Raw genomic sequence first — 144,179 nt, 5'->3', positions numbered from 1 at the left:
AGTCTGGTGTTACTGTATTGGTAGTAGTCCAATGCAGTAAAACCTGTACTAGTCTGGTGTTACTGTATTTGTAGTAGTCCAATGCAGTAACACCTGCACTAGTCATCGGCATTAGAAACTTTCACATAATTATGCAGATCATTATTCTCTGTATTGTACTGGCTCACATGATGATCCTTCACAGTACACAAGACTGGCAAAGTCATTACTATAATAAGAGCCGTCTGTCCATCTGTCTATTTGTCCAAAACCATGGTTATATGTTGGAAAAAAGAATTTCATCATACGTGATTCAAACTGGTGACATTTGATACCACAACATTATAAAACCTGTACCTGAATAATTGTTTGTATAGTTATTAACTTATTATACTTGCTGATTACTGACAGTACTCGAGACTATTTGGGTGCTAGTTGAGGTATGACATGATATTGTTTCATTGCTCATCACAAGTTTTCAGGTAGAAACAAACAGATTTATCATGCCTAACCAAAGCACCAGCCAGTGTACCTTGTAATGTATCAAATAGTAATGCGTCTGAGGAGTTGTCCAACCTTTAATGCTATTTTTAGAGACTTCAGTCTCTACACGTGTGCCACTAAAGCTGTTAAATAGACACTAATAACAAGGTCACACAATTCACAACTTATTTTATTTTTCTAGTTCTCAATTTTTGAACAATTTTAGCATCTAGTGCGGTGGCATGTTGTAGCATGATGTTTACTAACAGTGGATGAATAAGTTTTATACTGAACATAATCAATGGAATGAATAATCAATAATCAATAATGAACATAATGGGCAGATATAGACGCTGCTTTTTAATCAGTTGCAATTTTGTAATAAAAAAGCAGCTGCCAGTGCTACGTGATTAACTCTATTTCCCTTTAAAGCATTTGATACGGCGTCATATATCTTGAGGTCTCCACCAATTCACTAAATGAGAGAAGATATTATCAATTATCAATAGTATTGATCACAAATTTAGAAAAATATTAGCGGAATGCCTGGCGTTGCACGGGTATTAAAACTCAGCCACTTGTCATTAGCCTGGCACATTGCCAATGGCTAATTTAAGTAAGCTAGTTATCTATCGCTCTTATTAATGTACAGACTGACGTTGCGCCGTAACGGAGAGCGGTAGCGTATTTTCACCCACAAAGCGACATATATCATCCAATGAATCCATCAATCTCGCTTAGCGCAATGGTTTGGCATGTCGTCTAAAAAAGGGGAGGTTCCGAAATCAAATCTTCCACGATACATATTCTTTATTCCGAGATTCTACTAGTTATAACTAGTTATACGAACTACACAAGTACACATAGCCAAACTTTGAGATATATGTATATACAGATAAACTATTGAGTGTGAGAATTATACTTCAATATCTGTACTCTATGCATTATAATAGTATAATAATCAAATGCATGTTTACTATTTATTTGATACTTATTTTTAAATAAATATTATAAATATTAAATCAGCATTAATAAATAATGAACAAATGTTTTTTAATCATAGGTTTGTTATTTAGCCTATCTAATCTCAGCCTGTCATTATTGACCATGAATTATCTGTAATGTGAACATCTACAAGCAAGGGTATTATTAACTCTAGAGTGCTCTTACACATCAATATCCACCCACTTCATACATGAAAATCATACATTGTTGACACTTTTTAACACTTCAATCGTACCTGACTATAGAATTAATGGTAGGAGTGTTTGCTCTTAGCTTGACTTATTTTAAAAGGTTGACGTCTGATGGGTTGACATCTTATTGAAGTCACTATTAATGGTTAACGGAAAATTGATTTTCCCTGTCAAGTGCTGCCTTTTAAATGAGTTCTGGTTGCATCCTGGATTCAAAAACAACTTTCAGCAATATCAACCCCTTTGTTGAGAGCGGTCAAGCAAGACAAATAGACGTTTTTACTTTTTCGAAAGCATATAACGACAAGTGAAAAGCATAAGAAATGAACAAGGTAGATGACTGCATCCATAGTTTCCTAAATGTGAAGTTTATTTATTATTTGTTATTTGTTGTCATTCTGATCATGTTTTTATCTTTCACTTGTATTATAATTTATTAGAGCTGCCGTTATGTGTATGAATGTTTATGTTAGTGTTTTACTGACACCTCATTTGGCATGATCCAAGGCATTTGTGAGATTGAGAACTGTTGAGCAAGAGTTTCGTGTGTGGCTTTCTAATATTTTTGCAAGAATATCCCCATTTCCCACTATGTAAGTGTATGAAGACATTAGACAAATTATTAATTATATGTATTACTGCATTAAAGTGTCATTCTGTGTTATTTTGATTGGTAGAGTGCCTCAGAATTTTGTAAACCTGAAAATTGTGCCATGACTCAAAAAAGCTGTTATAGTTGTTGTTATAGATGTACACACATAAAGAACAATATATATATATATAACAATATATATATATGTAACAATATATATATATGTAACAATATATATATATGTAACAATATATATATATATATAACAATATATATATATGTATATATATATATAACAATATATATATATATATATATATATATATATATATATATATATATATATATATATATATATATATATATATATGTCAGCCTGCTTCAGAAACATCCTAGACAGCTTTTCCTTTAACATGGCATTTATCTGAGGCTTGTGCTCCTCTGGCCCCCCCCCCTCTGAGTAGTCAGGGTAACAGTGGTATGATTCTGATATGACTACTGGATGTTTACTATACTTCATATCTGTTCTAAATTAGTGCATGCTCACAAGTTAATATTATTGTACTGGTCAACAGACTGACATAAAGAGAATATTCGATTTCTAGCCTGAGTTTCCATATCCTTGACCTTTGTTTATAGACTTTAAGTTTACAGGTCCACTCAGTTTCAATGACTAAATAATTCATTAGCTTCTGCGCGCACTGGCTACTAGATAGACAGTGTCTACTAGATGGTGTCTACTAAATAAACAGTATCTACTAGATGGTGTCTACTAGATAGATAGTGTCTACTAGATGGTTTCTACTAGATAGACAGTGTCTACTAGATAGACAGTGTCTAATAGATGGTGTTTACTAGATAGACAGTGTCTACTAGATGGTGTCTACTAGATAAACAGTGTCTACTAGATGGTGTCTACTAGATAAACAGTGTCTACTAGATGGTGTCTACTAGATAGACAGTGTCTACTAGATAGACAGTGTCTAATAGATGGTGTCTACGAGATAGACAGTGTCTACTAGATGGTGTCTACTAGATAAACAGTGTCTACTAGATAGACAGTGTCTACTAGATGGTATATATATATATATATATGTATATATATATATAAAAATATATAAAAAATTGTTTCCTCACCCCGGATACCCCGTATGGGTGGTATATTCTGCTCTAAATCGGGTCTCCTACCAGAGACCTGGGAGTTTGAGCACTCGCCTTAAGATCTTAGCTGTTCCCAATAGCGCACTTTTCTGCAACTCACCTGAGTTGATTGTTGTTGGTATTTGGGCAAGCCACATTTTATGCGCCGGTGTTATTGCGCCCAGTGCCCTAATGACTACTGGGATTACAGTTGTTCTTACATGTACATTCCAGCATTTTTTAATCTCTTCTCCAAGAGGGAGATATTTCTCTACCTTTTCTTTTTCTTTGCTGGCTATATTGTAGTCATTGAGTACTGCTATGTCTATTATAGTAGCCATCTTGTTTTCCTTATCTACCACCACTATATCTGGTTGGCTTGCTAAGACATGCTTGTCAGTTCGGATGTAGAAGTCCCAGAGGATTTTAGCGCGGTCATTTTCATTGACCTTACCAGGAGCTTCCCACCAGTGTTGTGGTTTATTAAGGCCATACTCATCACATAGACTTCTATACACAACACCTGCAACATGATTATGCCGCTCAGTGTATGCGTTTCCTGCTAGCTGCTTGCATCTACTGATGATGTGTTGGATGGTCTCAGGTGCATCTTTGCACAGTCTGCATCTAGGATCGTCTCTAGTGTGATAGATTTTTGTTTGGAGTTGCCTTGTTGGGAGCACTTGCTCTTGGGCTGCCATGATTAGCGACTCTGTATTGGCCGTTAGATTTCCTTTGTTCAGCCACATATATGTCTGGTGAAGATCGCCAACCTTAGATATTTGTTGGTGGTAAGCACCATGAAGAGGTTTCGTGTGCCAGTCAATTTCTTCATCATCAGGGCGTAGGTCCGTTGTAAGAGCAGCCGATTAAAATTCAGCTAGCAACTTATCTGAAGTGGCCATGGAGGCTGCATATGCTTTGATGCTTTGCTCCTCCTCTTTCACTGTCTGCTGCACACTTTTGAGTCCCCTACCGCCATCTTTCCTATCAAGATACAATCTAGTAGTATCAGATTTTGGGTGGAGTGCTCCATGCATGGTCAGCAGTTTACGAGTTGCTATATCCGTTTCTTTGATGGCTTCCTCAGTCGACTTTATTATGCCTGCTGAATATCTTATTACTGGCAGTGCGTAGGTATTTATTGCCATGACTTGGTTCTTGGCATTGAGCTGGCTCCGTAAGACCTGCCGAAGGCGTTTCTTGTATTCGGTAATGGCTTTGTGACGTACCTCGGCTTCGTGGTTGATGTTGCTTTGCATTATCCCCAAGTACTTGTACGCTTCTTCTATATCTTTGATAGTACCATTTGGCATTCTTAGTCCATCTGTGAGCATAGAATGGCCTTTCTTAAGAATCAGCCTTCCACATTACTGAAGGTCATTCCGATGTCCTTGCTGTATACCTGAGTGAGGTGTATTAGCGAATCAATGTTTCTTTCTTTGTTAGCGTACAGCTTGATGTCATCCATGTAAAAGAGGTGGTTTATCTTGGTGCCACTCTTAAACTGGTACCCATTTTGAGTCTCCTCCAGCATATTGCTTAGAGGGTTTAAGCATATGCAGAATAGCAGCGGTGATAAGGAGTCACCTTGATAGATGCCTCGTTTAATTTTGACACTCGCCAGCTTTTTGCCATTAGCCTCCAGTTTCATCCTCCATTTGATCATTGACATCTTGATGAATGCCACAAGAGCAGGGTGAACATTGTACATACTGAGGCACTCAAGTATCCAACTATGGGGAATTGAGTCATAGGCCTTTTTGTAGTCAATCCAAGCCATGGCAAGATTGGTTTGCCTTTTCCTGCTGTCTTGACAGACCGTCCGATCCACCAGTAACTGATGTTTGGCTCCTCGAGTGTTGCGCCCAATTCCTTTCTGAGCACTGGTCATATAGTGACTCATGTGCTCTTCCAGTTTGTCTGCAACTATCCCTGAGAGCAGTTTCCAGGTGGTGGGCAAGCACGTTATTGGTCGATAGTTTGTGGTAATCGGCCCCTGCTTTGGATGTTTTATCAGAAGTACAGTTCTTCCTTTGGTCAGCCATTCTGGATGGTCACCTTGTTCTATTAGGCATTCCATCTGCTTAGCCATTCTAGTGTGAAGTGATTTCAATTTCTTCAACCAGAAAGCTTGAATCATGTCATGGCCAGGTGCTGCCCAGTTTTTTATACGCTGCACTCTGCACTTGATGTCCTCTTTGCTGATGGTGAGTCCTTGCTGAGCCACAGTGTGTTGATGGCTCTCTTTAAGCCTCTTCAGCCAATTTGCAGTGGTGTTATGAGTAGTCTCTTTCTCCCAGATGTCCTTCCAGAACTTTGAAGTGCTAGATCGGGAAAGCTCAGACATTGTCTTCTGCAGTTCACCTTTGAACTGGGAATACACTCTAGATGGATTATTGATGAACAGTTTGTTCATTCTCTTGTTATCCTGCTCTTTGGTGTACCGCTTCAGTCGTGCCGAGAGTGCTACTAGCTGCTGTTTGGCAGATTCTAGAGCTCCTATTGTGGCTTCCCTTTTTGGACGCTCCAAACTGTGGTTAGATCTCTCACTGAGCCTACTAACTTTCTTGCGCAAGTCCTTGATCTTATTTTGTAGCCTCAGCTGCCAGGATGGAATGGCTTGAAGCCTTGTTGGCTTAATATCCATCTCCTCCAAGATGACGGTTGCTGTACTGTAGATTAAGGCATTAGTTTCACTGATTGATTCAGTTGAGATCGACTCCAGTGCCAAGTTAAGGTCTTCTAACAGCTTCTTGGGTATGGCCTTGCTAACTCTTCGTAGTGGAACCCTGCAACCATAATCACTAGCAGCTGACATCTTGTTGATGATATTTTCCGCAAGCTCTGTCACCCTTGGGTCAAGGTCAAAGTGCATGAACCCTTCAACCTGTGAATCAACACATGATCGTGTATTCGTGACAGTGTGTGTTGACATGCACTCCTCATTGGTTGAGGTTACTTGGGTGAACTGTTCCCTAATTTCATCTACCTCAAGTTCCGATATGAGGTGCCGCTTGATTATGTTACTCCTCTGAGCTACAAGTTGCTTAGCGGTTAGTGGCAATTCAGGGGGCATGTTTATCCACAGTTGACGCATCTTTTCTATGTCGCCCCACTTTTGAGGTTCACTCATAAAGTAGCACTGCATGAGGTCCATTTCATCTGTTTTGAACCAATAGCCCATTTTTCACTGCCTTGTCCTGGTTCAGCTACAGGCAGCGCGGACCTTGTTTGACCGGGCGACGTCCGAGCCGGCATGGCTTTGGTTATTGCACTCATCATAGAGGTTGTAGACATTATACAAGCAAGGGTTTTGTCTGAGGACCACTAGAAAAGTGCAGTTGTTGGGGTTTGAACCGAGGACCTAATGATCACGGTCCCGATACCTTACCAACTGCGCTATCTGTCCTGTATAACTTTAACTTGCAGCTACTGACAGTTTCATGACTTCTCCTGTCAATCTTCGGGCTGCTACTAAAATTCAAGATTGTGACTGATATTCCCGTCCTTTTCTCTGATATGGGCAGGAATATCAGTTACCATCTTGAGTTTTAGTAGCAGCCTGAAGATTGACAGAAGACGTCATGAAACTGCCAGTAGCTGCAAATTAAGTGCAACTATCTTCCGTAACTAGTACTATTTGCCCAAATTTCTTGTAGAGCTCTTTTATTTTACCATTACTTTACTATATTATTACATAATATAGTAGAACTTTAGTTATAATTATATGTCTATTTATATATATATGTAGTCAGGCCTACTGCTAACAGCACTCTACGCTCTAAAAAGTGCGGAGTGTTATAACTAAATAGAGTGTTGGAATAGGTTAATGTTACTTATCTTAAAATCCAGCCTAATGCTTCTCCCTGGGGTCACGACATTTCTGTTTCGTGCTTCTGCACTCGTCAGAGAACTTGCGTTAAATGGCTGTTGGAATTGCCTCTCCTGGTGTTGCTGGTGTTCGTAGCTTCGCCTCTGCCTGAATCATATAGGCTAAGAAGATATTTCAAGGAGTGTCTGATTGTGTTGTTGATTTCACTTCTTTTGTTTAAGGTGGATGTTTCTGGCCTGCAAATGATGTAATACTTTTCAGTAAGGCACAGATGGCATTTCTTTGTTAGGTTTGAATAGACTTGGGCTTTCTGCATAATTTTCCATTTAATCCTATCGCTTGTATTGAGATGCGTTTACGGAGTTATGAATTATAAGAGCATGAATGAAGCCTTGTGGTTTCTATATGTACATTTGAAATCGGTTGTGCATAGGCCTATGTTAGTGGTCTTGGCACCTGTGTCTCCTCTAGACCACTATACCCTGGTATGTTATGTTTGTAGCTAGGCAGTTTTCATCCAGTAGGCAGTTGTTCCTTACTCTGCAACTGCGGTTCCTACTTGCAGTCGTGCTCTCCTAGTTGTTTAGCAAGGATCTGTTATGCAAGTCTATGCGTTGCTTCATGTTAGGAATGCTGGAGTAGCTGAGTTTTAGTGCATGTCTCACTATGTTTCCATGACCTGCATGATGTGTAAGTTTGAGCCGATCTGCAAGTTAACCGCATCATGGAAACGGCATAAATCCGCAAGCTAAGCAATTTTTGCGATTTGCAAAACTTTATCGAATCTATCATGCTTGCGAATCATGGAAACGGCACTTGCGAATCATGCGCATTAAAATATTGCTGGCTAGTGGGTTCTAGTGGCTAGTGGGTTTTGCTGGCTAGTGGGTTTCTGGTTGGACATTGAAATTCCAAAAAATATGGAAAAGAGAGATAAACTTTAAAGTCAGCAGTTATGGAACAAATATAAAACACAGAGAAATTACTCGACAAATCTAATACATGAAAAGAAGAAAATTTATATTTCTAATTCAATTTTAGAGTCAAAAGCTACGCAAATCAAAAAGCTGTGGCAAGTTATGCGCAACACTAACAAAAACAGCACTAATCCAGATATGTCATCCGAAACTGATACCCCTGCACGTTCGTTGGGTAATGCATTTAACAAACATTTTATCAACATTTCTAGAAATCTAAATATCAAAAACTAACGCAGTTAGACTCTTAATTCGCATAGCTATTCACATGCTTCAAATACTATTTCACCTATACATACAGCCGATGTAGTAAACATACTGCATCGCAATCGTTCAGACAAAGCTACAGGTATTGGCAACATCTCAATTCGAATTCTTTGCATATCACTGCCATTTATAATCATCCAGCTTACAGATATCATTAATAGAGCTATTAAGGAAGCAGCTTTCCCTGAACTATAGAAAACTGCTATAATTACCCCACTACACAAGGGTGGTGATAAAAATAATTTATCTAATTATAGACGCATATCTGTACTTCCTTTACTTTCTAAAATTTACGAAAGACATACTTACTGCGCTTCAAATACACTTAGATAACAACAACACTATAAGCAGCTTACAGTCAGGATTTAGAAAAAACCACTCTTGTATCCCAATCATTCATCATCTCTACTCCACTTGGTCAAACATGGTCAGGAACAAAAATACTTTAGTCATTATCTTTCTTGGCTTTCACAAAGCTTTTGGCATGATTAATCATAATATCTTTATTTCAAAACTTGCAAACATAGGAATAACTGTTAAATTTCTTGACACCATCAGGTCATATCTGAATGAACGGCACCAATGCGTGAAAAAAAAAATATATCTGCTGAGATGCTCTTCCTATAGCAAGGGACTGTAACCTTTTCCACTCAAAGAGCCATTTGGACTCGTTTCCAACAGAAAAGAACGCAGTGGGAGCCACAAACCCCTTTTGATATTTTAAATTTCAAAAAAATAACTACTACATGTAACATTTTTGTTTAGCTTTTACACCATAAAACAAAAAGGTGTAGGATGTATAATAATATAACTGTTGAGAAAAAAAAATTAAGTTTCTGCAAAGAACAATAAAATAGCTAATAATAACTTGAATGTAACGTGAAAATATTACGTTGTTTTTAAGGTTAATTTTAAGAAAAATTGCAACTTCATGTTTAGTTCAGTCCTTTTAACAAGATGTTTGCAAAATTTGACGATAAGACTTTTTGTTTGCAAATTTCTCATCACATATTAAGCAAACTGGTGAACCAGTCTCATCAGCAGTGAAAGCAAATGAATCAGTCCACGTTAGATAAAAATGTTCTGTTTTCTTCTGTCACTTTCCTTAGTATTCGCCATAGTTTGCCTACCTGGGGTAAAGAAATTCAAGGAGTGTCGTGCCGGCTGGTGTAATTTTGGCAGTCTTACTGGCACATAAATAGTAACGCATAGCAAGCAACAATGTTTGATTTATCACCATAATTACAATTTTTTGAATTATGTTACAAAATCTAATGATAAAACTTTTATATTTTTATTAATTACTAGGCATAATTATGGTAAAAAAATAAAAAGATCCAAAGTCAGAGGGAGCCGCAGGGAGGGAGTGAAAGAGCCGCATGCGGCTCCAGAACTGCAGGTTCCTGACCCCTGGTATATACGGTCCTATAGGTACTGGCGTTCCACAAGGTTCAGTTCTTGCACCCACACTGTTTCAAATTTTTATAAATGATTCACTTAAGTTACCACTCTACAGCACACCTCATGCTTTCCTGACGATACCTCATTCTCTATATCCAAAACTGACCCTTCATGCCTCCAATCTAAAATAAATTCAGACCTAAGACTTATCCAACAGGAGTGTGTGACAAATCAGATGCTTCATAACATTGCGGAATCTCACTATATCTAAGTAAATCCACAATTGAATTTCCCTCTGACAATTTTTATATTCGACAGTACCCTAACAAGACAATCTCCTTTTAAACTACTTGGCTTTATCATCAACAACTCTTTATTATGGCTAGACCAAATCTCATTCATTTCAAATAAAATATTATCTAACCTACGTTTATTTTATAACATTCATAATCTTATGAACTTTGATACTGCCAGACTATATTACTATAATTTTATACATTCCTATCTTATATATGGCCTACATGTGTTCTACCCTACAACACCTGTAAAATATACCAACACACTATTTATGTTACAAAAAAAGCTTTACGACTTATATGCAAAGACCTAAACATACCCCATAAAAACCATCACTTACCACCTACCAACTTAATAACAAGCACTACTGGTGTTCTTCCTTTACCGAAGCTATCACAGTACTTTACCTGCCTCACTGCTCATTCAATACTCCACAATAACTGCCCTAAATATCTCAGCAATAGCTTTCAAACCGTAAATCATGGTCACAAAACCAGGACCAAATATAAATTACCTAGTGCCATAAACCACAGCAAACTCAACAGTAACCTGCTAAATTCATTTAATAACCTCTGCACTCAGTTAAGAACTCTTCCTCTGCAATCTTTTAAAACAAAACTCAAACTAAACCTACTATCCTCTGACCAATAATACCATTCACCATCTAGCCTTACCTATTTTAACATTTTAATATTACACGCTGTTTTCATAACTAGAAATTTGTTGTCATAGATTATGTATAACTACTTTCACAGAGCTTTTATTTGTCCACTTTTTCTTTAAGCAATACTCACATCAATCCTCAAGCTAACGTTTTACATATTTTATGCATTCAGTTCCAACATTATTATATTAGCTAAACTATTCACTAGCTATTTAGTTTAGACTATAATTTCTTTGCTTTTTTATTTTATTTTTTTGTTGTACACTGCTTTTTAGTTAGTTTACTCGCTGTGGTACCTTGTGGAAAACATATTGTAAAATATGACTATTGATTACCACAATAATGATTGCTCATATATATAATATTATAAATGCATCATTCGAGTCATGAAAACATAGTATCTGCTAAATACTTGTTGCAGCGAATGAGTAGGGGGAAAACATGTATCTAGTTTTTAAACTGTCTGCATATGTTAGTTTGTACCACAGGTGTCCTGTGGTTGCCGAAGCCGAGGCCAGGCCGTAGTCTACACACACAAAAAGAACAATAAAGGTCCACGTAATTAAGAGAAAAAACAAAAGTATCCATTCAAATATCTCACCAATCTGATGAGCAGCACAAGCAAAAACTAAACCAATCGACAGCACCACCCATCATGTCAAAATATTCCAAGTTTCAAGTCATTTCTTGTACAACTCACTTTATGGTTTCTCAAAACTTGTCTCCAAGTCCCTATTAATTTGAGACTGTCCGATTACTGTTTTCTAAATGATCGCTGCTAGCCTAGCCTAGCGTCCTACTTCAACACCTCAGTAACTATCGAGGCATCGCTGAGTGCTCCCGAACGTTTCCCCAATAGTTACTGAGGTGTTGAAGCAGGACGCTAGGCTAGGCTAGCAGCGACCATTTAGCAAATAGTAATCGGACAGTCTCAAATTAATAGGGAACTAGAGACAAGTTTTGAGAAACCATAAAGTGAGTTGTACCAGACATGACTTGAAACTTGGAGTGTTTTGGCATGATGGGTGGTACTGTCGGTTGGTTTAGTTTTTGTGTGTGTTGCTCATCGGATTGGTGAGATATTTAGATGGATACTTTTGTTTTTGCTTACAACTACGTGGACCTTTGTTGTTTTTTGTGTGTACAGTCTAAGGTCCGGCCTCGGCTTCAGCAATATCCCACTAAAGAATACCTGTGGTCTGTACATCGGCGTTAAAAGGTGAGTATTACCATGTTATATGTCGCTTACGCTGTCTCTTGTTAGTCGATGGCTGAGCCAGGATGTGTTTTTACTTCAGTGTATAGCTATAATTACTGTCATTGAGTGCTTTTTGATAAGGTGGTTCTGCCTTGTTAAATTCATGCTCATTACTGGATAGTAAGGTTAGTCGCAAGTTAATGGTTATAGATTTTTTGTTACAGTACAGTGGGAGGGTCATTACTGTTTTTACATAGTTTGCATAAAACCTTTGTTTGAAATAAAATCATCGCCAATAAAGTAATATAAATAAGTATATGAAATTTACTCAAAGTTGTCAATGAGCTAGCGTAAGTACCGCAGTTATACTTTGTAGGTCAACACTGTTGAAGCTCTGGTAAAAGAAGCTGTCTCTCATGATTTGCCTAAGAAAAGAATACTTCCTCAATCAGCAACAGCTAAGAAAATAATAATCAACATCTCCGGACATAACTTTGTTAGTACTGTAGGCACTTTGCTAAAATACCCCGAATCTCGACTCGGCAAGTTGGTGCAAAAGGAACCGTCCCGTGCCAATTACTTCTTTGAGAGCGACGCTGAAATATTCAGAGAGGTTTTAAATTTCTACATAAGCGATGAGCTTCACTGTCCTAAGAATGTCTGCTACTCAAACTTTCTGTTGCACTTGGAATTCTGGGAGATTGATACTGAAGCGGTATCAAACTGCTGCTTTCAAGATATGTCTGAAGAAAAAGAACTTGACAGGCAGTTTGAGTACTTCAACAAAAAACTAAAACCCAAAATTAAAAATGCAGATGGAGACTATCCAAAGTCCTACTACGTGTGGTGCTTCTTGACTGATCCATTTGGAAAAGATACAAAGTTTAAAGCAGGTGCAAAAGTATATGCACTCTGTTACTTTTTACTGACAATCATTTCTGGACTTACAATGGCAATCTATTCAGTTCCTTCTCTATGGAGTGAAACAGGAGGCCTTACCAGAAATGACTCTGCACAGCTTTTCTCTCTAGATATGTCTTGTGAAGAATATTTAGCCCAGTGGATAAAGGGAGCCCCGAAGTCTGCTACAAATTTTGGCTATGTCACATTCATTTTCGCAGCTGAAATCTGGCTTAGATTTCTAACCTGTCCAAATAAAAAACAGTTTTGGAAGACTATACACGGAGTTGATATGATAATATCGATAATAGAGTTTGTGTGCTTTGCGCTGACAGCTCCTGTTGTGATGATCATATTAACAGACCTTGATCGATATCCGGAGAGTGATCAGTTGTGTGTCAGCTCTATGGTTGCAAGTGTTATCAGAATTGCAATAGGACAAGCGAGATATTTTCGTTTGTTCAGCTACGCTTATGTTTACAGGTTTGTGACATTGTGATATATTTAACATCTCATCTGCAAAAATCAAAAATGCAAGTCAACTTCTTTTGCCATGATAGCAAGAAGTAATTTTGAACCTATACCATATTAGACCTAATAGTCCATATCAGTCGTATTGTTCTATTAGTTACTCAGTAACATATTAGTCACTCAGTGTCATATTAGTCACTAAGTATCATATTAGTCACTCAGTATCATATTAGTTACCCAGTATCATATTATTCACTCAGTATCCTGTTAGTCACTCAGTGTCATATCAGTCACTCAGTATCATATTAGTTACTCAGTATCAAATTAGTCACACAGTATCATATTAGTCACTCAGCATCATATTAATCACTCAGTATCATATTAGTTACTCAGTATTATGTTAGTCATTCAGTAACATATTAGTGACTCAGTATAATATTAGTCCCTCAGTATCATATTAGTCACTCAGTATCATATCAGTCACTCAATATCATATTAGTCACTCGGTATCATATTAATCACTCAGTATCATATTAGTCAATCAGTATCATATTAATCACTCAGTATCATGTTAGTCATTCAGCAACAAATTAGTCACTCAGTATAATATTAGTCACTCAGTATCATATTAGTTACTCAGTACAATATTAGTCAGTCAGTATCATATTAGTCACTTAGTATCATAGTAGTTACTCAGTATCATATTAGTCACTTAGTAACATAGTAGTTAATCAGAATCATATTAGTCACTCAGTATCATTTTAGTCCCTCAGTATCATATTAGTCACTCAGTATCATATTAGTCACACAGTATCATGTTAGTCACTCAGTATCATATTAGTTACTCAGTATCATATTAGTCCCTCATTATCATTTTAGTCCCTCAGTATCATATTAGTCACTCAGTATCATATTAGTCACCCAGTATCATATTAGTAACTTATCTTTAGGTCAGTATTTTTTACAGCGGACTAAAGATCTTACTAATCACTCTGTACAGAAGTTGGAAAGAAATCCTGCTACTTGTTGTCCTGTTGGCTATGTCTGTCCTCATATTTGGTCCCCTGGTCTACTTTAGCATTTTAAACACTGTCGGTCAAGGCCTGCCTCTCAACAGCATTCCATCAGGTAAGATTTCCATTGTCAGGTGAGCTGTAAAAGAATTAAAAGATGCAAACTGTTTAAAGTTGCATTTAATGTAAATGTAATTAAAAACTGCTGGTCAGTTAATGCATATATCTTACATTTATTTCTCCGTATGTGTGTAGTTCCAGATATGGCTGTTAAATCTTGGAATAAGGAATCCGTATTGCAAAAGATTTGATCTCAGGCCCTTCGGTTTACCAGTTTGACACCTTACCAATTCTGCCACACAAGCTTGACATTTTAAATAGGCTATATATGTTGCTATATAGGAGCAAATAAACTACTGCTCTCGGTCATGACGTAATATGATGGCGTAACATCATGAGAATGTAACGTCATGACGGCGTAACGTCGTAGCTCTTATTAGTAAGCTAACTCAAATTATTCATTGGCAATGTGCCAGGCTATTGGCAAGTAGCAGGCAAATCTTATTATTTCTCATTGTTTATAAGCTGATTTTTATTATCTGGGCAGCGCCGGGTAGCACAGCTAGTATACATACACACGCTGATATATATTTATGCATATACAATGTATACACAAATATATATGTCCATGTAATTATTTTGTGTATATATATATACTCATGCTATATATACATATTATATATATAGCTATATATGTAACTATATATATATATAACTAAAGTTTTGAAGTAGGTTAAAGTTACTTATCTTTTTTCCAAATGAAGTCTGTTTTGTTATGATTACAATGAAATTTTTTTTGGAATTTTGTGTTGTTAAAACATTATCGCTATAACTGGTCAGACAAGCGACAGTCAACAGACAAACATTGAGATATATATAATGTGTTATATTTGACTCAATACTTTGTGTACTGAGTTTTCTTTATTCTTTATAAAACTATCGTTTCTAACAATAATAACATATGCATATATAAATATACATGTACTAGCTGTGCCACTCGGCGTTGCCCGTGTAATAGAAGAGTATTTGGACAGAAAATTGATTTGTGTTCAACATATTACAACATTTGCCATTCTAACTTTCCAACTACATATCATGAGCAAAGTTTTTTGTTTTATAAACAATGAGAAGCAGTGAGAGTTTTGCTATTAACAAGTTTAATAATGTGAGCGAACAGCTTATCGTGACGTTATGCTATGACCCGCGTCATACGCAAAGCAGTTAGGTTTTGCTCTGATATAATGACTTATATTGGCAGGCTAGGAATTTGACTTCTCCGTAGTCTTATGGGCTAGGTGTAATACTGGCTGGGCGGCTTGGTTCCAGATTGAAACCTCCTCGGTACGGAATATTTATTCCAAGATTTTAAGATCTATAGCCGGATTTCCGACGAACACACGTACACACGGACTTTGAGAAATATATATATATAGATATATAAAATATATATTTTATGAGCATATACACATATACACACTAGCGTAATACTTGGCATCACACGAGTATTAGAAGATATCTTTTAAACAAAGGCAGGTAATGTACATGGAGTTGCCTGCTACTTGACATTAGCATGGCACATTGCCAATGGCTAATTTGAGCAAGCTAGTACCCAATACCCATATTGCTAAACTTACTAATAAGAGCCGTGAGAGCAAGTTATAGTGACTTATATCGCCCAATGAATCCATGCATCTCACACAGCTCAATTTTTTAGCTAATCATCTGGAGAACAGGAGGTTCTGAGATCGAATCTTCTGCAATACGGATTCTTTATTCCAAGATTTTTGTAGCACTAGTTGGACATATACAACGACGACAAACTTTCAGAAATACATGCATATACACAATGTAGATGTACATAACCACATAAGTTTTTATACATATGTTGCTGTGTATTTACATATATATGTTTACAATATACACATAAATATATTTTTTGTTTGTATACATATTATTATAGGTATCTTCCATTTTGGTTTTTGAAATCAAAGCCAAAAATATATGCCATGTATATAGCTAATTATTAAAACAGTAAATGAATTTTATGAAAGTAGGTACATGCTACAACTTAGTTTTTACTTGAGCAATATATTTTGACTATATGTATAATTATTATATTATACTAATACGTTATAACAGTATAATTAACATATTATATTTATAATATTTCAATATATTTAGTTGCAACACCAACAACTGGTTGCAATTACATGCATAGAACCCAAAAGTTTTGTAAGTGCTAGGGCTCAAAGTTGAGAGGGCAGCCGACCTTTGTGTAATTTTGCTTGCAGCCTATTGGTTTGTCCTTGTAACCATGACAACTGTGGGCTATGGAGACATGTACCCTACCACTGTACCCGGATATCTCGCTACAGTCGTAGTAATGATTATGGGGCTTACCATAACTGCCCTGCCTATCGCCATTGTTGGAGGGAACTTCGCTGTGGTTTATGAGCACAACAAGAAAAGGGAGAGAGCTGAATCAGACCGGAAACAGAGAGACAAGTTGTCTCCTTGATTTAATAAATTTGGTTTTTCAATCAGAGAGTAAAGTTCATGAAATGCACTTTATGAAACACTCACATCGAGATGCAGCTCATTTTATGAGGTTGCCTCTATTATATTTAATAGAGGCAACCTGCTAATATAATGTATTATACATTATATTAGCTATTAACGATACTAACTGTCTTATGAATACACTCCAATTGAATATTCGATGAAGAGCTTTTTATGCGATACACCTTATCAATGTCATCACTCTTTTTATCTCTGCTATCTGACTGAGAAATATCACTTGCATATTAATACATTCACTTGTTGTTGAGACGGTTTAATCCCTACTAGCACTAAGCCAGTGATAGATGTTTAAGATGCTGGTTCTCCAAAACTAGAAGGAATTTTTAAACCAAATATTTTGGCAATCTGGCAGACAACATGAAGCTTGCAAAGTTTTTATAAAATCGTCTAAAATTGCGGAAACGCGCAACATCTACGTGTACTAACAGACAAACACAATGATAAAGTGGTATTTATTAATATAGATTATCGATATAATAACAATAATAATCGTATAAGAAAAGCTTATCTAGGTATAAAGTTCAGCAGTCGCTCCAACTTAAGAAAGTCTTTTCAGAGATACTTTTGATTTAGAAGTAGTTTTATCATAATAATTAAAGGTTGACTTGCAACAAAATTCACATTACAGATAGTTGGTATCAAAAGGTTTACTATGTCTAACTCTGTTGTGTTGTAGGTTTAAAACACGTGGAAATGTGATTACAAGCTTTTAAAAGCTCAAAAACGAACAGTTAATCGTAGCCATCATGAAAATGCCGTAGGTTGGAATTCCTTTATTTCAACGACATACTCGACATGGTTATTGTTTTGACGTGAAATGAAAGGCCAATAAAAGGCTCAATATAAAACGTTTCGTAGCACTAGTTTATGACCAACGGTTTGGGTTCTACCGAAAAGTCTTTATCAAATATACATGTAGATGCTCGCTACTTTACAGTTTCGTTTCAGCTTGGTCTAATCATCTAGTCGAACATAACGGCTGTCTCAAATAGCCGTTATCCACAATGTCTGTCTCGAAGGTAAAAACTCCATATATAGTAGTGTACATAGTGATGTTATATTTGATTTCTGACCATAACAACTAAATAAGTATTTGTTACTTTGTGAGCATAGGTAGTGAATTACAACAATTAAAAACACATTTTCTAATGTAACATCTTGTTTTAGCTGGTTTTTTCATAGTATGGTAATGGATTAAATTGTACTTAATTGTTTTATATTAAAAAAAATAGTGCATTGAGACACAAATAAATTGACATACGATCTCCGACTCGGAATGCATTAAGCTCGTATGTCGAGATATGACCATTGTTTAGTAATTTTTGTGAAGGCCACTGCAGCTTGCAACTCTAAGCAATGTATCATTTGTATCCTTGTTTGCGCAACTCTTGACTTTGCCATCAACATCTTGCAGCTAATTTGATCTGCATCATTTGTTAGCCAAGCATAGGAGACTGTAAAATATCATCTTGTAGAAGCATCTGCAAAATGATGCAGCTCTGTTTTCTAAACCTATCAGAAGTCTGCGGGCTTGTTGCATCTAGGAATAACAACATCTGGTAGGTATTATAACTGGGCTCGCCATTTTTCCCATAAAGTTCACAACTGTTCCGGCAGAGGGCCCCCACCTTCCTGATTTACTAATGGCTTGCAAAAAAAGTGTCTTTTTCAGAATCCCACAGGAATGTGTCCGAGTGGATCATAGATGGCAAACACTATTGATAGCATGCCTCTCTCAGTAAAATGGTTGATTTATATATGAACTTTGTAGCTCTAGTCATTACTTCTTGTATTCCAGTATACAGCCAAAACTTTTTTAGAAGGCAATACAGTATCATGAATATTAACCAGCAATGCATTTCTTAATCTATCATCGAAAAGAGCAGCGTACAAAACTTTCTGTTTGTAACTTTATATTTCTTTTTGTAAAAATGTCCTGCATGTCATGCAAAATTTCTATGGCTTCTCTTTCTGTCTTCAAATTACAAAGCCTGTCATCTACATAGAAATTGTTTGGATGAACAGCTGACCTGGTGGAGACCTTTGTCCATGATCGGTGGCAACTCCTTTCACTCCAACTTTTACACAGTTAAGCGATGATGTGGTCCCTTGCAAATGAACAGTCACTTTGTAATCACAAAAGTTTTTATGCTGAGAAAGCCTCAGTTACTTTTCTCAATATAGCAGTGGTGATACATGTGTTAGACGTCCCACATGATGGCTATCTAATTTAATCAACCATGAAGCAAGACTGTTTGCAGCTCATTGTTTAGGTCTGGTCTAAGCATGAGACAGGAGTTGAGAAAATTGCGACCATCAATAACACTGCAGTCAAAGACCACCCTCAACTTGCCCAGGTTCTTGGGATGGAAGACTGCATGATGTGGTATATACTATGCATTGGTTTTTTGATACTTGGTAACATGGACCTTTCTTTGCTTCACCTCTCTCTATGATCAATGACATTGAACTCGACAATAATTGAACTTTTTCATACTTTTTATTGTAAACTGTCCATTCACACTTTTCTTTGTGTTTGGGCAAACCTTCATCCAGCCATGTTCCTGTTGTATCTCAGCTATGGCTGGGCTTTAAACAAAAGAGGTATATTTTAGTGACCATCCAGTTGTTAACATGTATTGATCTTCAGCAACTCCAAGACCCTAGTTTTTTTAAACATCATGGCATTCTTTCTACTGGATAAGAAATCTTTTTCTAAGCACCTCAAAGCGTCAAAAGGTAAAACTTCCTTCCAACATTTTTTTATACATACTTCACTTCTTGTCTTTTGCTTCACAGTGCATTGGTTTGAGGATAGGCTTGGTTATGATACAAGGTGTTGTAGCTCTTTGCTAGTAACTGTGCTTTGCCAACCATGGCTCATCCAAGAGTTTCCTTCACCGCAAATGGTCGATCCAAACTTTCAGTATGGATCGACCATTTGCGTACCATAATAATGTACCTAAAGATCACAGAGCATTTGACCAGTTGTATTCAATAAACAATCCAAGTCTAGATAATGAGAGGCTTCTCCAGCTTCTCCACTTTAAAGATGAGAATACTAAAGAGCTTTCTTTAGAGACGAGATATGGTTCATAAAAATATGCTGTTTTGAAATGCAATCTGGTAAGATTATAGAAGGTGATGAACGCTGATAAGAAGCTACTGCCAAACCAATATATTTCTTACAGTGTACTTGCTTCTCTGTGCTTTACGCCATTGTTCTAAAGTTGAAAGCTGTGAATATTACATTGGCTTTTAAACCAGCTGCAGCCTGGCACGTTATAAAGGATTAGTCATATTGGGAATCTAAGAGCGTAGATCAAGTTTTTTGCTTTCAACAGTGTTACTTGTAATCTTAACTGGCACAATCGTTAATGGCACCTCACATACATTGTTTCCTAATATGGAATTGCCAGTAGCTGACTGTAGTGGCTGTTGCAGCTCTGATGCTGTGAGTATGGATAAAGTGTCTTAGGATACAGTCCTTGAGATTCGATCCCAATGAGATTTGATTGATTTGGCAAGCACAAAGTTATTCTGATAAAGAATAGTAAGATGGGGTTTCTCACCATCTTGACAATTCTCTTACTGCTGACAGAATTTGGACCTATGTTCAGCAATCAAACATCTCAAGCACAGTCCCTTTTTGATGAACTTCATTTTCTTCCCATAGTTGAATTAATCTCTAAATTTGAAACATATAGCAAAAATATTTCTATTACGATATACGCATAAATCCTGTTGAGTCCAGACAGCTGCCATGTCTGTGTCCAAATTGCAATTGCTTTCTGAGTCCTGCTATAGCCCAAAAAGCTCCTGTTTCCTTATGCTGTGCTCAAGACTGGTGAATTAACCATCATTTTTATTAAGAGCTACAGAGCACGGCTCAATAATAAGGTTTGCCTTACTGCAGATAAAGTCTGCAGGATCTGCAAAATCTGGATACTTACCTTTGTTTGTCTGTATTCAAAGGACTGTCTATTCCATCTGCTGACTGAAGCTGTGGTAGCAGTTTACCACTTTCTTCCCCCTTCCCAGCTGTTGTTGAGAGCTCCCAATCCTGGCAAATTTGCCATATGTGAACTGATATCTCATATAGTTAGCCAGTTTTGCCATCTGCTCTCTGGACATTTAACGAATCTTTTTCTGAAAGCACCTGAAATAATTAGCGGCGCGCCACATTGCTTATCGAGAGTGGTCTTGTCTTCCTAAAACCTACTTTTGGAGTGAGTATAAAAATGGCCACTGATTGCAACAGGCCCGTATTCAACTTTTTAGTGATTTTCGGCGGCTAAGTACTAAGAATTGCCCAAGTGATCTCTCATCCACTTGGAATTTCCAAGTTGGAAATTCCAAGAAAGATTGTAAATTCCAAGAACGGTTGGAAATTCCAACAACTAATCTATTAGCTACTAGCGTTCTATATTGTCTCCATGGTGATCTCGCCAAATGAGTGAGTCAGTCTTTGTTGAGACTTGCAAACTGAACTTTATTGCTTATAGTGGGAGTAAAAAGAAGACCCCTAAACTTGCATTTTCACTAATTTTCAGGCTCACTAATATAGTATTGGTTTTCCCTGCCACTAATGCAGTGAGTGAAAGATCCTTTTCTGTATTGAAGTAAATCAATACATCGACGAGGAGCACTATGGGGCAGGCTCTGCTAAATAATCTCCTAATATTACACATGTAGAAAGATGTTGAAACAGATACAGAATCAGTTGTGAAAGATTTCTGTCATGAACACATTGACAGATCTAGAGCTATTGCAATAAAGAAGTAATAGCTCTTGTTTTGTCAGTGACCTTTACAGAAATCTGTAGTGTCACGATTTTATATTTTTCGTTGAATAAAGAAAAGGTTTTGCCTATAAAACCATAAAAACCATAAAAAATATATTTATGTAGATTTTGATGCTTATAATTGATTGCATTTAAGCATACTCTGAGGGTTGTTGATGCTTAAAAGGTCCAGAACTTCGGGGCGCTGCCCCGAACCCCGTTGGGGGCTTACACTGCCCCCAAACCCCAGGTGCTTATAACTAGTCACCTAACATTTGTTGCCCGAACTTGCGACCAGGGAATACAGGCTTGAATTGCAAGTAGAGGATGCCATTCTAAGAAGGACTAATTTCTAACTCTATTTTTGTGTTAGCATTTTGAAAGAGAACTTTCAGTCCGTAAACTCCAATGGGTCTCAGAAAATAATGTTGGTTCGGTTATCTCAGTAGTTCCCAACTGGTGGTCTATGGACCCCTTAGGGGTCCACAGAAGGTTTTGAGGGGGTCCACCGCCCGATGCGAGTATTGGGTTTTCTAGCTAGTTATTTACAGCTATTTCTGTCTCATAGTGGTTAGATCAATGATATAAAACACTAAAAGGATAGGTGACGCTATCATATGGGCGGAATTTAATGATCGAGCTCTGTTGGGATTGTGCTAGTCTGGGTTTCGGGGCTAATGAAATTCCCGTGGTGTGGTCGCGTTGTCTTGTTAGGATTTTGGGTCCAGATTTTTATTACCTATGTGCATCAATCGCTGGATAGTACCTGATTTCCGGTTAGTAGTACGAAACAACAAAATCTGTAACCAGCAAACACGTAATTCTTTCTCTCCCTCTTCAATTTCAGCGATATACTAAAATCCATGGAAATTGAAACATTTCAATTTACAATGCATTGTTATAAACACCACATATTATGATGTTTATAAAGGGGTCCGTGACTTTTAGATAAGGAGCTCAGGGGGTCCATGGCTCCAAGGTAGTTGGGAACCACTGGGTTATCTGATTAAACACGTTAAAGTAGGCAATGGCTACCATTAGTTAATTAGATAGCATTGTGATGGATGATAGAGTTTGTGAGATGGCTGACATAAACCGTGTGTTTAGCATCGCACCCTTTGTAGATAACCAGTTCACCTATTCAATTTTTGTGCTGGTTACTAAAAAGATTTTGTGGCTTTCTGAAAACCATGATGACCTGTGGTCGAAGCTGCAGATTTACACACCTCGTCTGCAGAATACTGTGATATTTGTTGGTATTATACTGTTGACTCATGAATATAGGGTTTTGTAAGCTATAAGCTATCTATGAATTGCTGTGAGGTCTCTTCTCTGGTCAACATTGAGCAGCCATCATCTCTTCAAATATAACCTTGTGCAATTTATTTTCTCGAGGGAACGGTTGGAGTTAATCTGTAAATCCTTGGTACTGGTTGAAGAGTAGCTCTGTGAAAATGGCAAGGTGGCGTAACAAGTGGCTCATCCTGTTGATAAACAAATTTGAGCCTTGTTGTTTTGTAAACTTATCTGTTTTGGTGAAGTGATCGCTCCAGAAAACTGCCTGTGGCTGGGAGGCAATCTCTAATGCCTTGTGCATACTGTATTTTATGTTGCCCACCATAAGTGGTAATATCTACCTGTCGTGCATCATCTTCATCATTACACCCATTGTTATTCTCTTAGCTTGGAATGTGTTGCTCAACCTTAAAAGCTGCGTATTCTGTAAAAAGGTTTCAGGTTTTTCGTTTATAAAACCTTCTTCTGAACTACTAGGCTGATCAACCTCATTGGAATTGTCATCATTGGCAAGATTTACACCCCTTGTAATGCTTTCACCATTTGTAGAAGCAGTTTTATTATCTGTAGAACTGTTTCATCATGAGTACGATTGGGTGCTTTAACTAGAGTCCTCCTTGAAATTCGTGTGTTCTTGTGACCTTTGAATAAGCGTAACTTCACTACCTGTTGTTAGCAGTTTAGCTTTAGGCCATTTCTTTCTGAGCTCAAAGATTACTAGTTTGAAAAGATCAGACATCTTGTTAAGAGAGTTGACAGGTAGCGGATTATGTTTAGATCCTAGAATCACTGTGGATTCGGTTAGTTTGCTTTACATCTCTTGTGATGAAAGATTCAGTCTGACAAGGATTGTGAGAATATGATAATGAGATTATCAAAACACTTTGAGAAGACTGGCTGTGATTTATATTTAGAAATACGTTCACTACATGTAAAAAACATATATAAACTTAACGTATCTGCAGAAAAATCAAATGAAAATTAATATCACAAAATGTCTTTCTTAAACTAACACACTGGGAAACACATTTGCCTATTCAGCTAACCGTATTTTTATCTGTAAAAAGCTCCGCAATTGTAAGCTAACTAGATTGTCAGCTAGATAACTGTATTGTTACCAGTCTCTCTAAACGTCTCTTTAAACGTCTCTCTAAACATCTCTCTAAACGTCTCTTTAAACATCTCTCTAAACGTCTCTTTATACATCTCTCTAAACATCTCTTTAAACGTCTTTCTAAATGTCTCTTTAAACGTCTCTCTAAACGCCTCTTTAAACATCTCTTTAAACGTCTCTCTAAACGTCTCTTTAAACATCTCTCTAAACGTCTCTTTATACATCTCTCTAAACATCTCATCAAACGTCTCTTTAAACATCCCCTTAAACATTTCTTTAAACACCTCTCTTAACATCTCTCTCAACATCAGCTTGCTTACTTTCCTAATGACAACACTGCTCTGTTAAAGTTGGTTTCTAAACCAATGTTAACAAAGTGTCATATGATCTAATCAGTAGTTTTACCAGCGTCTGAGTTTGATTTTAATACACTGAGTGTATTCAGACATAGAGATGAAATGTTGATGCGGGTGATTAGCGAGTAGACTGACTGTAGGTCTGTTTGCATCTAAGAGTTTTTTGTCTAAATAGTGCTTGACTGTGATTGCGTGCTGGTCAATGACGTACTGTTCACATAGTTTTTTATTTGTTGAACAAACTAGTGAAACAAAAATTAAACACAAAACTATGAGTTATGTAATTGCTTGCACTTACTGTAGTAATAGACAGTTTGGTGAAATACATGGATACAAAGGAACCCAAATTAAGAAACTTTTGGAACTGTGTATAATAAATCCTAATCGCTATGACCCAAGTCCAGATACACAATCACTGTTTATATAATACCTTATATTGAGGATGGCTGTGCTTGGTCAGCGCTAGAACACTGTTAGTAAGAAAGTTAATTCTTAATTCTTCTGTTGGTATGACTTGATTTCAGTAATTGAACCTTATAGGTTTTATATATAGATGACTAGCAAAAAAGAAGTTTTTGCCTTTTCTAGAGAACAAAGAAAAATACCTTTGTATCCCTACACGCAGTGAGTAATTAGATTAAACATATTCACGAAAAGAAGACAATGTCCACAATGTAATATTATGCGTATAATGACATGAAAGAAGAGACAGCTCTCAACAACAAGGCCCTCATCGCACACATAGACAGCCTAACACTTTGACATTTTCTGGAAAAGTAAAAAGGAGATGTGAAGGAGATTTCAGAACCAAAGTGGTGAGATGCGGAGTACAGATTTAGACCGAGTGGTGAGATGCAAATAGCAGATTGCCTACGATGGAAGTTTATTCCACAGTTTTTTAACTCATCACCTCTATTGTATGCCATCTTAAACCTGCATATATATGACTTGAATTCATGGAAGCAAACACGATTGGCAAAATTATGAAAATATTGTACTTGAAGTTGTTTGAAAGTCGTCTGTGTAAAAATGCTGTATAAGCAGTTTAAACCCGAGTTAAAGTTTCGAGGCCAGTTTATGCCTGTTACACTCAATATTACACCCTAATATTTAGCAAAAATACCAAAATGTTTGTCAAAGCACCAGTCATCGACAATGTTGCTAAAAAAGTGCTCAACAAAGCTCTTTGAAACTTTTTATGAAAAATTTGCTGTCTCATTTGGCATTATATTTTAAGAACTTCACATTTGTTGGTCAGTTAGGTTTTGCTCGCTGACATCGCGAACAGACCTAGATAAAAAAGTCACAAGCTCCAGAATTTTTTTCATTTTTATAGTTTGCAGTTTTCTTTGCAGTTCGCTGACAGTGTAACATTTAGGACTGCGGAGTTGGTTAGTTGTACATCCTACACAGCTCACACTTCATAACATGATGTTTACTGATAATAGCTAGAAAATTTTTATATTGAACATAGTTAATGAAAGGATAGGCGCTGCCTTTTGATCAGTTGCAATTTTGTAATAAGAAAGCAGCTGCCAGTGTGACATGATTACCTCTATTTACTTTTTAAATGTTTGATACGGCGTCACACATCTTGAAGTCTCCTTCAATTTTCTATTTGGGAGAAGATATCAATAATATCGACCACAAATTTAGAGTAAGTTAAACTGTTGAGTGTGAAAATTATACTTCAAGATCTGTACTGTATACAGTATAGTAGGATAATATTCAAATAAGATAATATTCAAATAGTCATTTATATTTATGACTACAAATAGACAGTAAAAGCATTTGTTTGCAATCCATTTAATTTTAATGAGTTTTTTTAATAGGTTGTTAATATTTAGCGTTGTCCTTGTTGGCGAAAAAGAATTGATTCTTTATTTTAATGGGCTGGCTTTCAAGGTCGTTCTTGTTGCCTCTTGGATTCAAAACGGCGTTTAAAATCATTACACTAATGGTTGAGACAGTCAGCTTTTATATTTGACTAAACGCAAACAAGACTGGAGAAATCATCAGAAATGAACACGGTATATAACTATATTCAAAGTTTCTTTATAGTGAAGTTATTAACTTTGTTAATTACTGGCATGCTACTGTGGCTTCATATTTTAAAGTTGCTCGCATTAAGTATAACCAAACTGCTGCTACTGCATTGTTTGAATATTGATGAAGCTGGGTGATTATATATAGCTAACAATATCAAAAAGTTGTGATATTTATATAGATTTTTAGAAAATCTATTTAAAAAAGTACTTGGTCATGACAAACAGCAATAATGAAAGGAAAAGATTATATGCTTATATCTCTCCCTCGCAATAGGAGAAATGCGATATTAGAAGTAAAATGCACTGATATTATTAGAATAACCAATATTATTAATATAGTAATACAGTAATAATAGAAAACCAATGCACAATTTTGTTTACATTTCAAAACGTCATAACTAACAATATCAAGAAGTTGTGATAATTTTATAGATTTTTAGAAAATCTATTTAACAAAACTATTTGGAAAAAATAATAACAGTAACATATAGCCCATCATCGATGTTGTTATTGTGACTATAACACTTTAATAGTCATCCAAACTTATAATTAAATATTGTAATAATCTCATAAGAACCGTTAGAAAAAATATCATCGTCATTTCCTTTACTTTCCCTGCTTTGGACATCAGTTAAGAATACCAAAGTACTCAAAAGTTTCCAAAATGTCAGTTACTTTGAAATCGGGAAAAAAGAAACGATTTCTGTACTTCTACGTTAATATCAGAAACCTTCGGCAATGCTATAGACTGGTGAAATGTGCACGTTATTTTTTCGTGAAATGCTCACGACTTAATGGCTTGGCAAGTTTTAATAACGATTTTTGGCCAAATTAATCTGTCTATTTGTGTATAATCTGATCAGATAGGTAGTGTTTAGGAATATGTCGACAGATTTCAAAGACTTGTTAACATATATAAATATGTTTTTATGTATTTTCTATCGTTATTATACTTAAACGACTCTACACAAAAATGGTTAAATTTGTTGATGAGATTTCGATACAAGGGTTTGCAACGTTGTTGATGAATAATTTTCGTGAGATGTGTGCACATGCATTTATCATACAAACTCTCAAACTTCGCTCCGCTCGTTTGGTCGTGGGATAATACATGTACAGTCGATACTCTTTAAACCGGGCTAATGGTGGTGTGTGGTCTAGTTTAGCTGATTGTCTGGTTTAACCAATATGTATAGTCTATATATAGGCCTACAGGAAAAATCACACTAATAAAGCCTATATACACTGTATTATATGCTGTGCATTACACTATATAACTTAAAAAATTTACTTTGTGTAAAAGAAATTACTGTTTAAATACATATAAGGAAAGTAAATATTTATTCAACTAATGTGGATGACCAAGACGATCGACATGATGGATGATAGTGAGTGGTAAATGTGTCAGTTTATTCTGGGTCAGGAGAAACTAGGGTCTGCTATCCACTTGTAGAAGGTTAAGATGACATAGGTCGTCAATTTTCACAATGTGGGACAAGAAGGTGTGAAGAACAAAACTATTTTTATTTGTTTTCCTGGCTGATGTTGTTTTCAAATCATAATTTTTTGATAATGGCTGGTGATATTGCTAGAAGTGACTTTCTGGTGACAAATTAAGAATTCTGGTAGCCATTAATATTATTGGGCAATTCCCATACGGTTTATTTTCATTTCCATCGCTAGAATCTCATCTGTTCTCAATGGAGGGAATGTTCTGAGTCATCTATTGGTCACTACCGTTCCTGACATCTGTAAATCAGACAACTGACCTCTACCATGGATGATGTCTGTTTTTCCAATAACCAAAATACTGGGCCTGTTTTAACGAGGGTCGACTGCATATGGAAAATGTAAACTAAAATTTCCATATACTTTTGTTGAGTTCATAAATTTCTGTGAAGAAAAGTTTAGTTACCAAATAGTTATATTTATGTTTATTGTTCTTTGTTTATTATTTTTGTTTATCATTATTTTGTATTGTTTTGTGACTGATAACATATTAGTTTATAAGTAGCACAAACAAATCCTATCTTTTTACTTATAGCTCATTTTACTAAATATGAGTTTTGAGGACCCAAGTCATGCTTGGCCACACTGACCAGCAGCCATATTGTTTGTGGATATGAATTTGAGAAATCGACTTTGAGATCAATAGATCAATAAAAACAGCTTTACTTTCAAATAAACATTTAACCTGTTGGTTACACAGTCCAATATAACAAGCAGGTCTAGTATATTACACATAAAAAACTACAAAAAATATCAGTTATAACATTTGCAAGTTTTTAAACCTCCCAAGCTGTCAATAAACTAAGCGCGACACTGTAATGCTTATTTTTGTATCCTATAGATAGACATCGTTGAACCTCCGGTGAGAGAAGCTGTCTCTCATGATTTGAACCAGAAAAAAATACTGCCTCAATCAGTCACAGCTAAGAAAATAATGATCAACATTTCTGGACATAACTTTGTTAGTACTGTCGGCACTTTGTTAAAATACCCCAAATCTCGACTCGGTAAACTTGTACGGAAAGACCCTTCCGGAACCAATTACTTCTTTGAGAGCGATCCTGAAATCTTCAAAGAAGTTCTTAAGTACTATATAAGCGGTGAGCTGCACTGTCCTAAGAACATCTGCCACTCAGACTTCCTGTTTCACTTGGAATTCTGGGAAATTGATACCGGAGCGGTATCAGACTGCTGCTTTCAAGATATGTCTGAAGAAAAAGAACTTGACAGTCAGTTTGAGTATTTCAACCAAAAACTTAAACCAAAGTTTAAAAACGCAGATGGAGACTATCCGAAGTCCTACTACGTTTGGTGCTTTCTGACTGATCCATTTGGAAAAAATACAAAGTTTAAAGCAGGTGCCAAAGTATACGCATTTTTCTACTTTATATTCACTATTATCTCTGGACTCACAGCAGCAATCAACACATTGCCGTCATTGTGGAGTATGAATGGAAACCTTACCGAAAATGCCTCTACGCTTTTTTCCCTAGATATGTCTTGTGAAACATATCTGTCTCAATGGATGGACGGGGCTCCGAAATCATCTACAGCTGTTGACGCTATTTACTTCCTGATTTTCGCAGTTGATATTTGGCTTAGATTTCTAACCTGTCCAATTAAAAAACAGTTTTGGAAAACTATACATGGAGTTGATATGGTGATATCCTTGCTGGAGCTCGGGTGTTACACTCCAACTTTTGCTGTTCATGTGATCATCTTACCGGACTTGGATCGATATCCAGAAAGTGATCGATGGTGTGTCAGCTCTTTGTTCGCTATGGTCTTCAGACTCGTAATAGGACAAGTGAGATATCTCCGCTTGTTCAGCTACGCCTATGTTTACAGGTTTGTGAAATGGTGACATTGTTAACAACTCATTTGTAAAGCTCAGAAACTCGAGACGTCATATTTTTGCAATGATAACCAAAACCCTGTTTAGACCTATACTGATACTACATCAATAACTTCTCTTTGCTCATAGAGCATTTAAACGTACTTTGCTGAAAATTTTAATATGCGACAGACTTCGCTTTTATCCAGAAATTGAATTCAAATACATAAGGTTTTGAACCCACTTATATTTGTCTTCTACAAGTTGGCTTTAACAACATGCATCAAGCGGAAGTTTTATGACAGCTAAAAATGAAATAATTGTCAGCTCAACATATTTAAATTTCATATATATATCTGTTTTTTTAAAGTTCAAATCATTTGAACAAAGTATCTTATATTTTCAAGATACTTCAATGGTTCAAACAGAGTATAACTGAACCTAACACTTTAGAGCCTAGCCTTGTATATACAAGCAAGTCCCCTGGGCCTAGACTGTCTTAGCAACTTTCCATCGACAGTGAAAGCACTTTGAACTGCACAATTTCTTTTCCACAGGGTATCCTTTTGAAGATCGAAGTTTGTAGAAAACGATGAAAATAAACAAAAATCAAATAGAGTAAATTATAGTTACATATTATTAGTTATATCATTTACACGTTATCATATTAGTCACTCAGTATATTAGTCACTCGGTGTCATATTAGTCACTCAGTATCATATTGGCCACTCAGCATCATATTAGTCACTCAGTATTATATTAGTTACCCAGTATCATATTAGTCACTCAGTATCATATCAGTCACTCAGTATCATATTAGTTACTCAGTATCATATTAGTCACTCGGTATCATATTAGTTACTCAGTATCATATTAGTCACTCAGTATCATATTAGTCACTCAGTATCATATTGGCCACTCAGCATCATATTAGTCACTCAGTATTATATTAGTTACTCAGTATCATATTAGTTACTCAGTATCATATTAGTCACTCAGTATCATATTAGTCACTCAGTATTATATTAGTTACTCAGTATCATATTAGTAACTCAGTATCATATTAGTCACTCAGTATCATATTGGCCACTCAGCATCATATTAGTCACTCAGTATTATATTAGTTACTCAGTATCATATTAGTTACTCAGTATCATATTAGTCACTCAGCATCATATTAGTCACTCAGTATTATATTAGTTACTCAGTATCATATTAGTAACTCAGTATCATATTAGTCACTCAGTATCATATTGGCCACTCAGCATCATATTAGTCACTCAGTATTATATTAGTCACTCGGTATCATATTAGTTACTCAGTATCATATTAGTAACTCAGTATCATATTAGTCACTCAGTATCATATTGGCCACTCAGCATCATATTAGTCACTCAGTATTATATTAGTTACTCAGTATCATATTAGTCACTCAGTATCATATTAGTTACTCAGTATCATATTAGTTACTCAGTATCATATTAGTTACTCAGTATCATATTAATCACACAGTATCATGTGAGTCACATATTAGTAACTTATCAACAATGCAGTATTTTTCTTACAGTGGACTAAAGGTTTTACTAATCACTCTGTACAGAAGTTGGAAGGAAATCCTGCTACTGGTTGTTCTGTTGGCTATGTCTGTCCTCATATTTGGTCCTCTGGTCTACTTTAGTATTTTAAACACTGTCGGTCAGGGCCTGCCTATCAACAGCATTCCATCGGGTAAGACAAAATTGAAATTATGAGTATTTACTTACATATACATATTTGGCAGTGTCTCCAGAGGTTACATCTGCAACATTCCTTGTAAAATGTATTGAATTTCCTTGAATAAGTCTGCACCGCTGAAAACGCAAGACCCGCGTTAATTCACATTTCTAATTGCTTTGTACATAAGTAGCTACTTTAGCTGAACTCTTCAATCTATCCTTTCTATAATTTCCAAAGTCATACACAAATTTCATTCCTTTCTCTTGTATCGTATGAATGTAATTCTTGTACTGTTGCTCTTGCAGCCTATTGGTTTGTCATTGTAACCATGACAACTGTGGGCTATGGAGACATGTACCCTACCACTGTACCTGGATATCTTGCTACAGTCGTAGTAATGATTATGGGGCTTACCATAACTGCCCTGCCTATCGCCATTGTTGGAGGGAATTTCGCTGTGGTTTATGAGCACAACAAGAAAAGGGAGAGAGCTGAATCAAGAAAAAAGAAATCAACACATCATTTTACGAAAGTTGATTTTGTCGGACAGTAGAGTTTATAAATGCACTTCAAACAAAATTTATTCAAAAATAAAACTAGGCAGCAAATTTCAAGATAAACTCTATATGCCGCATATTTTATGAGATGTTCTCTTTACAGCGTGCTCTCCATGCAGTGCGCTCTCAAATCAGTACGCTTTCCACACGACCCGCGTTCTATACAGCGTGCTCTCCATGCAGCCTCTTTTCCATGCGGTGTGCCCGACACACAACATTCTCTCTATGCAGTGCGCTCTCAAATCAGCATGCTCTTCATACAGCCTAATCTCCGTACAGTGTGACCTCCATACAGCCTACTTTCAAGGCAGCATGCTCTCTACACACCATACTTTTTATACAGCATGCTCTTCACATAGCATGCTCTCTACATAGCTTGCTCTCTACATAGCTTGCTCTCTATTTGCCTAAAACTGTCTAATGATGTTATGGCCTATCGCGGCAAACATTTAAAATAATTTCGGTTTGTCAATTACATAAATTTCGGCAGTAAAATGTTCACTCTGTATGCAATGTTGTGCACTTTAACTATATATAGGAGATTTCAACTACATGTTCAGTAAATCCCAAAAATACAGTCTAACAGATACAAACTCTTGCATAATCTTTTGAGTCTATCTCAGTGCTACGATTGAAGACAAATTTGACCCACTATGTTTACTTTGCCACTTACCATTTCAAAATTTGTAGGTTTTCAAGGATGAACTTCAGGATTTCAAAGATGAAAATGCAAAATTTTGGTAGGTATTATCAGAAAGTATCGGTAATTTGCTATCATTTTTAATTTTTGAAGTGATCTGACGGTCAAGATGTTTCAAGCTTGGGATTGACAAAACTTGATCACATAAAACACTCAAAATTGATGGACTGCTCAATTCTCTCAGAGAAACAAGATAGAACAAGCAAGATAGTCTCTAATCTACCAAGAAATGCCCAACTATTACAGAATATAAAATTAGTTCAGCATGGTATGCTATACCTACACCAAAATGGGTAGCTGTAGATAGTGTTGCCATAGGATATAGAAACATGAAAGCCGAAATAGTACCAACTTGGCCAGCATGAAATAAACATGTTGAGCAAAGGAGAGGGCAATACATGTTTAACTGAGGACTTCGCTCTTTAGAGGATATAATCATTTTAACTCCTATGACACACCCAAACATCACATCTCAACCGGTGTAGAGACCAAGAATATCTAATCTTTGATGACCTACAAGTGGAATAGGCTGAACATATCCTAGGAAATCTGAGAGACTGAAATACAATAAAAATAAATGGTTACACATTAATTGGTTTTTAGTTAAAAATGTCACAAAACTAAAGGGTTATTGTCACATGAAAGGATTAGTGTCACGTGAAAGGATTATTGTCACGTGAAAGGATTATTGTCACGCTAAAAGATTAGACTTTTTAAACTAAACAACCTATAAAAGTCTTGGTTCCATATTAGTTTTTTTTACCAAAATTTAATACTCTTTAAAACAATTTGCGCCGAAGCGGAGAACTGAAATAACGACAAATACAATAAAATTTAGTATATCAGTCAACTTTTGCCTTTTAGGTATAAAATGATGAGAGCTATGGGTGCAAAAAACAAGGGGTTGACAGTAAGCAAAGACTTCAAAAATAGATATTTTTGTCAATTTTATGTTATCTGCTAGACCACTAGTGTCATCTTCCGCATCTAATTATACCTGCATGGCACGGCAGTGTTTTTAATAACCAACTCAAAAACCTACAACCATGTAAAAAAGTTAATAATGTTTTCTATGAGCTTTTTACATGCTCTACAATATCGATGTAATTCTATAACTTAATGTAGTTGATGCTGCAGATACTAATCATTAATAATTTCTAATGCAAAAGTAAACATCTATAGAATTACTGGTCAATATTGTATGGAAAGATCAATAAGAACTGCTTGCTCACATCTAAATCGGCATACTCCCGTGTAGCAGCCGTGATTCAGTGGTTAATACGCTGGCATACAATCAGTAGGTCAATGGTTCGAATCACAGAAGGACCATTGGTGGTATTAGGAAGGACATCTAGCCACAATTGCTTCTGTGCCAAATCTCATGCACAAATAGTCACAGCATAGTTAGTACCATGATAAATCTGGTTCAAAATAAAGTGCCATACATGCAGCACAAAGGAAATAAATCTTGATAATGAAAAGTAATTTTTTAACGTAACCCAAAGTATGCTAAAATGATTAGCTACAAATTTGTGAGCATTCAAAAGAACTGAGTGCTCTCTTAGTAAAGACAACGAGATATCAAAATAGTATTCGCAGTATAGTATAAGCAGTATCCAGCCATGTTGAGATTGGCCAAAGAATGAAGAAATGTCCTGTTCATCTCAGCATAGTAGCTTGAGACTGAAAACAATATAGTTACTCCTTTGCAGGGTGCGAGACATTGATTATTTTATGCAGTATATTATAGCTTGACACAGGGTAGAAGAGACCATCTAATCCCTCTTAAAATTACCAGAAGTCTAAAGCTCTTTTGCTGAAACTACACAAAGTTGAACTAGTAACTTTTCTTTATAACCAAATGAAGAAACTTTTACTCTTTAGCTAAAAAAAGAATGGATATTAATTTCAAAACCTAATCATCCCAACCTTAATTCACTAGTTGATGCCAACTCATTTTGTCATTTGCCGACAGTCAAATACTTGGCATACATTGTAACTGAACTGGTGTTGGGTAATTCTGATATTTGCAAAATATCACTTATAAAATTAAAGCAAGCAAACAATTTCAGATATTAAAGCAACAACTAAGTTGCAAGGCTGAGCAAGGTTGGAATATTCAGAAGATAAGCAATGATTTATGCAAAAACTATGAGAAATCTTTACTGAAATAAAAGCTGTGTCCTTCTGCCTGAAGCCAAGCTGAGCATTGGAAAAACATTGCCATGCACAGGACTCGAACTCAAGTACTCTGTTTTACAGACTAACAATTGCACCACTGGTGGTCACAACCATTTAGCTACCAAATGTCCATTGAAAGATGCACAGTGTCATCTATGTAAAAGAAAATGTCATATTAAACCTATGTGCCACTCCAAGCCCAATGCCAGCCAATTTTCCAAGGTAGACAGTGTAAACGAAGCCACCACACAGGATGATGGCGAAGAAAAAGAGGACTTTAACCCTGTTTTTCTAACATCAGAGGTAGTAACTAGTGCTGACACTAAAAGTTATCCATTGCATGTTAGGTGTAAGATTAATGAAGTTCCTATTACAATGCAAGTAGATACTGGTTGTGCAACTACTTTGATACCTGATTTTGTGTATGAAAATAGCTTTTAAAAATGTGCATTGCAGCCTTCTATTAAAACATTTGTCAGTTTTACAGGTGAGGAAGTAGCCTGTAGGGAAAGAATGTGAGCAAAAATACAGTAGGGTGCGTGGACTGGTGGATTGTGGTTCTATCTGGGGGAGAGCGCCAGGTGTGTTCTTCTAGGGAGAGACTGGATACGACAGCTGCCGTTGGATTGCAGTCTTGGCCACTGGAGGAATAGGCAAAGTTAGTGGTATGTGTGTGGTGAACAAGCATTGGATAACATTTTGACGGAGTATGCCGAGTTGTTTGAGCCAGGGTTAGGCACTCTAAAAACATCTCTGCCAAACTTCATTTAAAAGAGGATAGCAAACCTACCAGGGGGAAGGCCTATAGGATCCCATTAGCTATGAGAAAACCTGTAGAGTCCGAACTTAATAGGTTAGTTAAGGAAGGGGTACTTGAACATGTAGAATCTAGGGAATGGGAATTGTACCTGTGGTAAAGCCAGGGGGTAACATTAGACTGTGCGGAAATTTTGAGCCGACGGTAAATCCACGCTTACAGGATTTAGCACCACCTCAAATTTACATGGAGGACATATTGTCAAAACTGGATGGTAGCAGTCTTTACTACATTAGACTTGTCAGCGGCTTATAATCAGATGGAGGTCGAAGAACCTTACAGAAACATAATGACCATCGCTACCCATAAAAGTCTCTTTAGGTTCAAGCGGTTAGCTTGTGGTATTAAGACAACTCCGGCACTATGGCAACATGCGATGGAGCAGGTACTTAATGGGCTACCAGGGGTGCAAGTCTATTATGACGACATTTCGGTCACTGGAAACTCAGTGCAAAACCATGACAGTAATCCGAAAAACTTGCTGTTATGTTTGAAGAATTTTGGCCTGAAGGTCAACATACAAAAGTGCAAGTTTATGTCACCGGCAGTGCAATATTTGGGACATATACAATGTAGATGAGATGGGAATTAGGCCAGTACCCAGTAAGGTAGAACAGGTAGTTGACACCGTAGCTCCCAATGATGACAAAAAGTTACGAGCTTATCTAGGGATTTTGAGTTTCTACAGAAGGTTTTTGTCTAAACTTTCTGACATTGTCAGACCTCTAACTGATTTGTTAAATCTAAAACAAAAGCTCCTACAAAAGCTAAAACAAACAATTTCGAGCTCAATAGGCATACAAGACTATCACCTATGATATGCAGAATAACAGGACATACACATGCTTTAACCAGAATCTGTTACTATCACATTATTCTAAGTAAAATATTAAATATACAAGTACAATTTCATGGCAAAATATCGTATCCTCTTCTTTTTGTTATCTTTGTCAGCACCTGAAATCACAAAAACACCCTTTAAGAAAAACGATTTTCAAAATCAGTGTTCAGTTTCTACAGTTTTATCTTTCAAACCATGTTGGTGAATATCCTGAGAAAATTTCAAGGTTTACATTTGTGTAACATGGCTAAGAAGTCCTTTGCATTTGCTACATGCACATTTTAGAGCAAAGGGACCCCTCTGAAGATGATATTGAGCTTTGATCATTCCAGCAATTTGATTGATTGGTAAACACAAAAGCTATCACACCAACGATCACCATCACATCTAACTAATATATAATACTGTGAACCCCACCAAATCCTCCGGCTGCGTCGGTCAACCCTTCTTTATGTTGCTGTCTACATTGTTGGATCATTCTGCGATGTGCTCTTATTGTTACTGAAGTTTTTTCTCTTTGGCTTTTGCATGCAGCAATATTTTCTCACCTACAGTAAATACCTTCCAAAAATTTTAGTTCAACCACTATTGAATATCATCATAGACATCATTGCCCTGATTGTCACTGCTCGTTTACCATGCCAACGAGTTATTTCCCCAATTAAACACTCATTTGTAGCCTGTGTATCAACTCTCGCACACTACTGCTACAAATTTCTATCAGGCAATCTGCCATAGACAAACAAGATCACTTTCAACATAGCATTTGGTAAGTCAGGTCTTGAAGGTTTTTTGGAAGACTTGTATCAACACCAGCTATTATCAGGGCAGTAATGAGGTTGTGGGTGAGAATCATCAGATGTTACATGATGAAGTGTGCCGGTGATTACTCTTTTCATTGCTTCAATGTAACCTTTATTCGATTTAATAGCATTGTGTTAGTATGATTGGAATTTATCTATTATTAGTTCTGTAAGCATGCCTTCACCAGAATTATTTGGTCCACTCTCACATAGCCACTGTCATTTTTAGTTGGTCCACTCTCACACAGCCAATGTCATCCTTATTTGGTTCACTCTCATACAGCCACTGTTGTCCTTAATTTGGTCCACTCTCACATAGCCATTGTCGTCCTTATTTGTTCCACTATCATACAGCCACTGTCGTCCATAGTTGGTCCACTATGACATAGCCATTGTCATCCTTATTTGGTCCACTATCATACAGCCACTGTCATCCATATTTGGTCCACTATGACACACCTGGCAGAGGTTTGAAATCACTTGAAAGTCCACATGCATCGAGCAACACGATAACAACAAAAACGCCATTGCATAAAGTATGCTCACACTTCTGCCATGTAACAGTAATCACAGTAACAGCTATAAATACTTTTTTGGCAGCAGTGCTAAGTTTTTCATGCTTCATATACTCTTCCTTTACTATACTTTGTGTTTTACTATAGCTATAGACAAACTATTCGCTTTAATGGAGAAGCTATTTTGTGGAATGTGATAAGTTGAGATCACTGAGAAAGTTATACGACTGTTCATACCCTACCTCACTACTTTTACATGAACACACAAACCACCTACAATTCACGATTTGTTTTTCAGATGCCAAAAACAACAACTTGAGCCAATCAAAATTTGAAATTCTCGCTCCTTCAGAATGGCTTTCACTCTTTTTATTGGTTGATTGAATGTGCAAGTAAACGATACCATTTGTAGTGGAAGATAACCAATCCAATAAGCGGAGCTCTGATTCAGCTCGGTCCGATTGAGGAATCGCTTCGATTGAGGAATCGGTCCGAACCCGCCTCGAGAGGTGGAGCCTGAGCCAAACAAGGACTATATAAAGACCAAGTGAAGGCCGAGAGAGTCGGAGTCTGTTTGCAGTTTCTTGTTAAGACATGTTCTATACAGTGTTCAAATGAAGCAAATATATATTCTGAACTAGAAACATACTGCGTTGTTTCTTGGAGTTTAGCACGGAGTCATTGAAGAAGGGGCGGCAAAATCCTTTGCACATTAAACATACCACATGGGAAGCTTTTATCTGATACCTGAACATGTCAGCTCACTGCGAGATTTTTAACAATTCGTTATGTAAATTTTTTAATGAAAAGGTTTTAAGAGTTACATTCTTGTGGTTTCTCTAATTAAATCTTTATTGCAGGGTTGCAATGACATGCAAGATTGCAATAAAAATGTTTTTTTTAAGTTTGCATAACTTTTTGTCAATAAAATGGATACATTCTAAAAGAGCACATTTTTCTGCACACACTGGTATACAAATATTTTTTTTAATTTTAAAAAATTTGTTAGTTGTGCTTGTGACATCTTAACCTAAAATTAATCAGCAAGGAGAGATATTTGATTGGATATGTGCCTAGAATAAAGATCAACAGTATAGGCATGTATGTGACTTCCCAAAAGATATTATATCTGTATCTTATAAAAGAATGTAACTCATCTTGAAATGACACTACAGCATTAACAATATTTATTGGCCTATTGGATAAAAAATTAAAAAAATTACAAATGCTTTTGCAATAAAAAAATTGAGAAAAATGCTACGAATTATTGCTGTTGTTGCCAATAAAAGGGTACGACAACCAAGCCCTTAGTCAAAATAAAAAACAAAGGATTCTCAAAAGGCCTACTCCGATAAATACAACTAATTTTACAGAAAACAACAAAGAAGGCCAACAATCACCTATATATTCTTGTTAAAGAGATGAAGCAGCGTAATAGAAGTTAGGCTTTGAGCTATTAGTACAAATATGCAAGTGCCAAAATGAATAGGACAAGGCATCTAAAAGATCCTTAAAAAGGAACCTATTCAATGTTTGAGACTTAACTACATGGAAAACTATGAGAAGCAATTAATATTTTAGTGTTAACAATGTGGCTGCAATAAGCCAGAAGGCAAATTCATTTTAAGAAGGTTCAAGTACGACAGCAAACAGGCTTTCATTTTATGCAAATGTACAATTTAGGTAAAGACACGAATAGTCTACTATGGAAATGAAAGATTATTGTTAAAGTTTTACAAAAATTTTAAATAGAATACATTCATGCCTGACAGCAAATTCTTATCAGTTACAAATGGTGCTGTGAGATTAAGAATAATAATATAAATCAAGGTTATAGTTTAATAATAATATAAATCAAGGTAATAGTTTAATAATAATATAAATCAAGGTAATAGTTCAAGATCTTTTAGCAAAGACAGCGAAGACACCTAGCCCTGCCAAAAGTAAAAACTGTAGTTTTGAGGAAGACTCAATGGAACGGAATACGTTGAAAAAAACAAATAAAATATTTTGAATAGCTTATGAAACTTCCACAACCTAAAGCAAGTACAGTCGAACTCGGTTAAGGTACGGTCAAGCTCAAAACAAAAGCAAATAGTTGCATGTCTGTTTTTGGACTCAATTTATCAGCGCAACTAAGTGCTTAGAGGCAACCAGTCAACAATGCACTTGTTATATCTGATATCAGACATGTAAAGATAGACAAAGGAAATAGGAAGATACACCACTATTGCAACTTTCATAACAGATTTTTATAGGTAGCATCTACAAATTCCGATGATGAGATGATCACCATTACAAACCAACTTCCAGATTCAACCTATTCATTGTACTTTTAGGACATTGAGAGCTTGACATAAGAAAATCTTAAATAATCACCAAAAGATTGTAGTTATAACCCAGACTATAACAACTTGTGTCGTGTGATATCAAGATCGGCATCTCGTACCTATCTATACTAGACCTGGGATTATGATTAGAGATTACACATGTTGAAATCTCCACTGACTGAAATAAAAAAGATGTAGTCAGAAACCACCAGAACTACAAGATTCACAATCAAGAATATAAAACATATAGTTTCATTCCTGGACACTAAGGCTAATGCTGAATCAATATAAAAAGATGAAGATTCACTCATATTTCTCACTCTTCCAATACAGCTTCATCTTGGCAGACAAATGTGTCGGCAGAGCAAGCCGCAGAGTAGATTACCGAGAAAACAAGAGAGTGACTATATTTTTAAGTCTCAGACATTTACTTTTATATTCTTATAATTTAGTCTAAAGGTACCCTACAAGATGAAAATATTCGATGGGTTCAATAATTCGCGACTTCGCAAAATGATTCCGTGAATTATTAAATTTCGCGAATAATTAGTTCTATTTTTCAAAGCAAGGGAAAATAACTACTGCCTCAAATTAAAAACTAGTCACAAGGCAGAAGTAGTAAACGTAGCCAAGTTTCAAATTTTTTAAAAATCATCGCCGGGGCTTTGAGTTAATGCTATTGCCAATGCATCACACATCTTTACAAAATTATTCAAGGCAGTCACAAGTTATTCGGAATTCGGAAAGCATCATCATCGGAACAAAAATCTCCTGCGGTTCTTAACATTGAAAAAAACTCATAACTGACCACAACTTGTTGGTTCACCAAAGGTCTTCAAATCGATGAACATTCATGAGAACCTCTGGATGAAACCAAAAATTTATAGCTTAACATGATCGACATAAATTTCTTAGCTAAACAGAAACCTAAACGCGTGGTATACGCAAGTGAATGTTTTACTCTCTTGCTAGCGGCCTTCACGGATTTACAGGCACTTTCTGTTTCCATCACAGAGGGTTACCATATGGAATGGATTCACCAAGGCAGGAGAATTGGAAACACGATTATATTATATATATTCATATGTAGAGATATATACTGTATATTCAGAATATATATATACATATACATATTTTATCTATAGATATAAATTTATATACACTGTAGTTATTTCTTACGGATTTTTAGAGATATTTACCCTTCAGGATGAAAATGTTCGATGGATTTAATGATTTGCGATTTCGTGAATCACACTTCTTTACAAAACTATTCAAGATTTTCACAAGTTATTCAGCATGGCACCGTCATCGCAAAAATCTCTCCTACAGTTTTTACATTAAAATCAACTTCATCAACCTCTAATACCAAAGTTGAGGACGATGATGATTCTGATCTGGACATTATGGTATGTATTTGATTTGCAGTGCAGATACGTTTATCCACAATTAACTTCGTTAGTTCACTCTCTTGCTTAAAACTGATCCTTTACACTTGTTAATATTTTCATTTTGTGTTTACTGCAGAAGGAGAATGAAACAGAACCTATTCCGAACACTAGAGACAAGTAGTAATATTCACCAAGGCAGGGATAATGGCAGAGAAGCAACCAGACAACCTCAACACTTTCATCAACAACAACTCCTTGATATCGCTGCAGCAAACATGATTATATTATATATACAATGTATATTCATATGTGGAGATATATATATATATATACATATACTCAGAATATATCTAAAGATAATGTCAGAGCTGCGAATAAAACAATGCTATTGCCTTGCCTATTGCCAGAATAGATCATATATTGGCTTGACTAACAATTTTATTTTAGGTCGAAAGAAATTAGAGAACCAAACATGTGACAAGGATTATCAGGCCTAAAGTAATACAAAAAAATACTAAAGCTTATCTTCATGAGACAATTAGAAGTTTGGAAATATTGTGATAATATTTCCAAACTATAGTTTCGTAGAAAAGAGATGCACCCTACCACAAGCGATGGGATCAGACCTGAAGGATAGGGTATACAATATGGAATGTGTGAGCCAATTTAATTTCAAAATGACAATCAAAAATGAAACAAATTAAAAAATGGAAGACAAAAACTTGACACAACTTCCACACTTGAACGAAATTCCAAAAGTTCAACAGTTGACAAGTCTGAGCAGGTGTCAGACAATCCTGATGATAACAAAAATATGAGCAAGAAATTCCATGACTGGAAATAGAAATAAAAAAGTTAATACTTCAATCTTTAAGTGAAAGATCATCAATAATAATTATTATTCATTTGGAAAGTACAAAGATCAGGTACAGCATAGATTCTGTCAAAAGGGGGACAACAATGGTAAGACTGCACTTAAAAAACAACATATTGAAAGTCAAGTTTACAGCATCAAAGTTAAAATTCATGTTTTTATAGAGATGGCGAATTAATTCCAAATGTTGCAGACTAATGTGCATGTACTACAAAACAATGGTGGTGTCTATATCCCTAATGCACAGAGTAGACCCTACAGTGCCTCAACTAATAATTCGATTCTAGGTCTGAAGAAGTTAGAGAACCAAACACGTGACCGAGGATTATCAGGCCTATAGTAATGCAAAAAATACTAAAGCTTCATTTTCATGGGCAATTGGATGTTTGGAAATACGGTGGAAATATTTCAAACTAAACTTCTATAGAAAAGAGATTCAGCAAACTCAAGCAATGGGATCAGTCCTTATGTATAAGACATACAGTATGAAACGTGGTAGCCAACTCAACTTTAAAATGACAATTAAAAATGAAGCAAATTAAAAAATAGAAGACAAAAACTTGATTCGACCTCCACACTAAAAGAAAACTTTAAAAGTTCAACATTTGCCAAATCTGAACAGGTGTGAGACAATCCTCATGATAACAAACATTCGTATATGAACAGAAAATTCCATGACCAGGAATAAAACGTTAATACAGTTGATCCTCAGTTTATGACGGTCCTGACTTGCACCGTTTCGCCGTTACGACGCATCACCCCCTAAGAAATATAAAAAACATTAAAACACGTTTCCGACTCACACTGTTCTGCGTCGTAAGAAACGTAACCAACGGTGAACTAGTTCCTCTCGTGCAGCGGACGAATATGCTGTGAGGCAGTGTTAGGTGAGGAAGATAGCATCACTTTGTTTTAGTGGTACGCCATGTTGGTTGTGTCTCGCCGTTCTCTAACGTTTTTGATTGTTTCTGTTAACTTTTTGCTCTTCGTTATGGCTCCAAAACGTAAGTCAGATGCTTCTGATGGTAGTGCATCAGAGAAAAGAAAGGCTATCATTATGGAAATGAAATTAGACATTAAGCGCTCCAAAAAACGGTGAAACTGCAACAAGCATTGGCCGGTGGCTTTGCCTTAGTTGTTCTACCGTGGCTACTATTTTGAGGGATCAAGAGCGAATAGTTGAACACGTTGAAGGATCTGCACCGATGAAAGCAACAGTGATAACTAAGCAGCGTAGTAGTTTAATTATAGCAATGGAAAAGTTATTAGTGCTTTGGTTGGCTGATACAAGAAAAAGCTAAAAGGTTATTTGAAGCATTAAAAAGAGAAAAAGCTTAAGGAAGTGCATGTGAAAAGTTTTCGGCTAGTAGGGGTTGGTTTATGCAATTTAAGGCTAGGGCCAATTACCGTAACCTTAAAATTCAAGGTAAAGCTGCTAGTGGGGATGAAAAAGCAGCAAGTGAGTTTCCTAAAGCGTTGGCTGAGATAATCAGGGAAAGAGGTTATTCTGCTCATCAAGTGTTTAATGTAGATGAGACCGGTTTATTCTGGAAACGCATGCCTAACCGCACATACACCGCTAAGGAGAAGTCGGCACCTGGTCATAAAGCGGGCAAGGAGAGGCTGACTTTGCTTCTCGGAGGAAATACTGCTAGCGACCTCAAACTGAAGCCTTTGTAAGATACCTGAATTTGACTATGACCTAGTTTCATCTTGCCTCTGCCTAGCTGCGGTTTCTACATACCGATGTCAGAACAACTCTCATGTCAGAGCTACATATCTTTTATACATTAAGTTGTTATTTTACTATACACAAAAGATAAGAACGTAACACTTTTCTATAACATTTCATCATTTGACAATTACTACAAGACCAACATCTTTTCCTGCCAAGACTGTCTGTGTCACCATTCGTGTCAGTCTCCATAAACATTCCAACTAAGCTAATGATCTGTCCGCATCCGCTTGCTTATCTTTGTCGGTGCGCCTGGAACAAAATTAGTTGTGTAAATATTATTCTGCAACCTTTTCGTATCTTGTGTTTGACTTATGCCACACATATTTTATGCAAGTCATTCTCTCATATATAAGGGAACCCCATCTTGTTTGTGAGGAGTCTTTCGTTCAAACATTCATACTGATACTCTTACGCTCATATTTTATTATACATTCTCGCTAAGTAATATAGATCGTTAAATATACTGTTCTTAAATACGACCTCTGTCTCGTTATCGCAGTATTAAATCTTGTGGTAGAAAAACAGTTCTACAAACTTTGGCTTAAACAGAATAAGCCCCCTAAGGGTAACATTGCTAAGAAGGACATTAGCAACGGGTTATCACACTGGTGTCAGAATTTTTGGCGTGCGATGGGAGACTGAGGAAAACTCATTGGTGAGTCTTCAAGATCCAATGGAGCGGGTCGACCAGAGGTTTGCGCAGATGGGTGATGTCGTGGACCGGCAGCAGAATGCACTAGACGCTGTGGACAGGAAAACTGACAGTATTGAGCGTATGATTCGAACGTTGACAGAGAGGGTGTCAGAGATAGCTGACAGAGGACCGGCAATGAGGGGAGAGAGCTGTTTCCTTCCAGCGGAAGATCCAGAGGTAAGTTTTGGTGGCAACCTATTAGATCGCAATGGCTATGAGGTAAGGCAATCTCGTAGGAGCGACTGGGTGAGGTTTGGCTTAAGTTTTACTGTGAAAAGTGAAGAAGATTTTGATAGTTTCTCAACGCAATTTGAAACTTGTTGTTTATTGAATGAGGTGCCCAAGTCTTCTTATGTGCTGGTTTTGCAGCTATATTTTAAAGATCTTGCTGCGGCATATTTAAAGGAAATTGTTAGGGCAGAAGGCAGTTCGGTAACTTATGAAAAAGTAAAAAGGCTCATGAAAACTAAGTTGAATGCATGCAAAGGTGATGAGCAAGTAGCGTTGGAAGTCTCAGCAATGAGACAGGGAAGCACGGAAAGCGTGTGCAAGTATTATGAATGCTTCAGAAAAATTGTTGCGAGTGGAAGCGCTGGGGAAGACAGCCCTTACATTTTGCTTCACTTCAGAGCGGGTTTGCATTCAGCTATTAGAGACAAAATAATGGGCACACCATGCAAAAACTTATCAGATATTTTGAGAGCTGCAGTTGGTGTAGAAACTGCACTACTAGCAGATAAAAATGTTTCTGACGTTTCCGCAAATTACCAGAGTGGCAGGCCTCACCCAGTTCAAAACAAACGGTTTGACAAGACAGTTAGAAAATGTTTTTTGTGTATGTCGGACAAACATCTAGCTAGATTTTGTAACAAAAAGGCTGTGAGTAGTAGGGAAGGTCAGCAAGGCCAGGCAAGGCCAATGCAGGGTAGGTTTCAGTTGTACCAACAACCCAGACCAAACTTTGACAATAGCAGCAATAGAGGCCAGCATAGAGTAAATAGCCAGCAAAACGAGATGCCAAAATGGTTCAAGGATTGGCTAGCGAGTCAAAAATTTCCAGTTACTGAGCAACCTGTCACAAATCCCCCCGAGCAGCATATGCTTCGGCCGAAGTGCCCCTTGCAAATTCTACGAGACAGCCAGTTAGTGTAGCGCTCAACCAGGCACGAGATAATACAACCGTGGTTTTTGACAACATGGCTTTTGAATATGTTGAGGCACCAGTTGCACAGGAAGTTAAAGCAAAAGTAATGGGTCCAATAATTTACCGTGTATTCACAATAGTACCCGCAGTTGTTTTTGAAGTAGCACAGGTTTCGCAGGTAAATGTTGAGACAAGTAAGGTTGGCAGTAGGGCTAAGGTAGTTCCTACTGTGCCTAGCGAATGGGTAAGCAGGGAACAAGCCTACGAATTGATTTCTCTTGATGTAGCTGAAACTGAGCAAGTGATGACTAACCTTAAGGGTAGTGCAAGTGAAGTGGGTGCAAGCGGTTTGCAGAGGCAATTGAATAGCGATAATAAGGCTAATTATCACCCTTCTAGACCACCTAGTGTAACTAGAAGGAATGTTGGTAGTGGGCTTGGAATGTCATATGCCATGAGTTTCTTGTTTACATTTCTTGCGCTCTTGACCATGTGCCAAGCTCAGTCCCCAATGCTTTGCTGGACTGGGCATACTGAAGCAAAATTTCAATTGCCCAAATTGCCTCCTTGCATACTACCAGACACCACTGCCGCACACGACCCCTACGATTTGACATTGACTTTATATAAGCCTGATTTGGTTCAATACAAAAGCGGAGCATTTCATTGCAAAATCATTCAAACTAGGATTGTGACTCATTCAGGATCTTTTGGTGAGGGACCGACAAGGACAGACAACTACTTTGACCAACTTGTTTCACGAGACACGTGCTATTCAATGTATAATTGGCATACCTCCCCGCATGGTGATCTGGTACAAATTGGTTCAATCTACCAAACAGATAATGTGGCGGAACCGGAGTTTCACACTGGTTTTAAATGTTGCGCAGATTATGAGTTCACTGTCTTTAATGCTTATTTGTATGAGACGAGCGTATTCAAGCGACATGGAGAAGCCGAGAATGTGGAAAGCCCTGCTGGTGTGGTAGACCACTGCACCTACCTCGCTGGCTTCTGCAACCTGAAGGATGGCTCTGCTCTTCTCTGGGAACCAGACGAGAGGGAGGAGTGCAAGTACCTGCCACACCAGACTTTCCACGGCCAGTTCCAAGATCGGTTCTAGATGGCAGAAAGTGGAGAGTTAGCCTTAAGTTTCACTAAAAATCAGATTGTGCGTCAAGATAGCGAATGTGGTGGTGATGTGGAGTTGTCTGACCAAGGCATAGCTTGCAGCCGTGTAAACAATGTAACCCGAGGGAAACGAGATATTGATGGACGAGTAACGGATAGCGAAGTAAATGCCAAGCTGCATCAAACACCCTTTATGGTGTTGCTGGTGCTGGATAATGCCTCTGGACATCCTGCCCAGCTAGGAGACTTTAATCTTAATGTTAAGGTGGTTTATCTTCTGCCTAATACGACGGCCCTTGCACAACCCATGAACCAAGGAATGATATCCAAGGAAGCCTTCTTTCAAGGCCTACTACCTCCGAAAGACAATTGCTATGGCATTGCAAGAAACCGAAACACAAAAGCACTGGACTCTGAAGGACTTTTGGATGTCCTACAACATCCTTGATGCAGTTAAGAACATAGCTGATTCTTGGGAGGTAAAAACTACAAACATGAATAGTTTGGAAAAAATGTGCTCAATTTGTGAATGATTTCCATGAGCTTGAGGACACAGTTGACCATGTTGTTAACATTGTAGCACTGAGTAAAGAAACTTGTCTGGAAATGAAGGCTGATGTTGTGACAGAGTTGCTAGAATCTCATGGAAAGGAGTTATCTGAGGAAGACTTGATGCAAATGGAGAAGCAGATCATAAAGGAAGAAAAAACCCCTACCCCAGAGCCTAAGGCTTTCACTAGAGAGGGCTTGTCAAAAGGTTTTGCCGAGATACAGCAAGCATAAGCAACTTTTGAGACCCAGGATCCTAACATGGACAGGTTCACTAAGGTTTCCAAAGGCATCATGAACATACTGCAGTGTTACAAAGATATCTTGGATGAAAAGAGGATTCTGTCGGTCCAGTCTAACCTGGAGAGGAATTTTAAGAAGGTAGAGAGACCTGCACCCTCTACTACAGAGCCTTTGCCATTCACTTCAGCTACTTCTAATGAATCTTCAGCTTGTCCATCACCTTTTGTAGGTTCTGCTTCTCCTACAGTCTCACCTGCCCCAGCTTCTACCCCACCACCTATAGGTTCTCCTTCACCCCCAGATTCGCCTCTCCCAGCTTTACCACCATCATCCGTCTCACTTCCAGAGATTCCTGACTCACCTGCCCTAGTTTCTCTAGCAACTTCTCCAAAATAAACCTCTCTCCATCCCCAGCAACATCCCTTCCAGTGTGCTAGCCAACCATAAGAATTAGGTAAGAAATTGCTGTTTCTTAAAGAATAGAGAAAGCATAATATTATTATGCTTTATTATTCATCTTGAGGTGTTGACTGATGTTCTAAAAAAAGAATCAAGAAGATTGACCAGCCAGAAGCTGAGATATAGCCAGCCAAACACAGCTCTACCAAAAAACAAAAGTGTTTTGGTAATCATCAATATATGACGTATGAAATCGACTTGTGTGCCATTGGTCAATTAAGCCAACTAATGCGCTCTCCTATAACAATCACGGCGTTTTAATTGGTTTAATCCCTGAAAGTATAGAACAATCAAATTGGGCCTAAGAATTCGTTCCTAGAATTCCGAACCAGTCCCTCTGACGTGTAGATTAGTTTTAGCATAAAATAATTACACGCATCTATTATTTCGCAACATTTCGCTATCTTGCTAGTTCAGCTCAGTTTTGTTGTTCTCCTACTTAGCTTCCCTATTCAGACTCATCTTTAGCGTTGTTCAGATTTTTTAACTATAGCTAATAAATAGAATCAATTAAATCAATCATCAATCTCGGTTATCATTTGGAATTTTCTACAAATTATATTAGTTACATCATTTATTCTATACGCAGTTATATTATTATTTTGTATAATATGCATTATGAATATTATATAAATCATAAAAAATAATCATAGATAAGATAATAGATCAATAGAAAAATCAAAGCAAAAGTTATCGTTTTCTTTTCTTATAGCAAGAGCAGCACGGTCAAGTTAGTCTTTTTAAGATTATGGCTGTAGTGAACTTCCAGTCTGTTGATAGTGACAATAATCATGAAAATCAACTGAATGCTGCAGTAGATACACAGTAGAAGAATGCTGCAGTAGATACACAGTAGAAAAATGATGAAGGAACAAAAAGTCCCATTCCTATTTCTTATTGTAAACAAACTGCAACTCGCGGATATCGCATATAGACTATACACGCGCCGTTCGTTGAACAGATGATCTTCGGAGCATATCCGTGGAGATCGAGTTAAAATTTGAAGCACAATAGTCAAAATCTGCTCATCTGCTTTAAAAAATCATGGCGAGGAGTTGTGGGCAAATGCCTTTACCACACAATGTTTGGATGATTTTCCTGAGAAACCAGAGCTAGTATGTAAATTATTTACTGTCGCGAGAAGCGTTTCACATCTCGTAGCCAAAACAATCATTATACATAACGGCGGTAAGGGTGCGCAACTCCGGCACATGACCATTAAGTCGATTTTATACGTCACAGTTTTCGGGATTTTCGAAGGGTTTTCCTCTGATTCTTTATTAGGTAGACCTGTGTTTGGCTGTCTATATCTCAGCTTCTAGTGGGTCAATCTCCTTGATTCTTTTTTTAGAACATCAGTCAACACCTCAAGATAACTAATAAAGCATAATAATATTATGCTTTCTCTATTCTTTAAAGAAAAATTACTTCATGTGGTAAGTTTTTTCCTTTAATTAATACTTTGTTATGTCCCTTGATGCATTTCATTAAAGTAATGTACAATACTTTACAGCACAGTTCGTTTAGAGTACTTTATTTATGGTGTTTCGACTTACGCGGAAATTTGACTTACAGCATAGCTTAAGAACGAATCTGTGGTGTAAGTTAAGGACGCCCTGTAATTTAAACTTGGGGGAACAATAATCGATGATATTATTCATTTAGAAAGAACAAATTTCAGAGGTACAGTATAGTGTACTCCACAAATTCTATCCACAAGTGGAGCAACGAATGGTCAGTTCGAACTTCTAAATTGCATCATAAAAAGTTATGGTTTTATGGAGATGACTAAATTGTTAAAAGCCCTGAGAAATATTGTGTAAATAATAAAAGCAAGCATGTTACGTAAGCATTCATGAATGTCAGTGTGCCAAAAAAATCTGATTGTTTCCATTTGTTGGATGTACACAGCAGACTATACATTTATTGACTAATAATTTGATTCTAAGCCTGCACAAGTTAGAGAACCAAACATCTGACAAGGATCAGCAGGTTTCTAGGAATACCAAAAGGAATAAAACTTGATCTGCATGAGACAATTAGATCCTTAGAAATACTGTGATAATATTTCAAATTATAGTTCTTGAAAAATAAGATTTATTACAAGCATATGACAAGAATGAGATGTGATGCTTTAGCAAATTCAAAGCAATGGGATGACTCCAAAACACAGCCTTTCCTCAAGGAGCAAAGTTACTTAGGAGCTCAAAAAGCAGATTTGCCACAACTGGACAACATAATAATTCGATTTCACTTCCAAACTTAAAAAAAACTTGATAAGTTCAACATTTGTCAAGTCTGAGCAGGTGACAATATGATAATAATTAAAATTCAAACATGAACAAGAAACTCCATGATTAGAAAAAGGCAAAACTGATCAGATATTTGGCCAGGTGAATGATAGTAAAACATACAAAGAAAATAACCTAGAGTTTCTGTCCAAGGAACAATGTTTATTTTAAAAGAGATTTCCACAGGCCTTTTCCTTGAAAGGGATCAAAATTCTAACAGGCGGCATAGCAGAGCAGGTGCCTGACAATCTTGATGACAATAAATGCTCATGAAAGTGTAAAAGATGAACAGGTTAAAAAGCCAAAAATAAAACTTAATACAGTTCTCCAAGAAATGAAAAAGGACCTGTAGAATATTGTTTAAAAATAGGAAAGTGGGTCATTTAATTTTACTCCTACAGAAATGTTCAAAATGCCAAATAAATTGCAAGACATGGCAGTGTCAGATTATACGATGAAGAGTGAGCATGATTTATTAGAGAAATATGGCAAGTCCTGAAAAATCGAGTGATACTGTATAAAAAAGATGGAAGTGAGCATTTAGTGCAGTCATACATAATTAGCTCTACAGTTGCAAGTAAGCCATATTACTGGTTCTCAGCATTCATTCACACCTGCTGCACAAAGTGCCAAAAAGACCAGCTTTGAAAAGTTGACAAAAGGTAAAAAATGGCAGGGCCAAATTGGTGACACAATACCCTTTGCAAGAACAACTAAAAAACTGGACGATGATGAGCAGATATCGAGCAATTTGATTGGTAGTGACCATAAACAACATATGAAGGTTTGAAAAACTCATTTGGTGCACACTTCAACTCGGTCTTTTTTTTCAAGGACAGATTGTCTTTTTAAATGCCATTTAAAGACCTTATCAGATATAACTGACATTGTGAAAACTTGACTTCGGGATATGCTTGGCAACACTTAACATTGCAAAGCAATCTTGACAACATTTAATGTCAATGCACATTTAAAAGATGGCAACGTGTCTGATAAGCAGATCTGTAGGATGCAGCTTACAGTTGGAAAGTGTGAAATAAAATTAACTCCGACCGATATTTCACAGAAACCAAACAAATTGCAAGACAATGCTATGTAAGATTACCTATGGAAGATTGAACTATAATTATGATAAGAATACATGACCTCAAAAACCTGGAGTACTCCTTTTTTATGACTACATGTATGAATTATGCGTACAAGTTAGCGAGAAATTTTTTTCAGCTAACCATTCAGCTATGTAGCAGCTATGTAGTAAGTATTGGGTCACATGATCAGATTACGACTTGACAATTGAATAATGCCGAAACAAAACTGTAAAGTAGCGAGCATCTATATTTGATACGGGGTCTTCGGTAAAACCTGAAGTGTTTGTCATAAACTAGTACTACGATAAGTTTTCCCATGACCAAACGAGTGGATGCGGAGTTTGAGAGTTTTTATAATAAATGCATGTGCACACAATTTTCGAAAATTATTCATCAACAATGAGACGAACCCTTTGTCTCGAAATTTCATCAACAAATTTAACCATCGTTTTGTAGATTAGTTAAAGTATAATAACGATACAAAACACATACAAACCTATTTAAATATGTTACCAAATCTTTGTAAACCGTCGGCATTATCTTAAAACTTACCCATCTAATCGGATTATACACAAATAGACAGATTAATTTCAACGAAAATCGTTATTAAAACTTGCTAAGCCTCACTTTTATAAAAGTTAAGACCGGAAATTGAAACGCCGAGCGACAGAGAATAGAACGATTAAGTCGTGCGCATTTCACAAAAAAATAATGTGCACTTTTCACCAGTCTATAGCATTGTCGAATTGCCGAAGGTTTCGGTAATTAACGTAGGAGTACAGAAGTTGTTTAAATTTTGCCGATTTCAAATTAACTGACACATTTGAGTACTTTGGTATTCTAACTGATGTCCAACGCAGTGTAAGTAAAGGAAATGACGATGATATTTTTTTAACGGTTCTTATGAGATTATTACAATAATTAATTATAAGTTTGGATGACTACAGAACAATGACTACGTAGTACAGATTTTCTAAAAATCTAACGCAGTGTAAGTAAAGGGAATGACGATGAAATTTTTTCTAACGGTTCTAATGAGATTATTACAATAATTAATTATAAGTTTGGATGACTACAGAACAATGACTACGTAGTACAGATTTTCTAAAAATCTATATAAATATAACAACTTTGTGATTTTGTTAGCTATGACGTTTTGAAATGTAAACAAAATTATGCATTGGTTTTATATTATTACTATATTAATAATATTGGTTATTCTAATAATATCAGTGCAATTTACTTCTAATATTGGCCAATATTACATTTCTCCTTTTGCAGGAGGAGAGATATAAACATATAATCTTTTCCTTTCATTATTGCTATTTGTTGTCTATAATAACACCCACACCCAGTACATTACAGCTACCATTGCAGTTATCCTATTTGACTGCTAATATTGCATTTCTCAACCATCAGTACCCTTTCTTTTTTTCCAATATCACTTTGGTCATGGGCTGTATGGCAGTGGAATTTCTCGTATATTGAGCTTTTTATTGGCCTTTCAATTCATGTGAGAACATACGTGACAAGACGATAACCAAATTTCTTGGTTACATCATCGAAATAAAGAGATTCTATTCTACAGCGGCTTTTCGTTTTTGAGCTTTTAAGAGCTTGTAATCACATTTCCACATATTTGGCACTTTCAACACAACAGAGTAAGGCATGGTGAATCTTTTGATACCAAATAACTGTAATGTGAATTTTGTTGCAAGTCAACCTTTAAAGATGAGTAAAATAATCACATATAAAGCATTTTTGGCAGCATGAACAATACTAAAACTTTACTTGAATGAAAAAATGACAACAGTTGTAAATAATATTGTAACAAAAACATGACATGACCACATTGGTGGCAGGTAAACTAAGCAATAACAAAGCTTGCGTGTTAGCGGAACGTATACAAAAAGTCTCTGCAACAGAATCAATATCTTTAGTCACTTCACCGATGCTTTCATTGAACAAGTCATTCACCAGTCCAATATGCAGACCAGGTCAGCATAAATAATCCTTTAAATCTTACAAAAGGAGAGCTCATGATTTTAATGGCGTCAATATTGTCATGACCTATGTAGGATACCTATGAGTTTGAATGTTTTGATTGTCCAATCACGACTAGCAATGCAACTTATGTATCATATGCCATTTAATAGGTTTGAGACAATTGGCTAATTCTTTCCCTTAGCTAATAGTGCAGAGCTAGAAGATTTGGATAAAATCCTAGCAAAATGCTGTCTTGCAATATTTCAATAGAAGTTCTAAAAAAGCTTTACATACAGAAGTCTCGGGGTTAATAAAATGATGGTAGCTTTCACATGTTGCAGGTCTATAAAGAAATACCAAAAAGGCAATTGGACATAGGTGTACAAAATGTAGTTCCATGCAGGCCTTTCTGGATAAATGTATGCTTTGGAAGTGTACCAGGGTGCCAGAGGTACTAGACCAGCAAAAGAAATCAGACTGCCTGATGTAGTGATGAGATGGTACAAAGGACTTGAAGCATTATTTTTACATACAGTGACAATGATTATTAACCATCCTGATTCAGTTAGTCTTCTGTGTTATTTTCCATTCTTGAATTCTCCATTGTAATGGTCAGACAACACCCATCCTTACTGATGTCCCAGGTATTCACAACCATCAATTGCGATGTTGGATAACCTCTATGCTGGAGATCTTTAGTAGCGTAGCTATTGTTCCGGATTTTCACATTTGCTGATGATGCATTGCAGTGTTTGCTACACTGTTCTGCAGCAGTTACGGTTTTTAGTACTCCACAATTTGTTATCTCTCAACTTGTCAGCCATTAATCATTTCCAGCTTACACATATCAACCCTCAAGTAAATCCAAACCCTGGCTTGGACATTTGCAGCAAAACTTGGCAACTCCGTCCTGACCGTTTGCTTTGCAAGGGTCTTGTCCTTTTGCCTCTATAATTGTTCCTTCTGCCGCCTAGATCCAGCCATTGATTATTATGAAATATTTAAGCAGTCATATCTGAACTGCCGAAGGTACAATTCGCCGTACTATCAACTGCTGCGATCATACCATTTGTTGTCGCTGTCATTAAGCATTAGAAGCTGAAACTTTGACTCGCTGTTACAGCAATATCAGCTGTCTAGAATGCCAAGCAGTGATTATCGTTGCTATACTCGAAGATGATTACAAGCTCTTATATAAAGCCTTCATTACTGACGGTATTATATATGCTACAACTTTCAGACTTTCTTTAGGTTGTGTGTCAAGTCTAAACTCAAAATTAATTTTTAATCTTGGGTGTTAATGTTTATTAGCGGTATCTTGATTTCTTCGATGAATTGGTAATTCTCACCTGTTTCTCTTCATTTGGTCATTCTGCCTCTAACTTCCTATGCATTCGAAACCGCTTCAAATAGTCTGGGGTGTCATTGCGGTGAACAAATTACAGCCATTTATGGCCATGATAATCGACATCACGGGACTTCCTTGCACGCTTTGCAGTTCATTTGGAGCATGCTGCATGAAGCCAATAATCACTTACTCACTAGTGACTCCCTGCAGTGTCTTGCGAGTAGGGCAGAGCTGCTGTCTATTTTCATCCGGTACAATGGGACTAGCCATTGTAAATAATTCTCCTTGTCCTTTTTCTGATGATTTGTTTTCTTTGTCCATCTTATATTCTCTGTTCGGCTTTCTTTCCAACAGTTATCCTAGTCGTTACCATCCTCCACCTTCATACCGACTTTTCTCTGGGATCAGCGACAAGAGGATGCAGGCTACCAATGCTGATGGCTTGGAGGATATTTACTAGCCGCTTCTGTGCAGTATTGTGGTCATTCTATCAGGAAACGATGATGTAATACATGAGCCACAAGAAACAATGAAGACAGATCTACTTCTAATAGCATATAATTGGTAAATGGGAACCAGCCACTCGCCAGAAGCAATAAAACTCAAATAGTGTATGCTGTGGGCGAGAAGGCTATAATATAACTAAATGCACTGCACTAAATTATTCACTTTTTTGTTTATTAACGCAAATAGAAACAGTTTTTTGTTATTTCATAAAACACATGTTAGCTTTGCTTAAAAATCCAGGAGAATTAATACAGGGTTGTTACAATTTAAATCAACCGATTTAAATCGGGTGATTTTTATCTGATTTAAATTGCCCAAAAAATCATGATTTTTTTGATTTTTATTCGATAACGCGGTAGATATGTTTGAAATAAACCTTTCTGTGTATCTTGAGCTCACTGAAGGCTCTTTTACAGACCATTCTAACAATCTAGCTCATTGTGTGCATCAACACAGTGGGTAGAGAAGGGTTAGAAGCCTACTAATGTCCATTGCTTATAACGATGAGGTTATAAACAGCATTGCACCTTTCGTTAACTAATGGAAGGGAAGACAAGTCGTCTAGTAGATAAAGCCTACTAATGTCCATAGCTTATAACGATGAGGTTATAAACAGCATTGCACCTTTCGTTGACTAATGGAAGGGAAGACAAGTCGTCTGGTAAATAATTAAATTTATTTCGATCTTTAATGACCGCACTGATTTGAGTAAAAGACTAGATGTCTAGGCATTTGCTTATGAAAACATTTTGCTTCTCATCTCCAAGAGTTTGAAATCTGCTATTGATGCAGCAAAAATGCAGAAACTGAAACTAAGAATGACTAAAAACTTAACAGCTTACCACTACTTGGCATACATGTTTACTCCTAAGTATGCCATCTCGTTTACGCTTTCTGATGAGGTACTAGAGAGTGTGACCAAATCTCTGGCTGATGAATGGCCAACACTGCTGCCCATGGTGATGAATTACCAAGCCAGAACTGGGCCATTTCAAGCTTACCGGTTTGAGAAAGGAGTTGTCGAAGCAGTCGATACAGCAACTTGGTGGAAGTCGGCTATCGGTTTAGATCAGGAACACAAAGCGGCAGTTCTGAGAATGATTGGTGCCATATACAGTAGTGCGAACGTGGAAAGAATCTTTTCATCATTTGGCTTGGTACATAGCAAACTCAGAAATAGGCTCGGAACTGAGAAGGCCAGAAAACTAGTGTTTCTGTCCAAAACTTTAAATTCCTAAGACTTGATGCATTCTAGATAAACTGCTATTGAACTAAGGAGTTAGGTCTATGTATTTTGGTTTCTTACTTGGGAATGTCAATGTTAACATGTAACAATGCTTTCGGTTGTGTGATCTGTTCTCTGTGATTCTTCATCTTTGTTTCTGGGTTTTAATGTCCAAAGCATAAATTATGCTGTCCTTTTTGTCATGTGTTAACTGTACAAATGTTTTTTCATTTCCTAATTGTTGTAATAAAACTACATAATACCACTGCAAATCATAAATTCCAAATTGATGGCAATAACTTGCAATTTAGAACACAAAACATCTTTTTGAAACAAAAAAATCAAAAAAAAAAATTTAAATCAAAAAAATCAATAAAAATTGATTTTTTAATTTAAAAAAAGTCATCGATTTTTAACCACCCTGAGAATTATGTTTTTGTACTACAAGTTTCACATACCACTATTATTAAAGTTACCAAGTTCCCCAACCTATGCCGGGTATAGTCAGTAACTCGGCCAAAAATACCTTTATATACCTTTGAGGTGTTATTTTGTATTAGTTGCTTATAGAAACATGATTCGAAGTTCAGCTCAAACACTGTGGGTTTCAAATGGATAGGCCTATGTACTCAGTAAAATAATTTAAGATATGCAGGTTTATGAAGAGGCAATGAAAAATTATAAAAGATCGCATGAAAATGTACGGAAATATAGCAAAAGCAGATACCTGAAGAGGGCAATGCCTAACTAAACCAAAGGAGATATATGCAATACTACAATGGACAAAACACTTGGTACATCAAAGGATCATCAGGAAAAACAATTATCATAAAACCATTTACAGGCAGATTAGAAACTTCTGGGTGAATCGGCTTTAAATGGTCTGCCAGAAAAATCGTCAAAGGAAATTGGATGGGATGACATGTACCAACAAGCAGACATGACAAAAATAACTGGGACTTGGAATCATCTCAATCCAGTACATTTCCCGGGCATATACAAGCGGCAACCTCCGCCAGAAAATAATTTATGCAATAAAAGCATCATTGCCTACTGAACTCACATTTAACAAATGACGTATCCAGAGACAGTAGTGTTGTTCTTGTCTTTAATATAATTGGATAACCTTATCGATTAATCAAACATGTAGTGGGTAGTGCCAAAACTTTTTGTTAACAAGCGATCTCCGCTATGGAATAGACTTGAACAAAACATTACAGAAGCAGACACAACTATCACAAACAAGAATATATTCTTCACCAAGCTGGGTGAGTATCGCCTCGATCACGCAGTTAGCGAGAGAGAGAGACAAGTTATTGAAAGAGTGAGCATATATGTTTACATCTATGAGTTGTCATAAATGGGTTCGTGGTATAATAAATTTAATTTTAATTTTTTGTGCCAAAGGAAATTAATAACTTTTATTGTGATTGTGAGAAGTGGTGCTGGGAGAAACGGGAAAGTAAATAAAGATTCTCTTTGGTATTTTATAGCTAAATTAATGGAGTTGGTTTGGTGTCAGTGGTAACAAATATAAGAATGGGCTAAAGAGTTAATGTGTGAATTTTCAATTCCTTCCACAATTGCTCATCCTCTTTAGACTATAAAGCCTCATAGAAGTACGAGACTGAACGTGAAAGCGTTGCAGCTACTTTGGCAAAAGGGCGTACAATATAGTATTTAGCTTATACTGTTGTTACTATTCTTACTTATTCTAGAATTTTGCTACTTGTGCATTAGGTGCTGGTTTATAAGAAAATATTTATTACCAAACACTCTGTCCGTGCATAGACATAGTTTGGTAATGCTCGAGTCAAGATCTAGGTCAAATTTTATTGACTGAGTCATCAATATTCAACCCCCTCAGTAAGACTACACACAACAGGTAAAAACTGTACTTTTCGGACTATTTGCCGCTACTTTTTTTGATGATTTGAGCCATGCGGCTTATATAAGGGTGCGGCTTATCTGTGGCTTTTTCTTTCACCGCTAGGGCGCACTAACGGGAATCTCCAAACAGTGCGCTTCTAGCGGTGAAAGAAAATACGAAACAATGCCTCACGGCATTGTTCCATTAGGCACTAAGTTAAAAAGCGTCGGATAATACGAAACTGCCGTTCTGCACTGTTCCATTTTAAACAGCAAACTTGCTGCCGTGTTAAAAAGCACAGTCCTGAGTCCTGCGGCCTATACGAAGGTGCGGCTTGTTTTATTATCGTTTTTTGGACAATAAAGCAGATGCGGCTTATATAGAGGTGCGGTTTATAGTCCAAAAAGTACGGTAATCGAATACATATGGCAGTTAGAAGTGCAGGAATAATTAACCATTTGTGTTGAGTAGGGGCATTCATGCAATTGGAATTCCTTGCATTACTCAAACAACAAAGTGAACTCAGACGGTTTGTGTAAAAAACCATGCATAAAACTGACAAAAAAGTTTCAAAACAACTAATGTACCTCCACTCACAAACTAATCGAGATTTTCGCCAACTTCATGTGCTCGGTTGACGCGTTGAAACAGTCCGTGAGTAACAAACTGGCAAAAGTGCTAAAAATGTCCACATAACGACAAGATATTATTTACGACCGCTCTAATGTTTAGTTTTTCTGATTAAAGCCATTGAGTCAGTGCCCTTTTATACTAGGAACGTTATAATGATAGTTTAAACATTACTTAAAAACCTTTGACATCAAACACGAGGTTATCAATACCTGTTGATAGTAATTTGCTAACCCCAGTTCTACACAGATGTATTGCCTCAATGCTATATGTGAGTCGTTAGCTGCTGTTATGTAATAGCGCACAGCCTTGAAATAACATCAGGCTGTCATTCTAGGCCTCCCAGTACGGTAAAATAATAGTTACCATCTAAAAAGTACTGAGGTTACAGTATATGGTATATACAATAAAAAATTGTTTTGTTTTCATCTCAAGTCTCTCTTCTGATTTAACTCGCAGAAAGGAATTGCACCGGTTGTACGAGTTAAAGCAGAAGGGACCCACATATTATTGAGTTACAGTGGTGTATTATCGATTTAGATGGTATGCTTTCGACTTTGAGAAGTGTATTGTTGAGCGGTATATTATCTATTTATTATGTAGCCCAGTGGTAAATTGATGAAATGACAACCAGGCTATCACTTTCCTGTATATAAGCTCTCTGTTTGACTTGCATACAGTCTAGTTCATCGCAGAAGGAGAACACAAAGGTAAGCAACAATTGTTATTGAACTTAGTGTTCTACTTCTGTGATGGGCTGGTTTCTTCTGGGTGTTTTTGTTTATTATGTTATTACAAAACAATTACGTTAATATCCCAAATTCCAACCCTCTTGTTTTCTTCCTAATATTATCACTTGTTGTTACACTTGGTTTTTCAGTTTAATAAGTGTATTTAATACATGTGTGTTAATAATCATTGAATCCTTAAAAAATTATGCTATATAAAAATATACATGTATAAACTTTTTAAACTTGAATATTTTTTTTGTTTAGTTAATCTTTTTTGTAGAAAGCTTCACAAAAAAGTCAAGAGGTTTCATCGAACAGATCCCAAGAACGATTATTGATTTGAAGATAATGTTATGTAGACATGGCCAAGATATCAACAGTAGGAAACGTGAATACAAAGACATGAAGATGCCCCCCTGTATGCCGATGAAACTTACAGGAAACTCGCACACCACATAAAGTGCAAATTAAAAGAGCGGACCAAAAACTTGGAGGACATATTAAGAACCCTTGTTGAAAATTAATAATATGGACAGGAGGGAGCCAGCTCTAACAAGCTTTCCTCTCCGTAGGTTTCGAGATAGTTATGAGGACAGAAGGGAACCAACTCTAACAAAAGTTCCTATCCGTAGGTTCCGAGACAGTTACGAAGATAAGAAAAAGCCAGCCAACACAAACTCTCCTCTCCATAGGATCCACGAAAATAGGGTTAAAAACAACCTCATTACTATGGCTGCCAGTAATTAAAAATACTGGGTAAAATGTGGTTCATCTTTCACAGGCAAATCAATAGATGAAGAATTTAAAACATTTATTGAGAAATTTGAAACATGTGTATAAATAGCGTACCTGAAGTTTGGCACGTTGTAATTTTGCAAGTTCAAAGAATTTGGCTGCTACATGTTGCTGAGAAACCATAAGATAAAGGCAAACATGTTAAAATGTTTGTTGAAAGCTAAGTTAAGCTATTCATAGGGGGCCGAGCAGATAATTACATAAATTTTCTCAATTAAACAATGTGAGAAAAAACATGATCAGGTAATAATCAGGATAAGGTCTTTTGCTGAAAATAAAGCAAAACCAGTTGATGATTGCACTACTTTTGGATCCTCAGCAAACGCTGTGATTGAAAACAGTAATGGTGAAATAGAATCTCACTACAAAATTTCAAGTTTTGCGTACACTGAAGACGAAACTATGTTTCAGTTGCCCATGTTTGATGACCTTTGTGAAACTGTTGAGAAGGCTAATACTGTTGAGACAGCCGTGGTTGAGGTAGCTCAAAGTGAAGTGCTTAGTGTTGAGATTGTTATTGCTGAACAAAGCTGCCAATGTTCAAGCAGTTAATACTGCCATAGTACTGTTGTATGTATTTTACTAAACTTCAAGTTTGTCATCATCTGATATTTTATCACGTATTCGTATCTGTTTTCACTATAACTTATAACGCTGAGCTGAGAGAGCATCATATCTCGTTTAAGCGTTGCGAGAGGTATTTTGCGAATAGCATATTGGCATCTCCGTTATTTCGACGTTTTAAGCACAGCAACTGACAAATTTTAATTTGGAGAGAAATTCTTTGCTGATATCGCATCGCGAAAAAATGTATGATAGGACAGAAAAAACAGTTTCACATCATAAGGTGACAAAGCTGGATAACAAAGCTCATAACCAGGAAGATGCACGGTACTGATGTTACTGATTAGCCAATTACTTTTACTTTAATACTACTGTAATACTGAGAAGCGCAGTACTTGGGTATTGTATACAACAAGTTGAAGAGTCACCCTGCCGATGAGCTTGTTGACAAGATACATGTAAGATGATTTCGCTCTGGGACTTGAAGGCTACTATCACTCATACATTTCTGATTTCTCAACCCGAACAAAACCACTTTTAGAACACCTAAAACAAAATAATGACCTCTCTTGAACACTGCAACGCGAAGCTAGTTTCCAGCAGTTGAAATCAACAATGAATACTTTTCCAGTTCTTCATTACCCCGACTTTATTGTCATTCCTTCTACATGCCGATTTTAGGGGGTTTGTTTTGGGAGTTTTGTTTTGTTTTAGAAAATTTGGAATTGCATCTCATAGGTAACCACAATTGAGTTTTTAGTCGGGCTGAGTCTAGGTATTCCACTTACGAGTGTGAAGTATTAGCCATTGTAAATTCTGTTGCCAAATTCAAACATCTTCTACTTAGACATGTGACAGCTGTTGTGACAACTGCACCTCTAAAATGGCTAATGACGATAGATCACAAATGTTCACGCTTCGCCAAGTTTGCTCTGAAACTGTAGGAATACAATTTAGCTATCATTTACAAACTAGAAAAAACTAACATTGAGGCAGATGCCCTGTCTAGAATATCCCTTGTTATCAGTAACTTTGTAAGAGTTACTGAAACCCACTGGTCTGCAACCAAGTCAGATTTAATAGTCTTTGGAAAAGAGCAGAGAAGATGACTTCCTTGCTCGAATTATCAATTTAATCTATAAAGATATCAAACCCTCAGGCCTAGACCGTACTCAAAGTGAATGCTCGAAAAACCAAAAGGCAAATTACTTTATGCAAGATGATGTTCTGAACAACCTACAAAATTCTGTGCATCCCTTGCAATAAGTTCAAAAACCACTAGTTTGACTTGCTGACCACTTACCATGCCTCGCTGTTTGGATGTCATTCTGGAAGGAATCAAACTTACAAGCGTCTTTGCTCATGATATTAATGGCAAGGCATGTCTTGAAGCGTGGATGACCTAATCGCGGATGTGTTCCTTGCAGTCAAAGGAAAAGAGTGAATATGAACCTTGTTTACCTATATTACCAATTGAGTGTGAACATTCCTTCTCTAGAATTAGCATGGATATACTTGGCCCTCTGCCAATTACTGAAAATGGTAATTAACACCATTTTCCCAAGTACGAGTATCCCGAGTACAATTGTTAGTTTAAAGATTGATGTCATGTAGGCATGGTCCAAATATCAATAGAAGAAAGAAACAGGAATATAAAGTGCAAGTGAGTGACATAACGGTATCTTCGTGTATAGGATGAGGTACTGCACCCATGAAAGCATGATGCCCTCAATGTCAATAGCAATGCTACTTCTCTACATGTATAAGATTACACTACTTTTTTTATCAAAATTATATGCATTTTGCTAATATAGGTAATGAATTGCTACTTTTTGTTGTTTCAGCATAATCTTTGTATCTGCTTCACACAGTGAGTTCATGCTTTGTTGTGTCATTTGAAAATCTATTCCGCTGTGTTGCAGAAAGAGATTTATTTTGATCATCCATCAGTAAGCAAATAGCGAAATCTGGTTCAGGACAATCAAGATGGATTGTCCTGACGGATTGACAATAAAAAGAATAGTCCAATATCCTGATTTTACGGTTGGCGTTTTTCTAAGTTGTTCAACCTGTTTAATTTTTATTTAGACGCGCCAATGCCAGTATAAATCTCTTTCACAACTATTCACTACTCTAGATAGCATTGACATTGAAATAAATCACATGCTGTCATATTGTCGAGTGGTATTCAAAAAATTACATTACTCGAAATCCCACAATTACATCAAATGATTAATAAACCTTGCTTTTTCGTTTTATTTTGATTATGTGAAGTATTTACGGTAGATTGCTTTGAAGGCTAGTAGCCTTATTATGACAGTTATAAATCGATGATTCAATGCTCAGCCTAGTTCAAGCATGCGTAGCTGGGTCCCCTCCAGATATTTAGAGTAGCAATAGAAGTATTATTTATGCTAATAAACCAACACCTAATAAATAAGTAGTAAAATTCTACAATAAAGCACAGTGAAGATAATAACTAATAGCAAAAGCTTAGTATAAAAAATACTCTTACACCTAATAGTTGTATGAGCTCTCAACCTCAGCCTTGTACATCTACAAGACTTCAATGTCAAAAGAAGATAAGCCATTAAAATCGTTTTCCTTCAACTGATATTCTGGTAAGCCTGAGGGAGGGTGTATAGATATTCAGGGTTGTATTTTTATGTCGTAGGAGTTAATCACTGAGGGAGCACTGTCTTTGGGAATGTCATATGAAGTATGCTGATCTTGCAGGGTAAGATGCGATAATTGTATAATATCACTTCCGTTGTGAGGTTGGTGCTTGTGTACGTCAGGGAAGTGCACCTGAATAAGGTGATGGTAAGTTCAGCTATTTTTGGTAATGTCTGGTGGTGGTTGGTAGATGTTATTGTTCCTGCTTCCTTTGGCGGTTTTTTTCAGCTGAGATTGCCGCATTTTCTATGCTTCATTCCTACCATTAAATGTTGCTATTTACTCATTGACGTCTTCTAATTATTGGATGTTTTGATGTCTAGCTCGTGTTGCTGCTCGTATGTATTGTATGCATATGTATGTGGTCTGGCTCCACTCTCTGTCGGTATTTTGTTGTGACATTTTCTTACAACAACATCATGTTCTAGGTGTGATCCTAAGTTCGCTACATAATGCTAAACTAACAATCAAACCGCTATTTCATTACTTACGCTATAATGCTAAGTAATTGCCTCCACCATGGACAAGAGAGAACAACTCCTAAATTTGATTATTTTATGTTGATTATTTTTATTCTACAATTTTCTGTACATCCTTTGCATCCTGTATAAATTATGCAGGCAATACATATTAATCAAAGCTCACACTATTAAATCTATGGCATCGGGTTCTAACTCGGCACATAATTTAGATCAAAATTTTCCTAACTTTCTATTGATATTGAGCACTGATTTTGTCTCCTTAGTCTGAGCTGCGTCATTTATAAGGTATCAATGAGGACATTTACACTAACAACCATTGTTTTAAGCTAAAGTGAATATCTGAAGATACTTCTGCCAAACTAATCGAGATACTCGTTCATAAAATAGGTATATTTACTTGGTTTACGCCTTGAAACAGTCTGCGAATAACTATGTACCGTAATAAGCACACGCGTTAAAAATGTTCGCGGCAAGATGGCAGCATGCTACTTATTCACGACGACCCCTCTGCTTTTCAGTTGTCTAGTGATAAGCCTCCGAGTCGATGCACTTTTATGCTACAACGCTATATTAGTACATGTACAGTAGTTGAGACGTCACTCAAAATATTTCGGCGTCGTACACGAGGCTACGGATATCAATTTGCCAACCTCAGTTCTACAAAGGTGTGTTGCTTCAATGTGAGTTGTTATAGAGGTTACGCGCCAGCAACCGCGCACAACCTTGAAGCAATATCGGGCTATGTCTAGGAGATGCAATCGAGTTAGGTTCATCGTCGAGTTGGGTGCAGTTCACGCCGCGATTTCAATAACACGGTTTTTTATGCATGTGCTCATCCATAGCCATTTGACTTTTCCTATAGTTGCTAGAATTGTGAATCTTAACACGTTGTGGTTATTATACTTGTGATGTATACTCGTACTTAGACAAAGTATAGGGTTTTTACTCAATATTTGCAAATAGATACTATTTGTTGGTTAATAACTGTCTACTGCGTTTTGCGTATTCACTCACAATAACTTCACTCTCCTCTAGCAGGAAGAGGAATGATCCCTTATACACCCTTCTCCATATCTATTCAGCTATTCCTTAGCTTTATCAATAAGCTGAGAAAGCTACATAATCCTGCAAGCCTGGGTGAGAGACTGCCTCCCAAAGCCTGTCTGGCTCCCTTAGCCCAAGTTCCTGTAACGTGGTCAGGCGCACAAGAGACGCCTGCGTATACAACACTGCGAAATATCAATTAGGATAATACGACATAAACCAACAATATTTTTATAAGCCTTTGGAAATATGGTTTTTAAATGACATAGCGGCTTTTGTTAAATGTTGCACATGTTCGGTTTGATCGCTAAATACTTGATCTCTTACCTCTTCTTCATTAGTACGCACTAAAGTAAAAACAAGGGGTGTGCTTCAAATAGTTTTAGTCCTTAACCAGCATTTGTATATCAAAATTGTTGCCACATTTTGCAACTAGGAAAAAAAACAATAGCATGGTTTGCTAGCAATGGTCATTAAATTTACCAACCTCGAGTGATTAGAGTTGCAGACAGCTATTTCTTGAATTCTTATTATGTAAAATTATGGCTCAAGTATTTTTAAATGTACTGTATTTTAATCTGGTTGCAATAATGTATCAAATTTGAAATGGTAACTTATAGAAGTTGGCGACAGTAACCAGCCTGCTTCCATCAGATGCCTAGATTCATCTATTAAATCGCTGTATCCTGTAACTACATCAACCTAAAACAAGTTCATATAATAAGCTAAAGTTGATTTCTTCAAGACAGTTCGCAGTCTTGATCAATAAAATGTTGATATATATATACTAGCTGTGCTACCCGGCATTACCCGAGTATTAAAATCAGCTTATAAACAATGAGAATTGCCTGCCACTTGCTATTAGCCTGGCGCATTGCCAATGGATAATTTGAGTACGCTTACTAATAAAAGCTACCCCTCTCCATGACGTTACGCAATCACTTTGCGTCGTGGCCGAAAGCGGTAGCGTATTTGTTCCCATATAGCGACATATCGTCTGAATGCATCAAGCTTGTGTGGTGGAATTGGTAAGGTGTCGGACTGGTGAACTGCAGGGTCCGAGATCAAATATTCTGCGTTCTTCATTCCAAGATTTTAATAGCTATAGCCAGAACTGGACGCATACCCACAAATTTTTAAAACATACATATGTAGATTTAGTGAGCCCCTGACTCGTTTAGTTTTTAATTTCTTACAAGTTTTTGTTAAATATGTTGAGACAATCTCTGAATATGTTGGCTCAATGGTTAAAAAGCTCAACGAACAAATCTGGGGCCAACTTTATGGCTCATCTTTTATAATGATTTGTAAGATGTAGGTCTGTTAACTATGTAAATTATACTAACTACTACTTGCCTGTGTCTGGCCATCATATCCAATCTGTAGTACACCATGCACTGTATGCCACAGAAAACTGGTCTGCTGTTAACTGTGCAGTGTTTAATGCATTGAAAGTAGTCATAATGGACGTTTTACAGGTGAATAGTGTATCTCAAAGTCTCTTATTATGATTCTGTTTTTATAAAATGTTAAATTATTGTTTGTAAACAATGACAAGAACTCGAATTTTAACCCTTTCAACCCTAATTATTTTCCAGTTGACCACCTGCCAGGCCTAATTAATTTTTCACACTCGTTATTTAATCAAGTGAGTTGGATTAGATTGGCCATAAATGATGTTGTATTTTAGATAATTAAAAATGTTTTTTGCAACTTGTTTGTAACATTTTTAGCTACAATTTGATACTAATTTAGGCCTATCAAGTTAACTTATATGAGATGTTATCGATGAGATTAAAATCAATATGTTTTGTAAATCGAAAAGTCTATGTTGGGTTGCTACTACCAGTCAACTTCTTGGTTGATAACACTTCAATAACATATTAGAATGACAGAAAAATATGTTAAGGGCAGATTGCAAAAAAATTGGAGTTTTTACTAGTAGAACTGAAGTTATCAGCCTATATGCAATATCATGGCATAAAAGAGCTTCCGATCCATAGTTCGATTTATTGGTTTATTATGTCTTTATATCATAATTACATTCTATAAAGACAACATTTACATTCTAATGACTCCAAACAAGCATTATTGCAATTATGATAATAAGACACACAATATGCAAACAACCTGAGTACAAAACTGATATCATCTAAAAACCGCATGAAAATGAGTAAAAATAATGTGTATCAAAATAAGTAAAAGAAGAAAGTTTATCAAAAAAGGTATAAAATAAATGTTCATAAACTATAACTATCTGTTGCTGGTAACCACTGACAGGTGTGGATGCTTTGGACATACCATCATTGCCACTAGTAAGAGTCATCACTTACATTTTCAACCTCACCTACAAGCAACAGCATTTACTATACTATAACTATTCTATTACTATAACCTTGCGTTATTACTGTTGAAAATAAATGCTTTCTATAACTACTACTATTGCCAAAAAAATAATCATCAGAAGCACATTGATCTACAGTTTGTGAAGCATTTGCGGCTGTAATGCATCTGATCATCACGAAGAAAAAACATGTAATAAAGTGCTTTTGCAAAATAAAACCAAGGTCAACATGAGATGCAAACATGTTTTCCATTGGCTTAACGCAAACAAAAGATTGCTTCTATTCGATTAGGCGGAGACATGATAGGCTTAGTATACAACTGCTCACCAATCAGAAATGTTTTGTGCTAAGCCTTCACAAGCTCTTCTACGTTGGCAACCTTCTGCTTTGATAGGTACACCTGGCATGTTACGATGTTTAGGGTTGGCTGATATGCGAATTTTTATAGTTTCCCTGATTTCAGGGTAGTTCATTTAGTGTTGGTTTATATGCCAAATAATAAATTGTGTCTGAAAAGGTGAATGTTGATGTTAAAATTGGTAAAAATAAAATGTACAAAATGTTTGCTTTTAATAATCTTAAATAAAATATGATTACTAAAATAAAGCAGTCTATTTGTACCCTTTTCATTCATGGTAATCAGTAAACAGGACTCCGAGTAAATAATTCTAGAGTAAAAGTTGTTATAGTCTAGTCGATTATTAGATTTATTATGGGACAAACAATGTATTCCACATATTAATTGCTCTCTTATTACATGTATATACAATATATGGTGTAAAATATTGTTGTAAAGAAAAAATTTCTTGACTTGAAACGAATCAAAATTGTTTATCTAAATTATGTTAGATAAATTGTTTTGAATTTCAAGCAAGCCGCTTCTTAAATAGCCTCCTAAAATGGATTATGGTCGAAAACTGAGGATCTAGATTAATCAAGATTTGCATAAAAATTTGTTAAAGATTAATCCAATTTTGAAGGTAGGTCTATGTGAGTTAAAGAATCTCATAAAAGTGCTTCATGGCGCAAACTCTGTCTATCAGATCAATGGAGGAGCCGCCTTCATTAGAATCGCAAAAGGAAAATGTGTCAGCTACCAAGACATTCCTTCAAGTCATGCGAACTGTGTATGTGGAGCCAGTCATGTTTATATATATGATATGCCTGTACTATCTGATTCCAGTTGCTGATACCCTCTATCTCTACAAGGTCAGTTGCTCAAAAGTAGGGATTGACATAATGTAAGTCAGCGCCATTCATTTTTGTGTTCGATAGGTTGTTCGTGGTAACATTAGATTCTCCCTTTTATAACGCTTGCAAGAGATTTTATGTTGCGGGCTCTACTGTTCAGTTGTAGCCTTCTCTCCTATCAGAGTTTTTATCTGAGCTGAGAGTTGAATTTGAATTGGATAAATCATACAGTTCAAATGAATTGCCCTGAAAACAGCTTTTGATTCAGGGAGGCCTTTCCTGTAAATTTGGGCCATTTGTCAAGTAATTGCATTCTGCAGCCCATTGAATTGATATCAGTTTTGCTAAGGCTCAAGATAATAATGGTTCCTGCGGAGGAAACCTATCGCAGCTTTGTCATCAGGCGTTACAGATTTTGACAATGTTTCATTATAATGGCAAAGTTGTTTCATTTAGATTAACGTCTAAGCGGTCTGAATAACCGAGCTGAGTGAGCTCAGATCTAGGCATAAAGAATTTTATATCCTGTTTTATCAGTTATACACCAAAAGAATGCTCTATATTTTGAACACACAGCCATGTTTGCTGTAGGTGTGTAGAACGATTTACCACTACGATGTGGACCTATGTGAAAATCTAGTTAGAGGAAATATAACACAGAACACAACCGAAGAGGAGAGTGCTGTCTCCACTGAAACTGGTGCTTGGATGTTCTACCAGACTATTGTGTTCACTATTCCATCGATGATAGTCACGATGCTCATGGGTCTTTATGGGGACAAGTACGGCAGACGGCTGCCCCTCATCTCTCCATTTATAGGTCAGGGAATTGGTGAGTCAGCTATATTGTTAGGTCAGTAACAAGCATGCTGTTTGTTGCATTTTTTTAGTTTGCTGCCTCTATCATCTGTTTGCTGCTTCTATCATCTGTTTGCTGCTTCTATCATCTGTTTGCAAGAAGTTGGATCACTCCTGCTTCCTTGTTTCTTCTTAAATTTAATCTTACACAAAATTTTAGTAGATCTTATCAGAAAGTATCAGTACTTTTTTATCATTTCCAATTGTTTTTGATGTTTGAGATGAACTGACTGCCCCAATGTTTCAAGATTAAAAACGACAAAACTTGATCGCTATTAAAATTCTCAAAAGAAAAAATTCTCGGAAGGAACAAATTCTCAGAAGAGAAATATGTCTGAAATGATGTCACTAGTTGTTATTGTTCCTATAATTGATTATATTGGCTATTGCATTCAAGTTATTTTGTTACACGTATCTGTTCTGTCGCTTTCTATGCAACTACAGATGTAATAGTAATTTCATTTTCACTCTGAACGTTTTACCCACGATACAGTTTTGAGGATTTTAATCTTGAAAGATCTTGGCAATCAGATCACCTCAAACATTAAAAACAATCGCAAAAGATAAAAAAAATACCCATACTTTCTGATAAATTCTTCAAAAATCATTGTGTAAGTTCATTTTTCATCGGGGCTTGTAAGGGAGGTTTTTTATGCTTATGAAGAAAATAAAGATATAGTTTTCAATTTACCTATTAATGACCTGCAGGGTACAGTTTTTATGGAGTAAAGATTATGGCTATCGAAAAACTCCCTTAGCGTATGACCTTTGATCAAGAAACCGGAGCTTGCTTTGGGTAAAGTAGGAATTCGACCAAATTCGAAAAAGAGCAGCATTACTTTTAACAGTTTGCACCAAACTTGTTACAATTGGTCTAATAGACTGATTCATCCAAAGACAATCGGTCTATTACCGATTGGTCCAAAGACATTTAGTCCTAAGACCGATTCGTCCAATATACTAATTGATATAATGACATTTAGTCTAAATTTGACGTAAAGACAAGAATAGACATATGAAAACTTAAACAGAGATTTGTATTTGGTTTATGTAAGTTAAAATAGGGGAAATTTTATTTGATGAAATATACATTCAGGTAATTCTCGTGTGAGGCAAACCCTTTACAAATACAAAAAAACTATTCACTTTATTGTTTTTTTTTTTATTTTTAAATTAGCCTAAAAATTCCCACATATGCCTACCAGAATCACTAACCATCGATGCCATGCTTCCGAACCTTTCTGACTTAGGCAATAACCAGAAGAATAATGGTGGCTAGAATAAAGAAATTTGGCTCGGTAGTTAGACCAATCTGTATATTTGAACCGATAGATTATCGTCTAAGCGGTCAGAATTACCAAGCTGAGCGAGCTCAGATCTAAGCATAAACAATTTTATATCCTGTTTTATCAGTTATTCACCATGGTCTATATTTTGAACACACAGCCATGTTTGCTGTAGGTGTGTAGACCAATCGTGCCATTAGACGAGGGGGTTCGACCAATTGACTTTGGACTAATCGGTGTTAGATAAATCGTCATTAGAACAATCGTCCGAGACCGGTTTGCTGCAACAAACAATGGCAAACACAACTGTATGGGGCGAAAATCATCAAATGAACCAACAAATGAAAATTGGGTTCTTATTTTCGGTGCATCTGACTGTTTGATGACAGTATGACTCTTTGATTGCTTTAATTTGTATGACACAGAGTTAGTACCATGACACATTGCGTTATACATTCGCGTTGTCACTTTTGGCAGTGACTAGCAAGTGATTGTACAGTTATGTACAATAGATGCTTTGGTTGTAGGTTGTTGCTATTATTTAATAATGTCAGCCTATCCAGATGTGCATGTCAAGTATATGTTAGTGGGAGCATTCATCACTGGCCTAAGTGGTGGATATGCTTGCGTTATTATGGCTTCATTCAGGTAACACTGCATTTAATATGTGATATATGGTAGCCACTTCAGGTGCTCTCTGGTTTAAACTTTTAAAGATTAACTTACACAAAATTTTAGTAGTTTTATGAGAAATTGTCGGTATTTCGCTATCATTGGTGACTGTTTTTGTTTGAGGGGATCTGATTGGCAGGATGTTTCGAGATTAAAATCGACATAACTTGGTCGGGGTTGAAAAGCTGAAAGTAAATTAATCCTTATTTTGGCATGATTTCAAATAATTATGTAAACTAAACAGTTCTAAAATTATGTTTTTGAAAGGTTATTTAGGCTAAATTCGAAACAGTCCATTTTTTTAACGGTTGAAGATAACAATCTGTACAGATATGATCACACCGCATACATTCTATTAGCTTATTTAAAGTTATTTAACATGGATGAATAAAATGCTCAGAATTTAGCCTACATAATCATCCAAAGCCATAATTTTAAAGCTGTTTGGCTCACATATCTGAAATCAAGACAGAATGAATATTAATTTAATATATATAATGTATGGCTATTGACTAAATTCGCAATAATTAACAAGGTTGTAAATGCGAATTTCAGTTTTCTAGCAACATGGTCCAGTCTATTTCACACCACTGTAATTTTGTGTTAAATTTTTTTAACTTCATTTATGAGTACCTGCAGTGCTTATTGTTAAGTTATTCTCAGTAGTTGTGTTTCCTGTTTGTCCCTCTCGTTATGACGTTCAAGTTGCAGTGTTACACATCTCTATTGAAATATATTTTATTTTGTATTTGCTGATTATTGTTAGAATGAAACTTCAAATATTGCATTAGATACATTTTTATAGATGTTTCCAATAATTCTAAAGATATGTACATACAAGTGCCCTATGCAGATGAGACCATGTATTTATCAATTGTATAATGAGGGTGCTATGCCACGACATTTGAGCACTAGCCTCAAGCCATCTTTTATAATGGACTGCTCTACCCTTTCTTCTGTTCAACAATTTTAACTTTTATCTTAGAATATATGTGCATCAGTTGATATCAGTCTGTTCTCTCTTCAGCCATATATCTGTGATGATCCCATCGAAGAACCGCACAGTTCGACTCGTAGTCCTGCAGTCCGTGATGGGGCTAGGAACTGTAGTTGGCTGCTTCACGGTCGGGGCTATCAACGGGCCCGAGATGGGTAGGTCTTAATCCTTCCTAGCGTATATATATATATATAAATCTCAGTGTCTGTCTGTTTGTCTACCTATAGCTATTAAAATTTATAAGTGCAAGTATATAAGATACCAAAACTATCTAAAGGCGTTTACAACAAGCCGATTTGTCGGAATTGTATTTTTGTTGAGAGAGTCGGAGTTACAAAAAAATCTTCTAGTCTGTTCACAGTTCAAAAATAAAAATTCTTTTTTGTCAAGACTTCATACCAACTCAGACTCCGACTACCTATATTAAATCTGCGACTTTCAACCAATGAAATACAACATCGATATCTATTCCATCCTGATCGCTTATCAGCATAATCGCAAAAGAGAGTCACTCCATTGTTACATTCTATGTGCAAGTATGCGCAATAATTATAGTAATTACAAATTATTTTTAATGATTCTGGTTTAAACACACCTATTAATACTATTTTTAACTGATTCTTTGGGAGATCAAAATATATCACCATAGAATTTTCGGCGCCATTGCAAGATATGATCAGTCAAATCTATGTTATAATTATACTCTGTCAATGACGTTTCCATGCTGCGCAGTGGTTTTCAGCAAATTAGCCAGAAAAGAGAAATTGTGTAAATCGAATCGCTGGATGGCTACATGGAATCGATCATGCGTACCGAACGTCAGAAAAGGTCTTTTTATGCTTTTGTCATCATACTTTTATTTACAATACACATTCACAATGTTTTACAAACCTTAACACATTTTTTACAAATAATGTATTTTTAATAAATATTTATATAAGTAATAGATTATTGAAATGTTACTTTAGGGCTTGCCACCTATTTTTCGAAAAGCGTTGGTATCGATAACAAAGTCCAGGAAAGTAATCACTTCATGATCTTCATAGGAGCAGACCATAAGTAAATTTAAGTAAAAAAAAGATCGCAAGAATAGCAAAAACAAAGATAAGCAGGATAACTTTTTTACTAGTTTATGGCGCTCGAAGAATCTGTTTCTACGGCATGAGAGTTATGCGCAGCCACTGCGCAGTCGTTGTTTCCTTGCTGCGAATTTGCACTGGCTTCACACTGATCAGTGCGCAGTGAATTCAGTGCGAAGACACCGTTTCCATGATTCGGAGATAGCGCAACTCCGAAGCACTGCGCATCATGGAAACATAGTGATAGTGGCATAACAGTGTCATGGTGCTAATCCCATGGCCTATTGCGCTATGCTACTAGCGCTTCATATTTCCCTTTATTCGTCGGAAAATTTGCTGCGGCTGTCTTGTCCTTTCTGCTAATTTTTCAAAATATAACATAGTTGTCTTGTGATTAACAGCTTCTGCCAGGGAGCCAAAGAACACAAAAACATTTGTAGTGAACTCATGCTTGACCTCGTGCCAATTCTATTGAAAGCACCTGTTGAACACGTGATCGCTCTTAATGGTGTCTGTCTAGTCATCCTATAGAAATGCTAGACTGTAGATTGTTGTATACCAGCATTGTGATCTACCGGTATACAATATTATGTAATGATTATGTAAGCATGCCAGTTGTTTACAGTGTGGTTTAAAGCTAACTTCATACCTTGGCGCGCACTATGTTGCCATGATGTACTTAATCTGCAAGTTTGCATCCATCTGCAAGATGAAAAAATTCGAAAATCTGTAATCAAGTTTTATTACTTGGAAATCTTTAGCGAACGTTTATTGCTTGCGACTTCGGCACTTGCGAATATTATGCAATAAAATACCACACTAGCTTTTTAATTTTCAAGACTGCATCCTTAATTATTCACGTCTGGTGTAGAATTTTTTGCCTTTTTTAATAAAGCGCCGGCACTGATCCACAACATATGAATGTCCATTAAGACACTGATCGCGTGGTACTCAATGTGCGCACAATTCCAAATCCGCTGCATGGAAAAACATAGTGATAGGAGTTTGTTGCAGACGCATTGCATAGTATGAGATAAAATCTGAGGCTTTGGGATGTAAGTCGGATAGATTAGATACGCTACAATAATTCGGTGATCTTTGGTGATAACAATGTTCATGCTATCACAAACCTATCCGCGTTTGCATCAGCGAATACTCCTTGATGTAGTGTTCTTATTTTTCTTTTTAGCTTTTTTCAAAGGAGCCTTTTTGTTTCCGTGTGCTTGAATCGAATACTAGTCCCGCAGCAACTATCATAATCAGAAATAAATAGATTATACTATGTGTGACAGCGAATTACCATCGCCGAAATGGTGTACATTGTACAGGCTGTTGTTCATGTTCCGCAAACGATCAGGAAAGTTTGACAGCTGCAAAATTTTCGCGTTGCTTCCTCGATACCATCGTTTTACGGTGCACATCGGCGACGATAGATGCCGAAAGCACAACAATGATATAGTGTGAACCAGCCTTTAGTGGCAAGAAATTGCAGGATATATGTTATTCATTTTGTATGGAGACTGAGAGCAGTATGCAAATGCAAAGGTGCAGTGATGATTAAGTCTCATAAAGTATTTGTTGAGGTGGCAGATATAACTGACTTACTTAAATTCATCCTGTAATGAATGTCACTTCTTCATCGTCAGAATTGATGGTTTTCAACAATTTAGTTGAACTGTCATTTTATTCACTAGAATCATAGAGACAATCAAAAGATATTGTTCTCAGCGCAGTCATACCAGTGAGTGACCTGGAACTCTAAGGTTATCTGATTACATATCAACTCTTCATTTTGATGTACCTTTTAAGGCTGGTTCACGTTATATCGCCCAATGTCGAGGTTGTCTTATCAACGATTATTCATCGACTATGTGAGCAGTAAACCATTGGCATTGTCGAAAGGTCAGGAAATGTTGCAGCTGTCAAACTTTCTTGATGTTTCACCGATTGTCTTTGCAATAGGCATCACATAGGCGATAGTGATTCGCTATCGCGGATTGCTTCATCTGTATTTTTTTTCTCGGTATTGTTTTAGCGACCGCATTTTGTAATGAGAGAACACTACGTCACAGACTATTCGCCAATGTAAATATGAATGGTTTTGTGATAGTGTGAACGATGTTATCATTGACAATCATCGATGTATTGCGGTATTAAGGATGAGCATGCACAAAATTTCAGTAGATTTTTGTACTCAGAAAGTATCAGTACTTTTTTATCATTTGTAATTATATTTGTCATTTTCGGTGATCCGACTGCCAGGATGTTTCAAGATTAAAATCGACAAAACTTGATTGTAGTTAAAATGCTTAGAAGAAAAGTCCGTGGGAAAAAAGTACGCGTTATCATTGCTATAGTTGATATCGCCCTATGCGTATAGCATGGTCATTGTAACGCAAGTGCACACTGTAAGTAGACACTAGATAGCATTGACTGAGGTTTGTTCTACAATCACATTTACTGTATTTTATAGGTTGTACGCTTTACAATCAGCCCTTTCTCTCCTGTAGGTATCCAGACTGGTTGGATCACTACCTTCTTAGTTATCATCTTTTTGTCTATCTTCGGAGGGCTCTACATCGTCATACGCTTTAGAAATCTCCAGTACCCATCGAGTTCCTCTATCTCATACTCCACGAGTGAGAATCGGCTAACCAGCGCATACAATTCACTCAAGTAAGTCATGTAAGACATCGACAGGGAAACTTGCTGTCAAACTTGCATATCTGACAGCAGCTCTAGTAATTGTCAAGGGTTGAGAAAGATGTTTAGTCTTTTGTTCTTGTACATGAAGACAATTATGCATTTGCTGTTGCCCTTTTCAACCGTAGGTGGTTTTATGCGATATCCATCGGGTTTTTTTTACGTCATCAAGCCGTTTGCACATGCGCTCGTTCATGGAAAAGCCGCCATATCTGCAGAAAACGACCGGTTTTCTTTTATTTAATAGTACTTTTTGGTGTTGTTTTGATACTACAATAAAAAAAATGCAAACAAAAGCATCGTTTTCAAACATTTATTGCAAAAGCTTCGTGTTTTCAACGATAAAATCGTAATAAAGATGGCCGACAACGATAAAATTACATCACGAAAAAGCGAAGAATTGATAATCTTATATTAGTATCGCAATATTGTATTTCAGGTTACTACTGTCTAGTTGAGGTTGCTCTGTATATAGCGGTGAAGTTGATAATCTTATATTAGTATCGCAATACTGTATTTCAGGTTACTACTGTCTAGTTGAGGTTGCTCTGTATATAGCGGTGAAGTTGATAAGCTGTTTGAGTGTCATCATCTTTGGATAAGTTTCTAGTGTTGGAAATCCCTTTCTCTTTTTTACTAAGTTTGTTAAGTGTATTTCTCATTAGAGGGAATAGAAGAAAGGCATCAGCTATGGGCTCATTTCTAATTTCCATAATACCCTCTAGATTTTATGGTCTGAATAACACTTGTGTGAATTAACATACCCTAAGTTCTTTAAATACTTTTTTTTGTCAGTGTTTCCTGCAGTAACGACAAATTCTGTTGAATGTATGCATTCATTTGTTGAAAAACTCATTAGGAAAAAGTCAGACATCACTTTTTGTTTGCTCGTGTTTTCAAATAATTTTTCAAAAGTTGAATGATTTCTTTTGGCGTATTTTCTCCTCATTTTAAACAAGAATGAAAGGTGAGGCGCTTAAAGGCACCTCCATATAAATTTATCTTCTGCTATTATGACAGGTTTATCTTCTGCTATTACGGCAGGTTTATCTTCTGCTATTACAGCAGGTTGTTGAAGGAGAAAAATTGTCACAGAAAATACTAAAAGCGTGAAAATTTTCAGAGTTGACTAAATGACACACAAAACTGAACTTGTGTCAACACTCTGTTTTGACAACCAGATGCGGCTCGTGAGCTCACACTCTGGCTCGTATAGTAGCTACATAGTTTACAATGTGCAGAGAAATGTTTTCTCTATTTTTGTCAAGTGAAAAATTGTTTCTTTTGTATATAATAATTGAATAGTACACACTCATGCGCAAATTTCTCTTGCATCGTAAGATGTTTCTGCATGTCTAAGGCTAGTTCTAAATTTCCCAGCTTAGCAGGAGACATTTACAGTTTTACAGAAGTTTATGGGAAGTCTTTAATTGAATGATGTTGGCAGTTGATCATGATGGTCCCTTCCTTCATCATTACCACCCAGGGTACAGTATCTATGCTCCAACTCTAATTGCGGTGTATTGTGATCGCTTGCAGCATAGGGAAGGTGCTGACTACAGTCTGCTGTCCATTCCCGAGCCTCATTCAAGTTGTCATGATCGCAATATGGCTCGCCTGGGTGGAGGGTTTAGGAGAGTTTGATGTACTTTACAGCTACGCTCAGAGGATGGGACAAAATGTATCTATATATGTCTATTACACTGGTAAGACTTATTCATATATATAATATACAGTCAAACATGGCTAACTCAAACTTCACCGGACCGAGTAAAAGTGTTCGAGTTATCAGAGCACTGTCGCAAGTCCATGTATTTATTAGTAGATACATGTACATATACAACTATAATATAAACCAAAAGCATAAATGGCTTGTTTCAAATTAAATGCTTCTGATGTAAAGTTTTAAAAAATTTTATCAAAAAGTATAGAGATTTTTCTATCACTTGAGATTGGTTTGTTGTTTGAGGCGATGTGACTGCCAGGTCACGTCTTTTTAGATTAAAATTGACAAAACTTGATCACTGTTGAAATGCTCAGAAGAAAAGACATCTTTTTCTTTTGAGCGTTTTAACCAAGATCAATTTTACCGAGGTTTATCTCTATGGCTTGGAATAAAGTGATTTTCTAAATGATCAACTAGCTAAATGCCCGGTGCTGCACAGGTATTAAAACAGCTTATAAACAGTGGCAGGTAATGTAGTTGCCTGCTTGTGCTTACTCAAATTACAAGCTTAATTTAATTAGTACCAGCTTAATTTAATTAAGTTTGTGCTACATGTATATATACATGTACGTATTTATATCATTTTGGGAAATTTTGGCATTTGGCATTTTTCTTTTAGTAGTTCAAATGTGTTAGCTGGACCATGAAGCATGTTTATTTCAACCAATCACCATTAAATATTGGCATGTGTAATGAATATGTGCACAGTTATTCCATAGTATGGCAAGTAGACCGTGTGGTGGAGTGGGTAGCACACTGATCTGCATAACCAGAGTTTCAGAGTTCAATTACAGTGTGAAGAGTTTTTTCATTCGTAAAACCTTATCACTATAACTGGACATGCGGATGACAGACAAACAATCATAGATATTAAGATTATGTCTTGGATATGTTGATTCACCTTTCTTTGCTACGAGGCCATGCAATTGTGTTGGAAATTTCTCATATCTGTGGAAACTCATTCATAGATCATGTACTGCTGGCACTGCTGCGAGGTGGAGTTACATGTTTTAATTGCTAGAATTACCTAATCTAGCAATCATATCGTTTTCTTTGTTCAATGCCAGTTACAGCAAAGGTCAAGGTCACATCATGGAGAGTTCACTGAGGCTGCCACATGGAAGACTTGTGACGACCAAGTTTTTAAATACTGTTAGATGTATGGATTAGAACTGGGCCCTCTGTATCCTGGCCATCCTTTGTCAATGTGTGTCAGTATCCATAGGCAATTTGTCCATCGATAGGAAGTTTTGAAATTTTTATTAAATATATCTAAATATGCTCATAATCCGATGATAATTGGCAAAATACTAGTAAAAGACTAAAAGCAACACACAGCAAATGGAAAAAATAGAAAAAATGTGTTTACAGTTCTTCGGGCTAAAACCATAAAACTTGTACAATTTTAAAAACTTCCAACAAATGTTTACAGTGGCGTCATATCCATCGATCGCGCTTTTATCATCATTTTATGACTCAAAATAATTCGCAAAATTTATAGTTAGTATTATGTAACTCTTCATCTGCATCACAATCATCCATGACCTACCAACAAACATGTCATATCAATTTTTTTCGCAATATCATCCCAGTAAAATGGTTGTTATAGCGAAGGAAGTAAATAAAAATATTTGAAAATAGTTAAAAATTGAAGCAAATTTTCTTGTTTAGTGTCCTGTGCAAGAATTTAATTGATTGGTTTACACCGTTACTTAGAAACGGCATTTGTAAACAGGGCCATGTGGATGCCAGTATTCCGGTCACTAAGGTTTCTGACAGACCCTATGCGAGGCCGGAATACTGACCATTAGTGTTCAAAGGGTTAAGCATTCTCTATAGATAAGATGATACTAGGGTGTCAAAGATTTTGCAGCATTCTCGCTAGGGCACTCAGTAAACTGTAACGTTAAACTCGCAATGACCAGTTAGACCCGAGTGTGGTTTAATAAAAATTATTGGAACTGGGCGATCTGAAAAAAGCTGGAGAAACCGGTTAGAATACTTGCAGAAACCATTTGGAACACTGGAAGAAACCAGCCGTATTACTGGAAGAAATCAGTCGAAATACTGGAAGAAATCAGTCGAAATACTGGAAGAACCCAGTCGAAATACTGGAAGAAATCAGTCGAAATACTAAAAGAAACCAGGCGAAATACTGGAAGAAACCAGTCGAAATACTGGAAGAAACCAGTTGGAATGCCGATCAATTAGTATAGCCTGTGAAAATAGCAAGATTTTATTAAAGAACTGTGCTGTATATCACTTATAGCTGATTTGTATCCGAAGTAGCTGATTATACTGTTTACATTAGACTGTTAGAGCCATTCATTGCCTAACAGAACATTGTTTTAGTAAAACACAAACTGTCTTTAATGATCAAAGCTATTGTAAGCGAACCACGATTAGTGTCTATTTTGGCAGAGGGGTTTGTGCCGGTTGTATGGTAGTGTGACCCTAGCTACACTGATTGTGTAGATCTGGCTATAAAAAGTTTCAAACTATTTTTATCTGATACAACATAATTATAGTTTCATCTAATAAAAAGCTCCATAATATTGAGCATTTACTGGTTAATTATAAAATAAATACGATAGTAATATTACTAGATATGATGGTAATCTCACACCGCCAACAAATTATGAACAGAAAATAGAGTAACAAGGCATGAAAAGGTAGACGATATCTTCCGTATGTCTGCTAATTGTTTATATGTATATGTTTAGTTCACCAGTTCATATCATGATGTTCCTTATACGTGAACAGCGTAATGCTCATCGGGTGCGTAGTAAATCTGGACTGTATAACACAGACCTTTCCTTGAGAACAACTTTGGAAGGGTGATGTTATCCTTTCTGCTTTGTGCCAACTACTGTTGCTTGCCCTTTCAGCACATAATATTTGTCTCATGAGTAGTTTGTATTTTCTTTTTTGTGATATTGTTCCTCATAATTGTGGCAGTCGTTAATGAACATCTTCACCTCGGCAGTAGAAACCAGTTGAGTTTAAAGACAGAAAAGAATTTTCCTACAGCCGTATGCCATGATTTTTCAAACTCTGAATTCTCCTCGCAAATGCCCAGCTTTACATACGTTCCAAGTCAAAACTAATCCCATTTTTCTCATAGCAATCTAATCCTCGTAAGTGTATGTCTTGGTGACAATCCTGAATGTGACCTTGTAAGCTCTCTCAAGGTCTTCATTAGTCGATCTCTCCTTTCCTTCACACAGTAATGTGGTTTCATGATTGAATTCTTGGCTGCATTTCTAATTTAATTAATCTTCTGTTGGTTGGATATTCTGGTATAGAATTAAAATTAGTTTGCCATTCAGGTCTTGCTAAGGATACATGTTTGATAGAATGGCAGCTACTAGTACAGAACGCAACTATGTTCACCTTGGTGACAAAATGATCGCCTTTGTGGGTGCGTCATTGGAAGTAGAAATGGTCTCTAGTTCTAAGTCTGTAACAAAGTATGTGTGGCGATTGGTTTACTGCCTGTTATCTAGTATGTGATCTTAACTAGACTAGGGAGAGCACTGGTGTTAGTACACCTTGAACTCTATTTTATTAACATATCGCAGAATTCCAGTAACGTCATAAAATATAGCAGTCTCTAAGTAATAAAACTAACCAAATGAAATAATAATAATAATGAAAGTCGGCCATTATGTAATATGACATCCAATCTTCCAGTCTAAACACTGATGTCATCGAGCCAGTGTCATTCTCTTATACGGTATATAAGAGAGAAAGATATATCTTTCTCATCTGTGGTTGCCTCTGTTTATATCATACTGTCATTTTTCTGATGACTTGCACAGCACAATGTTGTTTACTGGTAAATTTTATCTGTCTGTATTCGTTGAAACCCATGCAGACTCCGCCTCTTTAGGCAAGGTTGCCTCTTCAGGCCTTTTCAGGTTGCAGCCATATATCGTGACTTGATAAAATTCAAACTTACGCTCCATACAGGCTTGGGGCCACTAGTGAGTATTGAGCGCACTGCACTATTTGCTGACTAGACGACAGTAAGGTGCACTAGGCACTGCACTAGCACTAATGCATGGCATAGTAATAATATAAAATGCACTAGGCACTGCACTAGCAGAAATTCTTGTGCACTAGGCACTGCACTAGCACTAGTGCATGGCATAGTAATAATATAAAATGCACTAGGCACTGCACTAGCAGAAATTCTTGGGCACTAGGCACTGCACTAGCACTAGTGCATCGAAAAGTGAAGTCAAAAATGCACTAGGCACTGCAATAGCAAAAATTCTTGTGCACTAGACATTGCACTAGCACTAGTGCAGTGTAAAATCATAAATGCACTAGGCACTTCACTATTAAACTCCACTAGGCACTAGACCAATGAGCTGGTTTGCTATAGCAGCTGCAAGAATTGCTTGCTAATCAACAGATATCTACTACTATCCACTGCGATAGTACAATTATAGCCGTGCAAAGGATGTCAACCATGTATTTGTCAAATAAACTAGCCTCACCTAAAATTTCAAACAAACCATAGACCTACAATAATGCTCAATATTAAATAGTGCAGATGACAACAGATATCAAATAGTGCAATGTATTACAATTACATGTACAATAACTAAATATACTAAGCAAGCATGGAATGGAAGAATTCACTTATTACATAAATGTACTATGTACAACAAGAAAATCTACCCTTGGATAAACCAGTATCATGTAAGCAGTAAGTCATATTGATGGCAAAATTGATAAGCAATATTGTTCAGAGAAGATGTTTATTAGACCGAAGGAACATTAGCCTTTCAAAGTTGCCGTCAGTCAGTTTAGATCTAGTTTAGACTAGTGCATACTATGTCACACTAGGCACTGCACTTGCACTGGTGCATTTATGAAAAAGTTTCCAATCCGCACTAGGCATTGCACTAGAGCATTTTATGTTGCACTGTGCACTGCACTTGCACTAGTGCGTTTATGGGAATTTTCTAATCTGCACTAGGCACTGCACTAGTACATACCATGTCACATTAAGCACTGCACTTGCACTAGTGCACCCAGGGACTCATGTCAAATTTGCACTAGCATTGCACTAGACATTTCTATTTTTAAATTGCACTGCACTATGCACTGCACTAGTGCAGTGCGCACTGCACTGCTAGTGGCCCCAAGCCTGGCTCCATATATACAATATCTTTCAAGCCAAATTATTCCTATTGACAGTAGTCAAAATTGACCAATAGGCAGGTCGTCTAAGAAAGCATACGTCTTCGTGATAAATTTCCAATCTGTTTAGTCGATTACGAATACTTTAAAAGTTATTTAATGACATAAGAAATGCATTTGTTAAGAGATTCTAATTTGATTCATCTGGCCTTTGGTGCTACTCGCTAGACCAAAGTGTAAAACATTCTGTGTGTGTTTCAAGGTCAGCCGTGGCTGATGGATTACTGTACAGTGCATTTGCGCTTGACTGTTGTTACCTGGTGCTTGCAATAAGGCATTTATGCTGCAGGGTATAGCGCTGCGCTGCAGGCCATCTCTGCTGCTGTTGCTGTGCTTATTTTAAAAAGAATATTCAATATGAAGGATTCCATTATCGCTCTGATGGGCTTAGCTTCTGCTGCCCTGGAGCTCCTTCTCCTTGGTATCAGCGGTTTCGTTGGTGCAAACACTGTGGTGAGTCCAACCTGTCAGTCGATCAAACCTGTCAGTGTGGCTATGTCTGTGTTGATGCAATTGCCCTTGTCAATATTTGGCACTCTGGTAAATGCCCTTCTAGAAAGTACATTGTGCTAACAATTAGACATTCTGTTAAAGATACATTGAAGCCAGACACTCTGCTGACAGGTGCCAAGGAATGTGAATGTTTGCTAACTTTGGTTTTGAGCAGTTTATTTATTGTTCAATTAAGTTTGTTGCGATGGAGACCAGTTACTTTTTTAACTCTATGATAAGAGATTCAACTAACATCATGCATTGTTCTGTCAATCTTTTACACTATGTTTCCATGACACACATGATCCGCATTTGGAGTTGTGCACACATTGAGTTACTTTGCAATTGAGTGTTTAAATGAACATAGCATTTGTGTCACGGTCACAGAAACCATGGTTAAGTCGCAAATGATGAAGTTGAGTTATCCGACTGAAGTTGCACTAACTGAATTTATAATATTGGTAACGATTTTTGTAACACATGCATCTGGACCAATCAAAGAATGATCTTTCTGAATCTCAAGTCAGTTTAGCCAATAGAAGTTTTTAACCCTCAGAAAAAAAACCCAGACAAACCATTGCTATGCTAAACAGGAAATACTGACAAATGGCGTCCGATAAATATAATCATTTCTTTTTTGCCGATTTTAAAAATAACTGACATTTTGGACACTTATAATGAGTACTTTGGTATTCCATTTGATGTCAAAGCAGTGTAAGTAAAGGGATTTACGATGATATTTTTCTAATGATTCTTACAAGATTATTACAATATTTAATTATATGAGTAATTATTCGATTTTATAAGATTATTATCAGATTTAATTATAAGAATAATTATTCGAATTTCCAAAATCGAAGTATATAGTTATATATATATATCGTGCAATATGTTATTGTTGTTATTTTTCTAAAGATTTTGTTGATGGTTTGGCTGTGCCTGGTATCACGGTACTGCCAAGCCGTTTTTAATATCTGCAAAGTGAAGTAATACATTTTCTTATAAATATACAGCTATTTCTATGACAACCACCTGAAATCTGTTTGTATTTTTAAATTCAGCATAATTTTTTTGATATAAATTCAAAAATCTAGATAAATATCACAACTTATTGATATTGGTTGGTATGACATTTTGAAATGTAAACAAAATTGTGCATTAGTTTTCGTTTCTCAAACTTTAACACCAGTTTTCTCCGAACTATGTTTTCGCACTAATGGTAAATGTTCATTCAGTTTATTGACCATAGAGTCTGTTGTAATTAAGCTAGAATCAAAAAAAAATTTGCAAATTAACTGTGAGAATTTTCTCCTTCTGCTAATGTAGATAACTCCAAATCTTACAATCCCGACTTAACCATGGTTTCTGTGATCACGACCCACTTAACTCCTGCGCCCCATTTGATCCCATAGGTCAAGTATTAACCTATTTAATGACCCAATAAATAGTTACGCAGTCTGGTCACGCTTAGCAGCATTCATTCGAACATTGGAGCTGCTCAAATCGAAATAAAAATGACTGAAGCGTAAAAATGTTTAAAATGGAATAGCCTGCGTGGCATTTTAATGCGCATCATTCGCCAGTGCCGTTTTCAAGCATGATGAATTCGATAAATATTTGTGAGTAGCAAAACCAAACCCCAAACTCACTTAGTTTGCGGTTTTATGTCATTTCCGTGACGCGAATAACTGGCGGATTGGCTCAAACTTGCGCGTCATGGAAACACAGAGAATGAGAGCTGCATGTAGGTGCTACGTTTCGTTACAAGCTTGCTTAGGTTTGATAGACATCTACTGCAGTGTTTGTGTGCCGGTTCTATTTATTATTCCACTTGCAGGTGGTCATCAACTCAGCATTTCCTGTGCTATAGCATTTGTTCTAGTATTGTAGTTTAGCGTATGCAGAGCTTCAGCATTTCTCACTACAATTTTGCGTTTGCTTTTATTGGCAGGCATTCACTGTCCTGTGGTGGGCGAGTCCAACAGTTGGAATGTTCAAAAACAATGGACCGTCTAGCCTTAGTTCTATAGCAGCTGGTCTAATCCCTGCCTCTGATCATAGCAAGCTGTTCGCATTCATAAGCGCATCAGACGCACTACTGCAGCTGGCCACATCTGGTGAGTAGGTTTGTCGATGTACAAATTCTATGTTTCATTGTTTTCTCTCCTTTTATTTCAGAAAGACAGTTATGTCAGAATATTGCAGAAACCATGACGTTCTAAATAAACTGACTGCCCAATTTATCCGTCAAAACTATTTCAAAATAATTTTCTGTGATATGATGTCTAATGTTTACAGAAGGAGCATCAAAATAATGCGAAACGTTTCCTCTCTACACGGAGAGCGACATTTACAAATTTTAACAGCGCTATTCAATTGCCATGGCCCTGACCCTTGGAAACTACAAAATTATAAATTTGCGCAGGTCAAAACATGATACACATGTATATAGTGGTACATGATAAGATTTGAGATCATTTTGTTTTATATTTTACACTGTAATATTTAGTCATATTGTATTAACATCAGGTACAGCACCTTAAAGAGTTTGTAATCGTAAAGTTTAATAACTTTTCAGTATGTCTTTCTCTTCTTTGCATCACGCTCTTTGCATCGGCGTGGCATGCTCTATGAAGGAAATGAAGTGCTGAATTACTATTTAGTATCTATGTAGTTACTCCACAACAGATGTACCTTTACATCTTTAAAATTTGATTACGCATCCTCAAAGTTTGATATGATTTACAATTTTCGGGAGATGTAGCCAAAAGTTTATGTACCATTGCAGAAAATTTGTTTTATGAAACCGTAATCTGAAATACTGAGAGGTGTTAGGTTTTTGATTTTACACAAATATGTACATAGCGTTTTGACATAATGGTGTACAGATTATAAAGGTCACTTATTAGTTTGTATATTAATTGTCCATAGTTTGACGCTCATCTATGTCTGCCGTTCTATTGTTGGAGTTGTCCTCCATTGTGACTGCACTCTGATAGGGTTGTTTAGTAGCATTGTATGAAATTTTCAGGTTTGCTGTGAATACCATCACCTCATCATCAGATTTTTAAACCTACAATTAGCTAAATTGAAGTTTTATGTTTAAAATCTAGTACCATCTGGACACAGTCTATGGCATAGGTCTTTTTTAATCCATACTCTAGTATCTCATGTTGTTAACCCAGCGTTGCTAGGGGAGTCGAGATGTCCTCCAATTGCTTGGATTAAACATTTCTTCAACATTCTTGGGTGCTGAGGGGATTTTCCATTACTTGCCTTATGGTTTTCGTTGATTGTCTCCCTTAGGTATGTAGCACAGAAGCAACTGTAGTGGCTGTATACTCTTCCTAGCCATAGTAATCATGTGTTTTGAACCTCCACCCTACCGATCATAACTCAGTATCCTAACCATTGAACCACCCTATCGATCATAACTCAGTGTCCTAACCACTCAATCACAGCTACTCCTAAACACCTAGGAGTAGCCTTACATAAAGTTTCGAATTAATAACTTAGCAATTCATTCGAAACAATGAAATAGACATCACATGACTTGTCATTTGTAGGTTTCTACAGCTTCCTACTTTGGCATTATACCGAGGAAAACCTTCCCAGTTTCAGCTTCCTAGTCAGTCTTGGCCTAGTCGTCTGCTCATCAGCGCTTACCTGCATCATACATCAGAGGCTCAAGACACGGTCGATCAACGAGGATGAGCAGCCTTTAAGTGTTGAGTGTGATGAATGACTGGGCCATGGCTGGGAGATGTCACCTCTCTTAGAAGTAAATGAAACATAGCTATCGAGTAGGAAACAGGAGCAGTTATTTTGCTGCCAAAGTTGAACACTCACAATACAGATACATGCATAGAATACACAACCTTGTAAACTACAAATATATGGATCAAAATACTTGTGCATCACTTTTCTAGCAATAATACCGGTAATAGTCCAAAGTTTATGCTGAGCAGACAAATCTTAGTAAGCATATTTGAATTGCTAGTTGGTGTGCCCGAGCCGTTTTCAGTGATACTCTACAGATATCTATTACACGGTTTATTACTGCGAGTTGTCACTTTCTGATCCCTCATATTTTTATGAACTGTTTGCGTTATCAGTTTTTGTTTGCGATTTATACGATTCAGGCTTAGGGCACGGGTAATTTTGCATTACTCGCCCGCTTATCTCGCAGTCGTTTCATGCATCACACCCTTGGCTACCAGCATGCTTCTGTTTTTTGGCTACTAACATTAGTTTTTATGAGCAGTGATTCGCATATCCTTGCCACTTGTCCGTCGTTCATTACTTCCTTAGAGATACTCATAAGAAATAATTGATATAAACCAAAGGAACATTTACCATATTCTACATTTTGTTTTGTCCAGCCAGACTATAAAAGTATTTAGTTGCAATTTTTTGCATAATAATAGAATTTCGATCTCAGATACTCGGTATCTTGTCATGAAAGGAATGTTCTAATATACTGATAGCTATCTCTACTGTCTTCTGTACTCGGCTACCCTCCAATGTGCAATATTTTGATAAATAAATCACCAGTATATTATCTAGCAAACTCTTTGTAAGAGTAATGAATAACCAAGTATTAAAATATTCATAATGTTCACATCAGATACCATAACATGTTAACTAATATAAATGTGGTATAAATTGCTCGGCATTTGTGCTGTTTTATGGAGTCACCGTTATAATTCATCGATTGCACATGTGTTCTAAATATTAAATCAGTGAGAGAATTTGTAAGTACAATCTCTCTTAGGCTGATTGAAACAACAAAAAGATTTTATGTAGCTTCCCCCTCGTGGAATGTTAAAAATAGAATGCTGACGGGAGTCTCAGTGGGTTGGCAAAAAGATTTGCATCTGTTCTCTTGTTCAACTTGTTTGAAGCTGTCAACTTCAAGGGATTATATGAGGTTCTCTGGAAGTCCTTGTAATTTCATATCAAGCATCATCTGACCAAATGCCTTACCCTGTATAGAGAAATCAGAATTACTAAACATAGCATTAGTCCAAAAAATTAATATATGTTCACATTCTCATTGGCTAACGATGACACAAATAAATAATGGCTCTATAAAAATACTAGCGGAGTGTCCGGAGTTGCACAGGTATTAAAATCATCTTATAAACAGTGACGTAGTTGCCTGCCACTCGCCATTAACCTGGCACATTGCCAATGGCTAATTTGAGTAAGCTAAACTTACTAATAAGATCCGTGAGAGCGAGCATAAAATGACATTACGACATATGAAGAGCAGTATGAGTATTTTCACCGACATATATTGCCCAATGAATCTCGCGTAACTTATTTGCCTGACGAACAGGTTTCGAGATCAAATCATCTGCAATACGGATTCTTCATTCCAAGATTTTAATAGCTGGGCAAACCGAAGTATACACAAACTTTAAGATTTATATATGTAGATTATATAAAAACTATATAGAGCTATGAATACTTGGCGTCTATGCATGCATCTCGATGTGGGACTACATCGCTTTGATGAAAGTCAATTGGCAGCCCATTGGCAATATTAAGATAAAACTTATCCTTTCAATAAACAAGAGAAACTCGAGCACTTGTAGCAATCTTCAAATTATATCAGTTTGATGAAGCTGAGTGTGAGTCTCTGTAGAAGAGATCGTGCTGTTGATCACCAGATGATTTACTAGAAATGTAACCTCTTTGTGAATATACCATAAAACCTCTAATTGAATGCCATGGCGCTCCATTTTTCAACCCCTCTTCTGTAGTGACAGTCAATTGGAGGCGGCGTTCAAATAGAGGCTGGCGGTGTATTGATCAAATGGCTCGTCAAAATATTGGGAAGACAAATTTAGCCCTTCTATGGGGAAGCGAATGTCACCTATATTTTGCCCTCCTTTTCCGGTGGAGCGATATTAAACCTTTTGGATGTAATAAATCTGCTAACTTACCTCCAACTTGTCAAAGATCTTTTACTAAATATGCATTGAGAAGCCGAGAAATATCTCTACCAGTTGATATCTATTGCTTGCAATTAACCTGTGATGATATTATAGCCTGGGTCCTGTTTTGCAATTTGTTAGAGCTTGCAATATTTAATTCATTCTAAATTAGAAAACATATTTGTCCCACGACCAAACACGAGCGAAGCGATTGTTTGGGAGATTTATGATAAATGCATATGTGCACACAACACCTGAAAAATGATCCATTAGTACCCTTGTACTGTCAAACCTTGTACCGAAATCTCATCAAAAAATTTGAAAATTTTTGTGTAGAGTCATTTAAGTATAATAATGATACAAAACACATATAAACCTATTTAAATATGTTACCAAGTCTTTGAAAAGTGTTTGCAATATCCTAAAACTAACCCATCTGATCGGATTATACATAAATAGACAGATTAATTTGGCCTAAAATCAAAATAAAAACTTGACAAGCCTATTTTAATCAAAATTAAGACCGGCCAACGAAACGCCGATAAGGCCGTGTGACAGAGAGTAGAACCATTAAGCCGTGCGCATTTCACAAGAAAAAACGTGCACATTTCACCAGTCTATGACATTGTCCAATTGCTGAAGGTTTTATGTAATTAACGTAGAAGTATTGAAAAGTAATCGTTTCTTTTTTGCCGATTCTACTGGACTCTAACATTTTGGACACTTATAATGTGTACTTTGGTATTCCAACTGATGTCCAAAGCAGTGAAAGTAAAAGAAATGATGATATTTTTCTAACGATTCTAACAATATTTAATTATAAGAATAATTATTCGGTTTTACAGGATTATCATAAGATTTAATTAGAAGAATAACCATTCAAATTTACAAGATTGAAGTATATAGTGACTGATGGTGTGCAATATGTTACTGTTATTATTTTTCTAAAGATGTTGTTGATGATACTGCAGCGGTGCCCAATATCGCGATACCCAATATCGCGGTACTGCCAAGCCGTTTTTAATATCTGCAAAATGAAGTAATAGGCCTACATTTTTTTATAGATATACATCTATTTTTATGACAACCAGCTAAAAACTGTTAGATTTTTAAATTCAGCATAATTTTTTAGATATAAATACAGAAATCTAGATAAATATCACAACTTCTTGATATTGGTTGCTATGACCAATGACAGACAGCCCTCCCCCCCCCCCCAGCCTGTGTATATTACACAGCAACTTGCCATTTTACTTCTAATATTGCATTTCTCCTGTTGCAGGGAAGAGATATGAACATATAATCTTTTCCTTTCATTATTGCTGTTTGTTGTACATAATAACACCCAGTACATTACAGCTAGCATTGCAGCTACCATTGCAGTTCTCCTATTGCACTGCAGTGCCATTTGACTGCTGATATTGCATTTCTCAACCGGCAGTACCCTTTCTTTTTCCATTATCACTTTGGTCGTGGGCTGTATGACAGGGGAATTTCTAGGTTATATAATGATAATCTATCAAATGCTACACATATGTACTGACGAACGAGTGGCATAAACAAACCATAATTATATTACATGCAAGTACAAAAATTAACATTTTAAAAACAAAAATATTTGCATTATTTGCTAGGATAGCTGCGTTCTGATTGTTGTGTTCGATGGAACAAACATATTGTGGTTTTCCAATACCTTCTACGATATCTTCTGACCTCAACTCTTTTTCTGCACTGCTAAACTAGTCGATATTAGCGTTCAAACAACTTTTGACAGAGCAAAACTGTTACGCGTTGCATTTAGTACAAATGTAACATGTAAAAGCTTGTTCGCTAAACGTAACCTTTGGTCCAAAACTTGCAAACCGTTTTTTATATATGTACTTCAAAGTATTAGGACCGCATTAAACAAGGAGCTACTATTAGCCTGCAACAGTTAGTACCGGTGTTTATTTTTATGTTAATGCTTTCAAAGTTTTAACGAAACTAAGCAAAAGGTTTGGGAGTCGGACGACGAGAAAGCTGATTAATGTAAAACACTCATTATTGATACGATTTTGTGGACACTTTTCTACTGATCACTTGGTATTATGGGTTCATAACAATCAAAGATAGTCACAGTGGCAGTCAAATGGAGGTGGTGTTTTAATAGAGGGTGGCGCTTTATTTTTTAAACCTTCTCTCATAGTGGCGTCAAATAGAGGTGGCGTTCAAATAGAGGTGGCGTTCAAATAGAGGTGGCGTTCAATTAAAGGTTTTACAGTACTTGCTAAAATATCAAGCGATAAAATTAACAAATAGAAAACATCTTTCTTACCTGTGGATCTGACCTTAAAGAAGCTATACCGCCTCCTCCTAAAGAATTCTTCAAGACAAAGTTGAGTGCATCAGTTCCAGGTAGGACATATCTAAAAAGTGTGAGGTGAGGAAGGTTGCAATGCAGATTCCATTCCATAGCCGACCAAATGCCTGCTGATAAATGGGGAGCACTGCTTAATCTGGTGCCAGAGACTACAAGTTTTGCTAGCAAAAAACCTTATTGTAAATTATGAAGTAGTATGTTAATAACTTTCTATAAATTGTTCACAGCTAGCGCTATAAAAAATGGTTCTCTCTTATAGATAATAGCCTAATGCACAACCCCTATCACTTTGAGTCATTATATTATCTGAAACCATAGTTGCAATAAACCTCGGGAGCTGAGCTGTCTTTACTATTTTAACTAAAGAGACAATTTGTACTTTTCCATGCACCACATAAAAACATAAATTAAGTATCAGCTTTGTTTCTACGGTTGAAAATTCTGATATAGTTATTCTAGATTGAAAACTGATAGGAGAAATGTAAACTGCAATATCATTTATGGTAATATACATGAAGAGCCAGAGCACTTTTTACTCATCTCACCGATGTCAATAAAAATAACTCTGTTTGGAATATACAGTTTAAAGATGAACTTGCATCAAATTTGTAGTGAATTTTATCAGAAAGCATCGATATTTTTCTATCAATTGTGTTTGTTTTTGATGTTTGAGGTGATCTGATCGTTAAAATGTTTCAAGATTAAAATTGATCAAACTTGTTCGTGATGAAAAAGCACAGATCAAGAGAAAGTGCGATTATGACCTCTATAGTTGTAAAGAGATAGACAAAATAGAGACATGTAGCGCTTTAACTTGAACGCAATAGTCGATATTATCTATCGCAATAATAACAACTAGTGACGCCATTTCGAACGTATTTCTTTGTGAGTGATTTAATCGTGATCACGTTTTATCAACTTTAATCCAGAAACTTTTTAGCAATCAGATAACCTCAAACATCAAAAACTATTGCAAATGATACGAAAGTACCGATACCCTCTGATAAAATCTACAAAGATTTTGTGTAAATTTATTTTTTACTTGCAGCATTATCTCAAAGCACAAGGTTTTGCTTGGGCTATCAGGTGTTAGCATGCCTAATAGCCATGTTTCTTAACTAATTCCAATGTGTAGTAAGGCAATCAACATATCGAACCTACCGAGTAACATCTGACTCGTCATCAAACACATGTCTGAAATATTCTGCGACTTTCTCTGCCGTGAGATGTTTCAGTAAAACAGGGAAGATTTCTGGACTTCTGCTAATCACTCCAATATTGCAATGATTTCCTTTGTCTCCAGACCTCGTGTAGCACAGCTCACCAATGCTAGAACATTTCGAAATTATTGTGAGAAAGTGAAGTTCTAGTGAATTGTACCAGAAGTTGCCCGGCCTTGTCTAGAGATACTAGTCAAGCAAAAGGGTGTACAGGCATTCGCTAAACATGTTACTAGTCTACCGTAATTATTTCAGAATAAGATGAATGCGTGTATAGGTTGCACCAACATAAACTAGTCACTTTTGGTACGATTAGTAGCTTTTCATGTCAAATATTATTTGACATGAAAAGCTACAAAATGTTTTTAACAAGGTTTATTATTGCAGTCACATAGCGCCAATCTTGAACAAGTTTTTCTGTGATGATATATTTGTGCTCTGCAGCTCTGTTTCCATATCCCTCTGCAAATTCTACAACTTTCCGTTTAAAGTTTAAAAACAGCATCGTAACATGAATGATTTTCTTCAAATGCCATAACACTAAACAAATTTTGCAAATAAAAAGTCTGTTGTTGAAACTTTTTAATAACGTCTAACTGATATTTTGGTACAAGAAAATGTGACTTATACTCGAACAAATGCGCTATGCAGCTTTCACTGCAACTATAACAAGACTGATGTTTAACAACACAAAACTTTAGCACTTCTAGTAAGTGTGGGTGTAGATTTACTTGTGGCAAGTTTAACATATCAGTTCCAGAGTAAAACATGACAGTTTACATTACAATCAGACACAAAGTTAATCAACTGATATTTGCTCTGTATGTTGAGACCATTATATGTTAAAACTTTGTATGTTAAAACACACCTTTACTATAGTAAAGCAGTGTCTGTCTGTCTGTCCACAGCTACGCTAAGAGCACTAGAAAAAAAGTTGCTTTACAAGAGACTTGAACTCGGATACTCCGATTTACAGTCCAGCGGTCAGACCACAACACCAATCGGCCGCCTCTACACTTCAAGAATTATGCATTTATTGATTACTCCTTTTGATCTCTGACAGTGCACCTGACTGCCAGGCATAATCATAAAATAATACAGTTAGTTTTTTTTAACTTCAAAAACAATGATAAGTACTTCAAGTGAGTACATATAACAAATTAATTGCATAAAACTATTTAAGACTACATTTTAAAATATATATAAAAATATATAAAATAAAAAATAAAGTATATATCAAAAACTAATAAACTAATAGTCAAGAAAATGAGGTTTTTATTGTTACTTTGCCACAGAACAGACAGAAAAGAAAGTGTAAGCTCAGTATTGCAATAAATTCGAAGGTATTGTACCAATAATAAAAATATCTAATGTGACTTACTCAACTCACACAAGTTTAAAAAACTTTTCATATTTATTATTTTTCTACTTTTTTTATTTGTTTGAGTTTTCTGTGAGCAATACCTGTAGGTGGCTGGGCCTGCCAATGCCCCATAATCCTTCATGTCAGTGTTAGAATCTTGAGCAATGTCACCATATTGGTGCTTATGATTAGATGCTTTGTGGGTGGCAATTTTCTGACCGTTCATACTTATCTCCACCTGTAAGAAGATACCGAAATACTGTAATAGAATAGAATAAACTGTCATGAAATATATAATATCCATCAGGATAATATTTAACAGAATAATGCCACGGAAATGCTCATCTGATTGCTGACCAAGGGCCCTACCTCTATTTTCTCTTTGGGGAACAGATAAGAGTATAAAGAGAAGACAGGAGATCTACAATAATAACAGTAACAACAAATTAAAATAGAACGACAAGAATTAGAGACGCTTTTATTAATGATTAGGAGAAAGAAGAGTAAGTGTAGATCATCAACTTACACCTTGGGTCGTCCTCCCACGATCGCTGTCAATCCCGGAGCTACAATGCAAATGCATTACATGATATAATGAGCAACCAAAATAAACTGAAGCAATAATATGCAGTGCATTGAATAGGACAGCTTTTCACATCTAAAAAGCAAAATTCAATCTTTAAAATATATTACAATATAAAACATATACAGTACATGTATGATATAAAATGAAACATAACATGATCAGCAAAGTCTATTTATGCAGTTTATATATACATGTATATGGATTAAAGAGAAAATGACATGCAATGTCACCTGTGTTTAAATGTCACTTCTTTTTCAAGGCCACTTGTGTTCATACAGGTAATAAAACTGTTGAATCTCTACATATGATTACCTATCATAAAATTTTTAGGACTAGATAAAATTTGAGCAAATAATTTTTGACAAATAAGTTCGGACTTCACTTAGTTGAAGTTAGAGGTAGTGTTTATACAAGGGTCACCATGAAATAATTCAGGTGTAGGAAATGATGAAACAAATTAAACGAATTACGGTGTTTTCATGGGAATATTTTCTGCAACATGGGAGGCAGCATTTGAACCAGATCAACGAATGAATTAGACTTGTATTTTTGATTTGACTGTGCTGTTAACAAGATTGTTAATATCACTACTTCGGTCTTCGTTAAAACCCGAAGTGTTTGTCATAAACTAGTGCTACGAGAAGTTTTATATTGAGCTTTTTATTGGCCTTTCAATTCACATGAGAACATCACGTGACAAAACAATAACCAAATGTAACGACAACGTCAGAGAAATAAACTGATTCCAATCTACGGTGGCTTTTCGTTTTTTAGGTTTTAAGAGCTTATAATCACATTTCCAAATATTTGGCACCTACAACACAACAGAGTAAGACATGGTAAATCCGTTGATACCAAATAACTGTAATGTGAATGTTGTTGCAAGTCAACCTTTATGCTGAAAATAGATGCCGAAGTGTGAAATTATGTGCAAGATTTATCGATTGGTGCAGGTGTAAGAGTGTCGCTCTACCAATCTCAATGTCATTGAAAGATATCTTTTATCCTAACACTGACCAGCATTTAACTTTATTGTAGACGTATAAAATATTTGTTATTAGTTTTCCTTTGCAGAATAGACCTTGCTGTCTAGAAAAAATAAACAAATCATTTTGAATGGATTTTGAAAATATGCTTAACTTATTGTAAAATTCCCGCAACCATGAACCTTAAACAAGTAAAAGTAATAAGAAAAAGGAGAAAAGGTGCAGCCAACAAATTAAAAAGTTATATCTAGTTTTTTTTGTACTGTCAAAAGGGCGAGTTTGAAAAGATCTTGGAATGGACTAAGCTATTCACATGTATTTTACTATTTGTATAACGTAAAAGTTCTTGGAACAGATAGTTACGTCGTAGGCACGTCTACTGTAACCTAAATGTGTAGCTGATGACCTACCCATGCCTGTACCAGCCGGCGCGATCTCTTTAGACAAAAGCTCCAACACCTTTTTGTTCGCATGAGTAGCAGCAAGCCATAGAACTGCCTCTCGATTACTCTGTCAAACAAAACATTAGAGAGTGTCATGTCGAGTTATTAGTTGATAGATACATTTTACAAAGATTCATGAGTTATACATAACATAGTGAATACCATAGCCATCTCAGGGTTGGCATGAGGGCCGTACGTCTGCTCTGAGCCCAAGACTTGGATGTTGTATTCAGTCAGTGGTTGTAATCCAAGAGTCTCCACTTCTCTCGATACTCTGTAGATAAGCAGTGGTGAACTGAGATGAATGGATATCTCATGCTAGTTTTAAAGCTACAACAACTTCATCATGGGAAAACTAGAACCTGCTATTAAATTATGAACTATAGAAGTTCCTTTGCAGCATTCATACAACTAGTTTATAAATACATTCAAATGATGTATCTAAACAGGTGATCTTTAGAAATACATTCACCTGATGTATGTAAACATGTGATCTCTAGAAATACATCCACCTGATGTATCTAAACAGGTAATTTCTAGAAATACATCCACCTGATGTATCTAAACAGGTGATCTCTAGAAATACATCTACCTGATGAATCTAAACAGGTGATTTCTAGAAATACATCCACCTGATGAATCTAAACAGGTGATCTCTAGAAATACATCCACCTGATGAATCTAAACAGGTGATCTCTAGAAATACATTCACATGATGAATCTAAACAGGTGATCTCTAAAAATACATCCACCTGATGTATCTAAACAGGTAATTTCTAGAAATACATCCACCTGATGTATCTAAACAGGTAATCTCTAGAAATACATCCACCTGATGAATCTAAACAGGTGATCTCTAGAAATACATTCAAATGATGTATCTAAACAGGTGATCTTTAGAAATACATTCACCTGATGTATGTAAACATGTGATCTCTAGAAATACATCCACCTGATGAATCTAAACAGGTGATCTCTAGAAATACATTCACCTGATGAATCTAAACAGGTGATCTCTAGAAATACATCCACCTGATGTATCTAAACAGGTTATCTCCGGAAATGTACATATACATTCATATGATTCATCTGTAGAGATAATCTGCAAATATAATCTTTTGGTGATCTTCTCTAAGTGTTTGATAGAAAGACAAGCTGAGATACCAGAAAAAGACTCAGTACTTTGTTTTGACCAATCAAAGGAAAGAATAAGTTCCGGAAAACAACATTTCATTTTTAGATGATGATGAAGATCTAACCTTTTCAAGATGGCCTCCGCAGTTTTGCGAGCTTTCTCTGCACTTTTTGGGCCTCCGACCACGGCGACGCCGGTCAGTCTGAAGCCACTCTCATATGTTGAGCAAACCTGGACATAGACATACACGCATAAGCAGAGGGCATAGTCCCTAATCAATAACCACTTCCCTAAGTCAGTGGAGAAAGGCTGAGCAGTCCGACAGACAAAGGAGTGAAAGGAAATGCATGTATAGTTTGTTAGACTTTGACCAAAATCATAAGATAACTGGGTTGGCTTCCGCAGTAGATAAGTTCCCATAGATGTGTAAACACTACAAAAACTGCATTACTTAAAGAAATATTCTTAGAGCAAAGTGAAGCAGACTAAAATTTTCCATCAAACATGGCTAATTCTAACAAACTTTTTTATCATACATTTACATCAAGTTTGAAGTTTGTTACAATATATACTAGAAATTCCACTGTCATACAGCCCACGACCAAAGAGATATTGGAAAAAAAGAAAGGGTACTGATGGTTGAGAAATGCAATATTAGCAGTCAAATGGCACTGCAGTGCAATAGGATAACTGCAACGGTAGCTGTAATGCACTGGGTGTGGGTGTTATTATATACAACAAATAGCAATAATGAAAGGAAATGATTATATGTTTATATCTCTCCCCCTGCAATAGGAGAAATGCAATATTGGCCAATATTAGAAGTAAAATGCACTGATATTATTAGAATAACCAATATTATTAATATAGTAATAATATAAAACCAATGCATAATTTTGTTTACATTTCAAAACGTCATAGCTAGCAATATCATGAAGTTGTGATATTTATATAGATTTTTACAAAATCTGTACTACGTAGTCATTGTTCTGTAGTCATCCAAACTTATAATTAAATATTGTAATAATCTCATAAGAATCGTTAGAAAAAATATCATCGTCATTTCTTTTACTTACACTGCGTTGGACATCAGTTAGAATACCAAAGTACTCAAAAGTTTCCAAAATGTCAGTTACTTTAAAATCGGCAAAAAGGAAACGATTTCTGTACTCCTACATTAATTACAGAAACATTCGGCAATTCGACAATGCTATAGACTGGTGAAATGTGCACGTTATTTTTTCATGAAATGCGCACAACTTAATGATTCTATTCTCCCTCGCTCGGCATTTCAATTTCCGGTCTTAACTTTTATTAAACCAAGCTTTTCAAGCGTTTTGTGACGATTTTTGGCCAAATTAATCTGTCTATTTGTGTATACTCCGATCAGATGGGTATGTTTTAAGAATATGACGACACTTCTCAAAGACTTGGTAACATATTTAAATAGGCTTATATGTGTTTTGTATCGTTATTATACTTAAACGACTCTACAAAACGATGGTTAATTTTGTTAATGAGATTTCGAGACAAGGGTTCGTCTCATTGTTGATGAATAATTTTCGTAAGTTGTGTGCCCATGCATTTATCATAAAAACTCTCAAACTTCGCTCCAGCTCGTTTTGTCGTGGGATAACGTTATTGTTTTATTAAAAAAACATTGGCTATGTCAATCTGCCAACTGCACGTAAAGTTAAACAAAAGGCTAGTCAGTCATCAGAGAAGTGTGGCAATCTGGTCATCTGACCACCAAAAATCAATAAGTAAACATGATAATCACTGAGCTGTTAGGCTACTTTAAGCTAGTAAAACAAGCAGCGAGTGAAAAGTCGAGCAATGTGTTTAGGCAGGCAATCAATATTCTGACTAGCAGTGATTTTACTATTATAATAATCAATGTTACCTAGCAGCGAGTTGGAAGGTTGAAATGGAGGAAAAAGGAAACATATCAGCAGCAAAGCATTCAACTTAATCCCAGATTAATAGCTGCCAACAGATAACAACAGATAACAACAGATAACAAATGGTCGTCGTGATACGCAAAGGTTATTCAACAACAAATTTTCTGGAAGCCGCACGGAACTCAATTTCCATGGAAACTGAGTTTACTAATGCACTTCTATTATTAGTAAATACCATACCAACAGTTGAATAGATGGGTATTGAACTTCCCCACAGTAACAACAACAACATTAATACACCCCTAGGGTGTAAGAGTAAAAAAGGTCAGGTTTTTCTGTTGAACTTCGTGTTGACAGCTATAATAATTGTTAGATACGAAGTAGCTTGTCTTTTGAAATATTTCTAGCAGAAATTGGCGGCAAGGATTATGTCAAAAAAACTCTTACATATTTTGAAAAGGTAACTTTTAATATTTTCAATAAGCACATACAAATGTGCTAAAGGTCAATGCATATCATCAATGATATACAGCCCCCAAGGATAGGCGACAGCTATCATATGGGCGGGCTTTAATGATCATGCTCTGTTAGGATTGTGCTAGCCTGAGTTTCAGAGCTAACACAATTTCCTGTGACCGGACGCGTTGCCTTGTTAGGTTTTGGAAAACACGACCACTGCTATCGTGTCATTAGCTCATTCAGTCAGTAGGCCGCGCAATTCACAATAGCAAACCTTGAATTTCTACAATGTAGGGGTAACACCCAACTAAAGAAATGGATCCATGGAAGATAAAACATTTCAAATGATCTACTTTTACTACCCTAGGACACTTAAGTATTCGCGGCATCTAACTTTCGCGTTTTCGCGGAGTCATCATCACGCGAAAAATTCATGCGCGAAACTAAACTATCATAACGAACTAGCGAAAATTCGAAATTAAATAGCTATGTTCTACACAGGCCTGTATTCACTGGTTGCAAGTTGGGGGGCTAATGTTAGACGACTAGTTATGAACATCTGGGGTGTGGAGAAGGAGGGGGGGTGCTGTAAGCTCCCAACAGGTTTCTCTTATGTAGGGCCTCAGCCGGGCCTCTCACGTGAAGTTTTTTAAAAAAATTTATTGGTAAGTATCAACATTTTTCTATTTTTTGAGATTTGCTTTGTTTTAGCTGATGTGACTGACAAAACGTTTTAAAATTAAAACAGGCAAAACTTGTATGCAGTTAAAAAGCTCAGAAAGAAGACATCTTTTTCTTTTAAGCGTTTTAACAAAGATCATTTTTGCCGATTTTATTTCAAGTTCATTAAGTAGGATATGGGCAAGCAGATGTTTGCTAAAACTTGATATTTTGCAAACCTTTATAAAAGTCGTTAACAAGAATATTTTGCCGCTGATGAAGATAATAATGACGCCTAAGAACTACTAAAAATTGATGTTTGTATCTATGGCTTCGAATAAAGTGATATTCTACAGTGATAAAAACCTTTCTATAGCCGTTGGACTATGAAATTCCTAAGAAGTTGGGGCGTCTTAGCCGGCCAGCTGTCCAAGGGAATACGGCCCTGTAGTTCATTGATATCCACAACAAAATCGTGATATTAGAAATGCAGATAATTTTGTGTGTGATTGAGCTCATTGGGAAATTTCTAGTAAATTCGTTAATGCACCGAATGAGCAGCATGGCAAAGCAAATTAAGATAACAAGTTTTTTTGGAAAAGCCAAGACAAACGAAGAAGATGATGATATCAGTTTAGTCACCGAATTTGTAACTGATGAGGATGAAAGTCTGGTAGGTGAAGTCATACAATTAAATAATACTTATTGTAGTGATGAATTTTACTGCCAACCAAAAACGATAACAACCCTCACCAGGTCCAACCATGTTATACAGTTCTGGTTGTGATGTTGGTTGTTATCTATTTTCTTTTTTATGAGACATGTACTGTATTTGATTTTTTTTAAATTTGAAATATTGTGAACTCAAAACGTGCCATGGCCATCGCTTGCTATAAATACTTGAGATCTAATATTGGTACCATATCGGTCACGACGGAAAGGACCGAGTCGTCATTGATAGTCCAAGAAACAAATGGCAGCAAGCGATCACGTTGAATTATCGATTTCTGCCATACATTTATACCTGCGGGCTACAAATACAAACTAGTCGCAAATATAAAAGCTTTTTTTACTAGAGGACCGGACTTGAGGAATCTAATTTGTTTGTTCCTCTGTATTTATTTTCACATCACTATATTTTCGCACTCATCAGAGCTGCGAAATTAAGTTGCAGCGAAATTTTACTCTGTGTGCTACTCACGAAACTAAATACTAGCGAAATATAAGTGTCCTAGGGTAATTTTGAAATTGGTAGGTGTCGTAGTATATGCTTAATATAATTTACCCAAAATCACCTGAACAACGGCCTTTTTTTCCTAGTTTTTGATTAATATTTTGCCACCCCTGATATAAAATGACAAAGTGTTTCATCATTGTCGCATTGTTTTACCTGGCCAATAAGATGGGACAGGAGGCAAAGCTGTGCAGTGTAGTTTTCATACTCAAAATCTAAATATAAAACCGAATTTGGGCTATTTTACGATTGCAACTATTAATATCGTGAATGCTTGTGAATGGCAACTGACTGATCATAACGGTGACAATATTGGGCAACTATATTTATTTGACAACAAAATGAAACCAACAGATCAGTAAAATAACCACTATTGTTCATAATATTTGTAAATTGACAAATAGACTTATTCAGCATATTTGTTTGTTCGGGTGCCGTGTTCGGGTTCATCCCAACAGAGCTTGATCATTAAGCCCGCCCACATGATGCCCGTCGCCTATCCTTGTGGGGCTGTATATCATTGATATCATGCACATTGTTGGCTCGAATATATTAATCCAAACTAGATGGAACCTTTTCTATCACCCAATAGGGTTTGATACAGTCAGAGTCTCTCATAGTTTTTAATAAATAGAAAATATCTGTGAATCTAAACATTGATGAAGATAAATTCACAATGTTTGGTTGTGATGGCGAGTTGCAACATGTAACACAAGCTGTTGCATGTTTTAAATCAATAAAAGACTTTTTCCTGAATATCCAAATATGAGAGGGGAACTACAATATATTTCACAGTGTCACCAATTCCTGCACTTGCGATACAATTCTGTACTCGCTCGTAAATCACATTCTGATTAGCAATTACTAATTTACTTTTTACTCTACAATAAATATTGATTTATTTAACAGCAGGTTTATGACCTGCATTACGCTACCTTGTAGGTGTCTGTAGGTGGCCTTCCGCGAGCTCCTCTGACCAACACTTCATCAGCATCTGTAAAACACTTTTACAAGTTCATTTTTATATGTTTATCTCCCCTACTTATCTCGTGTTTTCTATAAAATACCTAATTAGTAATTACATAGTTGTACTACATTTTCTTCAAGTGACCTAGTTACTCCCAGCCCGATGATAACTGCGCTATTTACTTTAATACCACCAACTAGCCTAAACAAAGGTCCCCTCTGTGAGATTCTATTCAAAAGAACCTCTTGCAAAAGCACTAACTGTTTTACTAGGTGACTGGTTGCTATTTCTTCACCCTACTTCCGGACAAACAGCTAAAACTGTTAGCACCAAGCCTTTTACTTTAGCTGTAAGCCAACAGTGGGGAGACGATTCCTTCCTTGCAGTCAACAGATAGCCTACATATATAATATACATGAAATATTATATATATACATGTATATTATAATATTATATATGATTTAATATATATATATACATGTATATTAAATTTGGTAAGTGATAGTTAAGCGGTTTTGCATATGACGATTAGTTATGAATACTCAAATAGAGCAGAAGGATTCGGGTTCTCAACACAAGTATCACAATTCCTTTTACACAGGATAGCATAACATCTTGTTCATCACAGAGCCATATCCTAAGGCCAGATGACTGATGCAGAGCATTTTCATGCACTTACTATTTCCTTGTGTGATGGAAACATGAGTGAAGTCACAGTTCACATCTGGCAGAGTGTAATTTGCTGGGTCATGTATCTCGTACAAAAGCTGCTCCTTGACTGTGGCTGGAGAAACCAGGCCACCAGTTCCTGGAGGCTTCGTCAGGATGAATGTCCCATCAGATTCACAGTCAACTATTGGGAAACCTATATTATCCCTATCAAGGGAATAACTCGTGTAGCTTCGATGGTCACAAAAAGCTCTATAACTGGCACAAAATAACTCTATGCACTAACAATGCTATGGAATAGCTCTATGGGCTAACAATGCTATGGAATAGCTCTATGCACTAACAATGCTATGGAATAGCTCTATGGGCTAACAATGCTATGGAATAGCTCTATGGGCTAACAATGCTATGGAATAGCTCTATGGGCTAACAATGCTATGAAATACCTCTATGCGCTAACAATGCTATGAAAGAGCTCTATGCACTAACAATGCTATGGAATATCTCTATGTGCTAACAATGCTATAGAACAGCTCTATGCACCAAAAATGCTATGGAATACTTCTATGTGCCAACAATACTATGAGATAGCTCTATGCGCTAATGATCCTATTGAATACCTCTATAAGCTACAATGCTATGGAATACCTCTATGTGCTACAATGCTATGGAATAGCTCCATGTGCTAACAATACTATGGAAGAGCTCGCTGCACTATCCTCGTAAAGGTTTGAACGCTTGCTACATACTCACCAGCCATCAACAGACTCCCAATCAGTAAAAACTCCACCAGTAGATTGAGCACCACATTCAATTAGATGCCCAGCTAAGGAACCGCTGGCTAGAAGATCAAGATCTGTCTCCTTCCAATTATGTGCATAGATAAGAGGGCCAAGGGCTAGGGCACTGTCAGTACACCGGCCTGTAATCACAATATCAGCTCCTTCTTGCAGAGCCTTAGAGATGGGCATGGCACTAAAATATAAAGGAACAGAGGTTTCAGCTGGCAGTTTGTAATCTCATTCAATAATGTAATATACCAGCTAAACAAAAAAATTCACAAATTAAAGCATTAAGCATCACTTGAATTGGATGCTTTATTGGAGTTGTCTGCCCTTGTGTGACAACCTCTGAACGTATATGAATATTGACCATCTGATAGTTTATCACAGCAGTCATTGATGAAAGAACTGTTTTATAAAAAGCTTTACTCATAAGGAAAGTCTCTTAAGACAGATTCAAATAAACTGCAGTGACCCTTTTTAGCAATTTTACACAACGTATATTTTACAACACAATGGATTACTTTAGACTTGCGTTCTATAACAAGCTTTTATCAGTTTAAAGGTTAGAATGGTATAATGATCTCTCACAGTGCCCAGGACTGGCAAGCGTACTAGTATATTATAAGGTGAACTAAACAAACAATTATCAGCCGGTGATTGATTGCCTGCTACGTTTGGCTACTTTTACAAAACTAAGCTTTGGGTTAAGTGAACAATTATTATTAATTCTTAACTAATTAAAAATAATTAATTAAAATTAAATGATTAATATAGATTTTCTACGTATTGTTACACTTGTCAAATAACTAAGTGACACAACTCTCTCACACTCCACCCAGAAGAACTGAGTATTCACACAAAGTAGGCCTACTGTTAAGTCCTGTCTGTTTAACTTTACATCGTCTTCGGGCAAAGCGCAAACAAAGATGGTCTATCAAAAATTTTAGCTACACAAATGAGATTTGCAACTAGACATATAGACGGGAGGTCCTTCAGGAGTTAATATAGCAAACATGAACTTAGCAAATGTAGCTATTCTAATATTAACCTTTGAAAGGAACGCGTTTGGGCACAGACATAAATAGCAACTGGCATAGAAATTAGCAATCAGGCGTAGTCAGTGATTATATTATTTCAATGGCAGTGTGCGTCATCACTTATAAATAGCAAAAAAGTTGTAATAATTTGTGATGATAGGTAATAAACTCGATATTGAACAGCAGCAAATAGTGTTAATATTTATGTCATACATTATCATGATTAAAAACAAACTTTTTACAATAAATCAGTCTAGGAATATTTATCTAGGTAGAAACAACATAACATCGATAATGCTGGTAAGTCTATGAATATTGGTAAATAGCGTGCATTGTGTATAGTGAAAGTTACTTTGACTTTTTTTCGTGTCTTTTTAGTTTGTAAACTTTTGGTGCACTGCGTACATAATAATTTAGTCGAGTGTTTGTTGCTGCAGTCTCCACAGCGGTCGCCTTCATTTCCACTTTCCGTTCGACTTCATCAATCTCATATAATTACTACTTAATCTTTGGTAAAATATAGCCATATACCAAAAATTAAACCTCTAATATAATAAATACAGCTACTCTATTTAAACGAAATATTTAAGATATTTTACATTTATTGACCACAGAGAAAAAGGTGGTAACAAGACACCTCATTAAAATAAAAATATACCAAAGAAATGGTTTTTAATCAGGATTCAATAGAAGATTCAATAGATTCAATTGGATTCAATTTCAAAGTTCAAAAATGATGAACTGAGGAACAATGCTCACCCTAGATACGCTGTCATACTATTAGTCGTGTCTGGGAGTGGAGCCCCGGTGCTCATCTCTGTCACTCCTGCCATTTTAACCTCATCCATCTACAATACGACGCTTAGTTGCCACAGTTAAGGAATGTTAGGTTACACTACTCGAAATTCACTTTAGGAACTCAGGTTATGCTATACACACCTACCCTGTCCATGAGGTTGTCACCAGTTACTACTCCAATGTTCAACCCATCAGCTTTCTCTCCCAGAACTTGTTTCAGGGCAGCAGCACAACCAAGAGGATTAATTCCTCCTGAATTGGCTACAACTTTGATACCTATAAAAAAAGACATGCAAAGCACACGTTGCTGCTGGTCTTAGCAAGTATAGATGTCTATGAATTTGAAATTTTTGACATTTTCTGCTTCGACATGCAAAAATTAGCGCACTATTCTATGCTTATCAGAATAAAACTATGCATTAAAAACACTATACCACAAGACATCTCTGTATTAAACCACAAGTGTAATAAAAGGAGTTTTCTACTCTAGTGACACAAGCAGCCGAACTATTGCAATTAAAGTTGAGCTACCCAAAAGAATCCAAATAACAATCCAAAAACTTTCTAGAAGGCATTTTATGCTATTGTTAAAGGTTGACTTGCAACAAAATTCACATTACAGTTATTTGGTATCAAAAGATCCACCCTGTCTTACTCTGTTGTGTTGTAGGTGCCAAATATGTGGAAATGTGATTACAAGCTTTCAAAAGCTCAAAAACGAAAAGCCGCCGTAGATTGGAATCTTTTTATTTCGATGATGTAACCACGAAATTTGGTTATCGTCTTGTCACGTATGTTCTCACATGAATTGAAAGGCCAATAAAAAGCTCCATATAAAACTTATCGTAGCACTAGTTTATGACAAATACTTCGGGTTTTACTGAAGACCCCGTATCAAATATAGATGCTCGCTACTTTACAGTTTTGTTTCGGCTTGATCTAATCATCAAGTCGTAATCTGATCATGTGACCCAATATTTCGCAAATAATTTCTGCAGCACTTTTCGATTATCACAGGTGACCAACAGGCTCGTCATGATTATCAGACACTGATATGTACTCCTTCGAGCTAAGGTTAAAAAATTACACGAATTTTTACGGTAAGTTATAAGATATCAGTGCTAAAAGTGACAGCATTACAATGACGATAAAACAGATGCGTAAGAACAATAGACATGATTTTATTGAATGCGTGAAGTATATTTGTGAAAATATTTCGACGAATGAGGGTGCATGAAAGTGTAAACAGAAACCATCCTGCAACAACTACGTCCCATTTGAGCCATTTTGGAAAGAGAATCCAAACTACGGCGGTCTCGTGTGGCTGCGATTAACTGTTCGTTTTTTAGCTTTTAAGAGCTTGTAATCACATTCCCACATATTTTGCACCTACAACACAACAGAGTAAGACATGGTGAATCTTCTGATATCAAATAACTGTAATGTGAATTTTGTTGCAAGTCAACCTTAAAGGAAATATACATGTACAGCCAACAATAAAATTGCTGTCATTAGCCAATGAAGGTTTTATGATTATGAGAGTGAAGAGTCTGTACAATCGATAGTATTGTTTGTTGCAATGTTAAGTACGCATTACCTTTTGCTTTGGCAGCCATCAGCACTCGCGCTTGCTGTACAAAGTCCGGAACAAAACCAAAAGCCTGCAAGTAGACAATCATCTGATATTTATCACAAAAACAAAGCTATTAGCCTTATTTTTAATAAACTTTGTAAAGACTAAATTCAAACTGCTGAATCATAGGTTTGCTTGCTATTATCATGAAAACCAAACTTATAAATGTTAGCAAGTACTTTTCAAGGTTGTATTGTTAATATACCATAAAAGCTCTAATCGAATGCCAGCCTCTATTTGAATGCCACCTCCAATTGACTGCCGCTATAGAGGAAGGGTAGAAAAATACAGCACCATGGCATTCAATTAGAGGTTTTACAGTACTTACCGGATTCTTCTTCTGCGCGGCCACCAATAGAGACATTGTTATTTCTGACAAATAGTCCATCACTAAAAAGTCGAGCTTGCCTCTCTCCACTAGTTGGCGAGCTAAAAAAAAGCAATACATATCACAAGGGTACGACTCGAGTAGTACCCTTTTCAGTGGTCCAAGGTAAAGTGTAACTACCAAGAAATGAAATTCCCTAGGCATTCATATTGATGTTTATGCATTCATGTTTAATCATAGTTACTATGATTAAACATTCAAAAATCAGGCTTTACGCCGATGATGTCTTGCTTTACTGCAATATTAAAACAAAATGCGACAGCATAGAATTTCAAGATGGCCTTATTAGATTTAAAACATAGGCAGATAAATGGAAGATGCAGTTCAATCCTGTAAAATTACATGTTATAGTGCTTGAGCAAGATATGCTTGAAAATTACCACCTGTGTGGTCAACCTTTGATCTAGGTGGAAACTATAAAATATTTAAGTGTTAATTTCAGTGGGGATATTCCCTGGGATGTGCATATTGAAGCTGTGTAAAAAAGCATCTAAGAATCTTGGATTGATAAAACATGTACTATTTCAAATTTTTCCCAAAGTAAAGTATGAACCATACTTCACCTTAATATAAACTGTTACTGGAATAGGCAATGGAAACTTGGGATCAGTACAGGGTAAAGCACATACATATGCTTGAAAGAATTCAGTCGCAGGCTATCAGGCTTATTAAAGATGCAAAGACAAGAGATGTCTCAGTAAGGTAGGTAGCAAGAAAAGGGTTAATCCTAGATTAGCTAGAAGACCGGAAAACTAGTGCCCGTAGAAACTTGCTTCTGGAAAGTCTTAATGGTTATGATAAGTTCCCAAGTCTAAATGATTCATATGACCAAGTTTTTGAGACTGTTATACAAACCAGATCTGGTACAAAAGTCTTCACATGTAACACTGATAATTAGTTTTTTCAGTTTCGTACCACGCACCACTAGAGAACTTAGAATAAATTAACACCACTTTTGAAATTATGCATACAGCTTTTTCATGCCTTTCATGTTCCTACTACACTAAATGAATGTACTATGTTTTATTGTAAGACATTTTAATAAAGACCATCACGAAAATCTTCCCCTTCTCCATCAAAAGGAGTCTAGAGGATAAACCAAGAAAAAGAAGAGATTCCAAATTATCATCTTAGATAAAACTTCTTGTGTCACAGTCAAGGCATAACAACAATAGAAAAGGCATGCCTGAAACCGTAGTATCTCCAAAAAATCCTGACGAACATCCTATCCTTACGCTTTTATACCGGTTGAACGTTAAACAGTTGGTCTTCGCGCGTTGTAGATAGCGGATAGCAGAAGAAATCCTCCTTCCAAACATTTTGGCTGGCGCGGTAAGCATATCAGCAATGTTTCGATAGGTAATATATTTTAATAAAACAGTTTGTATGCACGCTGGTATGTCTCAACTAATGTACCTTAGACTGACATCGAGACTTGAAAATAGACTAGCACCCGTATTATTATCAACATCGCAACATCAAACGTCTGACAATAACTCTACGGCCGCTAATTAATCTGATCGAGCATACAACTCCAATGATAATGAATGTACGGCGAGCCAAACTCAAACCTGGCAGATTAATCAGTTTTAACATGAACACCTATTAACTAACATACGAAGCAAAATAAAGGTATAGCCATGGAAAGCTGTTGGGCCAATAAATTTCTCAACAAAAAGATTATTTTTACTTTAAAGTTAATCAATTGAACTATGAACTATTTTGGATTGCTTTATATGAGTGCATAGGTATAATTAACTGTGGCTAGTTTTGCAAATTTAGGCGTAATAATGGATTAGCGTTAGTGAGTATATTACAACTTCATAAATTAGATTGTATCACCATTTTTATAAAAAGAGCTCTTATATTTAGACTAGTCTTCATACCAAAAACCTCTATGTAGCTATTATGGTTTGTTGACGTTGTGTAATATTGACAAGCTATATGTAGTTATGTACAACTCCATGTGTTGATACTAATAAAACATCTAATTTTGGATGTATAGACTATGTTTTATGACAGTCAAAGCAACAATTAAGTTGTTGGTGCAGCATCATTGGCTTTTGTGAAAGATAATTAATCAGTCCACAGTGTTGTGAAGCTTATTTTTGATGTCAACTGAAAAGCAATAATAGAACACAAAGAAATAAACATAAAAATTAGGCTTATCTAAAGCAGTAAACCCGACGACATAGCCAACCTGACAACCACCGCGTCGCATACTAGCTTTTGGTAGTAGTACTTGATTGAACTGTCTAGCAAGTAATACAACGACCATAATCATTTATACACATAAATAGACCATAACACATTTATACACATCATTTATCATGATAAATAGTGCTCAGCCTGAGCTTAGAAATGAATAGAATAAAAGCATGTTATAGAATATACTTCTTTAAAAAACCTGTGATAAAATATACGGTATACAAACCTCATCATTAGAACCACATACATAACCTTTCATCATGAGTGCATAAATATCATGAAATGTTCTTAATGCACCTTTTACATTATGATAGTGAATAAAGAACATTTCATTAACAATGCTACATCAAAAGTACTTTATAGAATATACTATATAAAGAGCATTTAATGGAATATGCTCTATCTTACAATGTTTGTCATAAAAAGTATTTTATGAACTCTGCTGCTGGATTGAAGAACAGGATTTGGTAAAACAAAGTGCTGACTTCTCTCTTTTGTCTTTTTCTTTTTCAGCTCTCTCCTTTTTCTTGTTGTGCTCATAGACTACTGAAAAGTTCTCACCAACAATTGCAACTGGTAGGGCAGTTATGGTCAGTCCCACAATCATTACCACGACTGTAGCGAGATATCCAGGTACAGTGGTAGGGTACATGTCTCCATAGCCAACAGTTGTCATGGTTACAATGACAAACCAATAGGCTGCAAGCAAAATTACATGAAGATCAATAACTTATTCAAGTTTGAACCCTAGCACCTACACAACTTAGGTGTCTGGATTCCATGTGTGTAATTACTAAGGTTTTATGTATTGTAATTTACTGATACATCATCTTGTTTTTGTACAGATGAAAACTATTGTAGTTTTTCCCAGGGAGCTGTGAAATTGGAACAAATACTTTAATATCTGCACATGAGTTAACATAGTTACTTTTACAAGAAAGAGAAGGAGAGAGGCAGGGAGAAAGAGAAAGAGGTAGAGAGATAGGTAGAAAAAGGTAGAGAGATAGGAAGAAAGAGGTAGTGAGAGAGCGAGAGAGAAAGAGAAGAGGGAGAAACAGAGAGAGAGAGAGAAAGGGAGAGAGAAGGAGGGAGAGGGAGAGAGGGAGAGAGAGAAAGAAAAAGAGAGAGAGGGAGAGAGGGAGGGGGAGGGAAAGAGAGGGAGAAAAAAGGAGAGAAAGAGAGAGAGAGAGAGAGAGAGAGAGAGAGAGAGAGAGAGGAAGAAAGAGGGAGAGAGAGAAAAAGAGAGAGATAGAGAGAGAGAGGGAGAGAGAGAGAGGGAGAGAGAGGGAAAGAGAGGGAAAGAGAGGGAAAGAGAGGGAGAGAGAGAGGGAGAGAGAGAGGGAGAGAGAAGGAGAAGGAGAAAGAAGGAGAGGGAGAGAGAGGGAGAGAGAGGGAGAGAGAGGAAGAGAGAGGGAGAGAGAGGGAGAGAGAGTCAGAAAAAGGGAAAGAGGGGAAGAGAGAGGGAAAGAGAGGGAGAGAGAAGGAGAGGGAGAGAGAGAAGGGGAGAGAGAGGGAGAAAGAAAAGAAAAGAGAGGGAGAGAGAGGGAGAGAAAGGGAGAGAGGGAGGGAGAGAGAAGGAGAGAGAGATAGAGAGAGAGAGAAGGAGAGGGAAAGAGAGGGAGAGAGAGGGAGAGAGAGTCAAAAAGAGGGAGAGAGGGGGAGAGAGAGGGAGAGAGAGGGAAAGAGAGGGAGAGAGAAAGAGGGAAAGAGAGGGAGAGAGGGAGAGAGAGGGAGAGAAAGAGAGAGAGAGGGATAGAAAGGGAAAGAGAGGGAGAGAGAGGGAGGGAGGGATAGAGAGAGAGGTAGGGAAAGAGAGGGAGAAAGAGGAAGAGAGGGAGAGAGAAAAGAAGAGAGAGGGGGAAAGAAAAAATAAGAGAAAGATGGAGAGAGAGAGAGAGATGGAGAGAGAGAGAGAAAGAGAGGAGAGGGAGAGAGAAGGAGAGAGGAGAGGAAGAGATAGGAAGAGAGAGGGAGAAGGAGAGGGAGAGAGAGGGGGAGAGAGAGGGAGAGAGAGGAAGAAAAAGGGAGAGAGAGAGAAGAAGAGAGAGATGGAGAGAGAGAGAGGGAGAGAGAAGGAAAGGGAGAGAGAGAGGGAGAGAGAGGGAGAGAGAGGGAGAGAGAGAGGAAGAGAGGGAGAGTGAGAGGGAGAGAGAGAGGGAGAGAGAGAGAGAAAGGGAGGTAGAGAGAAAGCAAAAGAGGAAGAGAGTGGGAGAAAGGAAGAAGGTGAGGGTGAAAGAAGGAGAGAGAGGAAAAGTGATGGAAGAAGAGAGGGAGCGAGAGGGAGGGGACGAGAGAGAAGAAAGAGAGGAGAGAGAGAGGGAGGAGGAAGAGGAAAGAGGGAGGAAAGAGAGAAGCTTGAAAGAAGGGAAAGAGAGGGAGAAATAGAGAGAGCTGTGTTGTATAATCGGGTTGGTGGACCGCGGGCTACGCTAATGTCCGAGGTCATGGTAGTTACAGGTAGTTGCGAGAGGTTACGAGAAGTTACGAGTGGTCAAGGACGCGGTAGTCTCTAGGCGAGTATATAACCGTGGGGAAAATGCGACAGGGCCTTCTTCGCTTCAATCACACGTAAAGGTCATATTTATATAACATAGCGCAGTTACTGTAGACGAAGCTCTGATTTTTTTTTCTTGTGCGTTATCATTAGCGATAATTTTTCTGGTTACGGGTTAAGTTTAACGGTTGATTACACCCTCTCACGGGCGTGCAGGTGAGGTGACGTGAGGTAGGGTGGTGTTGTGAGGCTGTGAGGTGTCGTAGCGGTAAAGCATCAGTGCTGGAGAAATGTAGATATTTATTACGTGTTTGGAGGTGAGAATTACATTAAATTTATATGAGTGGGGTAGAGTAAATTGGTGGAGAGAGATATAATGGGTGGCATAGGGATGGAGAGTGGTTTTCCGAAGCTGGTGTTTGGTGAGCACGGTGATGGCTCGTGGGAACGATTTATAGAAGAGATGAATTTGTGTATTGAGAGTGCTGTTGAGATGAGAGGTTATGTAGATGATGAAGATGGCAATAGGGTACCTATTATGAGAGGTAGAGCTAGGTTAGTGCCACTATTGAGAGCTATTGGGCACAGTGGTAGAGAAGTATTGAGGGGTGCAGGGTTTAACGTAGATGGTGCAAATTCTATTTATGAGGAGGCAGTGGAGGTTTTGCAGGATTATTATGGTAGACAAGAGAGTATGTTCGTAAAGGGGCATAAGTTTTTGACAGCTAGGCAGGCACTTGGAGAAAGCGATAGAGAATATTTACAACGGGTAGAGAGTTTAAGCAGATATGCAGAGGTGGCTAATAATAATGATAGGGTAAGGTTTGCCCTTATAGTAGCGGTTAACGGGTTGAGAGATAGAGAAGTAAACAGAGATTTGATGAGGAACACCAATCTTACTTGGAGGTTATTACATGAGGCGTTGAGGACTCGTGAAATGGCCAACAACTCGGATAGATTTTTGAGAACTGAGGGTAGAAGTACCGATTTAAAAAGTGAGGTTAAGATGGAAGCAGCAAAGGTAACAGAGTTTGATAGCCGAGCGCAGTACCGGAGTAATGATAGAGATAGAAGCTATGATTCAGCGGGTAGATCTTCCCCTAAAGGTAGCCCGAGGAGTAGTAGAAGGTATTATGGTAGTGAAGAGCATGATACTAGTAGATATGGGACAAGAGGCCGGGAGTATAACAAGGACAGTGCTACTAGGCAGTATAGAGACGATAGCAGGGAAAGGCATGTCTCTAGATATAGAGCAAATAGTAGAGAAGGGAGTGAAGATAGAGTATGCTACGATTGCAAACGTAGTGGCCATGAAATGAGGAGTTGTCCCTCTATTAAATGTTTTTCTTGTGGAAGGCGAGGACATGTATTTCGTTATTGTATGGATACGGGAGGAGATGTAGGTTACGACAGACGAGGTAGCAGCAGGAGGCCAGGAGGTAGTCGGGATAATAGCTATGAGTGATATGGTAGCAGGGATAGTAGTAGGGAGAGGTACAGGGGCCGAGAAAGCCCCCGTGAGATGAGAGACAAATTGAGTAGGTACATGGACAACAGTATGGATAGGTTTGAGGGGGAGAAGTATAAGGAGAGGCGCGAGACGAGCCGGTATGATGAAGGGTACCAGGATAATAATAAGAGCAGAAGTGTTAGATTCTCTGGTTATAGAGATAAATATGGTGAAGATCAATGACTAGGCCAGGAAATTTTGCAGTATTTAAAAGTTAATGGAGCAAATGTAGAGTTTACGTTTGATACTAGGGCTGAGGTGTCTATAGTAACTGAGGCACCAGCCAATAAGTTGAACCTACGGTTAAAGAAACCGTCGACAGTTTTAGAAACTGCTGATGGTAGTGAGTTAAAAGTGGTTGGAAGTGTAATAGTTCATTTGGAAAGAAGAGACAGGCATATGGATGCTGAATTTCATGTGGTAAAAGGATTGAGAACGAACTTTTTGGGCATAACTGAGTTGAAGCAGCTTAAATTATTTGCTGTTGTAAACATGTTATGCAAAAGTAAGTTTGAGCCTGTTAAGGAGTGTAGAAGTATTAAGCCAGTTAAGCCGTTTTTGTCGAGAACCATTATTACTGAGTCAAGTTATGTTTGAGATAATGTCGAGTTGCAAAACCTGACAAATAAGTCTGACAGAGAGCACGATGTTAAGAAAGGCCACACAGGTCAAGATTGGTGGACTTGTGAAACCAAGGGAGTAAAGAGTAGCGGATACGCAGAAATTGGTAGTCGAGAAGGGACAGCCCAAAGCACTAGAGAGGCGCAAGTGTCTATGGGGTATGATAAAAAACACAGTCATGATGAGGTAAGTGATGGTGCTAAGAAAGTAGCTGAACCAGGATCTGTAATGGAAAAGGTCTGCTCTTTTTTAGCTGAGGTCTCCAGCAATGGAATGCTAGACAGAGATGGTCATGAGAGAAAGGTAGCAGAGATTGAAAGAGAGGAAAAGGAGGTGCGGAGGAAGTCGGAGGAAAAATTGGCTAGGCTAAAAGCCATACTTGAGGCAGCAGTCATGGAGTTGGAAAATGTCAACGTATTCAGAGTAGTTGTGCAGAAGTTAGCCGAGGTTCAGAGGAGAGTTGCTAGTAGCAGACCTGCACTCGTGGCAGGTGAGATCGAGCTAGATAGGTCTGGGCTTATGCCAACTCCCAGCTCTATGGTGCCATCTCCTGTGCAGCCGGTTACGGCCCAGGTGGAGACTTCCCACAAGAGGCCTGTCAAGCCTGCCTCTTATTGGGGAGAGCGAGGTAAAGACGGAAGGAACGGAATCTGAGGTTGAAGAGTCGTTACTGACCCAACCACCAGTTTCCGAGCCAGTTGAGAGTAGTGGTGGAGACAGTGTTGTTGGTGACAGAGGTCACGGTGATAGTGACAGAGGTCACGGCGGTAGTGACAGAGGTCACAGTGGTAGTGAAGGAGGGGGAGAGGATCAGGAGAGTGAAGAGAGTGGTGCCGCCAAGTACGATGGCAGCTCCGGGTTGCTCGAGAGCGATGGTTCACCGGATGAGTTGATGGACCAGGATTAAAGAGTAAGGTAAACTCCACCAGCAGGTGAGTCACTGAATAAGTTCAAGTGTATTTCTGGAAGGTTAGTGGCCCATACAGGAAAAAAGAAAAAAGAAAAAGGGCATGTTGTATAATCGGGTTGGTGGGCCGCGGGCTACGCTAATGTCCGAGGTCATGGTAGTTACAGGTAGTTGCGAGAGGTTACGAGAAGTTACGAGTAGTCAAGGACGCGGTAGTCTCAAGGCGAGTATATAACCGTGGGGAGAATGAGACGGGGCCTTCTTCGCTTCAATCACACGTAGGGGTCATATTTATATAACAAGCTGTACACAATGTCTTCCAGTGTCAAAGCATCGTTCTGAAATAGTTTAATTTACCATTCCTATAGTGTGCCCTCAAAAAAAGGAATTATATACATGTAGGTCATTTTCTCTTCGCTCCTAGTTTCACTGCTAAATCAGAATAATAATAATAATAACTTGTTAATCAGTGTAATACTAGTAATACCTTGTTGATCAGTGTAATCTAATAACTTGTTAATCAGTGTAATCTAATAACTTGTTAATCAGTGTAATCTAATAACTTGTTAATCAGTGTAATCTAGTAACTTATTAATCAGTGTAATCTAATAACTTGTTAATCAGTGTAATCTAATAACTTGTTAATCAGAGTAATCTAATAACTTGCTAACCAGTGTAATCTAATAACTTGTTAATCAGTGTAATCTAGTAACTTGTTAATCAGTGTAATCTAATAACTTGTTAATCAGTGTAATCCAATAACTTGTTAATCAGTGTAATCCAATAACTTGTTAATCAGTGTCATCTAATAACTTGTTAATCAGTGTAATCTAATAACTTGGTGATCAATGTAATCTAGTAACTTGTTAATCAGTGTAATCTAATCTGTAATGTAACCAGGCTCATCGGATATTTAAACAGATTTGTAAAAACATATTCAGCTGTCTAGTTACTTCTTATGCCTAAAGGTGTTATGCCAAAACTAGGAGTCTTCTAGCATTATTGCAACAGTTATTTTGAATCACATTCCGGGTGTTTGAACACTTTACAGCTCACCTGACAGTGTAAATCTTACCTGATGGAATGCTGTTGAGAGGCAGGCCTTGACCGATAGTGTTTATAATACTAAAGTAGACCATGGGACCAAATATGAGGACAGACATAGCCAACAGGACAACCAGTAACAGGATTTCCTTCCAACTTCTGTACAGAGTGATTAGTAAGACCTTTAGACCACTGTAAGAAAAATACTGAATTGATGACAAATTATCATCTGAGATATGATATATGATATGAGATGATACTGAATGACTCATATGTTATTGAGTGACAAATATGTTAATGAGTGACAAATATGATTCTAAATGACCAATATAATTATATTATATATTATTCTGAGAGGCTAGTATAAAACTGTGTGACTAATATGATACTGAGTCACTAATTTGTGACTGATATGATACTGAATGAATAATATGAAACTGAGTGACTAATATAGTACTGAGTAACTAATATGATACTGAGTGACTAATATGTTACTGAGTGACTAATATTGTACTGAGTGACTGATATGATACTGAATGACTAATATTGTACTAAGTGACTGATATGATACTGAGTGACTAATATGATACTGAGTGACCGATATGATAGCGAGTGACTAATACGTTACTGAGTGAATAATAGGATACTATTATGGTTTTGGATTGTCTAATATAAAATGAGTTATTCATATAACACTGACCAATTCATATGGGAAATTTTATGTAATTAAATTAATGGCATTAACTATATTAGCGCTATTAAATTAATGAGATTCAATTAATTTATGGTAGCGGAAACTGAACAACTAACAGAATAGCAAATGATAAAAACAACAATTAAAACATGTTCTTGTTGACTGCAATTCTTCCGTAACAAAATAATTTACACACAACCATTGCGAATGCTTGACGTAACAGCTACGTGTAAATGTGACTAATGTAAAACATGATAGTCTGCACAAATAAGCTCAAAATAAGTCACAAACCTGTAAACATAAGCGTAGCTGAGGAGACGAAGGTATCTCATTTGCCCTACCCAAACTCTCAGAACTAGAGCAAACAATGCGCTGACACACCATCGACCACTCGTTGGATATCGATCAGGATTCGGTAGGATCACTGTGTACACGATCGCAATCAGGGCATAACAGACGGACTCCATTATTGATATAATCATATCAACTACATGTATTGTCTTCCAAAACGCTCTCTTAGATGGACAGGTCAAAAATCGTATCCAGACTTCTATAGCATAAAGGGCAAATGAAATATACGACACTGTATTGAGTGATTCTGGAGTTACCTCTTTCCAGTTGGTCTGAAACTCTTCACAAGACATTTTTAATGAGATGAGCGCTTCAGTTTGATTGCTTCTAAAGTCGTCGGCAGCACCCCACAGAGAAGGTACAGTACTGATTGCCTCTACAGATCCAAATGAGATGGTGAAAAGGAAGTAGCACAAAGACCATATCTTCGCTCCTGTTTTAAACTTTGTGTCTTTGCCAAATGGATCAGTCAGAAAGCACCAAACGTAGTAGGACTTTGGATACTCTCCATCTGCGTTTTTAAACTTTGGTTTAGGTTTTTTGTTGAAATACTCAAACTGACTGTCAAGGTCTTTTTCATCGGACACATCTTGAAAGCAGCAGTCTGATACTGCTCCAGTTTCAATCTCCCAGAAGTCCAAGTGAGACAGGAAGTCTGAATAGCAGGCGTTCTTAGGACAGTGAAGCTCACCGCTTATATAAAACTTGAGAATCTCCTTGAATATTTCAGCATCGCTCTCAAAGAAGTAATTGGTTCCAGAAGGTTCTTTCCGTACAAGTTTACCAAGTCGAGATTCTGGATATTTTAGCAAAGTGCCAACAGCACTAACAAAGTTCTGTCCTGAAATGTTGATTATTATTTTTTTAGCTGTGACTGACTGAGGAAGTATTCTTTCCTGGGACAAATCATGAGAGACAATCGCTTCCTTTAGAGGAGCTTCAACAGTGTTGACCTATAGAATACAAGAGTAAGCATTTTATTCAAACTGTAAGATCACTTTATATTTGAGCATTTTTTACTACAATTCGTAACTGATCGTCCATCTGAAGCTATGCTATGACCGTTACAAAAAGAGCTCACATTGCACAGGAGTTGAACTCAAGTGTCTAAGTTTCACAGCCAAGCACACTACCAACTGCACCATTTGACCACCTTACAGCATCATGTAATACTTTTGCGCATAATTATTACGCTTGATAGTGATCTCTCAGGGAGCAATAGACTGCCAGTATTCTTATTCATCTGTCCGTTCAAATCCATGGTTTGAGGATGGCTAAAATATTGTATCACACCAGAGTCAACTTCAAGAGGTTGGTTGACTCTCTAACTACCACACCAATTACCCAATCGCATTTCAGAGTTGTTGTATTATAGTGAGTTATTGAGTAGTTAGACTTATTGTACATTTTAGTTATTGCACTTGAAAATCGTTCACAGTGAATGAGACTGCCAGGTATTCGTTATAACAAAAAGACACAACGCCTTCACTCGCTTAGCATACGCCGTACTTACTTAAAAGAGCAATAGCACATAGCGTAGCAGTGTAGTTAGTCACACAATAAACCCTCTAGAGATTTACAATAGGTTACAACGGCAGTATGGCGGACATGATTTGTCTATAAATGGTTTGTTATGTCAATGTTCAATCAGTAGTCAAAATGCCAGCAAACCTGATTAGGTTTAATAGAAGCAACTTTTAAAAGAAAAAAACATTAAAAACCAAAAACTTCATCAACTAATATTTCCTCAGTTCCAATGCTTTTTAAAAAATGCTGCGGTGTCCTTAGTCTAAAATTTTGTCAATTTGCTTCGACTATGATGATCAGTTCATAAGCAGGTTAATACCTAAATATATGTCGGAATTTAAAATGTACCTATGCATTTTATATACAGTGGCCCAGTTATATTAAATCTCGTTTACTGCCATAGCAACAGCTCTGATACACTTAATGCAAAAACCTAAATAAATAAAAAATTGATAAAATGGCAATAATTAATAGCACAGAGTAAAAGAGTCTGTGTATAATCATACAAATGATCTGAAGCATGGCGAATAAGTTGTCAGTGAAACACCAACTACTGCGAAAACGCATTCACATAGCGGCAGCTTTAATGAATTATAACAGAAGCAAAATATAAAAACATGATCAGAATGCCAATAAGTAAAATAATATATCTGTATTTAAGAAATTCTGTACGCAGTCATATACCTTGTTCATTTCTTATGCTTTTCACTTGTGGTTGCGTGCTTTCGATCAAGTAAAAACGTCTATTTGTCTTGCTTGAACGCTCTCAACAAAGGGTTTGATATTGATGAAAGTTGTTTTTGAATCCAGGATGCAACCAGAACTCGTTTAAAAGGCAGCTCTTGGCAGCAGAAAATCAATTTTCCGTTAACCATTAATAATGACTTCAACCAGATTTCATCCCATCAGACGTCAACCCTTTAAATTAAGTTGAGTTAAGAGCAAACACTCCTACCACTAATTTTATAGTCAGATATGATTGAAGTGTTAAAAAGGTGTCAACAATGTATGATTTTCATGTATGAAGTGGGTGAATATTGATGTATATGAGCACTCTAGAGCTAATAGTGTCATCACTTTTAAATATTCAAATTAGAATGCATTAGTAGTCTATAATATATCATCCAATCATAACGATGCTTTGATATGTCCGACTTTAAAAAAGCTGTTGGTTCCCTTTACTGGCCAGGGTTTCTAGAATTGAAAAATTATTTGGCAGTACATCTGGGTGCTTTGCTATTTGATGTGATATTAAAAATTATTAAAGAGTTTATTTGACCTACTCCGTGTTATAGATATTATGATATTATGTGATAATTATTTTACAAACAAAGTATACATATAAATATATATAATATATAGATAATATACTGTACATACGAACTGAATGTCTTGCATTGCATGTGTAATAAAACAATTACCCAGTAAATTAGAGAACTTAATTAATTTAATTAAGTTCTCTAATTAAACTCGTGACTTAAACTAGTTTAAATCTTTACTATAATAAGATAATAAGAGTCGTGTTTGAAGCCAGCTTAATAATCACTACACTACGAGCAACGATCTCTAACGCATCTAGTAGATAATAAGCTAAACTAGTAACTAATAGTTTTTCTCAAGCGCTTTATGTGTGAGTATTTTGACCAATGTAATAAATTGGTCCAAAACTATATTTTGACCAATTATAACTTAGTACCACCAATTTAATGCATAGTGTAGTGAATAGTACGCCTGTGTGGTGAACTGTAAGTTCTGTGTTCAAATCCTGTGACAAGTAGATTTTTCATTCTTATATAAATATAAGATATATAAATATACGCTATATAATATATATAGACGATAAAATAAATATGAAACATTTGTAATAAAGCCCGAGAAAGCAGCTGCGTACAATCAGTAGTCAGTGTATGCTGAACATTTGGATGGCATCATTTCCATGACTTCATACAAAAAGATCACCATGTTGTACAATTGCAATGATAAATGTCATATCAGAATGAGTCATCATTTTTGGACTAAAATTTGGTAGTGCATGGGTAAAGCTGATCAAAACAAAGACAGGACAACTCCCTTTTTTCTCTCTCACACAGCAAATACAAATGTAGTTTGTCTAGTTGTTACAATGACTTGCTATTTTCTTATGTTATTTACATATATTTATGATCAAAAAAAGACATTAGAATGTTCAAAAGACAAGTCAGTTTGCATCGAGTACAGTTTCCATCACCTTCACACATAAAGGCTTATTCCTTTTTTACCTCCAATTAGAGAAATCGAGGAGAAATAATAGAAAATAAAGAGGTTGACGAGAATGAAAAGATAGATGAAATTAAGTAAGTCAAAAATATTGTCAGGACTAAGTGTGAGAGATGCAAATAAATGATATTTAAATAAAGTATAATAAACTAGAAATTCCACTGTCATACAGCCCACGACCAAAGTGATATTGGAAAAAAGAAAGGGTACTTATAGTTGAGAAATGCAATATTAGCAGTCAAATGGCACTGCAGTGCAATAGGATAACTGCAATGGTAGCTGTAATGTACTGGGTGTTGGTGTTATTATATACAACAAACAGCAATAATGAAAGAAAAGATTATATGTTTATATCTCTCCCCTGCAATAGGAGAAATGCAATATTGGCCAATATTTGAAGTAAAATGCACTGATATTATTAGAATAACCAATATTATTAATATAGTAATAATATAAAACCCACAGGTGTCCTTTAGCGGGATATTGCCAAAGCCGAGGCCGGGCCATAGTCTACACACACAAAAAACAACAAAGGTTCACGTAGTTATGAGCAAAGACAAAAGTATTCACTCAAACATCTCACCAATTCGATGAGCAGCACACACAAAACTAAGCCAATCAACAGAGCCACCCATCATGTCAAAATATTCCAAGTTTTAAGTCATGTCTTGCACAACTCACCTTATGGTTTCTCAAAACTTGTCCCAAAGCCCCTATTAATTTGAGACTGTCCGATTGTTGTTTTAATAACGGTTGCCGCTAGCCTAACCTAAAGTCCTGATTTAACATCTCACTAACTATCGGAGCATTGCTAAAAGAGGGAATCAAAAAGTTCGGGAGCACTCAGCAATGCCCCGATGATTACTGAGATGTTGAATTAGGACATTAGGCTAAGCTAGCGGCGACCATTTCTAACACGCAAGAGTGGGGTGGGGACAACCCCTAGCTCTAGTTCTCTGCGCTTTAACCAACGCTACAACCTGCTGAACCCAACAAGAGGGAGCTGAAACCAACTCGTGCTCTGCTAAACCCAACAGAGTGTGCTGAACCCAACGCTGCTGACTGTACAACCTGCTGAAACCAACAGGAGGGAGATGAACCCAACTCACTTCCGTTCTGCTGAAACCAACAGAGTGCGATGAAACCAACGCTGCCAACTGTACAACCTGCCGAACCCAACAGGAGGGAGCTGAAACCAACTCACTTGTGCTCTGCTGAACCCAACAGAGTGCGCTGAACCCAACGCTGCTGACTGTACAACCTGCTGAAACCAACAGGAGGGAGCTGAACCCAACTCACTTCCGTTTTGCTGAAACCATCAGAGTGCGCTGAAACCAACGCTGTAACCTGCTGAAACCAACAGGAGAGAACACAACTCTTGTAAAGATAATTATTTAATTATCCAATTTATGTGTAGTAATTTTGTGTGAGCTTGCTGTTAGTGACGATTATAAACGATATTTCTTCAACAATAACGACTTTATTATAGTAGTACTAATCAACCGTCTAATTCAAGAGTCACACCCAAGCTAAACTGCCTAAAGATTATTGGCAGTATTTATATTACATAAGCGATTGGCCCAGAGATTGACGGTTATCGTTCAAACCGACCAATCATATAGTCTTGCTGACTGCCGAGTTTCTAAAAATTTTCACATTTAGAACAATAAAAAATTATTGCTAGACAATGAGCCATTATAGCGTAACAATCTAAACACTAACAAAAAGCCCAGAAAATTCTACAAATACTGGGTAGCGAACAGTAATTGTTATAAAACATTAAGACATATTTTGATAACAAAAAGGGCTAATTACAAAATCTTATCTCAAGAAAACGTAGAACAAAAACGGAAACAATATTGTTTAAGTAATCTTAAACCGCTAACAATTAATTATAACAGAAACTTAGAATATTTTGACATGTAACCATGATCATAAACAATGTCTTCCAATGAGTGAACGGTAAGAAATAAATTATAGAAGATTGTTCACTGCGTAGAAACCTTAATACATGGCGTCTGTTATCTTTTCTAGGTCAACCACTGTCCCAGAAGTCCCTTCTCTATATACATCGCCTAAGTCACCTTTTCCTTTTATCGGTCTTTTCTGCGCGGGGTGTCCGAAGCGCCTTGATGAGCCTGACGTCCATGGGACCGATAGCATCCAAATAAGACAATTCTTCGGAGTTATTCCCCACGGTCTTTTTCATGGCCAACACTCCTTTCATAGAGTTTGTTCGTTAGAATATCTCGCTTTATTTTTACGTTTACAACATGTGTAGACTACGGCCCGGCCTCGGCCTCTGCAATATCCCGCTAAAGGACACCTGTGATAAAACCAATGCACAATTTTGTTTACATTTCAAAACGTCATAGCTAACAATATCAAGAAGTATCAAGAAGAATATCCAAACTTATAATTAAATATCGTAATCTCATAAAAATCGTTAGAAAAAAATATCATCGTCATTTTCTTTACTTACACTGCGTTGGACATCAGTTAGAATACCAAAGTACTCAAATGTGTCTGAAATGTCAGTTAATTTGAAATCGGCAAAAATGAAACGATTTCAGTACTCCTACGTTAATTACAGAAACCTTCGGCAATTCGACAATGCTATAGACTGGTGAAATGTGCACGTTATTTTTTCGCGAAATGCGCACAACTTAATCGTTCTATTCTCTGTCGATCGGCGTTTCATTTTCCGGTCTTAACTTTTATTAAACCAAGCTTTTCAAGCGTTTTGTGACGATTTTCGTCCAAATTAATCTGTCTATTTGTGTATAATCCGATCAGATGGATAAGATTTTAGAGAATTTCAACAATTTACAAAGACTTGGTAACACATTTAAATAGGTTTATATGTGTTTTGTATCGTTATTATACTTTAACGACTTTACAAAACGATGGTTAAATTTGTTGATGAAATTTCGAGACAAGGGTTCGCCTCATTGTTGATGAATAATTTTCGTAAGTTTTGTGCACATGCATTTATCATAAAAACTCTCAAAATTTTCTTCCGCTCGTTTGGTCGCGGAATAAGAATAATTATTCGATTTTACAAGATTATTATAAGATTTAATTATAAGAACAACCATTTGAATTTATAAGATCAACATATATAGTGACCAATGGTGTGCAATATGTTACTGTTATTATTTCTCTAAAAATTTTGTTGATACTAGGGCTCTGCCCAATATCGCGGTACTGCCAAGCCCCTTTTAATATATGCAAAATTAAGTTATAGGCCTACACTTTCTTATAGACATACAGCTATTTCTATGACAACCAAGTAAAATCTGTTTAGATTTTTAAATTAGGCATAATCTTTTGCATATAAATACAAACATCTAGATAAATATCACAACTTATTGATATTGGTTGCTATGACGTTTTGAAATGTAAACAAAATTGTGCATTGGTTTTCATTTCTCAAACTTCAACACTAGTTTTCTCAGAACTATGTTTTTGCACTAATGGTAAACATGCATTCAGTTTATTGACTATAAAATCTGCTATAATTAAGCTGGAATCAAAGTTTTTTTGCAAAATAACTGAGAGTTTTCTCCTTCTGCTAGTGTAGATAATTCTAAATCCCACACACCCGACTAAACCATGGTTTCTGTGATCATGGCCATTTTTCACTTTACAGATTGGTTACAGATTGCTGTCAAAACCATTCTACATTCAACACAACCAACTTTCAAACTGTGTATATTACACAGCAGCTTGCCATTTTATAATATTGCATTTCTCCTATTGCAGGGGGATATAAACATATAATCTTTTCCTTTCATTATTGCTGATTGTTGTACACAATAACACCCAGTACATTACAGCTACCATTGCAGCTACCATTGCAGCAACCATTGCAGTTCTCCTATTGCACTGCAGTGCCATTTGACTGCTAATATTGCATTTCTCAACCAGTAGTACCCTTTCTTCTTTCCAATATCACTTTGGTCGTGGGCTGTATGACAGGGGAATTTCTAGATAAATAATATTTATAAATTTAAACATACTTATAATATTTTAAATATTATATATACTACTATGTATGTTTATATATTATATATGATTATATGTAATATATATATATATACAGTCAAACATGGATAACTCGAACTTCACGGGACCGAGCGAAAGTGTTCGAGTTATCAGAGCGTTCGAGTTATCAGAGCACTGTCACAAGTCCATGTATTTATTTATTTATTAATAGATACATGCACATACACAAACTATAATGGAAATCAAAAGCATAAATGGCTTGTTTCAAATTAAATGCTTCTAATGTAAAGTTTAAAACTTTTTTTATTAAAAATTATAGGAGATTTTTCTATCACTTGAGATTGTTTTGTTGCTTGAGGTGATGTTATTGCCAGGACTTTTTTAGATTAAAATTGGCAAAACTTGATCGTTGTTGAAATGCTCAGAAGAAAAGACATCTTTTTTATTTTGAGCGTTTTAACCGAGATCAGTTTTGCCAATTTTTCTTGAATTTATGCGAAGGTCACCTCACTTTTCCATGCTTCCGAAAGGCGATCGCTAAGCGGATGTTTGGTAAAAATCAAAATTCACCAAACCTTTAGAAAAGTCGTTGACAAAAATATTTTGCCGACGGTGGTAATAACAATGCCTATGATTTACGAAACGTTGAGGTTTACCTCTATGACTTGGAATAAAGTGATTTTCTAAAGCGATAACAACGGTCTCGGTAGCCGCTGGGAAAAACTGTTCGAGTTAGCAGAGTTGAGGTCGAGCTATCTAAAGCAATTTATCATGACGTGGGAACAGACCAAAGAAACCATTTGAGTTAAGAATGTGTTCGAGCTATCCGTGGGCGAGTTATCCATGTTTGACTGTATATATATATATCAATTTTACGTTAAATACATAAACATTAAATTCGCTTTGTCATAAAGCTCCCAAACATTTGCTTTGCTCATATTTTGTCGTGGGATAACATCGAAGCATAGCAATTGACAGCTCTAAAACGCATAAAAAGATGTTGATTGTCAGCAGAATAGTAGAACAATACAAACCAATAAGAAAGAAACACAACATATAAACAATATTGAGCATTACATGCGTGACAGGTGGTTTAAATTGTGAGGTGAAGGTTGACTATGATGAGGATCATATTGCAAAACTGAAACAAAATAATAACTTCTGTTGTCATTAAAATATTGATATACTCTTCCGTTGAACTTTTTAAAGTCTTACCCCAGTAATCTTTAAAGCATTTCTGTCAAAGCTTTCCCGGACTAGCGAAACCCTTTCGCCCAATGACTTATCAACCACATGCTACCAGATTTCAGTTACAAAGACCGGCATAAAATTTCTGGCTGGAAACCACCTGCAGATGACACATGACATAGCCCCAAAAACATTAGTTTCATGATGGCGCGTGAGGCTGACTGCTACATTTCCCTGAACCCAACTAGTATATTCGATACGATATCCCATAATTCAATTTTGCTTTTCGGAATATGAGTTAATCAGTAAGCATATTCCCACCCTTAAATAGCCACTCAGTTACCCACTCTTAATGATGTTGAACTCTATATTGAATTCAATATGAAAAAGCCCTCTTTCTATTCTACCAACTTTTTCTTAAGATGTTGCTTGTTATTATCGTATATTTAGTAATTTGTAATAATTTTTTAATAATAATTTGTAATAAAAGTTTGTGTCAGCTTTATAGCTCTAAACATCTTATGGCTATTGTAATAGCGATTAACTGATGTTGCCTTTTGCAACTTTGAATATGTTAAATCTTTCATCTCCCAAAATTGTGACATACAACTTTTTTTCCTAGTGACACTACAAATCAAGAAAATAAATACTACAATGTATTCTGATTTTGTGCAAAGAAAAATCTAGAAAAAAGTTAAGTTTGTATAATCCAGCACAAAGGTAACCAAGCTGTTAACCAAGCTTTCATGTTACGGATAAAGTGTTTCAAACTAGCAAAGATGTTCATTTTGTCAAGCAAAAAATACCCTTACTGCAATAATCCAGATCATTTTGAGCCACTGAAGCTTTGTATAATCTGCTGCACATTAGCTCAGGTTTCAACATGCTAACATGTACTACACCGCTCAATACTACCAGGCTAATAACTGCCCCTTGGCTATTAATTGCTACTAAGATACTAGCTACTACTAGGTTACTAACTACTATTAGGATACTAACTACTACTAGGTTACTAACTACTACTAGGTTACTAACTACTACTAGGTTACTAACTACTATTAGGATACTAATTACTACTAGGTTACTAACTACTACTAGATTACTAACTACTACTAGGTTACTAACCATTAATAAGATACTAACTACTACTAGGATACTAACTACTCCTAGGATGCTAACTACTACTAGGTTACTAACTACTACTAGAATACTAACTACTACTAGGATAGTAATTAGTAGTAGTTAGTAGTGTTTCGTAAGCAGAGGTATTTGAAAATTCAGCTCCTATGTACTCTCTGTCTAGTGTATGATGTCCTGTTACTCTCTGCCTAGTATGCAGATACATGTATATACTTTGAAAACTTTTGAGTACATCGTTAAAATTCTTTCCCACTCACTCATAAACACCATCTTTAACTCAGCTAGCTCGTTCAATGATCAACTCCATTAAGTTTACACACCAGGTGTGTGTAAAATGACACTCTCTGAATCTCTAAACTTTTATAATAAACTGTTAGAGTATGTCTCAAGTTAATATACTACAAATATATACTCAAATATACTACATAGAGAGCATCTCATAGACCATGCTACATAAAGATCATTTCATAGAATATACTACATAAACATCATTTCGTAGAATATGCTATACAGATAGCATCCTATAGAACATACTCCATAGAGGGCATAAAATGGAATATGCTCTATCTTATAATGTTTGTTATGAAAAGCATTTATGAACTCTGCTGTCTGATTGAAGAGCAGGATTTGGTAAAACAGAGTGCTGACTTCTCTCTTTTGTCTCTTTCTTTTTCAGCTCTCTCTCTTTTCTTGTTGTGCTCATAGACTACGGAAAAGTTTCCACCAACAATTGCAACTGGTAGGGCAGTTATGGTTAATCCCACAACCATTACTACGACTGTAGCGAGATATCCAGGTACAGTGGTAGGGTACATGTCTCCATAGCCAACAGTTGTCATGGTTACAATGACAAACCAATAGGCTGCAAGCAAATTGCATAAAGATCAATAACTTATTCAGTTTTGAACCCTACCACTTAAAAAACATGTAGTTATTACTATTTTTGTATTGTAATTTACTGATACATCAGCTTGTTTTGTACAGATGAAAATTATTGTAGTTTTGCCCAGGGAGCTGTGAGATTGGAACAAATACTTCAACATCTGTACATGAATTTACATAGTTACTTTCACAAGAAAGAGAGGTAGAGCATGGTAGAGAGTGGTAGTGAGAGGGAGAGAGAGAGGGAGAGAGCGAGAAAAAGAGGGAGAGAAAGAGAAAGAAAGAGCGAGAAAAAGAGGGAGAAAGAAAGAGAGAGCGAGAAAAAGGAGTGAGAAAGAGAGAGTGAGAGAGAGAAAGAAAGAGCGAGAAAGAGAGAGTGAGAAAGAGAGAAAGAAAGAGCGAGAAAGAGAGAAAGAAAGAGCGAGAAAGAGAGAGTGAGAGAGAGAAAGAAAGAGCGAGAAAGAGAGAGTGAGAAAGAGAGAAAGAAAGAGCAAGAAAGAGAGAGTGAGAGAGAGAAATAAAGAGCGAGAAAGAGAGAGTGAGAAAAAGAGAAAAAAAGAGCGAGAAAGAGAGAGTGAGAGAGAGAAAGACAGAGCGAGAAAGAGAGAATGAGAAAAAGAGAAAAAAAGAGCGAGAAAGAGAGAGTGAGAGAGAGAAAGAAAGAGCGAGAAAGAGAAAGTGAGAAAGAGAGAAAGAAAGAGAGAGTGAGAGAGAGAAAAAAAGAGCAAGAAAGAGAGAGTGAGAGAGAGAAAGAAAGAGCAAGAAAGAGAGAGTGAGAGAGAGAAAGAAAGAGCGAGAAAAAGAGAGTGAGAGAGAGGTGGAAATAGAGAGGGCTGTACACACTGTCTTCAAGTGTCAAAGCTCCTCTCTGAAATTACCTAATTTACTAGTCCTATAGTATGCCCTCAAAAGAAAATAAAACATATAGGTGATTTTCTCTTCGCTCTTAGTCTCACTGCATAATCAAAATACTAGTAATAACTTGTTAACCAGTGTAATATAATAACTTATTAAAAAGTGTAATCTAGTTACTTGCTAAACAGTGTAATCTAGCAATTTGTTAATCAGTGTAATCTAATAACTTGGTTCTCAGTGAAATCTAGTAACTTGTTAATTATTGTAATCTATTAAGTTGCTAATCAATGTAACCTAATAACTTGTTAATCAGTGTCATCTAACCAATTGTTAATCAATATAACCTAGTAACGTGTTAATCAGTGTAGTACAATCTACTATGTAATACAACCAAGCTCATCGGATATTCAAGCAGATTTGTAAAAATGTACATATTCAGTTGCCTACCTACCGCTTATGCCTAAAGGTGTTATGCCAAAACTAGGAGTCTTCTAGCATTATTGCAACAGTTATTTTGAATCACATTCCGGGTGTTTGAACACTTTACAGCTCACCTGACAGTGTAAATCTTACCTGATGGAATGCTGTTGAGAGGCAGGCCTTGACCGACAGTGTTTATAATACTAAAGTAGACCAAGGGACCAAATATGAGAACAGACATAGCCAACAGGACAACAAGTAGCAGGATTTCCTTCCAACTTCTGTACAGAGTGATTAGTAAAACTTTTAGTCCACTGTTAAAATAATAACGAGTTGATGGTAAGTTATCAGAGATACGGTATATGATATGAGATATGATACTGAATGACCAATATGTGATTGAGTGAGTAATATAACACTGAGTTACTAATATACCACTGAGTGGAAAATATAATACTGAATGAGTATTAATATTCTGGGGGCTAATATAAAACTGAGTGACTAATATAAGACTCAGTGACTAATATGATACTGAATGACTAATATGATACTGAATGACTAATGTGATACCAAGTGAGTAATATGATATTGAGATACTCATATGACACTGAATACTTCATACGGGAATGTTTATGTAATCAAATTAATAGCATTAATTATATTAATGTCATCACATTGATCAAATTCAATTAATTATATATTAAATTAAAAGTAGAAGCTTGCAGCAGAAGCTGAGCAACTAACAGAATAGCAAATGATGATAACAACAATTAATACATGTTCTTTTTGGTTGTAATGCTTACGTAACAAAATAATTTACACACAACTCTTACGAATGCATGACGTAACAGCTACATGTAAATGTGACAACTGTAAAACATGATAATCTGCACAAATAAGCTGAAAATAAGTCACAAACCTGTAAACATAAGCATAGCTGAGGAGACGAAGGTATCTCATTTGCCCTACCCAAACTCTCAAAACTAGAGCAAACAATGCGCTGACACACCATCGACCACTCGTTGGATATCGATCAGGATTTGGTAGGATCACTGTGTAAACGATCGCAATCAGGGCATAACAGATGGACTCCATTATTGATATAATCATATCAACTACATGTATTGTCTTCCAAAACGCTCTCTTAGATGGACAGGTCAAAAATCGTATCCAGACTTCCATAGCATAAAGGGCAAATGAAATATACGATACAATCTCGAATGATTCTGGAGCTACCTCTTTCCAGTTGGTCTGAAACTCTTCACAAGACATTTTTAGTGAGATGAGTTCATCAGATCGATTTCTTCTAAAGTCGTTCCCATCATCCCACAAAGAAGGTACAGTACCGATTGCCTCTGCAGATCCAAATGAGATGGTGAAAAGGAAGTAGCACAAAGACCATATCTTCGCTCCTGCTTTAAACTTTGTGTCTTTGCCAAATGGATCTGTCAGAAAGCACCAAACGTAGTAGGACTTTGGATACTCTCCATTTGCGTTTTTAAACTTTGGTTTAGGTTTTTTGTTGAAATACTCAAACTGCCTGTCAAGTTCTTTTTCTTCAGACATATCTTGAAAACAGCAGTCTGAGACCGCTTCGGTATCAATTTCCCAGAATTCTAAGTGAGTCAGGAAGTCTGAATAGCAGGTGTTCTTAGGACAGTGAAGCTCACCGCTTATATAGAACTTGAGAATCTCCTTGAATATTTCAGCATCGCTCTCAAAGAAGTAATTGGTTCCAGAAGGTTCTTTCCGTACAAGTTTACCAAGTCGAGATTCTGGGTATTTCAGCAAAGTGCCAACAGTACTAACAAAGTTCTGTCCTGAAATGTTGATTATTATTTTTTTAGCTGTGACTGACTGAGGAAGTATTCTTTCCTGGGACAAATTGTGAGAGACTTTCGCTTCCTTTAGAGGAGCTTCAACAGTGTTGACCTATAGAATACAAGAGTAAGCAATGTATTCAAACTGTAAGATCACCTTATATTTGAACTTTTTATCATTGGTAATTATTAATCAATTGGAAGCTACGCTTTGAGTATTACGAAAAGAGCCCGCACTGCACAGGAGTTGGAACCGAGTATCTGCATTTCACAACCAAGCACACTATCAGCTGCGCCATTGGACCACCTTGCAGCATCATGTAATAATTACGCGCATAATTATTACACATGATGATGATCATTAAGGAAGCTCGGGACTGTCAGCATTCTAATTCATCTGTTCATTTGAATCCACGAATCGAAGTTGGCTAAAAGTACTGTATCACACCAAAGTACTGTATCACACCAAAGTACTGTATCACACCAAAGTACTGTATCACACCAAAGTACTGTATCACACCAAAGTACTGTATTACACCAAAGTACTGTATCACACCAAAGTACTGTATCACACCAAAGTACTGTATCACACCAAAGTACTGTATTACACCAAAGTACTGTATCACACCAAAGTACTGTATCACACCAAAGTACTGTATCACATCAAAGTACTGTATCACAGCAAAATACTGTATCACACCAAAGTACTGTATCATACCAGAGTCAAATTCATGCCCTTCAGCATGGTTGGCTGACTCTTTAGCTACCACACCAATCACCCACCCCTACTAGCATTTCGGAGTTATTGTAAGCTTAGTTGTTACATCTGAAAATCTCTCACGGCACGTGAGACTGCCTGGTATTTGTTATAATAAAATGAGACAATGCCTTCACTCGCTTAGCATACGCGTACTTGAAAGAGCAATACCGCATAGGGTAGCAGCGTAGTTAGTCACACAATAAACCCTCTAGAGATTTACATGTACAATAGATTACAACGGCAGTATGGCGGACATGATTTATCTATAAATGGTTTGTAATGTCAGTGTTCAATCAGTAGTCAAAATGCCAGCAAACCTGATTAATTTAAATAGAAGCAACCCTTAAACAAAATATTAAAAACTAAAAACTTTATCGACTAATGTTTCCTCAGTTAGTTCCAATCCTTTTTTTAAAATGCTGTGACGTATTTAGTTTAGAATCTTGTCAATACGCTTTAGTTATGATGATCAATTCATAAGCAGCCTAATACCTAAATACACGTATATGTCGGAACTCAAAATTTACCTGCGTATTTTATCTACAGTGATCCGTATATATTAACTTTCAATTATTGCCATAGCAACAGCTCTGATACACTTAATGCAAGCAACTTAAATATATAAAAAGTTGATATAATGGCAGTAATTAATAGCACAGAGTAAAAGAATCTGTGTATTATTATACAAATGATCTTAAGCATGGTGAATAAGTTGTCTGTGAAACACCAACTACTGCGAAGACGCATTCACATAGCGGCAGCACTATACTGAATTAATGTATAAAACAAGCGAAAAATAATAACATGATCAGAATGACAATAAGTAAAAGAATAGATTTTGTATTTAAGAAATTCTGTACGCAGTCATATACCTTGTTCATTTCTTATGCTTTTCACTAGTCGCTACGTGCTTTCGATCAAGTAAAAACGTCTATTTGTCTTGCTTGACCCTACTCAACAGAGTGTTTGATATTGTTGAAAGTTGTTTTGAATCCAGGATGCAACCAGAACTTGTTTAAAAGGCAGCACTTAACAGCAGAAAATCAATTTTCCGTTAACCTATTAATAATGACTTTAACAAGATGTCAACCCATCAGACGTCAACTCTTAAAAATAAGTCGAGCTAAGAGCAGACACTCCTATCATTAATTTTATAGTCAGGTACGATTGAAGTGTTAAAAAGTGTCAACAATGTATGATTGTCATGTATGAAGTGGGTGAATATTGATGTATATGAGCACTCTAGAGCTAATAGTGTCATCACTTTTAAATATTAAAATTAGAATGCATTATCTATAATATATCATCCAATCACAACGATGCTTTGATATGTGCGACTTTAAAAAAAACTGCTGCTTCCCTTCACTGGCCAGGGTTTCTAGAATTAAAAATTATTTGACAGTACATCTGGGTGCTTTGCTATTTGATGTGATGTTAAAAATTATTATGAGTTCATTTTACCTACCCTGTGTTATAGATATTATGATATTATGTAATAGATAGTTATGTTACAAGCCTAGTATACATATATATATATATAATATAATACATTATATATATTATATTACGCTAAGCAGGAAGTACTGAAAAATGGCGTCCAATAAATATATTCATTTCTTTTTTGCCGATTTTATAGATAACTCTGACATTTTGGACACTTATAATGAGTACTTTGGTATTCCAACTGATGTCAAAAGCAGTGAAAGTAAAGAGAATTACAATGATATTTTCCTAACGATTCTTACAAGATTATTACAATATTTAATTATAAGAATAATTATTCGATTTTATAAGATTATTATCAGATTTAATTATAAGAATAATTATTCAAATTTCCAAGATCGAAGTATATAGTGACCGATGGTGTGCAATATGTTACTGTTGTTATTTTTCTAAAGATTTTGTTGATGATTTGGCTATGCCCCATATCGCGGTACTGCCAAGCCATTTTTAATATCTGCAAAATTAATAGTGTAGTGAATAGTACGCCTGTGTGGTGATCTGTAAGTTCTGTGTTCAAATCCTGTAACAAGTAGATGTTTCATTCTTATATAAATATCAGATATATAAATATACGCTATATAATATATATAGACGATAAAAAACCTAGTAAATATGTAACATTTGTACTAAAGCTAGAGAAAGCAGCAGCCTATATGTCAGTAGTCAGTGTATGCTGAACATTTGGATGGCATCATTTCCATGACTTCATACAAAAAGATCACCATGTTGTACAATTGCAATGATAAATGTCATATCAGAATGAGTCGTCATTTTTGGACTAAAATTTGGTAGTGCATGGGTAAAGCTTATCAAAACAAAGAAGACGGGACAACTCCCTTTTTTCTTTCTCTCACACAGTAAATACAAATGTAGCTAGTAAAGTTGTTACAATGGCTTGCTATTTCCTTATGTTATTTAGATACAGTTATAATCAAGCAAAGATTAGAAGGTTCAAAAGACAAGTCAGTTTGCATTAAGCAGAGTTTCCATCACACACCAAGCCTCATCCCTTTCTTACCTCCAATTAGAGAAATCGAGGAAAATGAAGAGATTGAGGAAATTACGCAAGTCAAAAGAATTGTCAGAACTGAGTGTAAGAAATGCAAATAAATGATATTTAAATAAAGCAAAATAAACAAATAGAAGAGTAAACAAAGTTTCATAAAAGTTTGGTTTCAACTAGGAATTAATTCAATTGCCACTTTGTTTAGACTATTAATAACGTAAAAATGCAATTATATTTTGAGTTAAAAATTAATTATATCGGTATTAAAATCTTTCAAATCAACAGATAAATAATTTAATTAATAAGTGACCAAGTTGACAGAGAGAGAGAGAGAGAGTGATCATTAGTAACTGAGCAAATTGTCAAAGCAACCATTTTTGAACACTATTAACTTTTCGAGACTACATGTATAAGCAAGTTGGAATTCCTTGTCCATGTCCATAAGAACTTCCACGCATTAAAATTTTACATTGAAGAATATTTGTGCCCTTCTGTTGAGGGTATAGCTGGTAGCATTAAACCTATCACTGACCCAGAGAGTGGCTTCATCGATATGTCAACAGCTGGTTCTTCTGCGAAAAAAACTCAAATTGGATAAAAGGAGTTGTGGAATTACTTTGTTTATTTCTTGATATGGTTCCAGATAGTTTACATGTTATTTTATTTCTTGTTTAAATAATAAATAATACCTTTTCATAAAAATTGTTAGTATGCATCACCGACAGCTGCAATAGACACGCTGTTATCCTTATTGGCTTGGTCAGCTGTAGAACTAGTAAGAGTTAGTACACCTTTTGAAAACACTACTGTAACCTCAAACAAACGCATCACCAATCCTGACAAATTTTCGCTTATATTTTTCAGATTTTATATTTGTATAGCCGAGAAAGCAGAGAATAATGAAAGTGTACGATGAAAACTGAAAGTAAGAAAACTTAACAATTATGCAAATTTGCATTTTGACAAAATCTAATCGAACAACAAGTGGAGATATTCATGTTATAGATAATGAGAATTAAATCAATTTTAAATGAGAATTAAGAAAAGCTTTAGCTCGACGAAAAGTCTTTCCTTTTTCCAACTTTTCCAACGGATGCAATGAAACACAGATGTGAACAATTTAATATGTTAAAAGCATTTTGACCATTTCCTGGAACATAACTAGTATGGCGAGGGTATCATTCAAAGCGTTTAGCAGCTCATCTACAACCAAGCATATACACGTACAATAGTATGTCTAAATATAATCATCATGTAGTTAACATTGTAATAGCTATTTATGTGCGAATACTATCTCAAACATAGGTAATGGTCTAAGTATCTTTTACTACATATCTTTCACTAGGCATGTTTTAATCACTCCTCTCTCAACATATCATGTAATGTTCATAGTACAAACAGCCTTTCTTCTCTAGACATACCGTGTAATGTTCATAGTATAAACAGCCTTTCCTCTCTAGACATACCATGTAATGTTCATAGTATAAACAGCCTTTCTTCTCTAGACATACCGTGTAATGTTCATAGTATAAACAGCCTTTCCTCTCTAGACATACCATGTAATGTTCATAGTATAAACAGCCTTTCCTCTCTAGACATACCGTGTAATGTTCATAGTATAAACAGCCTTTCCTCTCTAGACATACCATGTAATGTTCATAGTATAAACAGCCTTTCTTCTCTAGACATACCGTGTCATGTTCATAGTATAAACAGCCTTTCCTCTCTAGACATACCGTGTAATGTTCATAGTATAAACAGCCTTTCTTCTCTAGACATACCGTGTAATGTTCATAGTATAAACAGCCTTTCTTCTCTAGACATACCGTGTAATGTTCATAGTATAAACAGCCTTTCTTCTCTAGACATACCGTGTAATGTTCATAGTATAAACAGCCTTTCTTCTCTAGACATACCGTGTAATGTTCATAGTATAAACAGCCTTTCCTCTCTAGACATACCGTGTAATGTTCATAGTATAAACAGCCTTTCCTCTCTAGACATACCGTGTAATGTTCATAGTATAAACAGCCTTTCTTCTCTAGACATACCATGTAATGTTCATAGTATAAACAGCCTTTCCTTTCTAGACATACCGTGTAATGTTCATAGTATAAAAAGCCTTTCGAGCAATAGTTTGAAAGCAAAAGGTAATTTAATTTTTTTCCATAAATACCTGAAATCTTGCACAAAATTTGTCTTCCGTATCATGTATTGTTTAGCACGTACCTCATAGCTCAACATCATTAGATGAATAGCAAGCCATATGCTTACTGCATATAAATGTTGTAAAGATAGCATTTATAATATGAAATACTTTAAAAACATTACTGTTAGTCAGATGTTCCTGAGTAATATTCATTGTTCACTTTTAATATAAGCGTAGTATACAGTACCCACTATTATTTACGAAGAGCTGATAGCTGATTGTTTTAGAATCAAGTTATTCTAGAAAAGCGCACAACTATAAAAAAAACTTAGTAATTGTATTGAGCTTCAGTGTTTCCTTAGTTTGTATTTCTGTGGTGAATAAATAATGAATAAACAAGAATAGTTCTTGGTGTGACACGGAGGGCTGCTATATGATATTCTGAGCATATTAAACCATCACATCAACTTTATTAAACACTTTCCACAACATATTCTTACTGACTGTATAAGCAGTAACAAACAACTGGGTTGTTACATTGAATTTTATAGCCTTGTGAAACATGTCAGTTAAGGTCAAAGTGCGTGGTTCAATTTGATGAAAGCCTGAAAGACTGACAAAGTCTATTAAATTTGTTGAACTCTTGACAGCATTTTAATAACCTAGAAAATAGCTATTGCAACATGCGTTATGCGAGCAAATGGCGACAGCGCATTCTTGCCAATGCATTTAGGCGATAGTGCGTCTCGGTATATTCTGTCATGTTTAAAATGCTGAGGTTCTTACCTATAGGTTTATGAGGCTACACTATCTGTATGACTAAATTGTGTTTAGTTAAGTATCATATAACATCAGAGCAATTGACAGTGACAGCTCTAAAACACGTAAGGACAAAGGTGTTGATTGTCAGCAGAATAGTAGAACAATACAAACCAACAGTAAAGAAACACAACATATAAACAATATGGAGCATTACATGTGTGACAGATGATTTAAATTGTGAGGTGAAGGTTGATTATGATGAGGATCATATTGCAAAAATGAAAAAAAAACTTCTGTTGTCATTAAAATATTGATATACTCTTCCGTTGAACTTTTTAAAGTCTTACCTCAGTAATCTTTACATTTTTTTCTGTCAAAGATTTCCCAGACTAGCGAAACCCTTTTGCCCAACGACTTATTAACCACACGCTACTAGGTTTCAGTTACAAAGACCGGCATAACATTTCTGGCTGGACACCATCTGCAGATGACACATGACATAGCCCCAAAAGCATTAGTTTCATGATGGCACGTGAGGCTGACCGCTACATTTCCCTGAACCCAGCTAGTATATGCAATACGATATCCCGTAATTCAATTTTGCTTTTTGGGATATGAATTAATCAGTAAGCACCTTCCCACTCTTAAATGGCCACTCAGCTACCAACTCTTAATGATGTTGAATTCTATATTGAATTCAACATGAAAAAGCCCTCTTTCTATTCCATCAACTTCTTCTTAGGATGTTGCTTGTTATTACCGTATATTTAGTAACTTGTAATAATTTTTGTAATAATAATTTGTAATAAAAGTTTGTGTCAGCTTTATAGCTCCGAACATCCCATGGCTATGACTTTTAATATGTTGAATCTTCTATCTCTCAAAATTGTGACATACAACTTTGTTCCCAGTGAGACTACAAATCAAGAAAATAAATAGTACAATGTATTTTGATTTTGTACAAAGAAAAATCTAGAAAAAAGTTAAGTTTGTATAATCCAGCACGAAGGTAACCAAGCTGTTAACCAAGCTTTCATGTTACGAATAAAATGTTTCAATCTGACAAAGATGTTCATGTTGTCAAGTAAAAAATACACTTACTGCAATAATCCAGATCATTTTGAGCCACTGAATTTTTGTATAATCTGCTGCACATTAGCTCAGGTTTCAATATGCTAACATGTACTACACCGCTCAATACTACCGGGCTAATAACTGTCCCTCGGCTATTAATTGCTACTAAGATACTAGCTACTACTAGGTTACTAACTACTACTGGGATACTAATTACTACTAGGTTGCTAACTACTGCTAGGTTACTAATCACTATTAGGATACCAACTACTACTAGGGTACTAACTACTACTAGGGTACTAACTATTACTAGGATACCAACTACTACTAGGGTACTAACTACTACTAGGTTACTAACTACTACTAGGATACTAATTACTACTAGGATACTAACTACTACTAAGATAGTAATTAGTAGTAGTTAGTAGTCTTTTGTAAGAAGAGGTATTAGAAAATTCAGCTCCTATGTACTCTCTGCCTAGTGTATGATGTCCTGTTACTCTCTGGCTAGTATGCAGATATACTTTGAAAACTTTTGAGTACATCGTTAAAAGTCTTTCCCACTTGCTCATAAACACCACCTTTAACTCAGCTAGCTTGTTCAATGATTAACTCCATTAAATTTACGCATCAGGTGTGTGTGAAAGGACACTCTTTGAATCTCTAAACTTTTCTAATAAACTGTTAGAGTATGTCTCATGATAATATACTACAAATATATACTCAAATATACTACATAGAGCATCTCATAGACCATGCTCCATCAAGAGCATTTCATAGAAGTCACTATACAGAGAACATCTCATATACCCCTTTATAGTATGCACTATACAGAAATATTTCATAGAATATGCTACATAAAGATAATTTCATAGAATATGTTATACAGATAGCATCCCATAAAACATACTCCATAGAAAGGATCTAATGAAATATGCTTTATCTTATAATGTTTGTCATGAAAATCATTTTATGAACTCTGCTGTCTGATTGAAGAACAGGATTTGGTAAAACAAAGTGATGACTTTTCTCTTTTGTCTCTTTCTTTTTCAGCTCTCTCCCTTTTCTTATTGTGCTCATAGACTACGGAAAAGTTCCCACCAACGATTGCAACAGGTAGGGCAGTTATGGTTAATCCCACAATCATTACTACGACTGTAGCAAGATATCCAGATACAGTGGTAGGGTACATGTCTCCATAGCCAACAGTTGTCATGGTTACAATGACAAACCAATAGGCTGCAAGCAAAATTACATAAAGATCAATAACTTATTCAGTTTTTACAGATGAAAATTATTGTAGTTTTGCCCAGGGAGCTGTGAGATTGGAACAAATACTTTAACATCGGCACATGAGTTTACATAATTATTTTAACAAAAAAGAGAGAGAGAGAAGGGGAGAAAGAAAGAGAAGGGGGGAGAGAGAGAGAGAGAGAGAGAGAGAGAGAGAGAGAAAGAAGGGAATAGAGAGAGGGAAAGAGAGGGAGAGAGAGAGAGAAAGGGAGAGAGAGATAGGGGAGGGAGAGAGATAGGGGAAGGGAAAGAGAGAGGGAAAGAGAAGGAGAGAGCAAACAAGAGAAAAAGAGAAAGAGAAGAGAGAGAGGAAAAAAGAGGGAGAGAGAGGGAAAGATAGGAACAAAGAGGGAGAGCGGTGTAAACAGTGTAAATCTTACCTGATGGAATGCTGTTGAGAGGCAGGCCTTGACCGATAGTGCTTAAAATACTAAAGTAGACCAGGGGACCAAATATGAGGACAGACATAGTCAACAGAACAACAAGTAGCAGGATTTCCTTCCAACTTCTATACAGAGTGATTAGTAAAACCTTTAGTCCACTGTAAGAAAAATAATGAATTGATGAAAAGTTATCTGAGATATGATATATGATATGATACTGAATGACCAATATGTGATTGAGTTACTAATATACTACTGAGTGACAAATGTAACACTGAATGAGTATTAATATTCTGGGGGCTTACCGAAAACTGAGTGACTAATATGATACTGAGTGACTAATATGAAACTGATCGATTAATATGATACTGAGTGACTAATATGATACTGAGTGATTAATATAATACTGAGTGACTAATATGATACTGAATGATTAATATAATACTGAGTGAATAATATGATACTGAATGACTAATATGATACTATGGGACTAATATGATTTGACTGACAAATATGATACTGAGTGGCTAATATTATACTGTGTGACTAATATGATCCAAAGGGACTAATATGATACTATGGGACTAATATGATTTTGAGTGATTAATATGATACTGAGTGACTAATATGATACAGAGGGATTAATACGGTACTGAGTAACTAATATGATACTGAGTGACTAACATGATACTGTGTGATTAATATGATACTGAGTGACTAATATGATACTGAGTGATTAATATAATACTGAGTGATTAATATGATACTGATCGATTACTATGATACTGAGTGACTAATATGATGCTGAGTAACTAATATAATACTGAGTGACTAATATAATACTGAGTGATTAATATGATACTGAGTGACAGATATGATACTGAGTGACTAACATGATACTGAGTGACTAATATAATACTGAGTGATTAATATGATACTGATCGATTAATATGATACTGAGTAACTAATATAATACTGAGTGACTAATATGATACTGAGTGACTAATATAATACTGAGTGATTAATATGATACTGAGTGACAGATATGATACTGAGTGACTAACAAGATACTGAGTGATTAATATAATACTGAGTGATTAATATGATACTGATCGATTAATATGATACTGAGTGACTAATATGATACTGAGTGACTAATATAATACTGAGTGACTAATATGATACTGAGTGACTAATATAATACTGAGTGATTAATATGATACTGAGTGACAGATATGATACTGAGTGACTAACATGATACTGAGTGATTAATATAATACTGAGTGATTAATATGATACTGATCGATTAATATGATACTGAGTGACAGATATGATACTGAGTGACTAACATGATACTGAGTGATTAATATAATACTGAGTGATTAATATGATACTGATCGATTAATATGATACTGAGTGACTAATATGATACTGAGTGACTAATATGATACTGATCGATTAATATGATACTGAGTAACTAATATAATACTGAGTGATTAATATGATACTGATCGATTAATATAATACTGAGGGACTAATATGATACTGAATGACTAATATGATACTGAGTGACTAATATGATACTGAGTGACTAATATGAGACTGAGTGACTGGTATGATACTGAATGACTAATATGATACTGAGTGACTGGTATGATACTGAATGACTAATATGAGACTGAGTGACTAATATGATACTGAGTGACTAATATGATACTGAGTGATTTATATGGTACTGAGTAACTAATATGATACTGAGTGACTAATATGATACTGAGTGACTAATATGATACTGAGTGACTAATATGATACTGAGTGACTGGTATGATACTGAATGACTAATATGAGACTGAGTGACTAATACGTTACTGAGTAAATAATATGATACTGTTATGGTTTTGGATTGTCTAATATAAAATGAGTCATTCATATGACACTGAATACTTCATATGGAAATGTTTATGTAATCAAATTAATGGCATTAACTATATTAATGCTATTAAATAAATAAAATTCAATTTATTTATGGTAGCGGAAGCTGAGCAACTAACAGAATAGCAAATGATGAAAACAACAATTAAAACATGTTCTTGTTGGCTGCAATTCTTCCTTAACAAAATAATTTACACACAACCATTGCGAATGCTTGACATAACAGCTACGTGTAAATGTGACAAATGTAAAACATGATAATCTGCACAAATAAGCTGAAAATAAGTCACAAACCTGTAAACATAAGCGTAGCTGAGGAGACGAAGGTATCTCATTTGCCCTACCCAAACTCTC

General features: G+C 36.3%; 2 protein-coding genes and 1 pseudogene across 3 annotated transcripts; 2 read left to right on the top strand and 1 right to left on the bottom strand.

Moving 5' to 3' along the window:
* Window positions 1-7,316: 7,316 nt before the first annotated feature.
* On the top strand, window positions 7,317-16,991 carry LOC137407182 (potassium voltage-gated channel protein Shal-like). The gene is made up of 4 exons (XM_068093785.1): window positions 7,317-7,352; window positions 12,406-13,412; window positions 14,368-14,528; window positions 16,765-16,991. The coding sequence occupies exons 1-4, from the start codon at window positions 7,317-7,319 to the stop codon at window positions 16,989-16,991; spliced, it is 1,431 nt and encodes a 476-aa protein (XP_067949886.1).
* Window positions 16,992-65,773: 48,782 nt separating this feature from the next.
* LOC137407408 (proton-coupled folate transporter-like) lies at window positions 65,774-88,965 on the top strand. 2 transcript variants are annotated; one of them, XM_068094059.1, is made up of 10 exons: window positions 65,774-65,797; window positions 69,299-69,464; window positions 70,038-70,278; window positions 72,118-72,238; window positions 73,290-73,414; window positions 76,849-77,014; window positions 78,581-78,747; window positions 84,271-84,434; window positions 86,425-86,590; window positions 88,040-88,965. In XM_068094059.1, the coding sequence occupies exons 2-10, from the start codon at window positions 69,303-69,305 to the stop codon at window positions 88,216-88,218; spliced, it is 1,491 nt and encodes a 496-aa protein (XP_067950160.1). In that variant the 5' UTR covers window positions 65,774-65,797; window positions 69,299-69,302; the 3' UTR covers window positions 88,219-88,965. The 2 variants fall into 2 exon arrangements, with proteins under 2 accessions (XP_067950160.1, XP_067950159.1); XM_068094058.1 differs by lacking the exon at window positions 65,774-65,797 and having other exon boundaries at window positions 69,236-69,464.
* A 28-nt stretch (window positions 88,966-88,993) lies between these two features.
* Window positions 88,994-110,357, bottom strand: LOC137407407 (uncharacterized; annotated as a pseudogene).
* Window positions 110,358-144,179: the final 33,822 nt, after the last annotated feature.

This window comes from Watersipora subatra, chromosome 10 (assembly GCF_963576615.1).
Source record: "Watersipora subatra chromosome 10, tzWatSuba1.1, whole genome shotgun sequence".
NCBI classification, from domain to species: domain Eukaryota; kingdom Metazoa; phylum Bryozoa; class Gymnolaemata; order Cheilostomatida; family Watersiporidae; genus Watersipora; species Watersipora subatra.
Note: the sequence above shows the minus strand (reverse complement) of the source record. Positions and strands in the feature narration are given on the sequence as shown.

Coding starts and splice junctions, on each gene's coding strand:
- LOC137407408 (XM_068094058.1), top strand. CDS start 69,276: ATGGCGCAAACTCTGTCTATCAGATCAATGGAGGAGCCGCCTTCATTA. Junction 84,435..86,424: donor TCGTTGGTGCAAACACTGTG/GTGAGTCCAACC, acceptor TTTTATTGGCAG/GCATTCACTGTCCTGTGGTG. Junction 86,591..88,039: donor ACTGCAGCTGGCCACATCTG/GTGAGTAGGTTT, acceptor TGTCATTTGTAG/GTTTCTACAGCTTCCTACTT.
- LOC137407182 (XM_068093785.1), top strand. CDS start 7,317: ATGGCTGTTGGAATTGCCTCTCCTGGTGTTGCTGGT. Junction 13,413..14,367: donor AGCTACGCTTATGTTTACAG/GTTTGTGACATT, acceptor TATTTTTTACAG/CGGACTAAAGATCTTACTAA. Junction 14,529..16,764: donor TCTCAACAGCATTCCATCAG/GTAAGATTTCCA, acceptor TTTTGCTTGCAG/CCTATTGGTTTGTCCTTGTA.